Source organism: Pyrus communis, chromosome 12 (genome assembly GCF_041283825.1).
Source record: "Pyrus communis isolate YQ-2024b chromosome 12, ASM4128382v1, whole genome shotgun sequence".
Taxonomy (NCBI): Eukaryota; Viridiplantae; Streptophyta; class Magnoliopsida; order Rosales; family Rosaceae; genus Pyrus; species Pyrus communis.
In genome coordinates, this window is record NC_142576.1 from 24,244,918 (window position 1) to 24,362,424 (window position 117,507).

Genomic DNA, 117,507 nt, shown 5'->3' on the forward strand with positions numbered 1-117,507 from the left:
TTTAGATTCAAATTGTGAGGATCCTAAAGATCCTCACATTTTAACCATTTATCGTGCATTGTACGGTCAGAAATCATTTAACTTTCTTTATTTAAAACTAAATACAAATAGTACATGACGAAAACTAACCACATTATGTACAATGAACGGTTATGATATGAGGATCCCCACAAAGTGAATTCAAATTGAGGATCCCCACAGAGTAAATCCGAAGAGGATTCTCTTCCGAGTTGTGTGAGATCGATATCCATGTCAGTTGTGATTAATGGGAGGCCGGGTAAATTTTTATGTATGTTGGAAATCCTTATATATATCTCAATATATAAAGGGTCAAGATTAGAAAAATCTAGGACCTCACTTTAAAGGCTCGTCTAAGATTCCCCAAATTCTCAAGACTGGCTCTAGTAGAGGTTGTCCTTTGCTTTCCCACATCTTCTTTGGGAACGATTCACTTTTTTTTTTTTTTCTCGTGGACCACCAATAAAAATTGTCGCAACATATTGAAGATATTTGATGATTACAACAAATAATAAACAAACACTAGAATTATAGTTTTGTAGGGTATATGTTTGGATGAGGATTTTACAAGATTCAATGAATTAATGTTAAACTAAGAAGAAATGGACCGTAAAATGTAACATGGAAAGGACATTGATACTATTTTTTGGGCACTGGATTAAATAAAGAAAATTTTAACGAAAACTCCTGGTACTGTTCAATTTAACGAAAAGCTCCTACTAAAAAATCAATCCTGATACTATTCACTTTACATTTTATTTTGACCTTATCGTTAAAACTCAAAGTTTTCAAACCATTTTCATTAGTTTTTCTTTAAATAAACCCAAGAAAAATTAAATGATAAAAATTGACAATAGTGTGCAAAATGAAAAAACGAATACATGGAAATTATTTCTCATCTATGTTTATACACAAGGATATGTGTTTGGTTCCTTTTATTTTCTCTCAGTATCGCTTGTGTAAGAAAAATTAAATAAAACGATGATCATTCAATACAAAATGACATTCTACTTTATGGTCCATCGTCATGAAGTTGGCAAATGTTGTAAAGACACAAAAAGAGATGATGCCAATACAAAATCAAGTCTTGCAAAATTGAAATATAAAACAAATTCATGAGAGGACGGTTTATTTTTTCGAGAAATGTTAAGGTAGAATTTTTCATGGATCCTTTATCACCTTATAGTTTTTTTACAATATTTTATAATATTAGTACAAAAATTTACGTTAAACTATGAAATAACAGAAAATTCATATACAAAAGAAAAAGAATTAGCTTTTCTTGAAGGTCTTTGGAAATCGTCGCATGTAACATTTCTCTTTCCAAATATGGATATCTGTATTTGTTATTTTCCTGATAGAATCTCCTCCAAAATCTGTACTGACTTATGGAGTGGCGTTTGATCCGCGGCTGTACGACAACTCACGCGCCTCCAATGGCGAGGAGAAATTTTTAGGTGTACCCTCACTCATAATGGTTTGATTTTATTTATTTATTGAGGGTACAAAAAGTGAGGGTACACCATTATGAGTGAGGGTACACCAAAATTTTTTGGTGTACCCGGTACACCTAAAAATTTCTCAATGACGAGGGAAGGAAAGGGATACATCTGTGCGTTTGGTCGTGCGCGCGTCCTTGGCAAGGACACTTCCAAATTATGTCGTCGTATTTTCACTTTTATTTTTTGTCTGCACGTTATGTCGTCGTAGTATAATTTTATAAAACGGTAGACCAAGTCTTCAAAACGACACCAAATCTGATGACCAAAAATGGTGAATCCACAGCAATCGAGTGCGTTGTGCCCTGTAGGTTTTGGTCACACGTTGTGCTGGCAAATGAAGACCAACACTCCCTCTTAGTCTTCGTCTTAGTCTTCGTTTGTTGCTTTATCTTCCTGGAACAAACTAAGATTTGTCAGTTGAGGTGAATTGTGGAATTCGATTACACTTATAGCATGTTTACTAACCCGTAATCGAAATGAGAATAAGAAATTTAATTTCAATTACGGATTATACATATGTTTACTAAATTTGAGAGGAATCAAAAGCGCATGGGGCCCACACAAAAAATGGAATCCAATTCTTGAAATTGGAGGATTTGGATTCCCAACATATACAAGGTATTTGGATTCCGGATTGCACAAGCAATAGGAATGATAATTTTTTTCCCTTTATGCCCTCACTTACTTTCATTATTTCCAAAATTATCCTTTTAACCCTACTTATTTTTCTGAAAATGCTCCTAACAATTTATTTCCATGTCCTGCTAGCTCATTAAGCATAATTCTATACTCATTCACATTATGCACAACTCCATACATATGCCGAATAGAAAAAACTACAACTTGAGCAAGAAAATTTAAATTTTAAAGTCAATACTTAAATTTATAAAAAAATAAACAAAATCATTTTAGTATGTCTATGAAATAAAAAAGCAATTTAATTTTTTCTTACTAGTACATACTATATCAAATTTTATTAAAAAAAGTATATAAAATATTTGATTTGAGACAAGGACATTTTAGTAATCATACTGGTTTATATTCCTATTCTGCTGAATTAGTAAATAGCTTTATAGAATTATATTCTGATTCAGGACAGTTTTAGTAAACCACTTCAATAGGAATCTAATTCTGATTCCACCTCATTTCAATTCCTCCTCAATCCAATTCCTCATCAATTCAATTCCTCTCAATTTGATTACGGATTAGTAAATGCACTATTAATATATTATATGAACATGGGATCATCAATCATGGATCATGGAAATTGTGGTGAAACATGATACACGGGTTGTTAGGGTTGGCGACTATGAAGTGTTGCAGTCTTATTTTTGGAGAACACTGTAGAGGATTCAAAGGCGTTGTTACGTAGGATCACCATAGAACATTAATTTTTTACCCAGTTTTGTCGTCAAGCCAACGATACGACTCACTGTCTAGCTAGCTCGCTATGCTCATAATTTTGGTTCCTGTTTTATAACTAGTTTAAGGAACCTCCAAACATCATCTTAGATTTATTGTTGGAAGACTGTATTGAGTCATGGGCGTTAATTTCTTGCACCCATGTTGTACTGTGTTACTACTCCGTTAACACTTGTACAACGCAGGTGGAATTTAGTTGGTATGACAATTGTAGTATGAACTATAAACTTAGATACGAGTTCTACTAATCTCGATTATATACTTATCCGTTGCACATATTGAGCATGCTTCTTGTGATTAGAAACGCCTTCTTTGACCTTTGATATACATCACTTTTGAGGTTGCTGACGAAAATAAATAGATGGATTCATTCTCAATGAGATTGTCATAACTCTTTACTTTGATACATGACGATGAAAAATCGATAGAACTGGCCCTAAAATTTATACACCGTAAATCATTTTAGTCGTTTTTCCATGAAAAATCTGTTGAAAATCTCCGAGAAACTTCCCTTTGGCTAGTGGCAAAATCATGTATACGTAGTTCAAAAGTAGCCACTTATATGGACTGGAAACAAAACTTTAATGGGGTTCTTTCATCGCTAATCTTGGTTGAGACTAATAAATACTTCATTTCTTTAACGTCAAGTGAATATGGTTAAGTGGATATAGATGTCACACCACTCCTTTAAGTGTGCCAAATCCACCACAGGGAATTAATATACAGATAAGCCAATGCACAGAGGCTTTTCTTTTGTTTAGACAGATATATTTGTCATTTACCAATGATCAAGCAGAATTTAATTAAATTGAGCTTAAGCCAAAGTAGTTAGAGGGTTTGGTCCACCACTACCGAAATATAAAATTTCTTGTCCATTAATCTGGAACATGAACTAACCTTATTTATAATCTACTTTCTATTAATCACAGCAACTTAATTAGGCTGTTCACAAATAGTTTTGTGGATCACACAAAGTTTCTCAAATTTGGGGGAGATCATTATAGTATAGGCAATGGTTAAACATATAAATTCATGCTATTAGTTAGTTTATTGGTGAAGTCGAGTTTATTGGTAGTTCCCTTTTCCGTTAGTTAGCTTTATTGTTTTGTGATTTGTGGCTTAGCGGTTTTGTGTTGTGTTGTGTTGCTTCGACGAGTTGTTGTGGCCTTGTTATTTCAATGGTGATTGATGTGGCATCGCTATATTTTAGCAATGGTTTCATGTGAGCATTCAGAGCCAATCTTCCACGTCTATTGTCTTTATGATTGACTTGTATCATTTGCTCTGGTTGTTGTAATTCTTGTGGTAGTCATGTATGAATTTTATCTCTTTTGTTATTATGCATATTTCTCTCCACATCAAGAAATTTATTTACTTGTAAAAAAAAAAAACAACTAGTAATTAGGTTACTAACTGAAGGTGTATTAAAACCAAACTCTAAAACTAAAATAAAGGAGAGACAATAGGAAACCCCAGCTCCAAACAAAGAGAGTCAAAATCTTATCTTGGCATGCCTTTGACCTTATAATATATACAACAAGGTGATTGGTCAATGTGGTGTGCTTCCCTTGTACTAACGTACGTTGTCTGTTCTTGCTGCTCCCACATAAACAACTGATATATCTCAAAAATGCAAGACATTCCTTATTCCCTAATCCTTATGGAACAATGCATTATTATATGTAAATGAATGCTAATGCTCCATTTTTGAATGTTTAATCCTCTTATGGGATCGCATAAAGCAAAAGCAGGAGTGGAAAGAACAATGTGTTTCCATTTCTGTGATCCTCAGTCAAATTATTGCTATAACCCTAATATTATAGAACTTTATATACGTGGCCTTTTTGCAGTCTTGTATATTAAAATTCATTAATTAATTAGTTATACCAACATAAATAGGAATCAATATCATCATTTAATCAAACCAATTGGTATTTAAAATTTTAGAAATTAATTTTTTTATGCTTATATTGGTCTTTGTAATCTTGCAGTTCTTGGTGATATCGACATTCCATGAAGTACTTGAAGTCTGCTTATTGTTTTGCAATTAGTCATACTTTATTGTAATATGTTTTTTTTTAAATATAATTTGCAGAAACTCGTTTGAAAATAAATGGTTTATGAATTTCTCTGTAATGCCCTTTGCTCAATGATGAAATATTGTACTTTTACTAAAAAAGAAGTTTTTTATGCATGCACGTTCCCACTCGACATTAGCATGTACTGTCTAAAAAGTTCTATCATACGCAAGTTACGCATCATAGATATAAGTTGAGTCATGGCTTAATAAGCTGATTGATGTGTGAGGTTTTATTTTAAAATTGTAATCTAGGGAAAATTACTTATAAAAAAGTTGGTTCTCTTGATCATTTGAATTGAAATATTTATAATCATTACCATTGCATTTAACATCAAGAGCGAGTATTGAAACATTAAAAACATATTTATTCGTTCTCTACTCTCAATATCCAGTCCAAATGTGAATGGTTTTGTATTTTTTAATCACCCAGTTACAAGGAGAACATTTCTTCTACTTAATAAACCTTTTAAATTCATGGACAATCATTGATCTTTCCACTGCAGTACAATTATATTCGATCCAGCTCCTAATGGAGCAAAACTATACATGGTGTTGACTAAAGACGAATAATTCTCTGGTGCTGCACAGGAAAATGTAAGTAGGTGAACTTATTTAATTCATCACATGTTTTTGGTGGCCTCGCCATTGTGACCAATCCATGCATGCACTTACTCGAATTTTTTCAAACTTGTTGGGTAAGACCAGAAACCCTAGTGCTTTCCGATCACTTTATCGCTTTCCATATCGATCACTGTGTACATGCACTATGCACATATTATAATTTTCCTATACGTGAACGTACCACGGGCTCATCCTTGGCCTCTTTTATTTATTATTAGGGAGAGACATGACAAGTAAACTAGTGACATTTTATGTTAATAAAATAAATATATATCGTTTAGATATTTTTTGTTTTATTAATATGGGACTTTAAATGGCACTGTATTTGTATCAAATAAGGCGTTATAGTTATTGAAAGCAGTGTTTCAAATATCAATCGGTGAAAATCTCGATATGCATTTGTGAAAATATCGATGAATATGTCGATATTTGTTGCTTTCAAAGGAAGTTTAAAATGAAACTTTAGAAAATATCAAACATTGGTTTAAATGAAATATAAGAGTTTCTCTGATATTTAACTGATATGTCGAAAATATTAACAAATTTGTGTATCTTAGCTGGAATTTAAAATTTTCCTGATATGAGGTGAAATTTAATTTCAAACACTGATTAAGAATCATGTATATGTGTATAACTACTACACCATGTGGAAAAGTAGATATTGAAAAAAATAAAATAAAAGGAAGACAATGAAAGAAAGTGAAAGAAAATGATGGTTCACAATTTTTCTGGCTCCATGCAATCCATTCGTTGATTATTTAAGGGTGTCAAGAGATAGCGACTCATTGGATAATCAATTTGTAAGTGTAGATGAGCCAGCCAAGTGTGTGCTGTATTTTCTATATTTTAGTTATGAGACCAAACTTGTTCTTAATTTTGTTAAGGTTAACAATAGTTTTGTGACAAATTGATGAAGTAAGAACATACGTGGTTTATGCATTTATTTATTGTACAACTAGAAACCTACTACGTTAAATGTATTGTTTTTGTTTGATTTATTTATTTTTACTTTTAAAGGGGAACAACTAGTCGCAAATCACGGTTATCCACCCATTTCAAGGGTCGGGAAGACTCACAGAGGTATTTCAGCCTCTCCCTGGCTACAAATTTGGCTTACAAACCAGCCATTTTTTATTTATTTATTTATTTAATTTGATAGTAACAAGTAAATAAAAATGTCTGAGAAGTTAAAAAAGACGTGTGAAAATCAGTTTTCTTTTCAGATATTGTATATATGAGCTCTTGCACACCTTACAACCTAGTTTTGTTGGAGCAGGTTCTACGTACAAGATTCCTTTACACATGTGCGCGCAATTCCAGTCTGTGGCTCAAGTTGGTGCTGGAAGTGACTCATTTATCTACTCTATTGGGGATCCTCTTAAACAATTTGGCAACTCATTTGTCTACTCCATCAGAGAGATTCTAAGTATACAACTCGTTTCATAATATTCATGTATTGAACTAAGCCACCAACAGTTATTAACATTTCAGAAAATCATTATCACTGCGATTAATTATTTGGACTGTCAATGTATTGTTGAGTAGGTGTAGATTGTAGGGTTCAATCTGTATGTTTGTAATGCTTCGCTCTACGTACAAATCAATCACTGATAAACTGCCATACATTGATTCTAGTTGCGCTGGTAGAAATTAAAGATAAAAGATGATCGAACAAGTGAGGTTTGTGTCTAAGGTTTGAGGTAATTTGGATTGTTGAAGATGGTTCACGTAAAATCGCTTGAAATTGATAACTTCCAGCACCGCACCTAAAGTATTTAGGAAGTTTGGGCCTGTAGTGGACCTTGCCTCCACGAAGCGTTAGCTCCTCAGTTCTTATAGGGACTCGGCTGTGCTTTTTTTTTCCCTGGTTATGCTTCATCTTCAACCTTATATTGCTCCAAATTTTAGTATGTTGAGTGTGTTTCCCTTGCATCCGTTAGCTCCTTCATTTACTCCTGTTTACTGGCAACTACCACTTGAGATTGGGTGAAGGTAAATACTAATGGTTCTTTCAGAGCTAACGGTTCGGCAGGATATGGTGGAGTGTTTCGAAATTCTAATGGTGTGTGGGTGGGGCCTTTTAGGGCAAATGCACATGTTGCTAGTGCTGTTGAAGCTGAAGTTCTTGCAGGTTTGGAGGCAATCCGTGTGGCATGGGTGCGTGATTGGCACCATGTGTGGTTGGAAACAGACTCCTTTTTATTGTAATGTTATTCATAACATGTTTTTGTACCACATTTTCATGTCATCTTGTGTGACATTTGATGTGGACAGTCACATCATTTGAATTAATTAGATTTTTTAATTTAGTTCATTATTTAATAAACTAATAATTAAGAAAAACTAGTTAATTAAATAATGATTGTGGTATATAAGAAGTATTTCTCATTCATTTCCTTGGATTTTGCGAATTTTTCAAATGATATGGTTGTTCACATCAGATACCACCTAAGATGATATATAAATATAATATAAAAATATGATACGAATTAGGGCTGGGCACGGGCCGGGCCGGGCCCAATTTTGAAGGAACCGGACCGGACCTAAGTTCAAAGGGAACAGGCCGGGCCGGGGATTACATTTTTTAAATTAAGAACCGGACATTACCCGGCCCGGTTGAAACGGGCCGATTCGGGCCGGGTCCACGGGTCTTTTTTTTTTTTTTTTTCTTCAGAAAATCACTACAGCTTCTGATCGCCATATCCATGGAGGTGAAGCTCCATCAGAAGGAAGACAGCCCACGAGTTCTCAAGGTCCTAGAAGCTCTAAAACAAGCCTCCCACGAGCTACAGACCCACCTGATTCCCCACTCAAACTCATCCTCCGCCATTAACGCCCTCCTCGAGCTTGAGACCGAGTCCGACAACATCCTCTCCCGGGACCCACAACTCTCCGCCCTCTCCCAACACCTCGCCACCCTCAAAACCCTCGTCGAATCCCTCCGCCAGTCCAGCGGCCACCTCAGCATCCGCTCCTTGCTTACTCGCTGCTGCTCGACTCACTGCCTCTCCAAACTCGCCCGGTCTATCGAGTCCGAAATTCAAGCGTGGATCGACCGCGAGTGCTTACATAGCTTGACGCGAGCTCTGGAAGAAGACCCAATTCGCGACGAGGACGAGTTGATCGAACTACTGACTCAGTTCGAGGACCGAGTTGCGCAGGGGTTCAACCATGAGTTGCAAGATTTGATCTTGAAGTCCAAAGTTGTCACCTCGCTCGAGTCAGTTCTGTGCGAGTCGACTCGGTCATCGAAGTGAGTCAAAGAACACACTGCTTTCGCCATTGCAGCTCTGATCAAGTTCAATAAAGATGTTTTCGTGGGTCAAGTTTTGATCGGTCGGCCGACGATCAGCTCTCTGATAAAAATCGCGTCTCCGAACGCGATCAGAGTACTCTGCGCCCTCGTCAGGCTGATCAAATCGCCGCTCGTCGACGAGATCGAGTTCAACGGAGAACTACCCCAGATCATAAGCTTCCTGAATTCCGAAGATTTGGAAATGCGAGTGATGGCTATGGTCTGCGTGTAGCTAGTACTCATGAGGTCGAGGCGTTCGAAGAACAAAACGATGTCAGGTGGACTTTTTCTAATAAATTTCTTCACAGAGAGCATAATCTTCTTATTTCTGCGGAAATTACCAGTACATGAAGGCAAAAAACCAGGGGTATCGATGATAGTTTGCTTGGGAGTCTGGCAGGCAGATACAGAGTGATTAGATTAAATCAACGGAAATTTGGAAGGTGGAAACGGTTCGTACCCGCCCCGCCCCGTTTCTCAGCAATTAAGACCCGTCCCGCCCCGCAAATGATATGGACCCGACCCGCCCCGCCCCGTTTCAGAATTTTAAAAACAGGATCCGCCCCGTACCCGCCCCGAATCGCTTGGACCCGCCCCTACCCGCGGGTCCAGGCCCCGTTTGCCCAGCCCTAATACGAATAACATTACTCCTAGTTTTTTACATCTCCTTCTCCTTCTATTTCGTGGAAGTTACGTAATGATTGGGCAAATTGTATGTGGCGTGCTTCTAGGTTGCATTTCCATATCTCACATATTTTTTTGTGAAGGTAACAGAGTAGCGCGAATTATGGAGCTGACCACTCCGATTACTCATGGTGAGATTTTGTTGTTAGAGATCCGGCCATATTCAATTAGAATTTTAAAGAATATAACATTTTAGGTATATTCAATTATGAATTTGGAGCGAATTAGAGAGATTTCGTCGTGTATTTTCAATATTCACAAATCTCACCTCTTTCAAAGAGATTTCGAGGGAATTGAAATAAAATTTTACATAGAATCTCTACAAACCAATTAAACTCTATCAAAATCCATGATTTATAAATTCATTAGAATCACTCAAAATCTCAATGGTATATGCCCTCCTTAAGAGTAAGGTTAGAGTTGTAGTCCAACGACCAAGCTTAATTGTGTTTACTCTCAATAGGACAAGCAACAACAATAGAATGAGAGAGATTTGAAAAGAGAGATCAAGCCACTTATACGATGCAACTGCTCCCCATATCATGGAGGCAATCAGTTTTTAACGAGTTTGTAACCAACACCAATTCAAAGTTTCGAGTTCCAATATTTCGCTTCATTAACCAATTATGTATATAATGTGTATTAGCTCTAAACATATCACAATCCCTCACTTACTTGTCCGACATACCAAAACCAATAGCATGTGAAACACTTTGAAAGAAATTTCAAAGTTGACATGCATTTGTTTAGGAAAACTGTTGCCCCCTTCCATAGAGGAAGTTCAAGAATTAATTGGTTTCTATATCAAAAGAAAACGTAGTTAATTAACCACAAGTGTATCACTTATAAAATGATTCTTAATTGGTCATTTTTCTGTACGATGATATTTGCATAAGTTTCTACCTCAAAGGTATATATCCCAAACTTGAAACGAGGTTAAAGTCGAATAAAAAAGTTTCTGCAAAATAAAAATACATAAATACTAATCTTCAAGTGTAGATAAAGTCATTATCCACGTTAAAGCTAGAGTTAAACATCTTTTACTGTATATAAGTGCAACGAGTACTGATCTGTAGAGTCATCAAGGTTCTAAAAGACACTAGACACTGGTTGGGCGGGGGGTTGGGATCTAGTGCCTAGGCGGATTTAATTAAATATATTATATTTCGTGTAAATAAGTGTTTATTTATATTTAAAATATATATAATTTCATCATAAACTACAAAATAGAATGACATATATATTCTCTGAGCTATTAGAACATAACGAAAACATTGGAAACAAGCATATAATGTGTGTTTATTTAAGTATTCAACAAGTCTCTTACAATTTATTGAAAAAAATAAAATGCAAAATGAACATTATCTATTTTCTGTCTAAGTGAGTCGCAATCTAGATGGATCTTGACAGGTTAGGTGGGTGCCTAGGTGTTCTAGGGGGGTCAGTAGGTCTAAGCGCCATTTCTTAATTTTCAAATGCCTAGGCATTAATCGGGGCGGGACCTAGGTGGCGCTAGGCAGAGATTTTTAGAACAGTGAGAGTCACGTATATATATATATATATATATGGGGAAGGAGATAAGCACTTTGTAATTAAGAAGAAACCTAGCTTCCGATCCAGTAAACTACAATGGCTGATTCCTTGGAGCAGAGGTTTAATAGATTGAAGGATGCAGGAACAAAAAATCAGGATAGTTCTACAAGTGTTGTTCCAAGCAGGTCACGACCGATCATCCAAAGTGTTTCCAGAACTCTCCGAAGTAATAAAAATTTGGAGAAATACTTTGAGCCAAGGGTACTAGCAATAGGCCCTATCCATCATGGAAAGTTTCCGGAATGGGAGGAGCTCAAATACAGATTGGCAGCGGACTTTGTCAACGACAGCGGCCGGAGCGAAGAATTTTTGTACAAGGAGATTGAGGACAACATCAAGGAGTTACAACAATGCTACGACGAGAAAACAACAGAGCGCTATGATGGTGATGAGGCGAGCCTCGCCTGGATGTTTTTCGTAGACGGTTGTTCAATCTTGCAGTTTATACACAAGTATTCTACCCTGGAAGAGTTCGAGATAAAGAGAGACCAAGTGTTCTTTGCTGAACAAGACTTGTTCTTGCTAGAGAACCAAATCCCTTATGAAATTCTCCACCTTTTGATGAGCTCAAGCATAAAAAAAAAGGACCTTTGGAACGGAATCCAGGTGTTTCTCGATCTGCATAGTACTGCAGCTTGTGCATCAGCGAAGCCGTTCAGATGGTATAAAAGGATGATGCGACAAGATCTGAAATTTGAATGGCGTTTGGGAGTATGTGTGGAAGATTCATGGCCTACTCATCTTCTCGAGCTTCTTCGAACAAGAATGCTAGGTCCACAAAAAAATGGCAGGGAGGCAGCTGATAACGAACTTCTTCCACCATCATTTCGCAACGCGCAGGAGCTTAAGGCAGCCGGGATCCATTTTAGGTGCAGTGAAGGTATGCGTGACATATCTTTTAAATCACTATGCTTTGCAGGATTTCTCTTTCTTCCACCAATGAACGCGGACGCAATGCCTTTGTTCTTGAATTTGATTGCTTACGAAATGTGTCCCGATTTCCAAAATGATTACGCGGTCACCTCTTACTTAAGCTTCCTGAGTTCACTCATTACTCATCCCGAAGATGCAAAGCAGCTAAGGTCAGCCCGCATACTTCACAATAAACTCGAAACTGACGAAGCACTCGCTCAACTCTTCAACGAGATAGGCCCTGATTTGGTATCAAACCCTTCGATAATTCACATCAGTAGCAGATTAGAAAAGCACTACAAATCCAAGTGGAAGGCATGGATGGCTCAGTTCTTTGAAGATCATTTCAGTAGCCCCTGGGCCATGCTGGCGTTCATCGGTGCTCTAACGGCACTTTTCTTGAGCGCCATCCAGACTTGGTACTCAATCATCAGTTATCATCATCCTAAATCTTAGGATTCTCTGTTGGTATTTTCAAAGCTAATATCCAAGAGAAAATCATGGCCTCGTCCACCTTCATACGATCTGTTTGTGTTCATTCTCGCTATTTCGATTTCCTTGTAACCAGCTCATTAAGATTATTTTCATTCTATTAAGTTGGCCTTCGAGGAGGCTTAGCGAATCCTTTGGTTTGTTGATTATCAGGCGTGACATTATTGAATTCTGCCAACAGAAATATGTATTGTATCTAGAATATATCATATGAATATTAAAATACTTGCATCACAAGTAATAAAACTTCTTTCATAAGGGATTTTTGGCTTAAAATTTATATTATATTTTTGTTGTTTGATGTGTATTTTTATTTCATGTCTCAAAGTTAAAATTTTTTATTTTATTAATATGCACATTGTAGTTCTTCCAATTATAAAATGAGGCTAGTGGCTCTTTACCACAATGGTAGAAAGGCGTTGAGCTATTATATGACAGCATGGGTTTGAATCTCGCCAATGACTAAACCCTAATATCTAATCTAACAAAATGTATCGTTTAATAAAAAAAAATTTATAAAATGAGAAAATATTGAAAGACATTAGTGACCCATAAAAAAACATCGAAAATACAATAAACCTAAATGGGCTGGCAGTTACTTTAATCCGGCCCAAACCCGAGTCTGGCTGGGTGTTGTTGTCCGATCAAAACCCTAGCAGCTCTGCATAAAACCTCATTTCGCTATCCTCCTTGCTTCATTTCGCATTCGGCCGCAAATTTACCCTCTCTCTCCGCACTCTGCAGATCCAGAGCCCTCTCAAGTACTCTCTCTCTCTCTCTCTCTCTCTCTCTCTGGATTTGAGAGACTAATAGCCATTTTTACTGATTAAATTTGTGTTTGACAGGCAGAGATGAAGGTGGTCGCTGCATACTTGTTGGCTGTGTTGGGCGGCAAGACCACCCCTACGGCCGAAGATATCAAGGACATCCTTGGCTCCGGTAACTTTCCCTTTACCCTCTTGTGGTTCTTTTGCTCGTTCTGTTTATAACCCTAATTATTAACCGCATCGAAGATTGTGACTTTGTGGTTTCGTAGTGCGATATTGCGTGTTGATTTGTAAATCCCATTTCTGTATTCGTATTTTCTATGTGGGTTTTGAATTTTGATCCCTATGAGGTTGAGATTTTATTTTTTGATTTTTTGTGAACCTGAATATTTGGAAGTGACAAGGAATTGGGTTATGTGGATGTGTTATTTTTCGGTGTTGAATCATGGCGATAATGATTGCCTTTCTGTATTAATGTACGTATGGAATTGGATGGTTCGACTTTAAAAGTTTTGGTTATTGTTTGTTTGTATTTTTATGTACTGGAATAGCAATCCATATGACATATCTCCTTTTTGGTAAGATGAAGCAATTGAATGCCGTTGTAATACCCATATTTCCCGAAATTCTGTTTGGTTGCATATGGTGATCGGTCTTACGACTTCTAGGCCTCGTTTGGCCTCTAGGATTGGATTGGATAACACCTAAGTTAAATGTATATTGAAGGTAGAAAGCAATTATTAGAAGAGGATTAGACATGGAGGAATCTTGTGCCTTCTAATCCTACCATTTTGGATGATTGGAATGACAAATTTTCTTAATGAGTAATCCTTCTCTCTAAACATATGCATTTTGATCTTCAACATACCTTTATTTAAGTGGGTTATCCATTCCAATCCAATCCTAGATACCAACTGAGGCTCAAGAGGATAGCAATTTATTAACTGTATTGGAGTTGTTGAATGCTTATGTTGTCTGTGCTTTCTACTCTGGATGTTAACATTAGGAATCATGGTGTTGTGTCTATACAAGGTATTATTGAGTCTGAAAATTTGGTATTGTTTACAGTTGGTGCCGAGGCTGATGATGACAGGATTCAACTTCTGCTCTCCGAAGTCAAGGGTAAGGACATCACAGAGCTAATTGCCTCTGGAAGGGAAAAGTTGGCCTCCGTGCCAGCTGGTGGAGGTGGTGCTGTTGCTGTTGCTGCAACTGGCGGTGGTGGTGGTGCTGCTGCTGCCCCTGCTGCAGCTGAGGCAAAGAAAGAGGAGAAGGTTGAGGAGAAAGAGGAATCCGATGATGTAAGTTACCTGGATAATCTCATTAATATTGGTTTGCATGCTTTAATGACTGCTAATCCAATTCTGTTGCTATTATTTCTTAAAGTGTATATGTTTAATAGCTTCCATCTCAACATGATTTGTATATGTGCATGGCGGCAACCTTCTGTTAATATGGTCATGTAAATTCAGTAGACATTTGCCTTTGTTTGAGTTGTGGAACATTCAGATGCACGTTTTCTTGACCGCTACTAATAGTCTTCATACTCAGATTGTATCAACATACAATCTCGGACACGGCAGACTACGATATAGTTATCTTATATTTCTCGTTTTTTTCCTTGTTGCAGGACATGGGCTTCAGTCTCTTTGACTAGAGCGGTTGGAGTGCACACATCCCGGTTTTCTCTGTTGGAGTTAAATAGAAATTTTTATTCCAGTTGAATGTTCGGTTTTTGGATCTTAGCCAGTAGAAGACATGATCACAATCTAATATGTAGTTGGTTATGGTTATGCAATTGTGGTGGATTTGAATCTTCTTTTCTATCCGAGTTTATGAATCTTTTGTCTTCCTTCTATGCAAATTGGTGAGTAGCTTTATTTATTTTGTTTGCAGTTGAATGACTTACATGGCATGAACACACGTGCCATTGTAATCTTGTGCCAATAGTCTAACGACGTTATTTTATTATTGGCACGAGATGCTACACATGATGTCATTATACAGTTTACTGAGACGATTGGAGCGAATTCGATGGCCTTAAACGACTACTATTTTGACTTCAAAAATATTGGAACTCAAAGGTTAAATTTATAGGTATAAGCCCAAATCGAACCAATGTTTGTTACTACACCCTCTCATTCCCAACATTTCTAACCACCTTTGTCGCAGTAAAACAGACTGGAAACAGAAAGTAGTTTTCGGAAAATTGAAAAACCGAAAACTGTTTTCTTACTTTCAGTTTTCAATTTTCAAAAAAAGAAAAAGAAAATTGAAAACGAAATGATTATCAAACAGTCCTTATGGCGTGAGGCCGGATTCTGTGAAGCAAACAAAAGTCTACACAAACCAGTTGTTTGGATGAATGTGAACTAGATGAATATAGCAAAAAATTAACCCTTAATTTCAAAAATGTCACTTTTTATAAAAAAAAATTCAAATATATTCAAATCTCACTTAGGTGACAAATACCCTCAAGTTGAATTATCCAATTAACTAAAAAAATCAAAACCCTATTAGATGAAGAATTAGAGAAAACCCTAGACTCAAGATATGGTGGAGATCTATGCATAGGAGAGTGATCAGTTGATAGTAGGAAACAGTGGAGGCTTGTGCAGCCTTAAGTATAAATGGTTTTTTTATTATTATTATTATTTTTTTTTTTTTTGCATTGTTCCCCATCTATGTATTCTTTTTGTTTTCGTAGTTTTTCTTCAATTGAATGTATATTAAAGAATATATTGTTAATCTTCGTAATGTTATTTATCTCAATTCTTTTTTGATAAGAAACAATCTCTTTGGAATCTCTAAATCTTCGATTGTAATTGTCTCATATTAACATATGCATTTCGTCGTATACTGAGAATCTTCTATATATGAAGGCAGTTCGTGCATCACGGTTTTGATTTTTATTGGTCCTTGTGAGTGCAATTATCTATTTCTATAATTACTTGTTTGTGCAAAAGTTCATGTTCCCTGCTAAACAGTAAAAGATTATAGCACAAGAAGTTTTAAGTCTAACAATTAGTTATTCATAGAAATTGGGGATAGTTGTGTCTATTTAAGTGTGAGAATTTGGATATATATATATATATATATATATATATATATATGAAAGTTTTTATAAAAACTAACATTTTTGAAATCAAGGGTTAATTTTTTGCTATATTTGATAAATTCTAGATTGGATATGAATCACGTCTATCATTTGGCAATGTAGACAACAATGGTTTCCAAGCCAATCTAATCATATCCAATACAATTCAAGTCACTCAGTAGAATCACATCGATATTATCAACTTGCATATCACGCTCACAACCAATCACACCCACTAGCACAAGAGGCAGAGTTTATTACAAAAGATCTCGGTGCAATTATATATTGTTTTTATTTTTGTCTGAAATTCTTACTTTCGTTCAACAACTACAATAACAATAAACACTGTAAACACTGAACATATGACTCAAGCCATTAAAATCCCAAATTATCTCTAAACCTTCATCAAGAAGCTATAATCCATTTATTTTTCCCACCACAAATGAAGGTTAAATCTTACTAGCGAAAGAGAGACCTTCCGTAGCAAGCTGATCTAAACTGGCAACAGGAGGTTGGGCCTTTGCAACTTTGGCAATAGCCTGGTTTTCCTCCGGTGTGCCACCCTCCAGAAATGCTCCGACCACCTTCCCATCTTTAATCCAGTATGATCCAAACTTCGCCTTTGGTGTGGCAGGATTACTGTCGCCGAAGAGCACAGTTTCACCAACATTGTCACCATAGAATTGCCATGAAAGATCGAAGGAGCGGGAATAGAAGAATGGAAGGTAGTCATACTCCTCAACTGTCTTCCCCTCCTCGCTTGCCTTGATGGCCTGCAGAAATCAATGACAATAATATAATTCACGCGCCCACGTGCAGAAGCCTTTCAACCCGAAAACATGACAGATTTGACAGAATGATATAGATGGGTTCGTAGTTGAAAATTCCATACCTTTACAGCCTGCTCAGCAGATTTGCGTGCATGGTCAACATGCTCAACTCTCCTAATCTCATTGTACAACTTCAAAGGAAAAGTGGCGACGTCACCCACAGCATATACATTTGGAACACTTGTTTTGAAGAATGCATCAGTCTGCAATCAACCGGCACATATTAAAACGGATGCCATGAAACATTCACTACAGAAACGGGATGACTAATCAAATGTTGAAACTGAAAATACATATCCAATATGATGAAAATACAAACACGACGAAATCCTTAAACCTTTCTTTCGCTATTGTTTACTTAATATGGGCTAAAACAAGTGCTTATCTGTGTGATTAACCAGTAAAGGCTATGAAGATTGATACTGCTAAGGACTCCAAGCATCATAAAAATAAAGATACCGGAAAAGGGGAAGGAATCAAGTGATTTCGGAAGTTGCACGACCTTAATGCCACCTTTCTCCTCTTCGACTTGTCCCTTGAACAATGTTGTCAGGGGCCTGCCCCCAACACCAACAACAACGATGTCAGCTTCAAGCACGGTGCCATCCTTTAGGTGCACTTCCTTAACCTATATTATGACAAAAGTCAATATTTGGAAGGGCAGTTTCATCGAAGCATGACATCCAAAACGACAAGCAATCGTGTATGTACCTCTCCATTTGAGTCAGCAGTAAATCCAGTCGCAACTGTTCCCTTGATGATTTGAACTCCTTTGTTTTTATAATAGCCCTCATAAAAAGCAGCAATATCAGAAGTGAAAAGCCGAGGCACTGCAAGGAGAAGGAAAGATTAGAGGAATGAGGCACATAGAATAGAAAGAGTGGCCAAACTCATATGCATACAAAACAAAAAAAAGCTTGAAGCACTATTCACTTACTGCACCATGGTTCCGGGTAAACCATTTTAACATCTAAATTGTTAATTCTCAAAACTGCACCAAGCTCGAGACCAATGTACCCTCCTCCTACAATCACAGCCTTCCCATTCTTTTTTGCTTTAATTGCTTCGTTGAGTTTATCGGCATCATCAATTTCTCTCAAATAGAAGATGTTTTTGGCATCAGCTCCTTTGACACCAAAATCTGTCAGTCTTATAACCTACAAAAACATAAAATCCATTTGATTTGGTATACAAAGCTAGTTCGCTCAGAAAAGCTGAGGCATGGGAAATTCCTGGAGTTGCTTACGGTTGAGCCGGTGGCAATGACGAGAGTCTCATACTTGAAGGATTCCCCAGTTCCACTGACAAGAGTCTTCCCAGGAAGATCTGCTTTAACTATTTCAGTGCTAAGAATCAATTCTATTCCTGAAATTATAAAATTATGCCTCCATCAGAATACTGCATTCTAAAAGACCCAGAAAATGGAAGATCAGACAAAATTGTTAAAATGAATTCGGGACAATAACAAGTAATAGTGGTTTTCACCGCGTCTAAATACTTGGGAAAGCTCTCAAACATTCTCCAATCAAAATTGGTGTATGCTGTACTGTGAAGAAGAAAAACATACCTTTCTCCTTGTACCAGTCAGGAAGCAATCTTTCTCCTCCACTTCCAACGCAGACATGAAACCCAGGAAGTCTAGCAGGAGCTGCAAGACCAATCCCAACAGTAAGTTACAATGTCACAGAAAGTGATGAACTTAAAAATGAGGTTGCTCTATGTTGATGTGTCAGGTGCAAGTAAGAATCCAGAGGTCACAAGACACAATTCCGCTTAATTTAAGCACTGGAAATTTGGAATAAAAGTAACACAACTTACACTCGGGGAAGAGATAAGCCTTGCTGAGTGCAGGACGTTCATAGGGAGCCACCTGGAAATCAAAGAAATAAAATTTAAGAACATTTGAGAAGTTAACTACGTAATCAAACAGAATTAAATTCCACCGCCATTAGAGGATAACTACTTCAAACAGCAGTAATAACATTTAGTACAGAAAGTATACAGGCAGCAAGCAACGAGCATCGACATGAATAACACAAAAGAAAGTATCTTAACCAAAGTTTAAAGTGAAAACTGAAAAGCACATCATCAATTAAGCAAGCAGTCGGCAATACTCATCATACTAGATGTAACACTACCACAATTCACATTTTCTAACCTCGTTACCAAAATTCACTACTGATTGCATTAAAATCCGAAAAGAAAATAATTTTGCTCAATAATATCTCAAATATTCAGTCAACTGGATACAAAAACACGTGAAAGCGATCATTGGAAGACATACCGCCTCTTTGGAAATGACCGCTAGTTCGCCTGGCTTAAGCCCCTGCTTGGCAAACTCCCGAGCTGCATAACCCTATAGATTTCGAAAACAAACGCATATAAAACTTAAATATTGATCAAGGCTTCCACAGTACAGCAAAATCATCACAAAAAACAGTTTTTGAAGCGTGATCAAAATTATAAAAGAATTTATTTGTCATAATTACCATAATTATGTACTAAAACAACTACAACAGAAACGCATTGACTTCAAGAGCATCAAGTACTCAAAATTTCGTAAATAAAAAACGGAAATTGAAAAAATCAGATTCGATCTATGCAGATACTTCAAATTCAAAGACAGAATTATGTACCTCATCAGGATCGACAGAAAACTCCAAAAAAAAAAAAGAACGAAAATAATGCACAAAATCAACAAAATTCGATCGCAAAGAAACTTACAGCCGAGACTCCGCCGCCGAGGATGACGTACTTGAAGTTCTTCGCCGCCATTGATGGCTGATCGGACGGACGAAACGCGCGTTTCGATTCTTCTTCTTCGCTTTGAATTTAGTTGGTGAAGATGTGAGAGGGATGCGATAAGGTTTTGTGAGCTCAGTGATTGTCAAACTATTTATGTGGCGACCGGTGCTTCCTTATTGGACAGTCTGAACTAACCTATGACGTCCCCTGTGTTAACGGAGTTTTTCCACGTGGCGAATCTAACACCGTATATCTCTGTTGCCTGTGCAATCGCCACGACAACCGATCCGTTAACGGATTCTGTCGTTTAATATTGCCCAAAAAAATATTTAGTTTCTAAATAATTAAAAAATATAATTTTCTGAAATTTCATTTTAAATAATAAATATATAGTCCTTATTAGCCCCGTAATAATATCTCCTTTGATGTCGAAGGTTGAAATGGCTGATACTCTAAATTCAGTGTACACTGAATAAAAAATGAATATCTATTTTTAAATTTTATCTGAACTTATTCCTTTCAATTCTCATAAAAACTGCTGGATAAGAATGAGAAAGTTTACTTCAGGTTTAATTCATTGTGAACCTTTTAACTGTGGAAAAAGAAATTAGAAGTTGATTCGTTTATTTCTTCAACAGATATTGAATCTAATGAGCGATTCAAGTCACATTCATTTATAAAACAAACTAAGCCTAGGTGATCTCTAAATCTTCATATATTTACGTATCGTGAGGAGGAATGGTTGATATGAAGAATGAGGTATGAGTTTAACAGCCCTCCCTCATTGGTAATAAAAGACCTTGATTTTTTCAGGAGCCATTCGTTTTTTTTTTTCGTTTCTTGGTTGTTAGTATACAAATGAATGAGAATGATATTCTTTCCTTACAAATTGAGACATTATAAGTAAACAACTCTTATTTTTATTGTGTGGGAGAACTGAGTGGAAAAACAATCCAAATAAAAAAAGAGTGTTTGAAAAATAACATCTATGGTGAAATTTGGATAAATAACTTGTTTTATTTGGATTATGATATTGCTAAACAGTGTTACGCGGTTGCCCTCTTAGAGATTGAGATCCACTTTGTATCTCTGTGTCCCAAGCTCGCGGATTGAGAGATCCAGACCACTCAATCTCAATCCTACGACCCCAATCAGCCTATTTCACTGGCCCAATTCACTAAAACTCAAAAACTTAGATTGCTTAGATCTCTATCTCTCTCTCTTGAACTGTTCAATATTTTTCGGTTCGCCAACTCTGAATACAGAAATCCGAAGTGGATCTCTTTCCCCCTTAGCAAGCCCATCAAGTTTTGGTTTAGTTTGTCCCTTGATTCGTTAACCAATTGCTCATCGAATTGCGAGGTATGGTTAGTCGATTCGTGGTTTGTTCTTTTTGGAAAATTCAGGGTCAATGTGGCTTATGAATAGCCTCCTCGATGATTTAAAGTGTTGTGAATGTATTTTATTGGCATGTGACTCTTTTTCCTTATACGAAATTTTTCATGTGATCTTATCTATAGGAGGTTATTTCTAGTCCATCTTTTTTGATATGCCTCCTTATAAGCTCTATTAACGTTTTGAAGTAGTGAAATTTGAGGAGGCAGAATGTCTGCCCTCCTGTTTGGGTGATATTCTCATCTCCTTCTATTTTGTACAATCACGGTTAAATCACGTCAACATTTTATATTGATTTTTTTATCAAGATAATAAGACAAAAAGTAATAGGAATATAAAATGTTGACGTGATTTAACCGTAACTGCACAAATAGGCGAAGATGAAAATGACATCCAAACAGAAGTGCAGATAACCTGGCTCCGAAATTTGATTCTTAAAAATAGTGTTACGTTAAAAAAAAAAAGTTACGTGAAACAACACGACAATATTTCTTGGACAAAGAAAATCTTACACAGTAAGTGCATAGGGTTGTCCAGTGTGAACCGAATTTGATCCTATTTTCAAAGTGGGCACCTAGTTAAAAGTTCTTTGATCATGGCCATTGGATTTGTTCTCCTAAAGCCTATTTAACAAAAAGACAAAAAACCAAAAAAAAGAAAACCATAATCCCCAGAACGAATTTGATCCCACATGAGCAGAACGCAATTGTTGCTGCTGCCGCTACCATTAGGCCATCTCCAATCGATAGTTGGCTAAATGATTTGTTTTAACTCTCTAATCCTTCAAGATATTAATATTTTAATAAACAGTACACAGTCATATTTGCATCCATCTCCAACCGATGGCCAAAGGACCAGAGGGCTCGTTTTAGCCACGTCACAAAAAACCGTCTCCAACTGAGGGCTAAAGTGTCATAGGGCCAAACATAATTTATTATTTAAATTTAAAAACAACTACAACTTAAATTAAAATCCAACGGCTAAGTGACATTAAAAAAATATAGGAAAAAAATAGAATTAAAAAATATATATATATGAACCAAATTTTGTAAAATAGAAGTTACAGAAAAAAAAAATAGAATTTAAAAAAAATATGAAACAAATTTTGTAAAATAGAAGTTATAAAAAAAAATAGAAGTTATAGGAAAATTTTTGTAAATGAAAAGTTAAATAAAACTGTAAAAAAACAAAAAAATCAAAATCAAAATTAACGGCTAGTTGACGTCAGCTAGCTGTTGGATTCGAAATTTTGTTTAAGTATTCCTGTTGGATATAATCGACAGGAAATCCGACACAAAAAAAAATTCTAGCCAGCTCGGGGTTGGTTAGCTGGCTGGAAAGGGCCAGCCCTTCCCTTTGAGATTCCGTCGGCCCCACGAGCCGTCTAGCCTAGTTATCGGTTGGAGACGATTTTCGGGCTATTTTCGGCCCTCTGGACCCTTCGGTTAGAGATGGCCCTACCACCTCGCCAGCAAACACAAAGGTAGGTACCCTAAAAATAGACTTCGCGTAGAATTTGATGAAGTCATTGCAGCATAAAAATTCAACTTGAAAAAAGAAAATAGTCTTAAACAAATTTCACCACCAAAACCGCCACACTAGAAGAAAACCACCAGATCCAAGCCATCTTCACATACCATTGCAAAATGAACAAAAAAACACATATAATTGAGAATAAGATGGGGTTCAGGGGCATTTAAAACGCCGTTGCTTTGGGTTATGCCGCAACACGCTTGGCCCCCATATTCCAGCATGCCAGTCGGGCAAAGATTAGTGAGGGGATGATTTAGATCCGACGACCAAATCAAGTTTACCAGTCGTAACTTTGAGCAAAGGTTGTGGGAGAAATGGTGTGTGAGAAGGGGTGCTTATAAAAATGATGGAGAATGATGGGTGTTGAGGTTTGAAGAAAGGTAATTTCAAGATAGGAATTAGGTAATGCCGAAAATAAAATATGGTGATAAACACTAAAAATTTGACAATGAACAATGGAGTAATGGTGACGCAAGTTGGAAACATAAGCCATCCACGAAGGGCATAAAATTTGACGAAGGACGCTAGTATAATTGTCACATCCCGGCCTGGGCCCCCACCACATCCCAAGCTCGACTCCACCGTAGCACAATATTGTCCGCTTGGGGCCCCGACCATGCCCTACAGTTTTGTTTATGGGAACTCACACGAGAACTTCGCAATGGATCACTCATCCTGGGATTGCTTTCTCGCTAACTTGCTTAACTTCAGAGTTCCGATGGAACTCGAAGCCAATGAGCTCCCAAAAGGCCTGGTGCTAGGTAGAGATGGGAATACACATATAAGGCTTATAGGATCCACTCCCCTAGGCGATGTGGGATGTTACAATCCATCCCCCTTAGGGGGCCGACGTCCTCGTCGGCACACCACAGCCAGGGTTAGACTCTGATACCAAATTGTCACATCTCGGCCCCGGCCCCCATCACATCCCGGGCTCAACCCCACCATAGCACGATATTGTCCGTTTTGGGCCCCGACCAAGCCCTCACAGTTTTGTTTCTAGGAACTCACACGAGAACTTCCCACTGGGTCACCCATCCTTAGATTGCTCTCGCTCGAACTCGCTTAACTTCGGAGTTCCGATAGAACCCAAAGCCAGTGAGCTCCCAAAAGACATCGTGCTAGGTAGAGATGGGAATACACATATAAGGCATGATCCACTCCCCTGGGCGATGTGGGATGTTAGACTCAAGGTAGGTGCACAAGCCTGTCGTACAGACCACTAGAAGTGGTTCCGACTCTTTGTGCAGGGATGTTTGATGAGCTATATATTAAGTCGTACAGGTCACTATAGGTGACTCCTGACTTATATGCTGGCATTGATTGATGAGATATGGATAAGTCGTACAGGTCACTATAGGTGACTCCCGACTTATATGCTAGCATTGATTGATAAGCTATTGGTTCAGCCGTACAGGCCACAATAGGTGGATCCAGTTGACATACCATTTCATATTGATTTATTTCACCTGGGTTACATATTTTTGTTGAGATATTTGACACGGCATAACTGTGAGACTGTTGTTTTGGTTATGGTTTTGAGTTATAGTCACTCATGTTATTTCTGGGAAATTATACAGGTGTTATGGCGAGGGGCTATTGCCTTTGGTAATTGAAATTGGTTTGAAAAGTTTCGTTTCACTCACTCACATTTTCTATTTTTGCACCCCTCTAGGTTCTAGCAGCAGAGTTCCGTATCGACAAGGATTCGTGGCACTTTTCAATACAGATGTCTTCTTATGATGGTATAATCATTATCTTACCTTACTGTACTATACATATGCTCTGTATCACGTGTGAATGGGTCCATACCCGCTCACCGCACACTCGTGTCCTTAGGCACTTTAGATTTTAATTTATTCACATTTTATACATTATCACACTTTATGGCTTCGTCACTTTTCAGGTGTCGCCCAGCATGGCTCGATTCGGGGTCCTAGTAGACATTCCTGGTCGGGGTGTGTCAATAATGGCAAAGCACATTGAGAAAATAAGCCATCCACGAATGCTGGGATGATTGTGAAGCACGCTGGGAAAATAAGCCGTCCACGAATGACATAAGATTCAAGATAGGAAAAGGAAAAAGCAAATTGCATTGAAGAAATGGTTGCCAACCAACTCCAACTTAAGGAATGGGGTTGGCGGAGAGATGGTCTTTTGTTCTTTGCGAGAAAGGGTTGCCAACCAAACCCAAATTGATTGTGCACCTCTAAATTTTATATATTTATAAAGAAAAATATTCTTAATAAGAAGTGAACAACTAAATTTTTTAAGTGTTAATAACAGTTATATCGTCTAATTTCCAATATTAATATTGAAACTTTTAAAGTCAAATTTCGTAAAATTAAGTTTATTTTCTGCCCTTTTCGTCTATTTTATTTTTTTAATTTATAGTAATGCCAATTTTAAGCAATATTTTTTCTAATTAAAATAGTTTATTGTCCCATATAAACTTGAAAATTACGTCGACGACCGGCACTTAGCGGCATGAAACGGAGTTTTGTAAACGGAAGCATTGACGTCAGCAGTGATGATAACGACCATCATCTTTGTTAATTGTCAGTCATTACCCAATGGATAAACATTTGATTAGCACAAACAAAGGGACCCACATCTCTAACCACCAAAGGAATAAACAAGAAAGAAAAAGGAGGTCTAGGGTTTAGGTAATAAACAAGTGTTTTTATTACGACAATTCATACATATTATTAATTAAGAAGAAAAACACATTTATATTTAATAAGGTTAAAGTTTATATAATTAAATGGTCGTTTTTTTTTTCTTTTTTCACAGTGCATATTTCATCTGAATTTTTGTTCGATAGCGTCACGTGTTGGTCAAGTGTGGCACTTGATGAAAATGTAAATTGATTTTTTCTGAACACAAATTTAAAATGTAAATTGTTTTTGTAAACGGAAACGTTGACATCAACCGTGATGATAACGCCCATCATCCTTTTTAATTGTCTTTCATTACCTAATGGATAAACATTTGATTAGCACAAACAAAGGGACCCACATCTCTAACCACCAGAGGAATATTTAGTAAGGTTAAAGTTTATATAATGAAATGTCATTTTTTATCACAGTGCATATTTCATCTGAATTTTTGTTCGATAGCTTCACGTGTTGGTCAAGTGTGGCACTTGATGAAAATGTAAATTGATTTTTTCTGAACACAAATTTAAGAGGTAAGAAAATACGTACTGCATAAGATGTACAATCTGATTGTCACGTCAATTTATGAATCTATCTTATTAAATGACGGTTCAGTATTTAATCGCGTCATCACTCACTCCATAACCAACACCGACAGCACCATGATTGAAGAGGGTCATTGGTTCCTCTGAAGACGCCACTTGAATAAAATCGTAAGCCGGAACTGCAACCATTAATGTCAACGGGATCAGATTGATGAGCGCGAGTCAAAGCCCAGTTAGTTCACTCAAATATAATCGGGCTTTCAACAAAAAGTGTTTGAATCATGTTGGGCTTTTAGGTTATCCGGGGTCAAAAGCCTTCTTGTGCAAATGAAGGTGAAGGATATGGGAAATAAGAGGGAAATAAGAGGAATGGAGAATGATGAAGGATTGTGGTTAAATGAAAGGAGGGAGAAATGAAGTAGAGTATAATAAAGATTTTGGTTTTAATGCTACGTAACATTCAGTGTTAAGTAGAGATATTTTAGTGTGACTGGAATACAGGCACATACATTATATGTCGTTATATAAGTGGAGGAATACTTTGAAAACAAAAAACTTCCCTCCACTTGTGTAATGCTATATGGCGTACCGGCTCGTATTTCAGACACATTGAAAAATTTCTCAATGTTTTAAATGTTTTAGCTGTTAAATTTAGATTCCACAACTTTTAAGTTTTCTATTTTTAATCTAATTAATTTATTTTTCATATTACTCATAATTAAATAAAATTTTAAAGGGCAAATGGCACATAGTGGAGCTCAACCATGCATTAAGAATGTTTTTCGCTTTTCAATTTAATTAGGGAAAGGGATCATCTCTAGATCCCTTCCTCCAAATCAAGGAATCCGGATTTTTAAAATTTGATCCAATGACTATAAATAGGGGGCCATTTTAAAAGTTATAATAACTTTAACCGTTTGATCAAAATTTTAAGGACTCGGATGCCTTGATTTGATGAATTTGATAGAAGGGATCCGGAGAGGATTCCTTTCCTTTAATTAGGGTTACTGGTTTTCCAAGCCTGTTCAACGTGTAGGCAACTCTGAGCACAAAATTAATATTTGATTGACCTTCAAGGTCGGCGAGCCATATGGTACTATAATGAATCATGGCTTGAATATTTTAATCACTTTCCTTTTTCAGTACAATAATACATATTACATTAAAAAGTGGAGAAATTTGACTTAGTCACAAAATGCTACCAATAATAAATTAGTATCGAACTTTTTATCTAACGAAGTTTAAATGAAAGTGAAAGCCAACAAGAATATTTTCCTAGTAGATGGTCTCTACCCATCAAAGAACCAAATAATGTTGATCAAAAGAAGAGAAATGATAATGCGACTTTCTCAAAGAACCTCATGTTTTTTACTCAATGTTCTATAATGTTGGCACGAGAACGTTAAACTGTGAGGTGACAGAAAATTCATAGAGAATCTTAGTTTGAAAGAATCTCCCTAGTATTTATCAAAAAAAAAAGAATAATAAAAATGGGATCCTAAGCTTAACCATTGTTATCATGAACTAATTCATGGCTCGTATGGAACTGTTTTTAAAATGACTGAAAGTGCTTTTAGAAAAAATGTTTTTGGAACCTTAGAAAAAATATTTTTGGGTTCCAAAAACACCAGTTATGTGCTTGTTGCAAACAACAATAAAATGGTTTTCCAAGATTCACTTGTCATTTTACTAAAAATTATTTTCATAAGCATTTTTACCAAAAACGTTTTCAACTATTTTAAACATTTGCCTATTGGAAGTTAAATTAGAAGGCTATTTTCAAGTTTCAACAACGTCATTCCATTCAAAACCTTTGATATCCCAAAAGAAAATTGCTTTATACCTAGAAAGCATAGAATAAGGAGAAAAAAGAAACAAAAGAAGATTTTACGGCTTCACTTTAGGTGCCTAAGGACTTGGGATTAACAAATTAATACGGCACTTTATATGGCTAATCATGCCTTCCCATGTTTACTGCTTAAGTTGAGGACCGAGGAGGGGCCAATACAGACACCAACCATCCCTTTCGGCCGGCCAAGGAATGAACTTGGCACGTACACCATAAGAGATGGATGGTTCCACTTCATAATGTACATTGTATGCGGTTGTATTTTTTACATTCATATATATCTCGATAAATACAATTGATCGCGAACGTTCAAACGAAAAATATAATTATCTATTATTAGGCACAATTCAATCGCTGAAGACAATTTTATCTTCAGATTCGCCATTTATTTCACAAGTAAAGAATCAATGACTAAACACGTTCTATGGAGCACAATTTTAATTTATGACAGTGGTCATGATTTAGGTTTGCAGTTTCGTTTAGGGTTTTGGTCTACCAACTATATGACTAAACCTTTAAATAATGGCCTAGCACTTTTTTTTTTTCAGCTTTAAAAAAATTTATCATTTCAAAATTATTTTCAAATCCAGGGCCCACGAATCATTTTTTATGTTATTTCATACTATACAATTTTTTTGTTTGTGGGATCATTTAGGTTGAAATTCAGCACCTTATTTCGTAAAGTATTTATTTACTTGGATAATAAGCGATTCCAATTATCGTATCACTTGGAAAGATAAAAATAGAATGTTAAAAGTATTTTCTGTAACTGTATAATGAAAATGAATGTTTACATACCTTTCAAATTGATATTATTAAATATATTATGTTATCAAACTGTAAATTTAAGCGTGATAGAAACTTGTACCAAAACATGATAAAGCATGGGATAGTTTTGGTGGTTATGTATAATGTGAAGAGGCTGAACAAGGTGGGGTCCGACGCTGTCAAATCAATCACATGGTGAAACCATGTCGTGTTTGGACCGACCCATTTCAAATTTCGTTTTCAATTCCAAGAAGAAAGATCTTTTATTAATTGGACTTAGTGTGTCGGGGCATTCAATTCGATAGCAACCAAACATTACATGGCCACACAACAGTGTGTTTCCTCCCTCTGAGTCTCCGTTGATCGCAGTACTTCTACACCTCCTGTGTAAGAATGAGGACCCTCTCTGGACCCTTATTGGAAAGATCCTGAATTTTTAAATCGCGTTCGTTTATCATATATTGTACTATTAGTCAGTCAGATGTTATTTATATTTAATTTTAAATAAAAGTATTTAAAATGATTTCTGACCGCACAATGTACTATGAACATACACGATTTGAGGATTCTAATCGTACGGTGTTATTTATATTTAATTTTAAATAAAAATATTTAAAATGATTTCTGCCGCACAATGTACTATGAACATACACGATTTAAGGATTCCCATAATCCTCACAAAAAGAATTCGGAGAGGATCCTCATTCCCTGTATAATATCGTTTGGGATTTCAAATATTTTAACTATTAAATTTGCTTGAAAATATAAAAAATTACAATCTAAATGATTAATATAATATGATTCGGTATTTCGAGTCATTTAACTATTAGATTTGTTTAAAAGTATAAGAGTATAAGAATTTAAATTTAACGGTTAAAATATTTAAACTATCCGATACTTCGAAGCAGTACTCATTGTTAAAGGGTAAATGTGACATACTAACGTTTAATTTGGATTGTTAAAGATATAGAGCTTGTTTGGATGTGCTTTTAAAATGACTGAAAGAGCTTTTGGTGAAAATATTTTTGAAAATAATCCTTAGTAAAAATGCTAGTAGATCCTGGAAAAGTATTTCACTTAAAATGTTTTCTGGAAAACGCACATAACTGGTGCTTCTTGTAAAAAACACTTAAAATGCTTTTGAAATCTAAAAACATTTTCTCTGAAAGCACTTTCAGTCATTTCAAAAGTATATTCAAACGAGCTCATAGTTATTCGAGGACTTCTTGATCAGAACTTGAATTCTCTCGAAATCCTTTGAGCAAAGCTCAAATCCTACTCGAAACCCTTCAAGCATTAAATGCTCAAATCCCTCTCAAAACTCTTTCTTATTTTCCTTTTATCGATCAAAGAATAGAGAAGGAAGAGTTTCGAAACAAGGTGCAATGAGTATTTATGCAAAAGACCCAACCACCCTCTTTAAAATTCATTTAATTGCCATATTTGATGTGAGACATTTGAGCCTTAGGACTGGTTTGGTATTGCTGTTCTTTGAAAAAAACTGTTTCTGCTGTGCTATGAGAATAAGCTCATTTTTGCTGTTTCACGTATTTAGTTTTTTTTTTTTTTTTACAAAAACTGTGAAAATAAACTGTTTTTAAGTGTTTATCAAACATTTTTTTTTAAATTAACCTTTTTTATATCTATTTTTTGTAAAAGCACATCAGTACTAAACTAGTACTTAGATTCAACGTTGATAGCATGATGAAGATTGAAGACCAATGATGCACTATTTTGGTGATGACTGTGAGAGTGTCCATATAATACATTGCGTAACGTCAAATCCATCACTCTTTTATTTTGTCTTGGTGTTTGCCGTGTCCTTTTGACTGTGCATCCAGGACAAACCTTTGTTGAACATAATCATGATATACTAATTAGGTGGTTAATTAGCAGGTAAATTATGAGATGCGGTTTGACATATGATAGTCCATTTTTGTCTCATACGGTTGTATTTTAAATACATACGATATTATTTATTTTAAGAAATGGATGAGTGAGATAAGTTCAATGTTTATAATATCGATATGGAGAGAAATATTAATATGCAAATTTATGAAAATATTGATATTAGTTGCTTTTAACGAAATTATGAAAATTTGCAATGAAGTGGGTATATCAACTCACTTAAATTTGGTTGAAAATAGATAAAAATTTCTCAAAAGAATCCAAAAGTTCTAAATCTATAATGGGTTTTGGCAAAATTTCTGTACGAAATCAGTAAATATCGTTGATATTCATTGATTTTCCTATATCTCTCCGATATATAGTGAAAGGACATTTTGACGGAAATATTGACAATTTCGTAGATAGTTAAACACTGTATAAGTCTCACAACGAGATAACCATAATAATTTGGTCAAATTTGGCTTTAGCGATAATCAAACCGATTACCTCTTATTTACAAGTAAAGATGAATATTACTAAACCGTAATACCAAATGATGTCTCATATAATTGTTAGATTAAATAATTTGAAAAATATAAAATAAAATGTTAGGTAAACCATCAATTTGGTTCATCCAATGTTAATATTACTATGTTTAAATAGTTATTACTTGGTTACTCAAAGATGAGTATGAACTCCTACTCAAAATTTCTCAAAATTGTTTGTTGTGAATTCATAGAACTTCGTGTTTATAATCAAAACCATTCATATTATAAATCACCTTGTAAAGATTACCTCTGCAAAAAATCAATTAAAACTAAGGTCGTTTAGTCATCAAACTGTTTAAAAACAAATGAATGGAATTGGAAAAAGCATTACGAACCGTCTATGTATTTTCTACAATAGATTGACTAAATGAACTTAGTTTTAATTTTTTTTTCGTAGAAACGATCTTTACAGTGTGATTCATAGTATAAACAGTTCTTATCATAAACATAACACTCTATGATTAAAACACTAAAGGTTTTGAGTAGGAATTCCTACTCATATTTGAGTAACCAAGTATTGTTTGTACAAAAATCCATCAATTTAAAGAAAATACTTAACTTATTTGTACATTGTATTTGTAGCCATTTTTATATCTGACCATTTTCCCTCCAAACAAATATAAAAAAGTGTAACGTGTTATATCTGTCCATTTTCCTTCCAACCAAATAAAAAAATGTGTAACGTGTTATATCTGTCCATTTTCCTTCCAACCTTAACAACCATCTACGTCATATGAAATATAAAAAAAGCGTAACGCGTTATATGCTTGTAGCATTCCTTCCAAACAAATTAGTTTACTTCAATAATCATGTCATTGTGTATATTTCATTAATAACGTGTCGTACGTAAACGACAAAATGGATGAAAATACAGCTCTAACAAGCTTGGAAAGTTTTGTTGGAGATGAGAATATGGAGCCTAATAAACATGTTCAATCGAAAAGTCGAGATGTCATGCATTTGATCGCTTGAAACTCGCTTACTTGAATGGTTAAAATGATAAGAGCATATCTGCTAACTAGTATTTAGATAGAAAAAATCGTTTTTAAACGTAATTGAGAAATAATTTGATCTCATGACTTTAAATATGAGTGAAAGCTTTAAACTAGCTTTTTGAAGTTGAGAGTTTACAGCCTAATAAACATTGTCTAATCAAAAAGTCTGAATGACAAGCGTTTGTTCGCTTGAAACTTGCTTACTTGAATAGTTTAAATGATAAGAGTAGATCCGCTTTCAAAATAACAAGCATTTAGAGAAAAAAAAACGTTGTTTTTACGGGACTTTGAAAGTAAATTGATCTCAGGACTTTAAATATGAGTGAATGCTTTTAACTAGTTTTTTTGGAGTCGAGAGTTTAGATCCTAATAAACATGTTTAATCAAAAAGTCAAAATGACAGACGTTTGTTTGTTTGAAACTTGCTTACATGAATAGTTAAAATGACAAGAATAAATCCGCTTTCAAAATGACAAGTATTTAGATAGAAAAACTTGCATGATTTAATCTTAAAACGTTACATACGAGTGAACGCTTTTAATCATCCAGATCCAATTCCCGTCATCTTGATAAGTAATATTCAAATCCATACTTTTCTAACAAATATGTATGACACGTGATGTGATTACATCTTAACATATTCTAAAACGAATCCAAAACAAGTAGCTAAACCGACAAGTACTGATGTACAACAACAAACAGTCAAAAATAACTCACTGTAAAAAACACGAAAACCGATAAAAAGCCTTTATTGCCATTTCGTACTTTTACTGATATTTCTCTTCTTTAAGAGATTTTACAACTTTCGCAATTTGAACTACATTATTACTATGTTGAGCTTAGTTGGTCTTTTTTATTTTAATATAGATAATATCATTTGTTTAAAAAAAAAAAAACAAAAGAGAGCCTTTATTTGTCGGGATCAAATTTTTTGCACCCAAAATAAGTGTAACATTTCTGTGGTTCCAATAAGTCCTCAACACGTTAAATTTAGAATAAAACATAAAAAAATTATAATAATAAATACGTATCAGTCACTCATTAAGGTGACGGGACACCAATTTTGAACGAAGAAGATTTGGTCTTTTATTTGGAAAAAGATCATGGGAATTCGAGAATCTTGTAATCATATATGTTCATCGTATATTGTGAAATAAAAAATTATTAATTTAAAATTTAAAATTAAATATAAATAATATCTCACAAAAATTAATCCTACAATATACAATAAATAAACATAATTACAAGATCCTGAATCCCCAAAAAAAGAATCCGGCAAGTATCATTTTCCCCCTTTTATTTACCCTCCTTCCCATATTTTTCACCCCAAAAATCCAAGAACCGCCCTAAAATTCAGAAAACGATTGGGATATGGACAATCCCAAGATAGTATTTCAAATTAATTTTCACATTTTTCGATGGACCCTACATATACGGTGGGACCGGGACCCACATTCCCTCAAAATAATCAGTGCAACCAGAGCGGAAAGAGAAGTCAGTGTTTTGTTTGTTAGCTCGCCATCAATCCTCTTCTCGCTTTCCCCTCTCTCTCGCCATCGCAGCACCTCCAAAGGTTTCTAGGGTTTGTAGCGCGCCATTTCCTCAGAGTTGTACTTTACTCGCCGAATCTTGCCCCAATGCGTCTGTTGAGGAAGCTCAATCAGGTATTGTTCTTCGCGTTTCTCCGATCTGGGTTTGCTTTTGAGCGTGTTCGTATCTCGAGATTTGAGCTTCTGGAGCTCTAAGAAGCTTGGCATTTTCATTTTATTTTACTTTTTCTTGAATTATTTTTTGGTATTTTGTTGGGTTTGATTTGTTTGGCGGGATAAATTTGTTGGTGAATTTTTTTTCTTGGTGATGTGCAAAAAATGATTAAACTTTAGCTTGAAGAGAATTGAAAGATGGAAACTTGGTGTAGATTTCATGTAGTTTAATGATTTTTTGTTTAAGTAGAGGAAAATGAAATTAGGGGAAAAAAATGCATCATTTGTATTCCATTAAATTGATTGGAAATCTGTTTCGCGCCGGTTCTATGGTCGAAAGATATGACTTTTGTGAGATGGTGAAAGTTTGCTTTGACTAAGCTCATGGGGTTTGGCCCGAGTGGCGAGGGCGGGTGGGGAAATGGATTTAGGATTAGGCTAGGTCAAATGTTCGATTATGTTCCATTTTAACCAAATAACGAAAATGATGCTTTGCCTAAGCTTTTGGGGTTAGCCCGGGTGGTGAGGGCGGGCGGGGAAATGGATTTAGGATTAGTCTAGGTCAGGCGTTCGTTTCCTTTTCATATTGGAGTATTTCAAGTTTCGAATTGGTGGAGTAGTGTTGCAATGTTGTGTTGGTTTGAAATTTGAAATCTTTTCAGGAACTCCTATTGTGTGTCACTGAGTTGCTTACTTCCGTTTGCACTGACGGAAACAACATCTGCTGTTGGGTGACTGATGTTCTTCATACTTCTGTTGATATTTCAGGGAATGCATTTTATCTTTTCCAAAGTGAAAAGACATATGGCTTGATGTGGGCAGTTTAGTTTATAAGGGCACAAAACAGTTTTACTCACAGCTCGTGACTTGTCGGAATCTTTACCTGAAAGGCTTCTCAAGGAACTGATCATTGTAAAGTTGCTGGACTAAGCTCTTCCACGTTTTGGTACGCTGTTTGGATTACGTGACCAGACTGAGTAACCCTAGAAATGGGTTCATTTGCCGGTACATCTGAAATTGTGGAAGCGAAAGATGAGCTGACTACAGGTCAATATTCTCATGGAATACATCAGCCGAATTCTGGATTTAGTAAAGGTGACAAAGATTGGAAGCCTCCTCCTGTTCTAAAACTGGGATACAAGGATTCTCTAGAAGATGATATTAATAAGCTCTTCGAGGCAATCAAAACTCCATCCAAGGGTTCAGATCATTCAAAGCAAGTAGGCGCTAGCCCTTTAAATAGAAATGCCTTAAAGAAACCAATTACAGTGGGTGTGTCTCGCTCACCAGGGATTGGTAATTCAGAACCGGCGACACTGAAGCAGGCGTTAAGAGAGCTCTCTATTACCAAGGCATCAGAAATGGCTGCTATGAAACGATTATCAAAATTGACAAGTCCTGCAAGACCCTCGGAAGCTGGGAGGATCAAGACGTTATACAATGCAGTTGTTGTTCAACCCAGTCAATCTGGTGCCTCCTCAAGTGAAGATAGGGGAAATATGGTTGAAATCTCTCTGGTGCCAGAAGAAAGCATTTCAAATTCTTGTGAGGAGTTGTCTGAGCATCCTCAAATGTCCAAGATGAAGTCATCAATCCAGAGTGGACATTCTTCTCCTCGATTTGCCATTGGGAAAGCAGAAAATAACTCCGGGAGCACAATATTGCAAAATGAAAGTACCTCCAGTTGCAAGTTAAGGACAGTAGGGGAGCAAACAGTGAAGGCGGAACTGGGACAGAAGAAAAAAAATAAATCTAAAAGTGATCATATTTCAGAACTTGCTGAAAATGTTCCTTCCAGGACCATGTTACAGACAAAAACTAAGACGGAGCTGGTGAAGAAAGAGAAACTTAAATCTACAAGTGGCATTACATCAGTACTTGTTCAAAATGTTCCTGCCAAAACCAAGTTAGCTAATAAGCTATCAGCAGCAAAACCAGGGCGGAAAGTCAAGTTGCATGTAGTACCTTCTTCATCGAGTTCGGTGAATCGAAATCTGGCAAGCAAAGTATCCAGAAATGCCCTCCGCTCTGTAAAAGCAGCCAGCAGGAATAGGAATATCGTAAAGAAGAAGACAAGGCAAGAGTCAAGTTCTGTGGCCTGCAACTCTAGTAATTATAATGAAGTTGATGCTGATTTTGATCCTTGTACCAGTCAGCTGGTCTGCGAGAGATGTCAATGTGCAATACAAGGTGCTGGACAACAATCCAATCAAGGTTCTTTGGCACCCCAGTTTAACGGTCTTACTGCTGAGGTAAACTCAAATAATGTGCACAGCATTCCAGGTAAACCAGGCTTCACTTTCGACAGCAGTAATACTGGCAATAAAGGGGGAGATGACATTATGAAAGCAAAAAAGAACCCCAAATCAAAAGAAAAGGGGGAATTCTCCCAAAGCTCAAAAAGTAGCCAAGGTGATCATAGTAGTAGTACGAGTTTGAGTGACGAGAGCAATGTCAGTGGATCTAGTTGCAGCAATAAGCCTCACATGTCGAAGGATGTGAGATGGGAGGCCATCCGTCATGTTCGGTTGCAGCATGGATCCCTGGGCTTGAGACACTTCAATCTTTTGAAGAAGCTTGGTTGTGGAGACATAGGTACTGTATATCTTGCTGAGCTCATTAGTACGAATTGCCTTTTTGCCATAAAGGTAATGGACAATGAGTTCTTGGCTAGAAGGAAGAAGATGCCTAGGGCGCAGACCGAAAGCGAAATACTGAGGATGCTTGATCATCCTTTTCTCCCTACACTGTATACCCAATTTACATCAGATAATTTGTCATGCTTAGTTATGGAGTATTGCCCAGGTGGAGATCTTCATGTCCTCCGGCAGAAGCAAATTGGAAGGTGTTTTTCTGAAGAGGCAACAAGGTAGAAATATTTGAATTAACACCTATATCGGACTTTTACATTTTGTTTTGGATGCTATTTGACATTATCTGCAGTCAAGCATTAGTTACAAGATAATAGTCTAAGAAAATAAAAATATACACCTTTGTAACCTCCACCTTCACCAACACTCACCACCCCAACTACGTATATTTTATTTAATGTGTTTTTCCCAGTCAGCTATCACCATAAGGGATGCCTTCTCTTCTCTGAGGGAAATTGCTACATGACATCATGAATTGTTTTTGGTCCTTAATTTTACGGGTCATCTCTAAAGAACTTCATTATCTAATTCAGTGGAGTAACTGACCATTAGATTCATGTCCTCTGATCTAGTACTTTTTCGTGTATTAAATAGTTGCTGGAATTTTACCATTACAAAACTAATTTAAATCTTTGTACTTTTCAGGTTCTATGTTGCGGAAGTTCTCCTTGCTTTGGAGTATTTACACATGCTTGGGGTAGTTTATCGGGATTTGAAACCAGAAAACATTCTAGTCCGCGAAGATGGTCACATCATGCTCACAGATTTTGACCTGTCTCTCAGGTGCACTGTCAGTCCAACTCTATTGAAATCACCTTCATGCGATGGTGATCGTGCAAGATTGTCTGGTCCGTGTACACAATCTAGCTGCGCTGAGCCGTTCTGCATTGAACCCTCCTGTCAAGTCTCATGCTTCACCCCTAGGTTTTTACCAGCTACTGCAAAAACAAAGAAGTCCAAAAATGACCCTGCATCCCATGTTAGATCATTGCCGCAGCTTGTGGCAGAGCCTACTGATGCTCGGTCCAATTCCTTTGTCGGGACCCATGAGTACTTGGCTCCGGAGATCATCAAAGGAGAGGGTCATGGAGCTGCAGTTGATTGGTGGACGTTTGGTATCTTCCTTTACGAGCTTCTATATGGCAGAACACCATTCAAAGGTATTAACAACGAGGAAACATTGGCCAATGTGGTGTTGCAGAGCCTAAGGTTCCCAGAGGGCCCCCTTGTTAGTTTCCAGGCTCGAGATCTCATCAGAGGTCTGTTGGTAAAGGAGCCAGAGAATCGGTTGGGATCAGAGAAAGGGGCCGGTGAGATCAAGCAGCATCCGTTCTTTGAGGGCCTCAATTGGGCACTGATACGATGTGCCATTCCTCCAGAACTGCCGGAGTTTTGCGATTTTGAAATTCCCGACATGCCTGCTGCTCAGGAGAATACCAAGTATTTGGAGTTAACAGCGACGGGAAAGCACTTAGAGTTTGAGTTATTTTAGAGGAAAATCACAAGTTTTAGGAGAAGAAGCTTTCTACTTTGTGTATGTATTATTATCTCTTGAAAGACCTCCTCCTTTCCAATATATAACTCATAAATCTAGCTTATGTATATACTTTTTTAAGCTTTCAGTAATGGCGCATATATCAGATTCCGAAATTTTGTACATTTTGAAATATCGATGGTCGGATGGTGTATCACGGCTAGGATGGTCTGCGCATGACGGATGCTAGCAACAATCGTCCATGCGCAAAAATTTGTCATTTTAATACGGTTTTCTACTAGAAAGGCAGAGTCTAGGCTGAATCGTCATCCGACCAACCAAGTGAACCCCGAATAAAATCTCAGTTCAACGCAAACCGAATTATATATACTGATCGAAATGCAAATCATTGAATCGTATCGAATTGCAATTCTTCCCCTAATCATTGTTTCGGTGGAAAGAAATTACCATCCGCTAGCTAAAAGAGTTCGAACCTGGCCGGCCTAAAACAGACGTTTATTTCGGTACTAACTCACCGAAACCTAATGAATTGTTCGGTGGGGACTGCCGCTGCCGAATTGTTCAAGTTTTCGGCGGTGGTGTTTGCGGAACTAGTGTGACTAGAAGCCACCTTCATTACGGAAAGGACTCTGCTTCCATTTTCTACAGAGAGAGAGAGAGAGAGAGAGAGAGAGAGAGAGAGAGAGAGAGATCACCAAAGCTTTTCGGCATCGGAAAACCAGAAAGCATGGCTTCGACCTCCGACGACGACTTCATCACCGTCGTATGCACAAACCCCAGTCCAATCCAACTAAGCACCACCCCGGATAAAGAAGTTCTAATTTCTGTCGAGAATATCCTATCCTGGGATTTTCCAGCCATTCTCCGTCACCAAACTGTCAGAGTTCAAGCACATCGGAACAGGTGCTGCCTGGGTTCTCATTTTCTCACTCATTTTCCGTTTGTTTCCCGATAAAATTAAATGCGGCAAAATTAATTTTGATTTTGAGTTTTTGAATTCCATCTGTGCTTGCAGGCTTATCCAACACTCTTCGTACTTCCATGGACTCCTAAGCGGCAGCTTTAGGTTAATCGATTTCCTTATCCGAAAACTGAATCCGAGCTTAGAACTTTGACTGTAAATTTTGATTTTTTTTTTAATTAAAAAGCTCTTTAATTTCTTGAATTTGATTGCTTCCGGTTAAAAAATTTGAATTTTTTTTTAGCGAATCGGGCCGGGAATGTATAGAAATTGAGTGGAACCTGGAAATATTTCTAAGCATTCTCAATTGTTTATATGACTCCCCATTGCGATTGGAAGTTACATCTGATAATTTCCTCCTTCTTTTTGAGGTAAATAAACTTAACTTTTTACTATGTGCTAGTTTTGATCCAATGGTGTTCTTATCTTTTATTCATTTGGTTATTTGTTTTTGCTTGATCTTAAAATTGTTCAAACTGTTCGACATTGTTGAAGAAAAATTGCATTTCATGACTTGAAGGTTGAATGTTTATTATTTCCACCTTTCAAATCACATCCAGTGTTTTGTGAAGTTAATATTATTCTTTTGAAAATACTGCGTTGCGTTTGCGTTGCAGGGTGCACTCTATTTTGGAGTGGAGATGCTTCTCGTGAGATGTAAAACTTGGTTTTCTGAGGTAGTGTCGGCGGAGGTTCAACCACAAATACAACTGGATGATTTGATTTCTATTTGGAGCTTTGGTGTAGAGCACGGTGAGAATGATTTGAACATGAAAATTTAATTTTTTGAAAAACTCATGTTTGAATTTAGCATTGTTATGTTCTCCAGTCTAATGGATGAAATGGAATACATTGCAGCCCTTGATTCTCTTCCAGAATTGTGTGCGAGCTATCTTGCCAGAAATTTTGTATGTTCTCAACTTATATTGAACTTCTGTGTACAATCATTATGTTTTGAAAAGCTTTGTGCTATGCACACACATCCTTTTTACTTCCCACTCACCCTTGTTAATGTTTGTCCATTGATCTTCTTCAATTCATACGATCTGACTTTCAAAAATTGTGAAGGTGTGTTAGAAGTAAAAAAGGGTGTGTGGATAGCACAACCCTTTGAAAATTCAATCATGCTTCAGTATTAACTCATACATCTTTTTGAAATGGAATTTTTACTCAAGTGGCTAGTGACGGGTTGTGGATTTATATTGATGTGATGACTGATGAGTAGAAAATTATGGTTAATTGTGAGGTAACATTTCAGTTGAATAATCTCTCTTTAGATTGGTTTGGTTTAGTCTTAATATTCATCGTACAGGGTCTAAAATAAAAGAGACGGTTCTGTTTGAGATGGCTATGATATGAGGAGGATATAAGAGTTGAAGGGAGCCCAAAAGGGAGATGGGGAGAGACGAAGAGAATTAATATGATTACTGAAAGGGAAATTTTATTTCAACCCATGTAATCTCTCTCTACGCCCAATTTAAATTGTAAATGAAAATTATCTTTTTTACCCTGTCACGTAATTACCATCAAGTACAAGACAAAATTAACCCTAAAACTAAAATTTATCGATAGACCCACACCTAATATTCAAACCCTACCATACAAAATCACCATTTTTACATAACACTATCAATACTGACAGTAAACATTGACAAAAACACTGAAAATGACCTTCAAATCGTGGCCCAGAAAGGGTCTGATCAACTACTAAGAAGTCGAAAGCTGAGCTGATCAACTACTGAGCAAGTCCCAACCAGGCCAGTACATAATATACTGGGAGATCATGGGGAAGTTGAAGAGAGAGTTCTTAGTGAATGTTGTAGAGAAATGGATGCATCGTTTTTGGATCATTGCTATGTGGTCTCGAGGAGAAGCAATTCGATCCGGCCTCTTGAGCTTTGAATTGTGGAGAAGGGAACTTTCAAGAAAATTTGGGAACAATTCATAAAAAAAATGGGTTTGCAATGAGTCAGTTTAAGACCCCTATATGCACTAGCTATAACGAGCTCTTGGGCATTCTCAATTTATGCACCATTAAGAGGGTTTACAACACTGCTTATGTTAAATAGCGATGTAACTGTATTTGGCAAAAATGCATTTGGCGAGTCAATCACTCATGAATCAGTAAATGTACGTATAGAATTCAAAACCAACACTTTAGATCGATGTTAAATAAAGTTCAACCAAGTCCCAATCGTCATAATTATAATTTTAGGGTTCATGTGGACATGATGTATAAATAGATATACAGATATACCTTCAATTGAAAAATTAAACTGATAAGTTCTCTTCAATTTATTAACGTTCAATAAGCAAATAACATATAGAACATTTTCTTATGTACCCAAATTCAAGCTAGTTAGCTATGAGGGGATATTTTTTTTTTTTCTTCTGTTAAGTCCAATTCAATTTGGGATTTTATTTTATAAATGGGTGTAAAGATAACTTCACATTTTGATTTGGGTTTGAAAGGGTAGTTTAGGTAATAAACTTGGGTTTAAAGAGATATTAATTCTTGAATTAAAAATAATATGAGTGTAGAGAATAAGTTGGGTGTAGAAAGATGTTACATGGGTTCAAATAAAATTTCCCTTACTGAAAACACCATGACGTTGATCTAATAGTCTCCTGTCATTCCGAGCATGTGGCACTTTATTGATGATGTGCTCATGAACTCATGGATATATGGCTACTACTCTTGTTTAATCTGAAAAAGATGCTTTGGTATATTTCTTCACGATCAGGTTGTTGCTAATAGTTGAATGGGAGGAGATTGTTTTCACTTAAGTGGCATCAGATCCTAGGGATTCGTATGTTAACAGGCTTATGATTTCTGTGTTTTGTGCAATATTTGTTCACTGTGCCCAACCTATTCACTAATTGAAACTGACAGATTATGCTTTGGTTTTCCAGATGTGGGCCATGTGCATGGATTATTTTGTAGATATTCCTTACGACTTATTACTATCTTGTGTAAAGCACATGGATTTGACAGTCGACAGGTTAGTTATCCTTTGAATAGCCTTGCTTAATTTTCTGTTAGACATATTGGCACTCTGATATCTTAATCTTATTTGTCTGTCACAGCGAGATGTATCTTTCCAATGCACTTTTAGTTTGGCTTGATGCTAACACAGAAAGGATGGATGGCTTGAGCAGAAATGAAGATGTCCACACTGGCATTTTGAAAGAGGTACAGATCAACAATGTTTCATGTATATGTTGAGGACCAAAATGATATATAGCCTTGGAAAGTAGCTTGTTTACCTAGGATCTACTACTGCTGCGAGTTATATCATAAGCAATTATCTTCAACCATGAATGTGACTCCATATCAGTTTTTGAAAAACATCAACATGTTAGGTACAATAAACTTGACAGCCAATCCATAGCCTGCATAGTTTTAACTGGATAATAGGAAGGAAATGTCGTAACTTTCTGATGAAAGTCACCAAAGAGTGAGTTACCTAATAATCATAACAAATTGCCCCATCGAGCAAACTTTCAGTTTCATTTAAAGGCAGTTTAGCACTAATTGTTACTTGGACGAAACTTTTCCCAATACGCCTCATAATATAATGGGGACAATGTAGCATAATGTTATGTTCACAAGTTTGTGGAAATAGGTACGATAAGGGTAAACTATAGATCTAAAGACAAGAAGGGTAATTACAGGTCTGTAATTAGAAATTATTGAACCATGTAGAGGGATTATTTACTTTGTGAGTTGTGATATGTCGTATTATAAAAGTTCATTACTTGTGCTACCAATTGATCCCTCATATTCTTGAAAATAAATATGTAGGGGATTTTAGCAGTGTTGTAATTGCCCTTGATGTAGTTAAGCGTAAATTTTACATCATCTGTCTTTGTCTTTGTATATTTTCTGTATATTTTTTTTTTTTTGAAGTTTATATGATAAGTATAAAACTTAGTAAAATAGTGATTTAGTTCTCCTTAGTCATTCAGTAGCATTAAATCTGAATTTTCTGAGTTTAGGTATTCATAAAGCTGAAACCTGAAATACTTCCATTCAGTATTTATCTGCCAAAATCTTTAGTAAACTGCAATCTTTGTATTAAATCATCTATTGGTTGCTGTTGAACAGATCCGTGTGCGCCTTTTGCCATTGTGGTTTGCTGCAGGTATGCTTAATTTTCTGATAGTAGATAAAGGGCACCAATACATACTCATTTTTTTCCTATTCTTACACAAACTGATCGGGTTCTTTTTTCAGAGAAAAGAAGTTCTTGTCATTTTTCTAAGTTTGCTGATCAGAGCATTGATTCAATTTTCAGACTACTTAGAATTCCATCCACTAGCTCAATAGAAGCCTTGGCCGATGGTCATTTGCATGACTTACGTATTCGGCTGACAAAATTTTCTAAGGTATTCCTGTCACTAAGGACCTCAGAACTCCCTTTGGAAAAGGTTTTATTTTGTTTTTTCAGTTGAGGGTTTATATCTTAGTGGGATAAGGCTTAGTTGTCGGTGTAGTTTGAGGGTTTATATGACTCAAGGTACATCATACATGCAATGAAAGAATAGCATTTCAGTGTTTTCTCTGTCCTATCATGTGCATATGCATCATATACTTTCTTGAAGGTGGAGGAGGAAAGTAACAAATGGGAGGATTTTTTTAAGATTTATTTATCTATTTTTTTCCTTTTAGGAAGTTTTATATCCGTTTCCAGTAGATGCTAATCTGTTTTTTTTGGAAGTTATACAAAGGTCTATCAGATAAACTCTTCTTAAGGGTTAGAGTTACTGTTCATATGTAGACGGTAGTGCCAACTGCCAAGGTCTTTGCAAAGAGTAATTAAGGGAGGTTATATGGGTGCATCGAGAATCAAGATCCATCCCGTAATAGAGAGACTAAGCAAATTTTGAAATTTATTAGGAAAAAGGATGGAGATATTTATGTGCATGCTGTCAAACTATTGATATCATAGATTCGTGGTATATAGTTTCTGAGTATCTGAAACATCAAACATTTGGCGGACAGTTAATGTTCATTAGTATATAACTTAGTCTTTTTCTTTGTGCAGAAAGTAAACCTTTCAAGTTGCCCACAGATGACATCAGTCGTGCTACTTTTTTCTTTGCTTCCTTTTTCAAACAGTATGGAATACACTCTAAGGAGTATTGAACAGTCACCATTTAACCTTAAACATCTTGAACGAGAATCTTCTGCACTACTGAAGTCGTTGCCAACTTTGTCTTTTGAAGCGGTACAAGAGGTGGATATTTCCAAGTGTCCAAGGTTACATCTTGAAACTGCCATTGAATGCTTCTGCAAATCATTTCCATCTTTAAGAACACTGAAGGCAGCTTTTTTATTGAACTTCAAGATAAGCACTTTGCGCAAACTGGTGCTGAAATGCCCCATGGTCTGTGAAGTTGACTTGACCATTGACACTACTCCAATTATATCATCACAAGTGTCTGTTGTATCCTCAAGTCCAGATATAACACCGCAAATATCAAATTTGCCCTTAAATTGTCGGGATATGACTTCTTTTTACTCTGGACCATCTCTTGCAAAACTCACGTTGGAGGGCCGAAGCGATCTCTATGGTGAGATATTTTTCAATAGTTCCAGATTTTCTGTGGATAAAGTCGTTAATGTTTCGTACCTCCAAAAGATAGTTTGGCATACTGATATCATTGACAGTTGTCTTTGTTAAACTTGTGGACAAAGTTAGTGGAAAAATGCGTACCATTCTATTGCATATAAGGCATGATATCATCGTAAAGTCCATAAAGTGGAAATTTGGGCCTATCTGTAGCATGCTATTGATGAAAGCATATAATGCACATTTATTAATAATGTTGGGCCAGGGATTTTGAAATGTTCAACTCTGACATTTGAATGCTGCAATGGTGGAAATATTGGATTTCTTTTTTGAAGTATGTTTCCTTGTAATTTAATTAGCCCAGGAATGGATCAATATTGTGAATGCGCAGTTGCACACACATGAAGCCCATAATGCACTATACTTGTTTTTCCTTTTTATTGGTGGCGCCTGATTTTGCATCATTGTTCACCCCACTAACATTTCCTTTCAACATTTATGCCAGATTCAGATCTTCAGTACATCTCCAGATTCTGTGTCTGCTTGCAATACCTAAACCTCAAAGGGTGTATTTCATTAACTGATGTTGGCATAGCAAGTGTTCTACACAGATGTATTAAGCTGCACTCCATTTTAGTATGTGACACCTCTTTCGGGGTAAATTCAGTTTTAGCTCTTTGTTCTAGCTCTTCCAATCATATTGCTGTCCAACAAATTGAAAACGAGCAATTGGATTCCCTGGCACATAATCTTCAAACACTTCACATGGGAAGCTGCAAGTGTGAGTGTCAATTCCCTTGTTACTTTTGCTTTGGGAGTTTATGACTTGAACTTTGAAGACTTATGTCCATCACCATCCTCATTCTCTACAGGCAGAAACTCTAGGATTTCATTTTTATTTTTTATTATTTTCGTTTTTGAGAATTGAGATACTTGGTATAAGGCACCATTTGTCCATATAGTTCACAGAAAGTGTAGTGTATAGCTTCTCTGTCTTTGACCAGTGCTTCCATATACAAAAAATAAAAATATAAAACCCGAGAGAAGTAACAATTTCTAACTGAGAAGTCTTTGAGAATTTGCTTGACTAAGATTTAGCTTAACTGTACTCACTATTGGGTACTTGAGGTTAGTAGTAAGGCCTTTCTTTGTCTTTCTGATATATGTTGGTCCTATAACCTTCTATTATATGAAATTCTTTCTCATCATTGACCGTTAACACAATTTCTGTCATTTTCTTGTATTTACTGATGATTTGAGATGATCTAGGACCTAAAAAGTTTTGAAATGGTGGCTGTAACAAATCCAACCAGTTCAGATAAGCTGCTTTAATTTCATTTCCGGGTCTAGATTACGTAAAAATGGACCAAGGAAATGCCTAAAGTTCACTGGATGACATGTATGCTGTATGGTCAATCGTTTTTGTTTCTCAGGTGTTGATGAAGCATCTCTTGTAAAGCTTATGTCTCAAATGCAAAAGCTGAAGACTCTTTGCTTAAGTGATACTTACCTTTCTGATGGTGCTCTATATAGTTTCAGAAGTTCTTCCTTGGAGATGCTTGATGTTTCTAATACTGGGGTGAGTCATCAAATTTAGTGATTATACACACATATGCATGTGATTGTGAGAAATAAGTTAGTTACATGGCTATACTCCCTTAGCGGGTAAGTTAATCCTGCAACTACATCCTAGTATGCTCCTAAGGTTCCTATGCATCTATGAAGTCAATTGGCCTTGCACATAAACCCTTGTGAGTATTAACATAGACAACACACTGTTTCTTGCATAAATCTGGTTTATATAATTGGGGAATCAACAGAAGGAAGCTGATGTAAAACTCTTCGAAAAGTTCAATTTGGTAATGGATATAAGACATCCTGTAAAACCCATCTGTGTTCCTATTATCATGTAACCATGGTAATTATGTGCTTGTAAATTTCAGGTTTCAAAAGCTGCTTTAGCTCATCTCATCAGTGGAAATCCAGGTTTAAAGTGTTTGAAGGCGAGAGGATGCAGGAATTTGTCTCAACAGGAAAGTGAGGCTCAGAAGCGAGCATTTGCTTCCTCCTACTCTTGCAGAGAACTGCATAATGAAATAGGAAGAACTTGCGTACTGGAAGAAATTGCACTTGGATGGGGATTTTCTTACTCCTCTTTGGAAGCTCTGAAACCCGCAGTCACATCACTGAGGAAAATAACTGTGGGCTTAGGTGGATCATTAGGTGAAGATGGACTGAGAATACTACCAACTATTTCTCCTATGCTGGAGTCAATTATTCTTTATTTTCAGGTAACTTGTTTGTGGATTTTGAGACAATTGTAGGCAATACCTGAAACATCCCTTGTGGCTTATGCTGTTATACATACATTAGCTGTAACATCATCAATACTAAAAGTACTCGGGGACAATTAGTTTTAAATATTGAATTTTGTGAGAGAGACACTTCCCCTATTTGCTGGTTTAGTTCACCTATCAGATAAATTCTTATTGATCAGATCAGCATGAGTTAACTGATGTCTCCTTAGGTATATTCATGCAGTTTTGGTGATATTAGTTTTGGCGAAAGACACTTCTTTTTCTTCTTCTTTCGATTTCAAAATATATGTTTCTCTTGCATCAAAACCTACATTTGAATATGAAATATACAGTTATTGTTTGTTTGTACAATGATTTTGATACTTTTACAGGTAATATCTGATGGTACCATTATGAGCATCATGGAAAATCTGAAGAACTTGGTAGTTTTTGCTTTGTATCACTGTCTTGGTGATATATCTATTTTAAGCTTTAAGTTTTCCATGCCAAACCTGAGGACGTTGAAACTTGAGCGGGTGACCCCTTGGATGACCAACAATGATTTGGTTATTCTTACTCAAAGCTGTACAAATCTGGTTGAGCTTTCGCTGCTAGGGTGTACACTTCTGAATTCAGGTTAGGAGCTATTTGTTTCAAAGGGTATCATTTGAGCTTGCCTTCAATTGACACAGCATGTAGACATTTCCTTAGTCATTTCTAATTCATGATTCTATTTCCCAATAACAAGTGCTTCAGTGGGTAACCTGTTCTTGGTTTCTTTCTATTCCATTACAGGAATATCCTTTTGTTGTGTTATCTGTGTGCGAGTGTACCTCTAAAGCAAATTGAAAATAGTAGCTACTCTTTTTGAGGTAATTGATATGCCACTTTAACTTGCCGTTCTTTCTTGTTTGCAGAGTCTCAACGGATAATTTCGCATGGATGGCCAGGCTTGGTTTCAGTCCATCTTGAGGTTTGCCGTTTTCAAGTGCTGCTTGTTTTCTAGCCATGATACTTATATGTGTCAATGACTGGTCCACTTGACACATAATTATCAGTTCGACGTGTGATTTTAAAATTCTGTTCTTCTTGTGTTTTTGGAGGTCCCCTGCACTACTTTTACCATATTTGTCAGTGTGCCATGTATGACAAATGTGATCGATTTTGATGTTTAGGAGTGTGGACAAGTGACAGCGAAGGGGGTTTCTTCTCTTTTTAGATGTAAAGCTCTTGAAGATCTCCTGCTGCGTCATAATGTGAGATTTGAGTGACTGTTTCTTTTCATCTTGCATTCACATCTGATAAATATTGTTGTGCTGCTACTACATATATTTCAATTGGAACATCGTATACCTTCCGATAATACTAAAACTCTCTTTATACAGGGCCCTGGGATACAGAGAAGCTTTATTTTCGACGCCGCTTCAAAGGTAATACCTCAGTTCTTGTATTCAATTAGAGGTATCAAGTTTAACGGTTAATAAGTTAATACAATTGCGTGTCTTTTGTGTTGAGTTCAGTTTCCAATGCTTAGGAAAGTATCGTTAGACTTGTGTGATGCCAGTGAAGGTGATTTTGACATTCCCAATGTAAGTTAATCTCTCTCTCTCGCGCGCAAGCGCATGACCTTTTTCACTCAAGCGTTAAGTGTTTCCTTCAAAACAACCTAAAGGGATCTACGTTGTTTGCTGTAGTATGCAGATAGGTATTTCTTAAGTACTGTCAAGATTGCAAGATGCAAGACCGAGAAGTGTGGCCGGAACGTTGTGTTTCTCGAGGCTCGTAGGAGGCGGGTGCACAAAGAAACCCTTGTACTGGTATGGAACAGCAGCACCGTCGCCAGGACAGTGGTGAAAGAAAGGCTCTAATTAACAACAGTGGCGAACAATCTCTCGCTCTCTTTTTTTTTTTTTTTTTTTTTTTCTTCTTTACAGTTACTGGAGATATTGAAGCCAGAATTGAGTAATTTTGGGGTTATGATATAATTTGACCCAAATAGTGAGTAGTTTTTTAAATGAAGAAAGAAGGTGTTCGATGAAATGCCTCAGTAGAGTTCTCTCCCATTACAATAAATTTTTAGCTCCACCGCTCTGCAGGAATGTTTGAAACTCAAACCTCTTATAAGCGTTACATAAATTGGATTTTTTTTTTTTTGAACCGATATTATTTACACTAAAAGGAGAAAAGGCAGGCGTAGCCTCACAATGAGCTAGTAATAACATGGTTCAAATTCGTCTTTGACGAGAATCGAACTGATAACCTTACCAATAGATCGTAATACGAAATGACTTATTCAAATTGGATTTGAACTTTTAAAACCGAACGAGTATTTAAAAAAGAAAAAATGAAAAAGTAAAAGTAAAATGAAAAGTGAACTGAAAACGAACGGTTCTCAAACGGTCGTTGTGGAATAAGGTTTAAAAGTGGTAGTACGAAAACAATCGCCGGCGCCTGGCAGAAGAGTCGGATTAGTATTCAACACCAAGCTCTTTTGAACACTGGGAAACTGGGATACTGGGTTTTTCTCTCTGCCGCCGCCACGAGCACAGGTTGTCGCTGCCATTACCTACCTCCACTCCGAGCTCTCACCCTCCGTCGCCGCCATCAATTCGTAGAGGTTGATGGGTGTCATTGATATATACAACGTTTCCTCGCTCCGATTAACCACCACCCGCAGGCCCAGCTGTGGAATCGAAGGGAGCAGAAGTAGGAGGGTGGTGGCTATGGCGTCCACAATCCCTGTGCAGCAGAAAGAAGTCAACGACGGTCAACAACGTTTGACTGGCGACTCATTCATTCGACCCCATTTGAGGAACTTGTCTCCTTATCAGCCCATTTTACCATTCGAGGTAATTTCAAATCCAAAAGATTTTGATTTTTCTTCCTCTGGTTGGTATGAAGTTACTTAGGTTATCACTATTTTTCTCAGTTTCTTTTTGTTTGTGTTGATTTAGTCAGCTGTATAATGCATTTCAATGAGCAGGTTGAGAATTTTTTATCTTGGAACTGATATTTTCGTACTATTATCGCGAATGTATGATGATATGGTTCTAGTGTTGACAAAATCGAGCTGGAGCAGCATGCTTTTAATGAACCTTTGAGTTTATACCATCTTGATTCATCTTAATTGTTATTTGAACTTGTAAAGATTAGGTCTTTGCCTGGGATGAGATTGTCCAGGGGAGGATGATGAGGTCTTTCCCAGGGATGAGATTGTCCGGGTGAGGATGATGATCATTCTGTTAAAGAAATTGTTTATCTATGCTTTCTTTTTGTTTCTTGGGATTTTGGTTGCTGTGTATACATCATTGTAATGGATTTTTTTAGGTTGAATTCGATATCTCTTAGTTGGTTGTTACTGGATTATGTTCAATCTGTTCCATTGTTTCATTAACTTTTTCTGCCAGTAAATTTCTGTCCAAACCAACGAATAAGTTTCTTTTGCTATAGGTTTTGTCAACCAGACTTGGAAGGAAGCCTGAGGACATCATCAAGTTAGATGCAAATGAAAACCCATATGGTCCTCCTCCGGAGGTAAGTCATACGTGCCACCTCACTTGGTTTCATAGCAAAATAAATTTTGATTCTACATATGGTTTTATGGAGTTATTTAGTTTAAGTGCCATCATTCCAAGCTTTTTATACCGCTTTATGTTCTTACTGAAATTTTATGTTATTTGTAGGTTATCGAAGCTTTGGGTGCATTGAAATTCCCATATATTTATCCTGATCCTGAAAGCCGTCGATTACGTGCTGCCCTGGCAAAGGATTCGGGCCTTGAATCTGATTATATTCTCGTCGGGTGTGGTGCTGATGAGCTCATTGATTTGATTATGAGGTCAGAACTGATTATTATGTTTGTATAAGATTCTAACAATGCTATCCTTTATGATTATTATTGTTACTTTTGTCTATCACTCCCTGATCTTCTATTTCATTTGTCCGTTATTAAAATATTGCTGAAGATGTGTGCTTGATCCTGGTGACAAGATTGTTGATTGTCCACCAACGTTCACAATGTATGAATTTGATGCTGCAGTAAACGCAGCTTCTGTCGTCAAAGGTAAAGTTAACTTCCTGCTTAATTTTCCATGGAAAATATAATTTTAGAATATTTCAAGAAAGCTTATCCTTGCATATATGTGAAACTGTTAGCTTATCTGCCCTCTCCCCAAATACAAAAGACCTCAGCTCATATACTTAGATGTACATTATGTGTGCATAATCCTACGTGTTTCGGTGGAACTGTGCAGTGCCAAGGAAGACGGATTTTAGCTTGGATGTGGACGTCATTTCAGATGTTGTTTTACAGGAAAAACCAAAATGCATATTCCTAACTTCTCCCAACAATCCAGATGGGAGGTAACTGAAAATTGTCTCTTTCTGTACATATGCCTGACATTCGGAATTGCATCTTCAGTTATGAAAACTTTGATACAATTATTCCTGATTCTTATATTCTTTATCACAATGAACAGTCATATATGCTTTAGCCTACTTAGATTTGAGATGGTTTATTCCGACTTAATGACCCCACATACTGTCTTATCATAAGATAAGATGCATGGTTTCTATAATCTGAGTGTCACTCTAAGACCTTGTATTTTCATGTTCTACTTATTTGATGACAGTATAATCAGTGATGAGATTCTCTTGAAAATTCTTGAGCTTCCCATATTGGTGGTGCTGGATGAAGCATATATTGAGTTTTCAGGACTCGAATCAAAGATGCAATGGGTGAAAAAGCATGAGAATTTAATTGTTCTGCGAACATTTAGCAAGCGAGCTGGTATTCTTTGTTTTGTTTTGAGAAGTCATTACTTGTGAACATTGCTTTATATAATTCTGTTATGGTACTATTGAATAATGAAATCTTCTGCTTTTGTACTATTGGCACTTCTAATGACTTCCAGTAACAAGATTTTCGATATACAAACTTTGGTTCTCTTTTGTTTGTCAATTTAAACTTTCTAGTTTCAACCTTTATGTAAATGGTTTGTTTCTTTGGCGATGCGCAATGGTGCAGGCTTAGCTGGACTCCGTGTAGGATATGGAGCATTTCCGCTGAGCATAATTGAATACCTGTGGAGAGCTAAGCAACCATATAATGTGTCTGTTACTGCTGAAGTTTCTGCTTGTGCAGCATTGCAGAATCCCACCTATCTTGAGGTTAGGATTCTTAAGATTTGCCCCCATGCTTCCTGTGACTCTTAACAATTGAAGTGTATTTCTAATATCGGTCACAACATATACCAGACGGTGAAAGAAGCTTTGCTACAAGAGAGGGAGAGGCTTTTCAACCTTCTAAAGGAGCTGCCGTTTCTCAACCCGTATCCAAGCTATTCCAATTTCATTCTTTGTGAGGTTGCACCGGGAATGGATGCTAAGAAGCTGAAGGTATTTTTTCATCCTTTCCTCCTCAACATAGCGTTATGTCATCCAATTTACGCAATCCACCAATTCATAATTTTCGACGTGCTTTTCAACACCGAAACTTAAATAACATACGTGTAGATCCATCCCTTTATTTCTTTTGTACATTCATTCTATAGCGAGCGAGGTTTCAATTTTGATTGATACAGGAGGACCTTGCGAAAATGGGAGTGATGATTCGTCACTACAACAACAAAGAGCTGAAGGGTTATGTTCGCGTATCTGTTGGGAAGCCTCAACACACAGATGCATTGATGGACTGCCTCAGACGCTTGTCGTCTTAATGCAGCACCTTGGACCATTACTTGGGATTAACCTAAAACATATATATATAATTATTAAAAACCTCTTGTATGAACATTTTTTGCTTGATTAACTCTAAAAATTTTGATTTTGGAAGACATAGACTCCTGAATTAGTAGACAACTTATACGAAATCAATATTATTCTTCCTTGAAAGTCTCGATAGTTAATTAAGCAACTTTAATAATTATGAAATTAAACTCACCTGCTGTCAAGTGCCTCTTCCATTCAAGTCCTTTCTCATCCTCCGGTTGAACTTTAAAATTTGGGTAGTGTTATAAACACATTTTTACCTTTCACACATTTCATTTTAATTTTTGTACTTATGATTCTTTTTTAATTCATTATATCCAACGACGGAATGTTGAAAGAGGTGCGAGGTTAGCGCCCCCCACCCCCAAAAATTTGGCCTTTTAAAATGTTGGGTCATGGCCACTTAGTACTGCGGTCTAGTCTTCATTTGTAAGTGAGAGATCTTATATTTGATTTTCTTTAAAGCGAATTTGAAACATATTATTGTTAACCTATTGTGAGGTTAAGCCCATCCCTTTTTCTACGTAATATCGTTTGTTAAAAAAAAAAAAAATTGGGCCACGAACGACATGTCGTATCTAACGTTGTCGTGTCTTCGCACTTTTTCTGTTTTGAAGCAAAACTAATTGTTTTTCTTTTTGTTGTTGGAGACTCGTAGTAAAAGGAAGCACGCAGATATAAATTTCCAAATCCCTAAACCCCCCTTTCGCTCTGCTCCGCCTCGCTTCCCGCCACCGCCACCGCCACCGCCACCGCCACCACCACCGCCACCACAACCTTCTCTTCTCTTCATCAGGTAACCAACGTAAATGTTTCTATATCTAATTTTTTCAGCGATGTGTATTTTTGAATTTGCAATTTTTCTCTTTTAGGTTTGTTCGAATTGCTAAAGTATCTTAATGCGAAATAAATCGTTGGTTAATTAATCGTTGATTAATTAAAGAGTGAAACTTTTGCTTGTTAGTGTGCGATTCGGAGAATTTTTTAACCCTTTTGTTTTTCCCTTATTTTTCTTTTTATTTTTAGTTTTTTGGGATTTTGGGTTTTGCAGTTTAATCGTTGTATGCACGATATGTAGTTTTTTTTAACAGGTTGTTCTTTCTTTTTTCCATGAAATTTATTGCTTAGCAGGTCAAAAATTCATCGTACGATTTTGATGAATTTTAGGTTTTTGGTTTTAATTGTTGATTATGGCTTTGGAATTTCCAGACTAGTAATTGGTTATGTGTTGCGACGGATGACAGGTATAAAATGCCGAAGGTAAAGACTAACAGAGTCAAATACCCAGAAGGTTGGGAACTAATTGAGCCTACGCTTCGCGAACTGCAAGCTAAGATGAGAGAAGGTATGAAATTTTCCATGTTTTTATTACTTTGTTCAGCGCGGAAGGATTCTGATGTGTATTCGGTTTTTAACTTTTTGGCAGCTGAGAATGATACTCATGATGGTAAGAGAAAATGTGAGACCTTGTGGCCTATTTTCAAAATAGCACATCAAAAGAGCCGCTACATTTTCGACCTTTACCACCGGAGAAAAGAAATTTCCAAGGAGTTATATGAGTTTTGTCTGGACCAAGGCTATGCTGATCGCAATCTAATTGCAAAATGGAAAAAGGTTTGTCTCGGATCTCTTCTATCTCAATTTGAAACAAGTGCCTTATTTATTTTTATTTGGAGTTGATTGCATGATATATCGCACTTTGAATTGGAGATTAGTTATTAATCATGAAAAACCGGTAATAAGATTAACAGAACATAACCATGAATATGTAATATAAGAAAATTGAAGTAAACATAGACACGGGACATGGGTAGTTACGACATTGAGTTGTCGACTATGATGGCAAAGATCAACGGACTAATACAACATTGCTTGAACTCACAGTTTGAAATTCTCCTGCTACATGTATTGCCGTATTGGCATTGCATCTTCAGCTCTGAGTACGTTGAAGGAACTTCTGTATTATATTTGCAGGTCGTATGTAAAACTGTTGGATAACAGTTACTCTAATTAGGATATTGAAAGGAAAATATTGCATGCTCATGTAGCTTGTGTCTTTTATCTAAAGTCTATTATCTAACGACATGTGATGACATATGGTTTGTGTTTGAAATGCAGCCTGGTTACGAACGGCTCTGCTGTTTAAGATGCATGCAGCCCCGGGACCATAACTTTGCCACCACATGCGTTTGCCGAGTTCCCAAGCATCTGAGGGAGGAGAAGGTTATCGAGTGTGTGCATTGTGGCTGTAGGGGCTGTGCCAGCGGAGATTGAATAGTGGTCGGGTCTGTTCTTCAAAATGTAATTCTAATGATGCTTGAACCAGGTTATCCTCGGTACCATGAATTGTGGGGAATTTGTAACATGTAGCTGATCGTAATCTTCATGTATCTTGCTATGGATGAGTTTATAGTGTTCCTAACCGGTTTGTTGTTTCGGAAACTTTGCTCTTGATGAATGATTATGAATTCCGATTGCACATGGATCGTGTTTTCTTTTGATAAGATTGACGGTTACTTAAATGTGCTGTAAGAAACTTCTCCCAACGTACATCGGAGCAAATCTCCAACAGAGAGATTCAAATTTTAGATGTGAAATCACGTTTAAATATGGTTTTTGCTTCCGAGGGAGATGTAAATTTAAATTTTTGCCTACCTCCTCTTGAACTTGTTCTTTATTCTTGGATGCGCAAGGAGGATAGGCTCCTTCAGCAGTGATCTTGTATGGATATATTTTCAGATTGTGAGCAACCGATAGAGGGTAGAGGGCTGGATTTGTGATCAAAGATTTAACAGCCAAGGATCGTATTAGTGTGTACTGTAACACCGGTTAAAAGTATAACTTAATCGAAAGGCCTAAAAGCATCGTTAAGGGAGATAGCAATTGAGTCGCAAAAGTTCGCAAATGTGAGGATCTTGAATAGAAAACCCATTGCTAGTAATGGCATTGTTGAGAGTTCCTTTCACTCAAGGGTTTGAGCCAATGGCAATTAGAGACTGGATGAAAGTCCCAAGTTGTGTGTTGGAATGCTAGGCGTGCAGCTGTTGGCTCTAATACGAAACTGACATACTCCGAGCTGGAATATCTACCTGGACACCCAAACCGAGTTGTGTTGGCCGTCACCCGGAAGGTGATCAAGCCATAAAGTGATGGTGATGTGGAAAGTGCTACTAATTTAAACCTAAAGTAAATAATTCTATAATTCATAGAAAGAAAAAAGTAGTCTCATCCGTAAAAAATAATTATTTATTACATAAGTTACCTACTTTGACTGTTGGAGATTTGCTCCGATGTATGTTGGGAGAAGTTTCTTACAGCACATTTAAGTAAGTTGAATAGTCGGTGGTGCATTATAAAAGGTGCATGTATATCTATTATATATAAAGTCGGAGGTGTGATGAACAATGCAACACAGTGGAGATCAGATTTTTGGTAACAAAATTACCAATTTACTTTTGCATAATTTGAAATATGATTTTGGGCAGGTTTTGACTTTTTTGGCTGAGGGGCATTTTGGTCCAATTATTTTTTGTCAAAGTGGGTGATACCAAAGTTTTCATCGCATGTGTAAAGAATAAAAAAATGAAAGGGAAAAGAGAAAATAATAAACAAATGACAAAGTTAATGGTGCACACGTGATATAAAAAAGGTCTTTCACACGCAGATAATAATGTGATTGAATAAGTTGTCAAATGATTTTATTTATTTATTTTTATATGTAACAAACTATATTATCTACACTAAAGGGATGGGGTGGGCTTAGCCTCACAATGGGCTAACAATAATGTGATTCGATCAGTTGTTTATTAAATATTAGTTTCTCTATTTTTAAACACATTCAAAACATTGTAAAAAGCGTGTAATGCTGGTTATAAAAAATATATTTCGCATGCGGATAATAATGTGATTAAATGAATTGTCAAATAATTTTTTTTTTTTTAACAAACGATATTATTTACACTAAGGGGGAGGGGGTGAGCTTGGCCTCACAATAGCTAGCAATAATGTGGTTCAATCATTTATTTATTAAATATTATTTTCTCTATTCTTAATGTAAATTCTTTAGAGACCAATTTTATTATGTGAATTCAGCTGCTTTAATTGGTTTATGAGAGGTTACTTCTTACATTTAAAACGTGTAAGTCACGTTGGTGTCACCAAGCTTGAACAAAAATATTTGGACAAAAATGCCCCCAAGACAAAAAAAATTCAAAGGCATCTCAAAATAATGCAGCAAATAAGGCAGAGGCATTTTCGTCATTTTAACAGTATTTTTTTAATAATTAATTTTTTGGTGCTATTAATTTTTTTTTTAATTAGTACCTCACAATAGGCTAGTAATAATGTGATTCAATTTCTCTATTTTTAAACACGTTCAAAACATCTTAAGAGGTGTGTAATGCCCGTTATAAAAAAATGTCTTTCACACGCAGATAATAATGTGATTAAATAAGTTGTCAAATGATTTTTTTTTTTTTTTTTTGTAACAAACGATATTATCTACACTAAGGAGAGGGGGTAAGCTTAACCTCACAATGGGTTAGCAATAATGTGATCCGATCAGTTGTTTATTAAATATTATTTTCTCTATTTTTAAACACATTCAAAACATTCTACGAAGCGTGTAATTCCGGTTATATAAAAGGTCTTTCGCATGCGAATAATAATGTGATTAAATTAATTGTCAAATGATTGTTTTTATTTTTATTTTTAAACAAATGATATTATCTACACTAAAGGGGAGGAGGTGAGCTTGGTCTCACAATGACTAGCAATAATGTGATTCAATCAATTGTTTATTAAATATTATTTTCTCTATTCTTAATGTAAATTCTATAGAGACCGATTTTATTATGTGAATTCAGCCGTTTTAATTGGTTTATGAGAGGTTACTTCTAGCATGATCTAAAATGATTCATTTATTTCAAATATTTGAATTTCCCTTTGTCAATTTACGCATATAAATACATTTAAAACATGTAAGTCGTGCGCAGCACGTCGTAATTTAAAAAATGCCTTATGCACGTGCGTGAATGCGTGCACGAAGGCTAGTTTAAGATAAAATGCTAGATAATTTTAGTACGCGTGTGCATGAAGGCTAGTTAAAATAAAATGCTAGATAATTTTAGCAAGTTGTTAAGTGGGTGTGTATGGCCATTAGCCATATGCCGGTGGCATGCATGATTAGTAGCTAGAATGATCTAGCAATGTCCAATGTCAACAAACCTCACCTATAAATAGGTGAAGTGTGTGTATTGCTATGTAATCAACCAATCAACCAAGTAAGCTAAGCTTGTAATCAAAGAAGAAAGTAGCCAAGAAGAGAGAGCTAAGTAAGAGGGTAAGAAGTCTTGTAAGTGAGTAGTCTTGTGAAGAGTGTGAGTGGTTTAGAGTGTGTCTCTAGAAAGAGTGAGTGTCATAGCTTTTAAAGAGTGTCCTTGAGAGTTTGTGTGTTGTAATATTTTGTGTGTGTAATACAAGTAATTTGTTTACTTGTTTTGTCTCTCCAACACTTGTGTTAGAGTTGTGTACTCTAAGTTTATGATGAACGGACACGATTTCAGGATTCCCAAAATCCTTACAAAGAGAATCTGGAGAGGATCCTCATTAATTTTAGAGCTCTAAAAGTCAATTTCGTATTGTTATTAATTTTAGAATCATTTGCACATAATGACTATTTCAGATATCTTTTAATCTAAGAAAATGAACAAGACCACTTGCAGCTAGCGAGTAAGTATCAATTTGTGAGCAATGACTTAAAGGTTACCAGAACCCACATATATTCAACTAAAAACACTCAAAGTCATGGAATAACTTGTAACTCAATTCATGAAAAGCATTATATTGTAGTATGATACTCGAGATTATGCATTCGCTTTGTTTAAGATAAGAAATAAATATAAACACTCAACATCAGCACACATCAGCGCCAAAAAAGGGAAGCTTCTTAAATTCAAACCTGCATTGCATCCCCTGCCGGTACATATGAAATTGAAACCCTCACCAAAAATCTCCCAAACCACTCACACTCACTCTCTGTTATTGCAGCACGTACTACACACATGCATGGATGCCAATTATACAAGTATATATTGGAATCAAGTATATATTTTATTGGCTCTTGAAGCCATTGGTCCTTCAGATTGGCATCCTCATTTTGGTCTCTAAGAAGTGATCTCTGAGTTTGTCCATTGGAAATTATTATGATCATTCCATGAAAAATATGTCAATATGCCAACCCATACTATGAATTATTTTAAGGACAAAATCGGACTAGTTTAGTTATTTATTTATTATTATTATTTTTTGAATAAAACAATATTATCTACACTAAGGGGGTGGTGGAGTAGTTAAGTCTCGCAATGGGCTAGTAATTATGTGGTTCAAATTCGCATTTGGTGAGAATTCAATTTAAAACCTCTCACTTTCAAATGAAGAGAAATACTAATAGATTATAATACTGAATTATTATTATTTCTTTCTTTCTTTCTTGTAACGAGCATTTAGAATACTTTCAGTACTCTTGAAACCCTAAGCAAATATTACAGATGGATCAGGCTAGACATTCGAATTGCTTGATCATATGGGGAATTAGTTTTTATATGAATTGAACCAAAAAAGGAATTAGTTTTTATATGGTAAAAAAAAAAAAATATTAAAAGTGACGTTACATTATATTCAATTATTCATGCAATATAATAATATATTGTCAAGCGGTAGCAAATTGGTAGAAGGGTTGTAATAAAGCTGAGTTTATGAAAAACAAAGGGTCGTTGGCAGCCATAAGTTTCTGAATCATGGCATGATGTAATTGTCAAATTCTACTCACTACTTAATGAACTGCATTTTCTTTATTGTAAAAAGTAGTAGATAAGAAATATAAATTATAAAAGTTTTAGTACGGATCTGGACTTATCCTGGCCTCCATGTGGTTTCTTCATTGATAAAACGAGAGTTTATCTCTCCAACATTTAATTTTGTGTGTGTAATACAAGTAATTTGTTTACTTGTTTTGTCTCTTCAACATTTATATTAGAGTTGTGTACTCTAAGTTTTTCCTCAACAGTACGATGAACGGACACGATCTAAGAATTCTCAGAATCCTCACAAAAATGATCCGGAGAGGATCCTCATTAAGTTTAGAGCTCTAAAAGTCAATTTCGTATTGTTATTAATTTTAAAATCAGTTGAACATAATGACTATTTCAGATATCTTTTAATCTAAGAAAATGAACAAGACCACTTGCAGCTAGCGAGTAAGTATCAATTTGTAATCTAAGAAAATGAACAAGAACCCACATATATTCAACTAAAAACACTCAAAGTCATGGAATAACTTGTAACTCAATTCATTAAAAAGCATTATATTGTAGTATGACACTCAAGATTATGCATTCGCTTTGTTTAAGATAAGAAATAAATATAAGGAGAAATTAGTTTCTCATCCTTCATTTTACTACTTCATTGATTAAAATCCTATTCATTTTCAATTTTTGAACAAGGTCCTTGGGTATTAATAACATCATTAATTATTTCAATAATAAAAGATTTTTTTATTTCTAAATATATTAAAAAATGTTACAATTAATATATTTATATTTATGACTAAATTTTTTATCATATATTTTTAGTTTTAGTTTGTACCCATTTTAATTTGTAATTTTTTTTTAATTTGTACCAATTTTCTTTTCAATTTTAATTTGTACCTATATATTAATTTCTTTTTTGCGCCCATATTTTTTAAAGTTTATTTGTATTTGTACCCATATTTTTTTTTATTTGTACTTTTTATTGTGCTAAATGTACCCATGCTAATTATATGCACCCATTCATGTAAAACTTTTTAATCTTAAAATGTAGTCATTCTTAAATATACCAATTTGTTATATGTAAAATGTACCATTTTTTTTTTATATAAAATCTATTCAATTTTTTTTTTTCTAATCCATTTTTAAACTTATATGGGTACATTCTTTTTTCTTTGATTTTAAAATGTATCCATATCAAGTTTAATCGAAAAAATTTACTAATGTTATTAAGCCTAATATCTTTATTTTTTTGTGATTTTGAAGAATGTACCCATGTTTTGATACAATAAGTCTTTTGGTTAATTTTGATGAATTTACCCATGTTTATATATATATATATATATATATATATATATATATATATATATATATATATGCACACACACAATAGTATATTTATATTTTAATATTTTTAATCCCACAAATTATGGATTTTTATTTAAAATTTCATTTATATAAACAACTAAAATTTCTAATTTTTAATTTAAAAAATATAGTAACGTACAAAGAAATAAATTATCACATTAATTTCAAGGACCTCGATAAAAAATTACAAACTAACAAGGTTTCAATTAAAGAATATTGATAGCTAATGACCGCATCCAAAGTCTCTCTAAATATAAGCACTCAACATCAGCACACATGGGAAGCTTCTTAAATTCAAAACCTGCATTGCATCCCCTGCCGGTACATATGAAATTGAAACCCTCACCAAAAATCTCCCAAACCACTCACACTCACTCTCTTTTATTGCCACCAGTGGACCACCGTGGCACGCCGTTTCCTCGACGATGATTAAGTCCCACCACCCCCCACCATTTCTATAAGACCCTGAGTTAATTTAGATCAAAGATAAGCACCTGAGTTTGCTATAATATCCAAAGCACCGGCACAGTTCAGTTAATATAACGAACTCTCAGTTGTCGTTGCTTCCTTTTACCACGATTTTATGAGCAACGTGGCAAATAATCGATAAGTTGGACACAAGCAAAAGCTGTGTTGAATTAGATCAAAAATGGCGGCCACTTCGGTGAGCGACGATCTGGCCCAGTCGACCAGCGGCCGGAGAAGCTTGGGGTTGGGAAGCAAGAGGAGCTGGGCGTCCACAAGTTTCGGTGAAGTGTGGCAGGCGCCGCCGGATGTGTTCAACAGGAGTGGGCGGCAGGATGAGGAGGAGGAGCTGCGGTGGGCGGCGATCGAGCGGCTGCCGACGTATGACAGGTTGAAAAGAGGGATGCTGAGGCGGGTGCTGGACAATGGGAGGGTGGTGACTGATGAGGTGGACGTGACGAAGCTGGGAATGCAGGACAGGAAGCAGTTGGTGGAGAGTATATTGAAGGTTGTGGGAGATGATAACGAAAGGTTCTTGAGAAGCCTTAGGGACAGAACTGATAGGTTTGAAACTCTTTCTTTCTTTTCTTTTTTAGTAGAAAGCGATATTATGAACTACTCAAATTTACAGAGGATTCAAATTTGAGTGTATGGGCGGTCACGGACTGTCCTAGTGAACTGGCCTAATCTACGAAACTTTGTCTTGAAAATCATATATTTGCTTTCTTAAAAACTAGGAAATTAAGAGTCAGTTTGGGATTGCTTTTGTTTTGTTTTTGTTTTTGTTTTTTTTTTTAAACATTTGGTAAATTTTAATAGGAAAATTTATAATTGTATATAGCGGCAAAAATGAACATGGGAGTAGGGGTGGTGGTGGCAGTGGCGTTGGCGGTGGTGGTGGTGATGGTGACATCAATGTTGGGGGGTATGATAGTGGTGGTGCAAATTGTGGGGTGTGGTGGTTGGAGTGTAGAGGTAACAATTGTGCTAGGGAAGACCGTAGCGGTGGTGATGCCGTTTGTGGTCGTGGTGGCAGTTGTGGCGGTCACTTTATTCTTCAAGGGATAAAATGTGTGTAGAAAGATAAATAATATCATTTTTAAATAACTAATGAGAATATTACAAGAATTGAAATTATTCATTAAAAACTCAACTCCACTTTTTATGAAAGCAACATGAAGATTGCTTTTATAAGTTGTTGTTTGGAGACTATTGATTTTAAAATAAACAAAATATTTTATTTTTACCATTACATTTTTACTACTTGACTTTAAAGTAAAGCAACTTTTGGTATCTTTTCAAAAAAAAAAAAAAAAAAAAAAAACAACTTTTGGTATAAAAAAAAGAAAAAAAAGAAAAACCAAACCGAGCTAATATTTTTTTGGTTTTTTTAGGATTTTTTTAATGTTTTAATGTTTTGGGTTTTGTTAATTTTTGTGATTTTTGTAGTGTGGGGATCGAAATTCCGAAGATTGAAGTCCGATATGAGAACTTGTCTATAGATGGGGATGTGTATGTTGGGAGCAGAGCATTGCCTACTCTACTTAATGCTACCTTGAACACCATTGAGGTTTGATTTCTCTTGGTTTAACTAATTTTATGCAAAACTTATTTTTCTTGCTTAACTTTTTAAATTTCTTTAAATTATTATCTTTTCAAGATATTACTTTTTTGAGCTGCAGAGTGTTCTGGGATTAATTAAGCTTGCTCCATCAAAAAAGAGAAAGATCCAGATACTTAAAGATGTCAGTGGAATCGTCAGACCTTCCAGGTATGAAATTACATCAGCTGTTTAGTTTTGTGTTGGGGATGGGGTTCGAACTCGGAACCTTGGGTGCATAGGTGAATGCTCTCAACAGTTAACTGATTTGATAATTTCCCAGGATGACCCTACTTTTGGGTCCTCCAGGTGCAGGCAAAACTACCTTGTTACTAGCACTTGCAGGAAAGCTTGATGATGATCTAAGAGTGAGATTTTTTTCGCTCTAAATTTTTTAATTAGTGTGCATAATTAAGCTTTGTTATTGATATTACTTCGAAAATGATGAGCAGGTTTCTGGGAAAGTCACATATTGTGGCCATGAACTACATGAGTTTGTTCCTAGAAGAACATGTGCTTACATTAGTCAGCATGATCTTCACTGTGGAGAAATGACAGTGAGAGAGACGTTGGATTTCTCGGGACGTTGTTTAGGTGTCGGAACTCGATACCAAATGCTGGTTGAACTCTCAAGAAGAGAGAAAGAAGCCGGAATCAAGCCAGACCCCGAGATTGATGCATTCATGAAAGCCACCTCAGTCTCAGGCCAGAAGACTAGTTTGGTCACAGATTATGTTCTCAAGGTTTGTGACTGCCTTCATTTTTTAAGACAAATGATTTTCGCACACCTCTGTTTATTTCTGTCCCTTAAATCTCAAATGGATTATGATTTTTGGAAAATCTGACTAATTAGTATATAAGCTTTTATAGATACTTGGATTGGATACCTGTGCTGATATCTTGGTTGGTGATGATATGAGGAGGGGTATTTCCGGTGGCCAGAAAAAACGCCTGACCACCGGTACATTTTTTCGCACCATGTTATTAATTTTGTTTATCAAATCTTCTTATAATTATGGTTTAGGGACTAATTGATTGAACAATGTGTAGGGGAGATGTTGGTAGGACCAGCAAAGGTTCTTCTGATGGATGAAATATCAACAGGGTTAGACAGTTCCACAACTTTTCAGATATGCAGATACATGAGGCAATTGGTTCACATAATGGATGTTACCATGGTCATCTCTCTTCTGCAGCCTGCGCCGGAGACATTTGAGCTCTTTGATGACCTAATCCTGCTTTCGGAAGGGCAAATCGTGTACCAAGGTCTGCGCGAGAGTGTCCTTGAGTTCTTCGAATGCATGGGATTCAAGTGCCCGGAGAGGAAAGGAGTTGTTGATTTTTTGCAAGAAGTGACATCCATGAAGGACCAAGAGCAGTATTGGTTAAAAAAAGGTCAACCTTACAGATATATTTCGGTTCCTGAGTTCGTGGAGGCCTTCAACTCTTTTCGAATTGGCCAACAGCTTGTAGCTGATCTCGGAGTTCCTTACGAGAAGTCCAGAGCTCATCCGGCTGCATTGGTCACAAAGAAGTATGGCATTTCAAACTGGGAATTATTCAAGGCATGTTTTTCGAGGGAGTGGCTGCTAATGAAGCGCAATTCGTTCGTGTACATATTTAAGACCACGCAGATAACGATAATGTCATTGATCGCCTTGACTGTGTTCCTTAGAACAGAAATGCCTGTGGGGACAGTAAAAGATGGAGGGAAATTTTTCGGAGCATTGTTCTTCAGTCTGATCAATGTGATGTTTAATGGTATGGCAGAACTGGCAATGACTGTTTTCAGACTTCCTGTTTTCTATAAGCAGAGAGATTTCTTGTTTTATCCTGCATGGGCTTTCGGATTACCAATTTGGGTCCTTAGGATCCCGCTTTCGTTCATGGAATCTGGGATTTGGATCATTCTTACCTATTACACCATTGGATTTGCGCCAGCAGCTAGCAGGTAAATAGTAATGTTCACAATTTTCAGTTTCCATCTTATAAATTTATATCTTTCCGGATTAACAACTCACATGATTTTTTCTTCACTGCTCCAGATTTTTCAAACAGTTATTGGCATTCTTTGGCATACATCAGATGGCTCTATCCCTCTTTCGGTTCATTGCTGCACTTGGAAGAACACAAGTTGTTGCCAACACGCTTGGTGTTTTTACCTTGCTAATGGTATTCGTTCTGGGAGGATTTATTGTTTCCAAAAGTAAGTAATCGATCTTATATCTAACTTTACCATGTTAATGTAGTTAAAGCAAGTTGTTAGCATGCTTAAATTTGTTCCAAATTTCTTGAAAATTTCCAATTCTTTATGATTGTTCAGTTTCTAGGCTATTTTTCTTTACAGATGACCTTGAGCCTTGGGTGCTATGGGGCTGCTACATTTTCCCTATGATGTATGGACAAAATGCGATCGTCATGAATGAATTCCTTGACAAAAGATGGAGCGCAGTTAAATCTCACTGTGGTTTGATGGTCTTCAGTTCATGATTTTTCGTTCCGTAAAAACACCTTCATCTAATCAATTCTTATCTTCTTTTGCAGCCAAATACAGATCCAAGAATTAACGCAACTACAGTCGGGGAAGTCCTCCTCAAGTCTAAAGGATTCTTCACAGATGAATACTGGTTTTGGATATGTATTGGAGCACTATTTGGTTTTTCTCTCATCTTCAATATTTTGTTCATTGCAGCATTGACTTTTCTGAACCGTAAGTTCATCTCATTTTGAAGCTTTACTCTCTTTTCTTAACGGAATGAAGTTTCGGAGCTGACACACCCTCCTTTTCTTTTTTGGAAAACCATAAGCAGCTCTCGGGGATGAAAAAGCTGTCGTATCTGATGAAGAAAGTGGAGGAAAGAGAAAGAAGTCGTTAAGTGAAGAAATGACAGTGAAAAGTTCTTCAGAAATTGTTGGTGATTCAGATCATGCACCAAAGAAAGGAATGGCTTTGCCCTTCCAACCCCTTTCGCTTGTGTTTAACCATGTGAACTACTTCGTGGATATGCCCTCTGTAAGTTATTCATTTTAGACATTTTATTCCGGATGCTTTACATACTCATTTTGATCAACAAATACACTTCTATCGATTACTGATTCCAGGAAATGAAGACTCATGGAGTTGAAGAAGATCGCCTTCAATTACTACGAGATGTCTGTGGTGCTTTTAGACCCGGAATATTGACAGCCCTTGTAGGTGTTAGTGGAGCTGGAAAAACAACTCTTATGGACGTATTGGCAGGTAGAAAGACTGGTGGGTATATCGAAGGGACCATTAACATATCTGGTTATCCAAAGAACCAAGAAACATTTGCTCGTGTCAGCGGTTATTGTGAACAGAATGACATCCATTCTCCACATGTTACTGTCTATGAATCTCTCTTGTATTCAGCCTGGCTCCGTCTTGCTTCTGATGTAAATACACAAACACGAAAGGTATGTTGCACTGGAATCTTTCCTTTCTTCATGAAATCCTATTTTCAATCTTCTCGAGTACCAAAAGTTTCTTCCTTAATGGTGATATAGATGTTTGTTGAAGAAGTCATGGCTTTGGTTGAGCTTAATCCACTAAGGGATTCTCTTGTTGGCCTCCCGGGAATAGATGGTCTTTCAACAGAACAAAGGAAGAGACTAACTATAGCTGTGGAGCTGGTTGTTAACCCCTCTATCATTTTTATGGATGAACCGACATCTGGTCTTGATGCCAGGGCTGCTGCTATCGTCATGCGTACTGTGAGAAACACGGTGGACACAGGCAGAACTGTTGTCTGCACAATTCACCAGCCAAGCATTGATATTTTTGAAGCTTTCGACGAGTTACTTCTGATGAAACGTGGAGGGCAAATCATTTATGGTGGACCCCTTGGCCGCCATTCTCACAAGCTTGTAGAGCATTTTGAAGTGAGTTTTCCCTTCAGTTCTTATTTCTTTTACGTCTTTCACTAGTGATTTTAGAGAAGTGGTTTCCGCACGTGCATTTTCTCTCTTGCACACCCCTGTTTATTTGTAGTCTTTACATTGAGTAAATCAAAGGAGAATCAAGTGACAAAAATAAACGAGGTGTGCAGAAGAAGAAAATGCATGTGGGGAAGTCATTTCCTGTGATTTTAATGCAGTCTCGACTCGTATATTTAACCTTCTACAGGCCATCCCGGGTGTGACCAAGATCAAGGATGGTTGTAATCCTGCTACATGGACGCTGGATGTCAGTGCTCCTGCCGTTGAAGCTCAACTTGATGTGGACTTTGCAGACATTTACGCAAACTCCTTGCTTTACAAGTAAGTGTCGTAATATCTTTCTCAATCGGGTATTTTATGATTTCTAGTTTTAAGATTCTCACTCTTCCTCTTGATGTTCTTTTAGGAGAAACCAGGAGCTTATAAAAGAGCTTAGTACACCAGCTCCCGGGTCCAAAGATCTCTACTTTCCAACCAAATACTCCCAACCTTTCTCTATTCAGTGCAAAGCTTGTTTCTGGAAAATGTATTGGTCTTATTGGAGAAACCCTCAGTACAATGCCATCCGATTCTTCATAACCATTGTCATCGGTGTCTTATTTGGTATTATCTTCTGGCAGAAGGGACAACAGACGTAAGATCTGGTTTGTTAACTGCATAATTGACGAAATCATGTTATTAGCATCTCTATTTAATATAAATGAAAGTTTTCTTGTAACAGAGCCCAACAACAAGATCTGATGAACCTTTTGGGAGCCTTGTTTGCTGCTGTGCTTTTCCTTGGAGCCACGAATGCTTCTGCGGTCCAATCTGTTGTTGCCATTGAAAGAACAGTTTTCTACCGTGAAAGAGCTGCCGGGATGTATTCTGAACTGCCTTATGCATTTTCTCAGGTAATATATAAAATTGACAAATTCCTCAGAGACTTGTTGCACACATCATATTACTTGATTGACAAGTTTTCTTTTTTTGCAGGTGGCTATAGAGACAATCTATGTTGCAATCCAAACATTCATATATACACTTCTCCTCTACTCCATGATTGGATTTGAGTGGAAAATCAGCAAATTCTTATGGTTTTACTACTATATCCTAATGTGCTTCATCTACTTCACCATGTACGGCATGATGGTCGTTGCACTGACTCCAGGCCATCAGATTGCTGCCATTGTCATGTCATTCTTCCTCATTATCTGGAACTTGTTTTCTGGCTTCCTCATTCCAAGACCGGTACGTGATATCAAAATTAAGGGCCTATTTGGGATTGCCTCAGGGATGGATGAAACGTCTACCATAGAAGCGGTTTCTAGAGAAACACCTGCCATATGCTTTTTTAAGAAGCACTTATGACAAAATCTTTTATAAGTAAAATTGCTTTTTGCCAAATCAATCCCTAAATAACCCTAAATACGCGATCGATGCTCATTGTTTCCGTTTAGCCACACTATATCAAAGTCCATAGTTTCAAAAATCCACATTAACCTTGAATGTCTATCTGTGTTGCAGCAAATACCAATCTGGTGGAGGTGGTACTACTGGGCTTCCCCTGTGGCCTGGACACTTTATGGCCTTGTGATGTCCCAACTGGGTGACAAGAATGCTGACATTGTCCTTCCTGGATATGGCACCATTCCATTGAAGATGTTCCTCAAAGATGCCTTCGGTTTTGAGTATGATTTCCTTCCCGCCGTCGCCGCCGCACACGTCGGTTGGGTTCTCCTTTTCTGCTTTGTGTTTGCCTATGGCATCAAGTTCCTTAACTTCCAAAGGAGATAAAGAAAGAACCAAATTTACATACTACTGCAAATCGACTCATAAAGTCTTGGAGAGTGTTAAGATTAGCATTTTGTAAGTAATGGAGGAAAACCAACCAAAACTGTTTTCCCTATCGTATTCTTTTGTACGAGTGTTACTTGTACGAAAAACATAGCTGAAGCTGAGTGTCTGATATTAAATAAGGTCGTATTATATTTGCAGGTCGTATGTAAAACTGTTGGATAACAGTTACTCTAATTAGGATATTGAAAGGAAAATATTGCATGCTCATATAGCTTGTGTCTTCTATCTGAAGTCTATTATCTAACAACATGTGATGACATATAGTTTGTGTTTGAAATGTAGCCTGGTTACGAACGACTCTTCTGTTTAAGATGCATGCAGCCCCGAGACCATAACTTTGCCACCACATGCGTTTGCCGAGTTCCCAAGCATCTGAGGGAGGAAAAGGTTATCGAGTGTGTGCATTGTGGCTGTAGGGGCTGTGCCAGCGGAGATTGAATAATGGTCGGGTCTGTTCTTCAAAATGTAATTCTAATGATGCTTGAACCGGGTTATCCTCGGTAATATTGGAAGTGACGTACTGGACGTGATGTACAGGCTCAAGTTGCTTCTTCAACTCACAATCACATGTGTGAGTTGCAACCGCCACTTTTCTACTTTGTTCCTTAATTTGCTCCTTAATTGCTAGGTTTGTGTTTCATTGTAACTTGTAACTAGGATTAGCTCTCCTTGAAACTTGTAATTAGGGTTAACTAGTTTATTCTTTGGTTCTTTATGTGGCCTGTTACCAGGCTTTGTCCACTGGCCTTTAAGTTACTCTCGAGCTCTCTATAAGAGCTTCTTTCTTGTACTTTACTTCACATGATGAAATACACAAATAGTTGAAACTAAAAATTCAAGATGGTATCAGAGCAGGAACAATAGGGTCATGCATCTGTTGCTTTCCTTTCCGCTCATTTTTCTTTCTGTTCATCATTTGTTGAGATGGCAAAAGACAATCCATTCGGTTTTGAGGCTATAAGTTCCTCAACCTCAATACCAACCAACATGATTCACGAGGAGATCAATCCAAACCAACGGCTGTGCTCAGTATTGTTAAACGAGTTCAATTATTTGCCTTGGTCGTGAGCCGTCTCTCTTGCCCTAGGAGGAAGATTGAAGCTAGGGTACATAAATGGAACCATCAATCCTCCAGAATCCACCTCACTCTCTTTTGATGCATGACACTCAAATGATCAGCTCGTAATGTCTTGGATTCTTAACTCGATGGAGCCCAAATTTTTGGAACTCTTCAGCTACTCAGGATCTTCACACCTACTATCGGAATCTGTCAAGGAAATGTATGGAAGCCAAAACAATGCTGCTCGTGTATTTGAATTGAAGAAGAGCCTCGCTGACCTAAAGTAAGCTGACCAATCATTCGTTCAACATCTTGGAAACATGAAGTCTATGTGGAATGAGCTGGATCTATATCGTCCACACACAACCGAATCCGTTGTGCTCTTGAAGAGGGCTGATGAAGATAAAGTGTTTCAACTATTGACAAGCTTGGGAGCTGAGTATGAAGATCTTCATAGTCATTTGCTAATGACTTCAGAGTTACCATCATTCATCAGCGTGTGTCATGCAGTTCAAAGGGAAGAAACTCGAAGAAAGGTAATGCATATTGAGCCCAAGTCTAGTTCTGAGGCTAGGGCTTTCACTAGCAACCACAAAATCTCTGGTGAAAGATTTTTCAATGGGAAGAAGGCTGACTGGAAGTGCACATATTGTAACACTAAGGGGCACCTACGGGAAAAATGTTGGATCTTACACCCTGAGTTAAAACCTAAGTTTGACAAGGAAGGGAAAATGATCAAAGATGGGAAAGGGTTTGCTCCAAAAGCCCTCCATACAACTAGTTGTTCAGCTGATGAGATGGCAAACTTCACGTCAAATCCAATTTCCTTGATTAATGAATTTGCTGCCTTTTCAAAGAAAGAACGGGACCACTGAGAATGAAAAGATGATCACGGAAAACCCCACGGCCATGCTTGGAAAATTTGCTGGTATTTTGTCAGGTTTAGATACCATAACACACAACAATGTCCCAGGTATTATCAGTGCACTATCCACTGCTCTCAATGTACATCTTACACATGATTTTGGATTGTAGACTCAGGTGCCACTGATCATATAACAAATAAAACATCCTGTCTACATGAGTTTCAAAAATTAACTAATCTTACTCATGTATTTGTAGCTAATGGTAAAGGGGAACCTGTTCTAGGAAAAGGAAAAATTAGGTTGATGGGTAATGATGTAGAGTCCACTACACTTTACGTACCTTCATTTCTTTACGTACCTTCATTTCTTTTCTAGCTTTTGTCCATAGGAAAAATCACGCAAACTTTGGACTGCCTTGCCATATTTTCTCCTCATAACGTTGTGTTTCAGGATCGAGTCACTCAGAAGAAGATTGGTGAAGGGTACTTCTTAAATGGTCTATACTACCTCTCAATGAAGTTCAATCTTGTTAAGGAACCCATTGCCAACCTAAGTCATGCCCAAGAGTACCAAATTTGTCACCAACGTCTTGCTCATCCTTCAGAATTAGTGATGTCTAAGTTATTTCCAAATTTTTGTAAAAACACACATGAGTGTGAGATCTGTCAATTGTCAAAATCCACTAGGCTGCCTTTTGTCCCATCTCAGTCTAGAACCAACAAGCTTTTTGAAGTTGTACACTCAGATATTTGGGGACCTTCTCGCGTTGAGTCATTCGATGGGTATAAATATTATGCCACATTTATTGATGACTATTCTAGGGTTACCTGGGTGTATCTTTTAAAGTTTTTGAAGCTTTCAAAGACTTTCACAAATTAATAACAAATCAATTCTCCTCAAAACTACATACCTTAAGGTCAGATAATGGCACCGAGTATACATCCAATAACATGTCCAATTACTTGAGCAATCATGGTATCTTGCATCAAACTAGCTGTGTTGGTACACCATAACAAAACGGTGTAGCTGAGAGAAAGAATAGGGATTTGTTGGAGAAAACAAGGTCTCTTATGTTTCAGATGTAAGTTCCCAATAGATTTTGGTCCCAAGCACTTCTCACTGCAACCTACATCATTAATAGACTTCCAACTCGTGTGTTGAATGCCAAGTCACCTTTTGAAGTCATGAAAGGAAGAACCGTGGATTTGACGGATCTCAGGCTCTTTGGATGTACTTGTTATGTTCACATCCAAGCTACTCATCGTGACAAACTAGAACCTAGAGCTGTCAAATGTGCGTTTATGGGGTACTCTAGTTCTCAAAAGGGATAGAAATGTTATAACTCACACACTAGGAAGCTTATTGTCTCTAGGGATATTAGGTTTAATGAACTCACTCATTTCTTTCACAAGGATTCTGAGAATAAACCTCAGGGGGAGAGTCTAATGGACACTTTTCCACTGTCTACTCCTGGAGTACTTCATGCAAACCCCCCAAACTCTATCACAAATTCCTACATTGATGAGGTGGTCAGTGAGGAAGTACCTAGTGCTCCAGCACCTCAAGCTGTAACTCCACAATCTGTGGTAGCTGCAAGAAGGAACCCTGCTAGAGATCGACATCCTCCATTAAGGTTACAAGAGTACTTACACACTCCGCAAGTTACCCTATCTTTGAAGCTATTACTTACCAAAAATTGTCAGCATCACATGCATTATTTCTCAACCAATTGTCAAACAATCTTAAGCCAAGAAGTTTTCAGGAAGCTGCGTGTACAACTGTGTGGCAAAAGGTCATGCATGAAGAGCTCAAAGCATTGGCTAAAAATCAAACTTGGAGTGTGGTTGATCTTCCCACAGGTAAGAAGGCTGTAGGGAGTAGATGGATATACAAGACCAAATTCAATTCCAATCGTACAATTGAGAGACACAAGGCTCGATTGGTAGCCCGTGGTTTCACACAAACCTATGGCATTGATTACAAGGAGACTTTTGCCCCGGTTGCCAAAATGAACACAGTGAGGGTGTTGCTATCAGTGGTAGTCAATCATGAGTGGCCCTTGTTTCAAATGGATGTAAAAAATGCTTTCCTCCATGGTGACCTTGAAGAAGAGGTGTACATGAAGCTACCTCATGGACATCCACGAGAAGGTGAACCTCACAAAGTTTGCAAGCTCCATAAGGCTATATATGGACTCAAACAATCTTCTTGAGCTTGGTATTCCAAACTGAGCTCAGTTCTTGAAGCTGCAAGGTTCAAACGAAGTCATGCTGACTCATCCCTATTTGTTCGCAGTTATGTCCTAGGCAAGCTTGTTGTGCTTATATATGTTGATGATCTTATACTTATGGGGGACAATGTGAATGAAATCCAGGCTCTTAAGTGCTCACTACATCAACAATTTTCCATTAAAGACTTAGGAGTCTTGAAATACTTCCTTGGCATTGAGATGGCCACTTCTTCCAAGGGGTTATTCTTAAATCAAAGGAAGTATGTAGTTGATCTTCTTGATGAAGCACACATGCTTGAGTGTAAACCAGCTCGCACTCCCATTGCTAGCAAATTTCAGTTGGATGCCAAAGGTGAGCCTCTCTCCAATCCTGCTGTTTATCAGCGCTTGGTTGGAAAACTTATTTACCTCACGATTACTCGGCCTGACATTGCTTACTCAGTGAGCCTTGTCAGTCAGTTTAGGCACTCCCCCACATCAGTTCATTGGGAGATTGTCAAGAGAATACTTAGATATCTCAAAGGTTCAGTCGGTAGAGGCATACTCCTGAAGAAAAATGGGTCCAATCACATCATGGCATATACTGATGCTGATTGGGCGGGGAATGCTCTTGATCGGAAGTCCACCACTGGGTTTTGTACTTTTGTTGGAGGTAACCTTGTTACCTGGAAGAGTAAGAAACATACCGTGGTTGCAAGATACAGTGCTGAAGCTAAATATAGAGCCATGACAGCAGCAGCTTGCGAACTCATATGGTTGAAGAGTCTTCTATTTGATCTTGGCTTCACCAGCAAAGAACCAATGTCGTTGTTTTGTGCCAACCAGGCCGCCATGCATATTGCTTCTAATCCTGTATTTCATGAAAGGACGAAGCACATTGAAGTTGATTGTCATTACATTCGTACACAAGTTCAAACCAATGTCATCAACACTGTGTACACTTGAAGCCATGATTAACTTGCTGATCTCTTCACGAAAGCTCTAGACTCTACATAGTTTCAACGGTTGTTGTGCAAGCTTGGATCCATTAACCCTCTTGATCTATCTTGAGGGGGAGTATTGGAAGTGATGTACTGGATATGATGTACAGGCTCAAGTTGCTTCTTCAACTCACAATCACATGTGTGAGTTGCAGCCGCCACTTTTCTACTTGTTCCTTAATTTGCTCCTTAATTGCTGGGTTTGTGTTTCATTGTAACTTGTAACTAGTATTAGCTCTCCTTGAAACTTGTAATTAGGGTTAGCTAGTTTATTCTTTGGTTCTTTATGTGGCCTGTTACCAGGCTTTGTCCACTGGCCTTTAAGTAACTCTCGAGCTCTCTATAAGAGCTTCTCTCTTGTACTTTACTTCACATGATGAAATACACAAATAGTTGAAACTAAAAATTCAAGAGGTACCATGAGTTGTGGGGAATTTGTAACATGTAGCTGATCGTAATCTTCATGTATCTTGCTATGGATGAGTTTAAAGTGTTCCTAACCGGTTTGTTGTTTCGGAAACTTTGCTCTTGATGAATGATTATGAATTCCGATTGCACATGGATCGTGTTTTCTTTTGATAAGATTGACGATTACTTAAATGTGCTGTAAGAAACTTCTCCCAACATACATCGGAGCAAATCTCCAACAGAGAGATTCAAATTTTAGCTCCAAACTCTATGTCTATTCTTAATATGCCAACCCATTCTATGAATTATTTTAAGGACAAAATTGGACTAGTTCAGGTTATTTTTTTTTTGAATAAAATGATATTATCTACATTAAGAGGTGGTGGGATAGTTATGTCTTACAATGGGCTAATAATAATGTAGTTCAAATTTGCATTTGACGATAATCGAATCTAAAACCTCTCACATTCAAATGAAGAGAAATACCAATAAATTATAATACTGAAGTATTATTATTTCTTTCTTACTTTCTTTCTTTCTTTCTGAGCATTTAGAATACTTTCAGTACTCTTGAAACCCTGAGCAAATATTACAGATGGATCAGGCTAGACATTCGAATTGCTTGATCATATGGGGAATTAGCTTTTACTAGAAAGTGTGACCCGCGCTGTTGCGGGAAGTGTCACTTGCTTGTTGCTGCGGGATTGAAAATTTTATGACAAATTATGATTAAAACATACAAAAGATAATGCATCTAATGATTGTGGACCTAATAATCATGTAAATGTCATCAAACCAAAGTAAACTTTCATTTAACTAAGTTCTTGGCACTTCAGTAAAATCTCAAGTTTTAAAAAGTAGTTCAATTTAACTAAAATTATACAGAGTGAGGGAAAAAGACAAAACAAATAGTTGCGGAAATGTGTACATTGACACTAATCCTGCAAGTCAAATATGAAAAATGTTAAGAATGTAGAAGCTTAAACTATCCCTAGCATCAGTAGATTAACAATGAAGAAACAAAATTCATACGTTTATATTGATTGTCGCTTGACAATTCAGCATGGGAAAAAATGCAAGAAAAAAATATTGTTAAATATCATGTGAATAAGTGAATAACAGTGAACATTACATATAGCATAACATGAATATGCATGTGCATAGTAAATACTACATAATAATATGCATAAGCAAACACTAACTATCAATTAACCATTTTAATTAACACTTTAAAAAAGTTGTTTTAAGTATAAAAAGATCTAATACAAAGAATAGAACACTAAATATTATAAAAAATAAATCCATATAATATACAAACACAATGATTATGAAAATATATATCATTTGACAATACAAAATCAAGCAATGTCTAAAGATGACAAAAAGATCCCAAATAGTGTTTTTGACCCAAAAAATAAAGATCCTAGATAGTGTTTCTTACGAAACGTTAGATCATATGCATTGAAACAATTAACAAATTTTCAACGAGCAATACTAAGTGTTTATTACTTAAGATCATTAAGTAATGATTGCTCACCTTTTCATCAACTAGTATATGTGCAGACCTGTATATTTATCAGTTGTCATCAGAACAAGCAGACTTTAATTTTTACTGCCTTTTTATACGGTTATCAGTTCTGATCCAAGTAAACTAAAAAAACCAATTATAATTAAAGATTTATTAGTTATAGGCTAAATCAAACAATGATTGTATCTCAAGAAGTGAAAGATAATTAGTTGTGCCTAGTTTTATGTCAACACTTCATATTACATCCAATTTAACTATTACAAAAATATAGTGACACACTTAACATAAAATTCTGCCAACCATATAACAATAGTAAATCAAGTAAGTAATTTGCAAAAATTAGAAATGTATCATAAAAAGTAAATATCTTATGTCATACGTGTTAAAATGATTAACAAATTCTTAGTCAGTCGTATCTTATTAAGACTCGTGGCTGAGAAAATAAGAAGGGAGAAAGAGAGAAATGAAACATTACCATCTAGTCTCTTTAACTGTGCAAAACTTAAAATTCACATAGTCAACGGCCATACTTGAAACCAATGAATAAAAAATTAATAAAACTTCATCAGAGATTCAGAGTAATAGTTAAAAATTTGGAAGACCCAAATAAAAATCATTTAGCTATAAACAGTATGCAAAAAAGTGAAGAAAAAAAATAGAGATGCACTAAGACCATAATTCATGACTGTTATCCAAAATCTCCAAAGTAAACATACAATCAAATAGATTCCTCTCTATTTTTCATCTCTCTCCCTGTTATTTAGTATTGTGATAAGGTTATGATAAGCAATTATTTTTCCAAAATTTAATAATAATAAACATCACAGTATAAGTTTAACATGAGAGAAAGAGTCAATCTCTACCTTTTATATGTTGATCCTACCATTCCCCTGCATACTTGATCCTTTTTAAGTCCACCTATTGGCAAAATAATAAAGACAAAACTTGTAACACTATTTAAACAAAAAGAGATTTCTCAATCAGAAAAAAACTTCAATTTCAATTAATTTATTTTGTTATCAATGCAATATTGGAACTTGCATTTGGTTCAAAAAAGTAATGTAAATTGATCAAGCAAAAGAAACTAAAAATAGAATCTATACCAATTGGTTTAAAAGCATTAATCAGTATGACAATGAAAATTTCATACTGAAATCTCACCTTGTGACATTACCTTATATGTGTTCATTTCCTATTTTTCATCAGACGCATTCTCATTCTCTAGTTTTGAGTTTAATTTTTCTTTCGACTCCCTATGTAGATGGGCTCAACCTCCTTTTGTTTTTCCTAGAATTTTTTCATTGAAATACAAACCTGTGTAAGTGTTTGAAAACCTGTATTGGTTATGGATATTAACAAACTGATAGAGAACTTGTTACATAATATACATACCTGCAGCATTAGAACAGATGAGAAACAATGGGTATCATCAATAGTACTTGTCATCAACATCAACTTATCATCAAAAGCGGCATTTAATTTCTTTTATTCTTCATCATCTATAATATATATGAATAATACATCTCAAAAGAATGAAAAAAAAAAAACAAACAAAATATGGTCGACATTGCTTTATAATTTCGTATCAATATGGCAGGAAAACTTGGTTGATTCATTTGTGAACTAAATTAAAAATAAACTTAAACGATAATTTAGTGATGAGAGGTTGATTATTCAATGATAAACTACATATGCACGCCGCTGTCTACTTAAGGTGAGCAATTTGAAGATTCTATACCTCAAGCATCTGGAACCGTACATACAAAAGCGGCAAAAAACGATGGCCACAGCTTCCTGAAAATAAAAAAACCAAATCATATACCCACACTAAAAATCCATATACAACACAACCCCAAAATTAATTATCACCAATTTTTTTTTTTTTTACAGAAAATAGATCCGCAAACTAAACACGACCCAAAAAAATTTTAAATTTTGTTCAACAAAAGATATAAGAGGAGGAACATAAATTATATACCTTAATCAGAAGGGGCCTGCAAACTTCTATACAAAAACCATAAAATTCGAACGGCAACGTTTCCTGAAATAAAAAACAACCAAATCATACACCCACACTAAAAATCCAAACTCATAAACCATGAACACTTCTCCCTGGAAATAAAAAACAACCAAATCACAACCCATACTAAAAACCCAAACAGACAAAGGAAACCCCAATAATTAATCATCCCACCAAAAATGAAACAGGACAAAAAAAAAATTAAAAATTCTGTTGGAAAAAGATTTAAGAACAAAAATATAAATTATATACCTCACCCAGAAAGGGCTTGCAAGCTTGTACAATAAAACCTTAAAATTCAAAGACCAATGTTTCCTGCAACAAAAAACGAAATCAGATCAAACATCCACACACAAAGTACGAAAAAAATTAAGAAAACGCTCAGCACAAAACGGCAAGACTTGAATTTTACACTAATCAATTAAAAAAAAATTTCTTGGTAACCAAACATAAAATAAGATGCGGATGAAGCAACACACCTAAAACGGCGCGATTGGTGTCTGGAAAATAGCCAAAAAAAATCCAAAATGCCTTTCTAGACGACGGAATCAAAATCGAAACGGAGAGACAAACGAAGAGATGGAGAGAGCAAATGAAAAGGAAAAGAGACGGAACAAAATGGAAGACATTTCACCACCAAATTTCAACAACGAAGTAACAAAGCACCAAAAAAAAAAAATCAAATATTTGGCTTTTGGGTAGTTGAGAAGAAGTGAGATTTAATTACCTGTCAAAGGCTAAATTGGGAGCACGATGGCGCGGCGAAGAGATTGAACAGATGAGGAAGCAAAGATCGAACAGATCTCACGAAGCGAAATCGAAATCGCTAATCTGTTGCAGAGCACAGTTTTTTCCTTTTTGGATTTCTGCGATTTCTGAGGAAGAAGTCGAGAGACTTCTATTGGACACCAGGTTAAAATACACCAGAAGAGTCCGGAAGAGTAAAAACAAAAAGAAGGGAGCACGATGATCAACACGTGTGAAACATGGCACAAATGCAATTAAACAAATCAAGCAGGGGCAAAAAGGAAAGTACACTGCCCTAAAACAGTACCACCCGAATTTGGATTTTAGTATATATAGAATATGAATTGAACCAAAAAAGGAATTAGTTTTTATATGATAAAAAAAGAAATTGTTATAAAGTGTAGGACGGGTCTGGACTTATATTGGCCTCCATGTGGCTCCGTCATTGATAAAACGAGGGTTTACATCTCAAAACCCTAATGAAAGCGTCACTATACCAAAATGTCTTGCATAATGTGAATTTGAATATTAATCAAGTTGATTTTTGCAGTGTACTTCGTTTTAATTTATAGTTTTATAAAATAAACATAACTTCACATGAGATCTGTAAATCATAATCCGGTAATAGTTTAACAGGAGAGCATTTTACTAATCATTGACATATCAATATATAATGTATTTAATTAGAGTAACTTTTATTTTATTAATTTTCCATGGAAGGACTTAAATCTATCAAGCAAGCTGCAAAGCATCATCTGTTATTGCAGGGCTCGAAATACGAACATATACGTCATATGTTTTTGTATAAGTGAAGGGACACTTGAAAAAAAAATTTGTCCACTATTATAATAATATACGGCGTACTGCCAAGTGTTCTGGACATTTTGAAAAGACTAGAAGCACCAACACTCGGCAGTGAAGTATACTTAACCTAATAAATAAGGGATTTAGGGTTAGATAGACGTGCCATCATTTTCTACTACGTACGTACGCCTCCATGCATTGTCAACAAATTCAATTCATATTACATCCAATTTATGTAAACATTCAATCTCAGAAACTGGATCCACTAAACAGCAACTGGGAATTGCTATTTGCGAGAGCAGGCACAGTCACTGCTCAATCATTAAAGTTAATTTCTGTAACTGTCTCACTTATTAGGGTTTAATTTTGGCTTAATTTTGTGGGTTTCTATCTGTTTGGTTGGCAAGTGAATATAAAGAAACTTCTCATGTTTGGTCTACTTGGTAGAAGTTATTGAGTTAATTGGCAACCTTGCCCATCCCCTTTCTGTCACATCCCGGCCCGGGACGGATCACTTCCCGGGCCTGCTCCACCACCGTAGCACGATATTGTCCACTTTGGGCTTACCATTCTCTCACGGTTTTGTTTTTGGGAACTCACGAGCAACTTCCCAGTGGGTCACCCATCATGGGATTGCTCTAGCCCCCTTCTCGCTTAACTTCGGAGTTCCTACGGAACTCGAAGCCAGTGAGCTCCCAAAAGGCCTCGTGCTAGGTAGAGATGGGAATATACATTTAAGGATCACTCCCCTAGGCGATGTGGGATCTTACACTTTCTCTCCATCTCCACAAGAAAATTAAGGAGAGTAGCTAGTTATTTATGAAATTGAGACTTTGGATGCGGTCCATAGCTATCAATGTTTTTTTACTAAAATCTTGTTGATTTTCAGTTTTTTTATTAAAGTCCCTAACATTAATGTAATAATATATTTCTATGTAGGTTACTATATTTTTTAAATTAGAAATTAAACATTATAATTGTTTATATTAACGAGATTTTAAATAAAACCCATAATTTGTAAGATTAAAAATATTAAAATATAAATTATACTCTCCAATATTTTATATATATATATATATATATATATATATATATATATATATATATATATATATTGTGATGACCCGTCCCTAATTTTCCATGTAATTTTATCCCCGAGTATGTAATTTGACATTTGTGCCCTTATTGGCAACGTGACGTGGACGTGGTTTTTCGGCTTTAAATTATTTTTCTCATTATCGTAATTAAATAGTACTTGTTGTTATGAATACTTGGGCGCGAGTTAGGCTCGAATCAGACTTGTAACGAAAAAATTATGTTACATTAAAGTGTGTTATAACAACGAGTAAATTTGTACATGTGTGTACTAATATTCCAGTGTTGGAAACACTATTTTCGATAGGGTACGTTAGATTTCGTCTGACTTCATTTGTACAAAATCCTATCCTTTTTCTTCTTTAAAATTGGAACTGTGACTTGTTGTTCACCCACCAATCAAATCCATCCTTCACATCTCTCTACCGATCAAACTTACCCCCTCTCTTCCTTTTTCCACCAATCAGAAAACATCGTCTCACTCTCTGTCATCTCTCTCTATCCCGAGACTCTCTCTTCTCTGTAACACCAAGGGTCATCATCAAAACCTCACAAATCGAGCATAAAACCACCATCATCATGATCCTCTCATCCTCACAAACCCAGCCATAGCTGCCGATGGTGAAATGACCAAGTTTTGATCCGTCAACTCAGAAGGTCTGACTTGGTGGGTTTTGCTCCAACAAGTTTCAGGCTGAGTTACAAGGTTTTAGGACGTGGGGAAGCTTCTACACAACTCCCTTAGGGTCCCTCGACTAAGTTAAGAGTCGAGTTGACATCAAAACAAACGAGTTTGAGGAGTCAAAGTTTAGGCCAAACCTTTCGAGGATTTTCACTACTAAATTAAACAGTTTTCGCGACGAGGAAGATTTTGTTGTGCAAATCACTATTAGGTCGCACAAAAACAAGGTGACCAGAAAATCGTCGCGTGTATTTTGTCGTGCAAAAGTCGTGAAAAAAGACATTGTGGGACGAACAATTTCAAACTCGTCGTACAAAAAAAAATGGAGCGACGCTTTACTACTCGTCGCGCTGAAGTTATACGGACGAAGGTTTTCGTCGTACGATATAAAAGGGTACAAGTGCGCTTTGTGACTAGTTCGTCTCAAAAAGTCTGTGCGACGAAGTTATAAGACGCGCTTAATTTTGCGCGACGACTGGTCAGCGTCGCACAAGTGTAATTTTTATTAAAAATAAATAAATAGAATAAAAGGTAAATTAAAAAAAAAAAAAGAATTCATACTAATGACAAAAAAAATATATAATTAATGAATAAAAAAACAATTTTTATATATAATATAAATAAAAATGTACGTACAAATATAAAGTTTTAAAAGAAAGTAGGAACAAAACTATGAAAAAAAAAAAAAAGCGGAAAAATCTATAGGAATGTTGTTTGAAGGATCTTGCTGCTAGTTGGGGACGGGGTCGGAGGTCGACGGGCCTGATTGTTGTGCTTGCTCGATGTGGAAAGGCTGTGAGGGCGATGGTGCAGAAAAACTGGGGAGATGTATTCTAGAGGAACTGAGGGCTTGTACAAGTATAGACATTTGAGACTTGTACGATGCCAGCTCACTCCTTAGGCTAGCGACTTCTTACATCAAAGTCGTAACCTGGCCCTTTGACTGCAAGGATGATGAGGCTCTACTCTCCCGCCGCTTGGCATTTCCCATCCCCCGACAATAAGCCCCTGGCCTCCGACCGAAAGTCTGGTCCAACGCCTCTGTCATGATGTGAAATCCTGCATCCTCAGAGGGATCCACAGACTCAATCGGCGTGTCCAAGGGAAATTAGGAGGCGGACTCTTAAAGCACCGACTGACTCTTCTCCACCATAGTCGCTTGTGAAAAAAAAATATGGATTATTAATAGAAAACAATTTGAAATAATTAATATAAACGTTGAATGCATAAGAAATTACTTACATAAAGGGACTTAATCCCCAGGCTGAACATAAATGTCAGCAAAGACGTCAATCTCTGGGAAATTTTGAACCCTCCTAAAATCGAAAAAGATAAGGAAAATGTTAGTAAGAAAAAAAAAATTATTAGTGACATTTTAAAATTGGAAATAAAAATGTAATATTTACCTTCCGTCACGCCTCCATCCTATAGGAGAAAGGCCTCGAACCCGAATGGTGGAGAAGAGTCTTCTTTTCCTGATTGATCTTGTTTGCCTTCGCCTTCTTTTGTTATAAAAAAAATAAACGTATTAGTTGTAATATTTAAAGAAAATTAAAAAAATAATAATAAACATTAGTATAAATTAAAAAAAGTAAAATGAAAGAAGTCGTAATTAAAAACACACCACATAGCCTGGCTCCTGAAAATGACTGTAAAGCCAAACCCAACTATCTTGTCGGTCCTCCAACTCCTTCGGACAACCCTCCTCGAGAGCGACATGTGGATCATCAAATTGCTGGAAACATTGGTGCAGGTTACTCTTCCACTGCTTGTAGCGTTCGGAGAAGAGCCGATTGAGGTACGCGAACATGTCCTCGTCCATGTTCTCCAAATTGTAGATTGTCTGCAATGTAACAAATATTTTTAAAATATTAGTAATAAATATAAATATATAAATTTTACATGAAAAGCATTAAAAAGGCAATGCTACTTACGAACAATTGGTTGCGCACTGTGTTCATCGTCTCCTTCGGCATCGCCTTCCAAGATTTCCACCGCATAGGGAAAAAGGTCCGCACGATATGCCCAATGTCGTGGGCCTGCTCCGCCGTTGGTGCTGCCCAATGTCGCTCATCGTATCCTATTGGGATACGACTGTTGGTCACCTGGGTAACCTTCGTCGTCTTCAATTGCCGACAAGGTCCCCGGGTGTTTTTCTTCGTTACAAAGAGATGAAGAAAAAAATCATTAACCCAAAACTAATAACTAATCCTACTAAAATTTCGGCATAACCTCCCCTATAATTAAAACATTTCCCAAAACCCTGAAATAAACATAAACAATATACGCATCCAACACAATGATCACAACAGTTTAATAAAAGGTTCGAAACGATGACAACTTTTTAATCCTTACATGACATAACTTAACAAATTGAACCTAAAATAACAAAACTGATCAGTTAACATTCGCATACATTTTCTTCCTTTATTTCTCCTGAAAGTTACTTATTGAGCATCACAGCTACTTCTCTGTTTGAGGCCACTATTTCCTTTCTCCTAATTAGAACATATTTCCAATTCAAGCATTTTCAAATACCACAACAAACTTCTAAAAATGGTGACAACTGCCATCCAAGACGGCCAATTTTCGAGCTTGTATAGGCATGCTCTCGACATTGCTGGAAATAAGCTTGGGAACAAATTCTAAGTTGCCGTAGCAAACAATTCCATATAACCTCATCCACATTGATATTTGTAAGAATCTGACAATCACAACCGAAACTTTTACGACTCTAAATACTTTGCTTCATGATAATTACCAAGGTTTTCATTTCCCAATTAAACATTTTCGCCATTTCCTCAGCATGAAATCTCGTCCACAGCACTACCGTTTCAATTCCGTGAGAAACACATTTCAGTAACTAAGAAATGACACATAAATTAACAAAAAAATTGCAAAAACAAAAAAATTAACAGACATGAATTACGGAATACACACAATAACAAAATTCAGTTAACATGAGAATAGGGGAGTGAATTAGGATTGTATACCTGGCCGTGTACCCGAGGCATCAGTTGTGGATCTCGATGGCGACATCTGGTTCGTAATGCGGGGGCGCCAGTGAGTACGTCAGGCGTTAACAGGCAACGCCACTGAAGAAGCCGACGATGCATGCGCCTGTGGGACTGGAGGACCGATTGGGTCAACTGGATTGACCGGCCTATGGTCCATCTCTGCCGAAGCAGTGGCGGCAATAGTAGCCATCGGACTAGGTGTAGAAGTCATCGCCCTCCGGGTTCTAATGAGGTGTGACATCTACAAAATTGGAAATCAATTTGTTTTGTATACAAAGATTTAACTTACCGTACACATGCTAATAATTTCAACTTAAATTTAAAAAATGCTAATTCTAAACCCAATTCAAGTTTGGCAGAAACAAAACTTAAAACTGATATACTATACACAAACTAATCAATTCATATAGGATATAGACCCAGCAATTATAACTTATAAGAAGAAACTAGCATAAATGAGTAGTTGGAGGCAAAACCTGTGTGTACGTGCTCTGTGTGTGTCAGGGAATTCAAGTGACAAATAAGCCGCAAGCTAGTAATTTAGCTCCTCGAGGGTAGGCAAAAACCAAGAACATGCACCCAATTGAAAGGATGGAAGCAAAAAAGTATAGCACATATTCAACAATAACCAGGGATACAAGCATCATAGCTAGAAAAAGAAATCATTAGACATCTTAGGAGTTACAAAGTTCAATATATCATGCCAATACACACAACAGGTGCTATGACACAATTAAAACAAAGGGAATTAGAGGATAACTGATAACCTTCTTTGCATCTCCTTAGAAGCAGAGATGATAACCTTCTATTTTCAAAAATCGAAGCACAATAGTGGTCAATGAATGCAATCAGAAAACCAACGAAAAGATAGTAACCAAAACATCTAATCCTGATATGTAAGCTCTCATCCAATGAACCTTAAAAAAGCAAGTCAACCACAACAATATCAAAATCCATGGGACTACTTTCGAGCAAACCACTTGAACTTGAAGTCAAACAACAATACTAGAAAGCAATGGAAGGTAACAAAATTATGGAAATAGTAATTAAAATTACCATAAAGTAATGCAGGTGACCAAAGTGTACGTCCAAAAGTTAGTGGATTTTTCTCCTGAAAATTGAAAAAAAATCAAGAATGATAATCTTATCATATGAAAGTATTTTCGTTAAAAAATGACATTATCAGCAATGAAAGTATTCATTGACAAAAAACCTCACCCGGTATCCAAAAAAGATAAACAAATTTCTTCAAGAGAGCAAATAAGTACCCATCTAGAATATAAGAACTTACAACACGATATCATTCTCCAGGAAACACAAATTTGGATGAAAAAAAATCCCAAATTGCTGAACCCTTTCTCCAAAAAACGAAATTTTGAAATATGAAAAATGCCAACTCGCTCAACCCATGTTCTAGATGTGTTCATATCTACATATTTTATGAAGAGAACAACGTGCAATCACAGAGAAAACAAAAACAAAGGGAAGCACATGGAAGTTTACAGAACTAATCTCCGCATGTGCACTTTCCATCCTTAAACCTATGAAACCTATTGTTATCCCTCACTATGATAACCCTTCTGGAGCACTTGGACATAAACTTGATTGCAGTATGACAATCGCCACCAATTTAAGAACCCCTAATTTAAGAACCCTAAGTCTAACCCCCAATTTAAGAAAACCTAATCTAACCTCATTACCCAAAATCGTTCCCCTAATTTAAGACCTAAATCTAACCCCAACTAAGAACCCTAAAAACTCTAATTTAAGAACCTAAACGTAACCCCCAATTTACGAACCCCAAATCTAACCCATTTGAAAAAGAAAAAAAACCCTAATTCTAACCCCCAATTTGTAAATAAAGAAAATTAAAAATAAAAACTAAAGAGGAAATTACCTCTTGGAGACGAAGTAGCGACGACTGGAGAGAAAGATGGAATTGCCAGGCCTAGCTTGCGCGACCAAAAATTGTTATGCTTCACGCAATTATGTTTTAAAATGGTTTTTTAAATTTTTTTATTTTTTTTACAATTTATTATAAAATACAAACATACCAAATTTATTTACAAAGTAATTCACATATAAAATGGGAATCATTCGTACCATTATTTTCGTCACTTTATATAATGCATTAACCATTTCATGTGTTTTACAAAAAAAAGTTACAAATAAATTGCCTTACTCTTCATCCGAACTATAATAACTTTCACTTTCGTCGCTATCATCATTTTCAGTGTCTCATTCCTCATCATCGATAAGTATGTCGCCATCGTCATTTGTGCGCACTGGACTATCGTATCGTGGGATATTACCGAGGTCAATTGTGATTGACTAAATCGGTATTTCGATTGAAGATACTCCTTCTATCTAAAATGGTTCTTGGATAAGATTAGTATCTCGGAGTGTTTCCGCACCACTTTCCATCAAAGATTCAAGATGTTGGTTAGCAACATTGTCGATGTCATCGTCAGTTCGGTCTTGTTCTGGTATAGCATACATGTTCCTATGATCCATCGTCTGAACAACTTTCCAACCTCTCCCGGCTTTATGGTCATCTATATACAAAATTTGTTTTGCCATGGTTGCTAAGATGTAAGGGTCGTCATCGTATCAAGTTTTGGTAGTATTCACTGATAGTAATCCATGATCTCTTTTCACATTTCGATGCCTATTTGGGTTTGTATCAAACCATGGACACTTAAATAGGATCACTTGGCACCCGTCCTTGTAAAACAATTGCACGACACTTGTTAGTTTACCATAGAATTCAATGTCTGTACTTTCGCCTCCCCCAGGGACATGAACACCGCTATTTTGAGTACACAACTTGTCATCTCATGCACCCGCTAAGAACTTGACGCCGTTGACATGGCAACCCGAGTACAATTCAACGTGAATTGGTCCGAACGCTAAGTTATATAACTCTTCACTATACGTGGGGGAATTCAATGCTTTCAGTTAATTCACCTAATATTAGACAAACATTTAAATTTGTTAGTTCGAGCAACTTAATTGGTACAATATATATGTCCAATACAAAACACTTCAAACTTACATATTCGACAAGCCACTGCAGAAACAATTCACGGTGTTTCTTGGCATACAAATGTGAAGGATGTGCCTATTTCATCATATTTTCATGCTCGTCTAGGTATGACAGTGTCTCGTCACAATTGTTGAGTACAAACCAATGTGCTACCTCCATGTCCTTCTTGGAAAATGACTTGCCACAAATCGGATCTCCAAATGGTCGAGCGATTTGGGCAAAAACTGAAAGTTTCTCCTTTTTCACACCCCCGTCATTATTGCGAGGAGGACAATTGAAAGTTGTCTCAACATCCTTTAAATACATTCCACAAAATGTAAGCGCCTCATATGCCACCCAAGCTTTTATAATGGATCATTTGGGCTTTGCTTTGTTTCATACACTTTTCTTCAAGTCTCCGAGAAGCCTACCAAAAGAAAACGATACGATACACATATATACACATATTACTAATCATAATATATTTAATATTGATTGGATAAATCCATCGAAAGTTGACTGGTCCAGCAAGCAATGCCTCATCTGGTAAGTGAACCATCACGTGTATCATACTTGTGAAGAAAGCTGGAGGAAATATCATCTCAAACTTGCATAGAACTTGCACAATGTCATGGTGCAACTGATTAACGTCTGTTTTCCGCAACGTTCTTAACGTCAATTGCGAAAAAAAACTGGACAATGATAGGAGCATATTTAGGCGACTTACTTAGCTTGTTTTCGTGCATCTATGTTGTTAATTCATAGTTGTTTTAGTAGTTTAAGCTATTTTCGTTTGTTTTTGGTCCTCATGGCAAAGGGAGCAAGAAAGTGCATTTTGAGGCTATTTGGAGCATTTTTGGGCATGGATTGGATAGCTTAATCATGGAGCAAAGAGGATGGACGAAATTGAAGCCTTGTATGCTCTTTGGGACATAAAACAAAGGGCCTAGCCCAATCAAACAAATCCTTAGCTAGCCATCCCATCCATTCTATTCCATCAAATTCGTTTTACAATCTGTTTTGTTTCCAAGTTTCTGTTTTAATTTCAAATTCATCCAAAACCAATCCCCCTTTACTTTATTGTCCAAATTAGTTAGAAAGTGTCTTAGTTTGTGTTTATAAGTGTTTTGATTCAATTTGTTGCATAAATTCGTCCAAATTCACCAAGGTGCTCAAAACTGCCCAGAAAGTGTTTTTAAGGCAGTTTTGAGTGTTTTGGGTGATGTTTGAGTCTTTTGGTTTGTTTTAGTGTTTTAAGCGTTTAGTTTCGCATTCTTTGAGTCTAGTTTAGTGTTTTAAACTTTATTTTACGTTTTTGAGTCAAATCCAAGTGATTTTGCAATCCCTCCTAATCCCCGGCCTAGAACGATCCCTACTTATACTTATACTACAACTGTCAAAAAGAGGGTTTAATTTGAGTGCGTATAATTCACGCATCAAATTTTGGCGCCGTTGCTGGGGATTAGCAACTTTGCTAATCTCTTGGATTGTTTTATTTTCGTTTGTTTTTTTTCCAGATTCTTAATCTTGTTTTGTTTCTTGTTTTAGGTACTAGTTTATGACTCGGAGTTCTCATCCGATTCGTGAACATATCTCGGACTTTGACGCCGATTTCGAGCGAGAATTGAGACGAAAGAGAAAGAACCCAGAACCTAGCGAATCAAGTGAAAGCTCCGAGTCCGTTTCTGAATCTGAAGAAGAGAAACCCAAGACAACAGTGGGTGAAGTAGACATGGCAGCGGACAACCGAACAATCAAGGAGCTTTCCGCTTCGGGATTGGACAATGCCGCACCCCTATGTATTCAATATCCTAGGGCGGCTCAAGGCAAGACCGATGAGTTCGAATTGAAGTCAAGCTTGCTGCATCATATTCCTAAGTACCATGGGCTGTCCATGGAAGATCCAAACAAGCATTTGAAGGAGTTTGAAGTTGTATGCTCAAGCATGACACCCATAATGTTGATGGGAATATTTTGAAGATGAAAGCTTTTCCATTCTCTCTTGTGGAAAAGGCTAAAGATTGGCTTTATGAATTGGCACCCGGGACAGTGACTTCTTGGGAAAGCATGAAGAGAGCGTTCTTGGAGAAGTTCTTCCCTACTTCAAGAGTCATTCTCTTGAGGAAGAAAATTAGCGGAATCCAACAAAGTCAAGGAGAATCTTTTCCGGCATACTATGAGCGTTTTAAAGCCCTTGTTGCATCATGTCCTCAACATCAAATGAAGGAGGAGCTTCTCCTTCAATACTTCTATGAGGGCCTTCTTCCCATTGAAAGGTAAATGCTCGATGCTTCGGCGGGAGGTGCATTGGTGGACAAAACACCCAGGGATGCCAAAACTCTCATTGCTAATCGAGCACTCAATGCACAACAATATGAAGGTGTTGGGCAAAGGGACCCCCCACGGCAACAATTGAATGAGGTAAGTTCTCAATCCGATATTCAATCTCAATTAGCTAATCTTACTTCTATTATGTTTCAGATGGCCGAAGGAATGAAGATACAAGGACCAATTGTATGTGGTGTATGTTCTATCCAAGGACACCCTTCGGAAAGGTGTCCTCAATTGATTGAGAATGGGGGATGGGAAAGTGCAAATTCCATTGGATTTCCAAGCCAAAATCAGCCAAGGAATGATCCATATTCCAACACATACAATCCGGGGTGGAGAGACCATCCCAACTTCAAGTGGAGGGAGCCTCAACAACTTCAACAACAAGGAGGCTTTAGACAACAACCCCCGGGGTTTTACACCAAAACCTACGGCAATGATCCAACCCCACCCCAATCTGCCCAAAACAATCAAGGTACGTCTTTAGATAATGCTACAATTCTTAAGTTACTTACCAATTTGTCTCAGGGGCTAGAAAATCAAAACAAGGCGATGCAAAACCAAGAAAAAAGGGTGGACCACTTAGAAAAGCAAATTGGGCAGATTGCGGAGTTTGTAGGACAATTCCGAGACCAAGGCAAGCTCCCTAGCTCAACCATTGTCAATCCAAAGGGAGGGTTCGAAACCGCCAAGGCCATTACGTTAAGAAGTGGTAAGGAGCTTGGAAATCATCCAGAACCATCCAAACAAAGCCTTAATGAGGAGAAAGAACTACTGCAAGAAGAAGAACAGGGAGCAAAGGCCACGGCAAGGGAAGCCAAAACCTTGCCGCAACCCTCTAGTACACCAAAACCATCCCAAACCACCAAGGTGAGTCCAAATTCGAATTTGTCTAGTTCTATTCCACTAAATGTGCCCTTTCCTAGCAGGTTTATGCAATCTAAGACAGAGGAGGATGAAAAAGACATCCTGGAGACGTTTAGGAAGGTGCATGTCAATATCCCGCTCCTTGATGCAATAAAGCAAATTCCGAAGTACGCTAAGTTTTTGAGGAAGATTTGTACAACAAGGAAACGGATTCGGGAAAAAGAGGTGGTACATGTAAGTGAGAATGTCTCTGCCATATTGCAAAGAAAGCTGCCACCTAAATGCAAAGATCCAGGTAGTTTCACTATCCCTTGTGTAATTGGTAATACAAGATTCGAACATGCTATGCTAGATTTAGGTGCATCAATTAATGTCATGCCATACTCTGTTTATGCATCTATGAATCTAGGAGAGCTTAAAAACGATGGGGTTATTATACAATTAGCCGATCGATCTAATGCATACCCGAGAGGAGTTTTGGAAGATGTCTTGGTGCAGGTAGACCACTTGATTTTTCCTGCAGATTTCTATGTGCTTGACATGGACGATTCAACCCACTCTTCACCATCGCCACTCTTACTTGGACGACCTTTCATGAAAACAGCCCACACCAAGATTGATGTGGCCAAGGGAGCCTTAACTATGGAGTTTGGTGGTGATACGATTAACTTCAAAGTTTCTGAATCTATTAAGAATACTAATGATGTTCATTCTTGTTTTGTCATAGATGTGCATAAGGACATAGGGCCGAAAGGATCCGCACAAATCAAGAAGGAAGCATCTAGAATCACCACCGAGGAAGGAATTGGATTGGAGCACAACGAGCATGCCACTACCCGAAGAACATCCAATATAGCCGTGCCGTGTGCTAAAATTGGCGAGAAGGTACCCAATCAATTTCAAGGTGGTGGGATCAGTTACAGGGACTTTAGGAATCCAAACGCCAGAATCAGGGAGGATCACTATCCCCTCCCATTCATTGAGCCGTACTACGAGAACTTGATTGAGCATGTTGTGGAGGAGATCCCATTGCATGCTGTGGGCCCTAGTAAGGAGTGAATGAGGTCTTCGTCCGGCTGTACGACGTTAAAGCAAGCGCTACTTGGGAGGCAACCCATGCATTCAACAAAGGAAGACCGAGAAAGCACTCCAATTCCAGATTTGCGTTCCTAAACTCTTCTCTTTGTTGTTGATTTTGTTTCTGCCATGTTAGGTTGTTAGATGTTGTTTTGTTTGTTTGTTTGTTATTGGTGTGAATTTAGGCTTAAAACATTGAGGACAATGTTTGATTGAAGTGTGGGGGGGTAACTAAGTATGTTGATGCAAATTCGTTGGATTTTATCACCCATAACTTCAAGTGTTATTCCTTGCTGTTTTAAAATGTTTTTAAGCTGATTTGGAGTGTTTTAGTGTGTTTTGTTTTATAACTCCGAAAATCACATAAAAATTTGAAAAACATGTTTTGAAAAGCCTAAAAAGAGTGTTTTGAGTCGTTTTTGTGTCTTAGGGTACCTTCCAACGCAATGATGAGGATTTGGTTTTTAAATTGCATGACTGTTAAAAAGAGTTATAAACATGGAGAAAAGTTTGATTTACTCTTGGTATATGCTTGGTTATGGTTATAGCTTATGAATTCACATGTAATCACAAAGAAAAAAAAAAAAAATCAGTTTTTGTAACATGCTTGAAGGAAGAAGCTCAAACTAACGCTACAACCCTGAGAGACTTGAGCCTATAACGTTCTTTGGAGAGTATAATCTGTGATTTCTTGTTTTCTAAAGTCGTTGCATGATCTCATCATTCTTTGCTTGGTTGCTACTTAGAATGCATTTCATTATAGTTCCAAATACTAGAACTCGTGCCCATTTCATTCAAAGCATGGTATTGATTGCATAACATACAATAAGATGAAGTTGTTAGTCAAGCCAGAGCCAAAAAGCCTATCCCTTTTCATATGTACTGTAGGATTAACCCTCTTGAGCCTTTTCAAAGCCTATTTTCTTTGTTAGCCACATTATCCTCACCTAGCCTAGATTAGGACTTTCCATACCTTTGTTCTTAAAGGATAGTGAAGCACAACTTAGAGTGAACTCCTTTGGTCAATATATGGCAGAAAACGAGTGTGGGGGAAGATGATAGGGCATAACAAAAGAAGAAAAAAAAAAGAAAAAAAAAATTCGTGGAAAAATCAAAAGAAAATAGAAAAGTGTTCAAAAGAAAGAAAAGGAGTTGAAAAATAAGTGAGAATGAACTCACAAGTGTTGGTTGTTGAAAGAAGGGTCCAAAAGAGTGAATTTGACCCTAAATGTTGCATGAATCTTCCCTTGTGTGTACAAGTTGATTTCGGCCATTTGAAGAGAGTTTAGGTGTCAAATTCATTACTTTGCTTACTATTGCTTTAAGAACTTTTGTTTATCCTTGCCTTTCTTTGTTAGCCAATACCTAAGCCTCGTTACAACCCTCAACTTCTATCTTGATGTTATGTGTTCAATATGTGGAGTTTGAATTTGGTATGAGCATATGGAATCACTGGTTCTCGTTCTAAGTAGTAGCATTCCATTCATGAGATCATATTCATGTCATTGTCGTAAATCCAGAAAATGCTTTCTTTGATATAACGTATGTGAGTGTTAGTCTTCATATTTACATCAATCTTCTCACATATACCTAGTGTAGGGTGTGAAGTTAGAAAATCTGTGTGAAAATAGAGTGCATTCTAGTAAGGAATTGAGGGAATTCTCTAAGGCATGTTACTACATTCAAAACATGGTTTTAAATGCTTAATTGTGAAATAGTATGTGGTGACTATGATTAAGAATGTACTTAAGTGTGAAGATGACTAAAATCTGTGGGAATGATGATTTTTAACATGTCATGTGCATTGGAAATCCCTAAGACGATTGTTGGAAGGTTTAGGTTGTGTTTTACTTGTTTAGTGTCGTTTTGTTTGTTTGTTATCGTTTTGTTTTGCTCGAGGACTAGCAAAAGCTAAGTGTGGGGGAATTTGATAGGAGCATATTTAGGCGACTTACTTAGCTTGTTTTCGTGCATCTATGTTGTTAATTCATAGTTGTTTTAGTAGTTTAAGCTATTTTCGTTTGTTTTTAGGTCCTCATGGCAAAGGGAGCAAGAAAGTGCATTTTGAGGCTATTTGGAGCATTTTTGGGCATGGATTGGATAGCTTAATCATGGAGCAAAGAGGATGGACGAAATTGAAGCCTTGTATGCTCTTTGGGACATAAAACAAAGGGCCTAGCCCAATCAAACAAATCCTTAGCTAGCCATCCCATCCATTCTATTCCATCAAATTCGTTTTACAATCTGTTTTGTTTCCAAGTTTCTGTTTTAATTTCAAATTCATCCAAAACCAATCCCCCTTTACTTTATTGTCCAAATTAGTTAGAAAGTGTCTTAGTTTGTGTTTATAAGTGTTTTGATTCAATTTGTTGCATAAATTCGTCCAAATTCACCAAGGTGCTCAAAACTGCCCAGAAAGTGTTTTTAAGGCAGTTTTGAGTGTTTTGGGTGATGTTTGAGTCTTTTGGTTTGTTTTAGTGTTTTAAGCGTTTAGTTTCGCATTCTTTGAGTCTAGTTTAGTGTTTTAAACTTTATTTTACGTTTTTGAGTCAAATCCAAGTGATTTTGCAATCCCTCCTAATCCCCGGCCTAGAACGATCCCTACTTATACTTATACTACAACCGTCAAAAAGAGGGTTTAATTTGAGTGCGTATAATTCACGCATCAGACAACAACATGATTGGTTTCACTGCATCTACTGACAAGAGATGTCGAATACCCACGGGAAGTAGGCGTTGCAAAACCACATGATAGTCATGACTCTTTAGGCCAGCTAATTTACCACCGTCAATGTTCACGCAACGTGCGATATTTAAAGCATACCCATCGGGAAACTTTACAGACAATAAAAACTTTAAAAATTCTTTCTTGTCATTTGGTTTCATTGAAAAAAATGCAAGATCCCTTGTAGCTTTATCATTGTCCCTATTCATCCATAAACCTCGTATTCCCATTCGTTCTAAATCAAGACAAGCTTTGATCGTGTCCTTTGTCTTGCCCTCAATATCTAGAATTGTGCTGACCAATGTATCAAATACATTTTTCTCAACATGCACAACATCGAGTTTGTGTCTCAATTTTAGTTTGGATCAATACGAGAGCTTAAAAAACATAGACTTATGTTTCCAGTTCATATGTGTAGAAAGGTCTTGTTGTACTGACATTGGTCCCGAAATGAGCAAAATCCAAATGGTTAAACTGTTCCAAAATCTGAGCACCGGACCATTCTCTGGGTCTGAGGCGATGCTCTTTATCCCCATCAAACTCTTTATCCTTCTCTCGCCACTCGTGGTCCCAAGGCAACCATCTTCGATGACCAAGGTAACAAACTTTTCCGACGTGCCAACTAGATGTTACGTCTTCCTTGCATACAGGGCATGCCATATAACCCCTAGTGTTCCACCCGAAAACTATTGCATATGCGGGGAAATCGTTCACAGCCCACATCACTGCAGCCCGCAAAGTGAACATCATGCCAGTATATTTATCGTATATGTGCACACCGTGTGTCCATAAATCTTTTAGCTCATCCACCAACGGTCGTAAGTATACATTGATTGACCTACTAGGATCCTCAGTTATCAATAGAGTCATCATCATGTATTCTTTTTTCATACATTTCCATGGCAACAAATTATACGGAAATACGAAAATCGGCCAAGTCGTGTGGTGTTAGTTTAAAACCCCAAACGGATTATATCCGTCAGTGGCAAGTCCCAATCTAATGTTACAAGAATTAGCAGCAAACTCGGGGAATGTTCGATCGAACTTTTTCCATGCCTCCCCATCTGCAGGATGCCGCATCACATCGTCGTCTACCCATTTTTCCTTATGCCATCTCATGTTTGTCGCAGTATGCGTCGACATATACAATCGCTGCAACCTAGGTTTCAGGGGCAGATAATGCATAACTTTTTAGGGGATGTTAGTCGTTCCATTCTAAGATGTCATTTTGAACCTCAACTCATTGCATACAGGGCAAGAATAAAATACAATTGTTTTTTGCAAGCGTGAATTCTTTCATAACCCAATCCAAGACCATTCAACACCTTTTGCGTATTTTTATGGTCTTTCGACAAACAATTGTCCTTTGGAAGCATTCTCTTGAAAACCCCCCAAAAAGTAATCGAAACACTGGTTCGACATACGATACTTTATTTTTCCATGCATTAGTTCCACAATGGCCGTGAGAACGAAAAAGCTCTCACACCCCGGGTATAACTCTTGGTTGGTATTTTTTAATAGTTTTTCATATTATTCGAACTCTGCACTGTCTATTAGTGTAGATATGTCATCTTCCCCTTCCTGATTTGTGTTTAACGATGCAAATGGAAAAGCATCATTTATAATATCCATGACTTGTTCATTAGGATCCATAATAGGTTCAACATTATCCATTCTTGTGGCGTTTAAAGACGAAGCATTGTCTAATTGTTCCCCATGATGGTTCCAAGTATTATATGTCTAAATCATTCCATTCCTTACTAAATGAAATTGAACATTTTCAATTGTCTCCCTTAACATGTTGTTACACCTCCTACAAGGATACCAGATTCTAGTTGCACCTGGGTTGTGTGTACGTGCAAAGTTAATAAAATCCTCAATTCCATCCACGTATTTATCCGCGCATCTATTCGAGTGTTGTATCCACGTCTTGTCCATAATTCCTGGAACCACAATAACAATACAACAATCATAACAACTTCATACAAAATGATAATGTCACCTTATGCCTCCGGTAAGGGCCATATCCCATTCGGGAATGCATAGTCATGTCATGTAATTTACGGCTACATCAGATTAGATTTCGACGTGGATGAATTTCGACAGCATCTCGATACAATTCTTCAAGTGTAGAACCTAAAGAACGTACAGAGATGACACCAAAATCTCCATAATCGAAACCTAATCCTTCAATCATAAACTACGCGTCATAACTGTGCATTCACAAACTGTCCAAATAATAGGACAATTCAAGAATTAATTAGACCGCAGTCATGCTTTCTCATCCATGCGCGAAATCCAACTAATCCTCGAATGGGAAACTAAGTTTTACTAAAAATAAAAAAACAAGTACGAAGTTAATTTCAATTAACTCCTTACATCACAACACATATTTGTACGTCACGTACAAATTTAACAACATAATATAAATATAATTTCACAACACAACATAAACCTAACAAACTAAGTTCAACATAATTTAATTAGTTTTATATGTTTAAAAAATAAAATGAAGAAAATACTTTCTCAATCATTCTCCACCAATTGCTAATCACACACAATATCCCTATAGACAACGAAATTAAGGGCGTTAGTATGAATTTACATTAATACTTTACCAGACACATCGAGATAGCTTGATCAACCTAGAGAAGAAGATGGATGGAGTATTAGATGATGAAATTGAGAGAAAATGGAAATGACGGATGACGGATTGAGCAAAATCGAAGGAATGAATGCAGAGGCACAATCTGCAATTTTTCTTGCAGTTTGCCTCTGCACATGGCTGAATCTAGATTAAAAAGTTCGCTTTTGGACGAACAATTTTGTGCGACGAAAAACGTCTTCGTCACGCAAACACCCATTGAGTGACGAATATGGTATTTGTCGCGCAAATGTCATTTGCACGACGAAAAAAGAAGCATTCGTCGCGCAAGTTTTCCATTTTTTTTTTATTTTATGTCCTTTACTTTACAATTTATTCTTTTCAACACATGAATGTATCGTCGCGCAATGCATATTTTTTAATTTTTTTTTCTATTTTTGTTATTTATTTGTATGTATTGTAAATTTTTATCTCAAACCTAATTAAACATTAAATTAATTAACAAAACTAATTAACTATCCCAAATAGAAATTATAATTAATGCAAATATTAATACTCATCCACATAACATATATTTATTCATTAAATTAAATATAAAGTCCACAAAATCTTATTTAAAAATAATAATAAAAAAACAACCCTCATCAACTTCAATCCTCCCCCCGCAACACATCAAACTTCCACTGCCGAAAACTCTGCTTGAAAAGCCCATCCACATAAATCCGTTGCTTCTCATCGGTTTCATCAACATCCCAATGAACCTACATTAATGACAGTAACAAAAAATTAGTAATTTAAAAAATATTACGTTTTGACAAAAATAATTGTTCATTATTTACCACAAACTTATCGATAACTCTCCCAGCATGGACTTCTTCAACTTCTTAGGGACCTTTTTCCAAGACTCAAACTCGGCAGAACAATCCCTCCGCACCAAATTCCCAATGTCATACTTAAATTCGGCGTACGCCTCAGCCAAATTTTTGCTTTCAAAGTACGACACTTGCTTCCATCGATACCTCTCTATCGCACTACAAGTTTTTTTTTGCCAGAACCATCTCCATAATCGGCCATTCTTTTTTAAACAAATTTTTTTTGAAAACTAGGGCTCTGAAACTGTGTTTATATAGCACCAGGACACCTTTGCGCGACGAACATATTTGTCAAGCAAATTTCAAGTTCGTTGCGCAAAATGCGTCATCAATGCGTAATTAATTGGAAGGTTTGAACGCATGCTAATCGTGCTTTGCACGAGAAACACATGTACTCGTCGCACAAAGATTCCTTACGCGACGAAGTTATCGTCACTCAATATATTACGCGTCGAATAAAATATTAATTATTTATAAAATAAATATTTAAGGTATTATATTTAATACCTTAAATATTTATTCTAAAAATAATTAATACTTTAAATATTTATTCTATAAATAATTAATACCTGAAATATTATTCTATAAATAATCAATGCCTTAAATATTTAGTCTATATATAATTAATTACTTAATTCATACAATTATTTTCAGCATAAGTATGATATTCATTGAAGATTGTAAACACATATAAACCAAGGATAGGGTGCTAACATTAGGTTTCAATAAAAAAACCAACAGGAATTGAAACCTAATTAAGTCCAAATACATAATTGAAACATAATTAAGTTCGAATACATAACATATAAAAAAAACACCTTAAATTTAAATATTGTCATACAAAACATAAATTTAAAACTACTATTTGGATGATCCTGATCCATTCCGCAAGACTTCATAACACTATCGATTGTAACCTCCCTCTAATGCATTATCCATCAACTGTTCGTTCGTATCATCATCAAGAGTATACTTACACTGTTACACATATAGGCAAATAATTAATTTCAAAATATAACTAAAAATTTCACAACCTTAATTATTAATTCATCAAGAATAATATACTTATAATACTTCATCCATCACAGCCTTCTTCACATTCCCAGGCACATCTTCCCAAGAACGCCACTTAGCAGTGGGACAATTATTCCCCATGGCTACAGCGATTGCATGCACAAACTCAAAATGATCCCTTAAATCATGCGGGTTGGCATCGCGTACACTCTCACCCTTGTTCTTATCCGCCATCTTAGCACGAACAAAATTTTGAAGAATATGGATAATAGAATTGTGAAGAATTAGAACAGCAGAAACAAATATTTATAGGTAGGTTAGGACCTTTGTGCGATGAAGCCTTTGTCGCACAAACACCCTTATTAAATGTGGTATTAATTCCTCGGATCCACCTGCAGTAAATAGTCAAAACTGACAGGAACTTGCGCGACGAATTATTGGTTGCCCAAATTCTCCTTTTCGTCGCGCAAGTTTTTTGCGCCAAACAAAATTACCCCACATTTTATTGCTCACTTTACGCGACGCCAACAATTATTCATCTCACGAATTGTTCTTGCGTGACAAAACTCTTCGTCGTGCAATTTTTTTATTTTTTTTCTCCTCTCTTTTCCCTTCCATTTTTGGACTTGTGGAACATGAAATCTTGTTGTCCTCGTCATGGGCTTCATTTCCATATAAAGATCGTTGAAAATGGTTGAGAAATGAGCAAGTTATGCAATTTTGAAAATTTTCCTAGAAACCGGCAAACTGGACGGGGGCGGCGAACAGCGAGACTCACTGGAGAAGACAAAGAATATTCCGTCAAAGTTGATGGAATATTCTAATGGCGTCAGGTAACACCGTTACTATTTAACGGAATATTTCATCAATTCTGACGGAATTTTCCTAACATCCATCAGTCTTTGTCAGTCATTGGCCTGCACGTGGAGGCGCGTGTGGCCGTGGGCTAGCTGGTGCATGAGGGCGCGTCCGGCCATCGGCCGATGAGTGCTTGACACGTAGAGATTTGTGACTTTGTGTAGATCATTTTCGTATATTCAAACCTTCCGTTTGAGCAAAGTATGAGAGATTTACATAGCCTTTTTAAATATGTCCTATTTAATTTATTAGTCTAGTTATTTCACATATAGGTGAAAATTATCCCGAGGACGTACAAGGTCAAGCAAAGCTAGGAGGCTACTATCCGACCACGTATCAGTGAATGGGCATTTGTTTTCATATATATATATATATATATATATATATATATATATAAACTTTATAGTTTCCACTAATGCTTTTGAATCGAATTATGTATATCATGCGATTATTGTTTTTAGATTGATATTACGCCTATAATGCCATGATTAAATATGTTATAAAAAAATGTTATATTATTGTGAAAATGCCAAAATAATCCTACATGATGCACATGTACGTTTATTATGTTGATTAGAATTATTGAATGGTTATGGCAAGTTTATATTTATGCATGTGGTCTGCTCATCATTGCTGCACACCAGTGTTAGTGCTCGCCCGGGGCCAAGGCTAGTCTTTAACGTGTATGTTCACCTCTGCACTGCACACTCGCCTTGGATCCAAGTAGGTGCCAGTCATGTCATACAGGTTGCATTACGCAACTCCGACTCGTAGGTGACCACAATTATCGCTAGTCTTCACATGATTGTAGCACTAAAGCGTACTTATATATTACACCCCAGTCATGTTCATGTCAGAAACTATCTGCATGAACTCGTGTGCTAGCGTAAATTGATGAGCAACCTGTTTTCATTATGCTATTGTTGAAATATTGTAGTTTGGCATAGTCTGGCATTATTGTTTAATTACAGTTGTTTTCATACTTATGCGTAGTATGATTTTATGGAAACTATACATGTTTTACAACGAGGGGTTAATATGTTCTGATAAGCTCATATTTATATATATTTTACATCAAATTCACTTGTCTTTTCTTAGTTAGTTCCTTATATTTTTGAGCTATTTACTTTGTTTTTGTGTTTTTTAGGATTTGTCAAGCAAAGAAAAGAAAAATAGCACCATAGAGTGCCTCGAAAGGTGACATACCGATATTAGAATGGTAACTATTATTGTAGGCAAACTCCATCAAATCCAAACGCTTATGCCAAGCATCGCCAAACTGCAAAGTGGAATTTTAAGTAACAAATTCGTCAAAACTGCCTGTGCAGGTCAGCTGACTTTGAAAGAAAGTTTCGGACAGCTCAGAATGAATTAGAGAATGAGCCTTATATGCTTGGAAAGCTACGGATGTCTATTTTCTGGAGCATTTCACGGATTGCTAATATCATTTTTCTAGAAAAAGTTATGGCTGTTTTAACACTGAAAGGTTCCTAAGAGGCTGAGCAGTTTGTAACTGACAAGAAAGCATTGAAAGCAATAAATCCAATAAATCTAGCAGCCAAAACTGATGCAGCCAAGAACAAACCAGCCGACACCTATTCAAATATCAGAGGAAATGGAAAATTAAGTGGGGGTAATGGGCATAAAGGCTACCTAAAGATTTACAATTGTTTTACCATTTCCTCTCACTTATTGTCATCACTAAATGGCTGTTAGTGGGGTGAGTTATGGAGAAGAAACTGGGGCAGCAAGCAAGAAAAAAAGGATGTAGGTTGCAGCGGCAAAAGGTGGGAAAAAAAGGGTGAAGAAAAAGATGGAAAAAAAAAGAAGGAAGGAAAAAAGGCAAGGCTGCTACGTTGGGGAAGGAAGGAAATGAAGGAGGAAATCTTGGCATTCTCTTCTTTCGGTTTTATTTTCTCAAACCCATGTCTTTCTTTGGTTTTATTTGAGAATAATGTGTAATTAAATTTTTAGTAGTTAGGGGCTGTTTTGAAGCCCCAAATATGATTGCAAGTTTGTTATGACATTTCGTTTGAATTACTTTTATGAATCTACGGATGCATACTTAGTAAGTATATCTAGGATTTTAATGCTATGAATATGTGTGTGCCTGCCCTTGTCAAATGAGGACCTACATATGTTCTAGAGTAGTACTTGTTAATTGCGATTAACATGTGAACCAATTTTTAGGATAAGTAAGACAACACTAGTACTTACGATGCCTTGTGATGACTCAAACTCTTTTCGTTCTTAATGATTTCTACTTGTTAAATCTATGAACACGCCATTCTAGATTGCATGTTAGGGACTTAGTTAAGTTGAAAATGCCATTCTCTTAACATACTACATAAGAAAGAGTAATACGTTGAGTTCTAACATTGAGCCAACTTGAGCATCTTCATTCGGAAATAGAAGGAATTTGAATGAAACATAACATGTTTGCATGATTATTTGGTGGTGGATAACAATTCCCCTAACTCGTTTTTCTTAATTTGCGAACTACTTAAAATCTGTTTTTGTCCTGTTTTTGTTCGATTTAATTTAAATAGCAAATCAACTCCAAAAATCCCAAAAATTTGTGTGAATGTAGCTCTGTGTGTCTAGTATTTGCATATAAAATTTCGTAGACTTTAGATAAGTGTAAGTCGGTCTAATAATTATGTTTCCGTGGCTGGCCAGTAGGGATACCAGCCCAATTTTTGTGACATTTTAAGTAGTTAGATAAAACAATCTTCTACGGGAAAGACCCTTATTTTCATATGCTACAATTGACAAATCTTAGTGTTAATACGGAAAATCAATAGGACATTTGTGTGCTACTTTGTGGTGTGCCTTTAATCCTATCATGTTCTGAAAAATAAATGTGTTTTATAAACTTTTGTTTTTGCCCACTCACCCTTCTATTTTTCACCCCTCCAGATCCTAGATAGCAGAATTACTCTGTGGCGTATGAGGATTAGCCGGCGATTCTAACATATCCTTGTTTAAGTGTAGGAACTTATCCCGTTGTGTACTAAGTACTTAACTAGTTTCAACTGCACACTCTTTGTCATCTATGCTCTGAATATTTGTATTCTATGGGTTCTACCCACTATTGCGCACTCACTTTATTAATTTAAATTAGTTTGGTTTTTTAATTTATTCACATTTTTGCATTACTTACACTTTTGGTTGTCACCTTAGGGTGATGGCTATCATGCCTCGACTCCGGTCGGGGTGTGAAAAAAAAAAACAAAAAACAAAAAAAAGGCTTAATAATATTAGTAAATTTCTTCAATTAAACTTGACATAGATATATTCTCAAATAAACGAAAAAGAATGTACTGATATAAGTTTAAAAATGGATTAAAAAAATTGAATGGATTTTATATAAAAAAAAAAAAAATTGGGTACAATTTACATTAAAATGGTATAGTTTACATATAAAAAATTCGGATATTTAACAATGGGTACATTTAAGATTAAAAAATTTAAAAATTATATGAATGGGTAAACTTAAGATTAAAAATTTGAAAATACCTCAAGATTCTTTTGACTAAGTGAAAATGTAGTTCAGTAGGATTTGTCATATACTGCATACTGGCACACCAAATTGACAAAATAAGCTATGTCAAGTCTAGTGAAAGTCAAGTATTGCAGTGCACCTATTATGCTTTTGTATTGAGTATGATCTTTCATAGGTACTCCTTCTGTAGTAAGCAGCTGAGTATGTGGTTTGGATGGTGTGGATGTGGGTTTGCAATTATCCATTCCAGCTTTATGCAATAAGTCCATTACATAGTTAGACTGATTAACAAACAAGGAACCATCTTCTTGATATTGTATTTGCAATCCTAAGAAGTAAGTTAGTCTGCCCATATCCTTCAGATCAAACACTTCTGCAAGATCATGTACCACTTGTTGAATTGTTGACTCACTTGAACTAGTTAAGACAATGTCATCCACATATAACAAAAGTATAACCACATTCTCACCCTCAGTTCTTACAAACAAACTTGTATCTGAAAGAGAAGCTTTGAATCCCAGAGATGGTAAATAGCTGGTAAATTTTGAGTTCCAAGCTCTTGGAGCTTGTTTAAGACCATATAACGATTTAACCAATTTGCAGACATAACTTGGATATTTTGAATCAATAAACCCTTGAGGTTGCTTCATATATACCTCTTCTTCAAGATCACCATGCAAAAACGCATTTTTAACATCCAATTGTCTCAAAGGCCATCCAAATTGCGTAGCTAGAGCAAGAATTAACCTAACAGTTGTATGCCTAACCACAGGGAAAAAAGTCTCTGAGTAATTCAAGCCTAGTTCTTGAGTGAAAACTTGTGCCACCAACTGAGCTTACCAAGACACAATCCCAACAAGATTATTTTTAACCTTGAACACCCATTTGCTGCCAATAACTCCTCTGTCACTTGGAGGTGGTACCAGGTTCCAAGTTCCATGTGCCTTTAAAGCAACAAATTCCTCTTGCATGGCTAACTGCCATTGTTGTTTAGTACAAGCTTGCTTGAAGGTTTTAGGTTCCTCAGTGTCTATTATATCAGCTAGGAATGAAAACCCTCCAGAGAAATCATCATCCATGTTAAGAGAATGCAACTCAGGTAATTCAGCATAGTATGCAGCATAATTCTTCCTAGAAATTGCTTCAGTTTGCAATCTAGTTTGTATTCCAGTATTTATAGATAACACAAGTACACCAGAATTATGTGATGATGGAGAGATAGGTAAGATTACCTGAAGTTGTGCAGGATCTAGGACAGAGAGCAAAGGAGGAGTAGCATTTGGAGAGGAAAAAGTAGGATTTGATAATGTTGAGTTGCTTGAGAGAGTTGAGTTTCTTTCTGTGTGAACATCATAATTACCCCCTTCTTGTATGTCTTCATTAATATGAAGACATAAATATGTTGTACAATATCACTATTGTATTCCCTCACAGAAGATAACTGTTGGGAACCCACTGGAGACCTCACAGATGCACTAACATGTTGTTGATTTGGAGAATGAATCACAGTTGTAAATACAAGTATTGGGATAATCACAGAAGAGATCCCAACTTTATTTGACTTATCTGCCAAGTGTGGTATACCTTGATGAACTTGTTTACAAGGAAAAGTACTCTCATCATGAAACACATGCCTTGAAATTATGCATTTTCTAGTCTGTAAATGAAAGCATATAACTCCCTTGTATCCTACTGAGTATCCCAAGAAAACACACATCACAGATCTAGGTTGAATCTTGTTTGCAGTATAAGGTCTAAACCATGGATAAACTACACTACCAAAAATTTTCAACCTCTATATGTCAGGATGCTTCTTATACGGTAGATAATATGGAGATGCCATACTTAGTGTCTTACAAGACATTCTATTGATAAGAAAAACTGAATGATTAAGCAAAGTAATTCCAGTCTCTATAACGTGTCTATGTTTCCTCTCAGCAATCCCATTTTGCTGAGGTGTGTAGGGACATGACAACATATGCATTACACCTTTTATAGCAAAAAACTATTTGAACTGATTACTGATGTACTCTCCTCCTCCATCAGTTTGCAAGCATTTAATAGATACTCCAAACTGATTTAATATAAATGCATAAAACTTGACAAACACAGAAAACAAGTCTGATTTATTCATTAATGGAAATATCCAAACATATCTTGTATATTCATCAATAAACAGTACATAATATTTGTAACCATCTAGAGACTTTACAGGTGAAGGACCCCACACATCACTGTGAATTTTTTTCAAATGGTGAGGTACATTGCTCAGCTCTAGATGAAAAAGGTAATTTTGACATCTTTCCCTGAATACAAGATACACAGATACTATGATTATGATCTATTCTAGTTGGAATCTTAGATTGTTGTAACATAGAAGCCAATATGTCATTGGTAGGATGACCCAACCTCTGGTGCCAAAGCTGAGACTTCACTACTTGACCAACCAAGGCTTCTAGAAATGCAACTACAGACTGTAAACACTTGTGCTTCTGGAAGACTGGAATATGAAACAACTCTCTTGGCCTACTCTTTCCTTGGTAAAATATCTCCTTTATCCTCGTGTCCCGAACAAAAAAAAATTAGTTTCATCACATATAAACCAAGACTTGTTATCATCAAAAAGTTGCTTTACAGATAGGAGACTTCTAGCAATCTGAGGAACACGAAGAACATGTTTAAGAACCAGAGAGTGAGTATCAGTGTTTATAGTAGTGGTACCAACACTCTTAATAGGAAAATTAGTACCATTACCAATTATAATCTTCTCAGATCCTTCAAATGGCATAACCTGTGATAACCCAGTCATATCTGCTGTCATATGATGATAAGCCCCAGAATTAACAATCCAAGAATCTGCAGGTACATATTGAGGTGTCTGTTTAGCATTCATGGCATTAAAAGATGGTGGTGGAAGATTCCTTGAAAGGCATAGTTCCCTATATGAAAACACTCAAGAGCCGAGTGACCCCTCTTACCACAAATTTGACATTCAACTAGAAATCCAGTTGTAGAAGGATTATTGTTATTCCTATGATAGCAATTCACTGCAGTGTGCTATTTCTTATTGCAAATTTGACACTCAATGACAATATTAGTTCTTGTATCTGTGTTTCTAGACCAGCTAGAGTTACCATTGTGCCTGAAATTCTTGCCCTTATATCCATCATTGATTTTGTAATTACTAATTACTCTGCCCTTTTGACCCATTAAAGTTCCTAGGACCATACTAAATTGCATTCATATTAGATTGCTGAGAATTAGAACCAGATGATGAAAAACCACCCATGTTACCAGCAAAACCATAACCAAATGGTAATTGATAGAATGGTGCTGGTTGTTGAGGCATAGGATAAAACTGAGGTGATATGGGAAATTCCAGTTGGTGTGGAGCTAAGTATGGAACTTGAGTGACAACACCTATTGTTGTAGCTGGAATATGACCGTGATTCTGAGGATTTGAAGTAGAGCCAGAAACAGATGAACTATAAGTTCTAGACCTTGAGCTAGAAGCAGCACCATTCATATACAAAGCATACAGATTCTGAGACAACAAACTAGTATCTCCTTCAATCTCTTTTTCAGCACCAAGTAATTGAGCACGAAATTCTTTCAGTGAATGGAAGATTCCCATGCTAAAATAAATGTTCGAATAATAGCATACTCCTTAGGTAAACCAGCTAATCCAGCAATAATAACATCATTATCTGAAATGAATTCCCCTGCAGCATTAAGCTGATCTCTAATGTTTTTCAACCTTAGCAAGAACTTATCAATTGAGTCTGCCCCTTTTTGAATAGTATGCAACTCAGTTTTCAGATGATTCACCCTTGACTTTGACACAGATGCAAATCTATCTACCAGATTATTCCAAGCATCAGCAACATTCTTCCAACCAAGCACATATTCCATGGCTTCATCAGATAAAGTAGCTAGCAGAAGACTAAGTAAGACCATATTAGTTGATTCCCAGTCTATAAAGGCCTGCGTAACTTCCTTAGTCACACCTAAATCTGTTTGAATGACAAACTTAGGTGGACAGACATTTGTGCCATCAAAATGACCAAATAGCTTGTAACCCTTAATCACTGACATGAATTGAAATGACCACTTTACAAAATTGTCATCTTTCAGTTTGATGGTTAGCATACCAAGAAGACTATCAACTTTTAGTGTAGCCATGATTAACAACCTAGCTGCAAATTCACACTTCCTTCTACACAAAATAAAATGTTCTTTCAACAAGAGATTGACACTCTGTAACAAACTAGCAGCAAGAAAGAAGGACTGATACTTTCTTCTTGATCAAGAAAGACTGACACTTCCTTGAAATCAGCCAATTTCTACCAAGAAAGACTGATACTTTCTTGAAATCACCCAATTTCTACCAAGAAAGACTGATACTTTCTGGAGCACACAATATGCAACAATCTTATGAACTTAATAGGTATCGAGAACAAAAAATTGCATCCAGTAAGAGAAAACAAAATCCCCAATCTTTATCACAAACATAATCATCCCCAATCATATCATACTTCGCCAAGAAATTAATCATTCATACTCCTATCACAGGATTTCACCAGAATTTCAAACGACAGAAACAAATTGGATATCACCTAAAAAACCCAGATGCATCAACAACTCATCACAGACCTCAGTAGAAAAGAACACAACCCATGAATCGTTTGACGAAGACGCCGATGATTTCACGAATGCAGCGGAAGAATCTTCAGGACCGATCACGGCAGCAAGCCAGATGCCGGCAATGATACCATATTAAAGGTCCGAGAAGAATGAGTAAATAACTAAGATGAAGGCTAAGAAACTGAGAGGAAAAGGAACGAAGAGAGAGAGAGAGAGAGAGAGAGAGAGAGAGTTAGTTAATATCGTTCAACTATATTGTTTTTACAATGAAATGTAAGTCAATACAAAAGCATTACAATTCAAATTTCAACATTCATTATTATTACAAAAATACCCCTTGACTACGTCTTCTTCTCACAACAGTTCCAACTAATTCAATAACTAACACATTCACTGAGTACTTGACAAGTGTCAGCTATTAATTGAAACCCTCACCAAAAATCTCCCGAACCACTTACACTCGCTCTCTCTTTTATTGCAGCCAGTGGACCACCGTGGCACGCCGTTTCCTCGACGATGATTAAGTCCCACCACCCCCCCACCATTTCTATAAGACCCTGAGTTAATTTAGGTCAAAGATAAGAACCTGAGTTTGCTATAATATCCAAAGCACCGGCACAGTTCAGTTAATATAACGAACTCTCAGTTGTCGTTGCTTCCTTTTACCACGATTTTATGAGCAACGTGGTAAGTAATCCATAAGTTGGACACAAGCAAAAGCTGTCTTGAATTAGATCAAAAATGGCCGCGGCTTTGGTCAGCGACGATCTGGCCCAGTCGACCAGCAGCCGGAGAAGCTGGGGGTTGGGAAGCAAGAGGAGCTGGGCGTCCCCAAGTTTCGGGGAAGTGTGGCAGGCGCCGCCGGATGTGTTCAACAGGAGCGGGCGGCAGGATGACGAGGAGGAGCTGCGGTGGGCGGCGATCGAGCGGCTGCCGACGTATGACAGGTTGAAAAGAGGGATGCTGAGGCAGGTGCTGGACAACGGGAGGGTGGTGACTGATGAGGTGGACGTGACGAAGCTGGGAATGCAGGACAGGAAGCAGTTGATGGAGAGTATATTGAAGGTTGTGGAAGATGATAACGAAAGGTTCTTGAGAAGACTTAGGGACAGAACTGATAGGTTTGAAACTCTTTCTTTCTTTTCTTTTTTAGTAGAAAGCGATATTATGAACTATTCAAATTTACAGAGGATTCAAATTCGAGTGTATGGGCGGTCACAGACTGTCCTAGTTAACTGGTCTAATCTACAAAACTTTGCCTTGAAAATCATATATTTGCTTTCTTAAAAACTAGGAAATTAAGAGTTAGTTTGGGATCGCTTTTGTTTTGTCTTGTTTTGTTTTTTTTTTCTTTTTTTTTTTTTTTTTTTTTTTTTGAACATTTGGTAAATTTTAATATAAAAATATATAATTGTATATAACGGCAAAAATGAACATGGGAGTAGGGGTGGTGGCGGCGGAGCGGTGGTAGAGGCAATAGTGGTGACAGCGGCATTGGCGGTGGTGGTGGTGATGGTGGCAGCAATGTTGGGGGTATGATAGTGGTGGTGCCAATTGTGGGGTGTGGTGGTTGGAGTGGAGAGTTAACAATTGTGCTAGGGGAGACAGTAGCGGTGGTGATGCCGTTTGTGGTCGTGGTGGCAGTTCTAGCAGTCACTTTATTCTTCAAGTGATAAAATGTGTGTAGAAAGATAAATAATATCATTTTTTAAATAACTAATGAGGATATTACAAGAATTCAAATTATTCATTAAAAACTCAACTCCATTTTTTATGAAAGCAACATGAAGATTGCTTTTATAAGTTGTTGTTTGGAGACTATTGATTTTAAAATAAACAAAATATTTTATTTTTACCAATACATTTTTACTACTTAACTTTAAAGTAAAGCAATTTTTGGAATAAAAAAAAAAATACCAAACACAGCTTTTTTTTTTTTTTGGTTTTTTTAGGATTTTTGTAATGTTTTTATGTTTTGGGTTTTGTTAATTTTTGTGATTTTTGTAGGAGGCCCACCCCAATATCTTATCACTTTACCCACTTTAAAATAATACTTTTATTAACAAAATTGTCCTTGTATAAAATGACCTTCAAAGGCTTAAAAACCAACCAATCATATCTTACCACAAGCCCCTTCTCCTCCACAATTAAGATAAATCATTAGATAATTTAGTATTACCACATCAGTACATAACTTCCACTCAAAATTTAACACATATACAATTATTATACAACTGGACTTAAAACTTATTTAAAATAAAAATGAAATTAAAAATATAAATAAATAAAAAACTTGAAGAACCCCATAACCACCACCCTCCTTGACCTCAGCCTCCACAACTTCACCCCATTTTAATTTCCTACCTCACTGCTTCAACCCCAAACACTACTACTTCTTCCTCCTTCCCTCTCTTTCTCCTCTCCCTCTCTCTTATGCACTGGCTTTCTCACCGATCATCTCGCTTGCCATGGTTGAGACCTTCACCAAACTGGTTGAGGCTGTGCTCGAACAGCAAGCCTATCTTGTCCACTGATCTCCTCTACGGTCCTTCAACGACTCGATCAAATAGGGACTCAAGAACCATCTCCCTATTCCAAAAACACGTCGTTGAGGCCGACTGAGGATTTTGGGTAAGGAGGGGCGTTGGGTGGTTTTTTTTTTTTTTTTTTGGGGGGGGGGAGGGGGGCGAGGTTTGGGTGTGTTGATAGAGACGATTCTGGGAATTTCTTGGGGAGGGGACTACTATGATATTTGTTGTTGGAGTTGTTGGGTATATTTGTTTAATGATAATTTTCTTTTTTGTTAAATTATAATAAATTTTTTAAAGCAAGGAAAATTGGGAGAAGAAATATATAGGGTTATTTTGGGAATAATGGTGGGTGGGGAAAGAGTTTATGTGTGTTTTGTCTTTTTATGGTGGGTGTGAACATAAGATGGGTGGGGAAATAAGACACTAGGTGGGTATAACACCACTCCTTTTGTAGTGTGGGGATCGAAATTCCGAAGATTGAAGTCCGATATGAGAACTTGTCTATGGATGGGGATGTGTATGTTGGGAGCAGAGCACTGCCTACTCTACTTAATGCTACCTTAAGCATCATTGAGGTTTGATTTCTCTTGGTTTAACTAATTTTATGAAAAACTTATTTTTCTTGCTTAACTTTTTAAATTTCTTTAAATTATTATTTTTTCAAGCTATTAGTTTTTTGAGCTACAGAGTGTCCTGGGATTAATTAAGCTTGCTCCATCAAAAAAGAGAAAGATCCAAATACTTAAAGATGTCAGTGGAATAGTCAGACCTTCCAGGTATGAATTTACTTCAACTGTTTAGTTTTGTGTTAGGGATGGGGTTCGAACTCGGAACCTTGATTGCATAGGCTAATGCTCTCAACAGTTAACTAATTTGGTAATTTCCCAGGATGACCCTACTTTTGGGTCCTCCAGGTGCAGGCAAAACAACCTTGTTACTAGCACTTGCAGGAAAGCTTGATGATGATCTAAGAGTGAGATTTTTTTCTCTCTAAATTTTTTAGTTAGTGTGCATAATTAAGCTTTGTTATTGATATTACTTGGAAAATGGTGAGCAGGTTTCTGGGAGAGTCACATATTGTGGCCATGAACTGCATGAGTTTGTTCCTAGAAGAACATGTGCTTACATTAGCCAGCATGATCTACACTCTGGAGAAATGACAGTGAGAGAGACGTTGGATTTCTCGGGACGTTGTTTGGGTGTCGGAACTCGATACCAACTACTGGCTGAACTCTCAAGAAGAGAGAAAGAAGCCGGAATCAAGCCGGACCCCGAGATTGATGCATTCATGAAAGCCACCTCAGTCTCAGGCCAGAAGACTAGTTTGGTCACAGATTATGTTCTCAAGGTTTGTGATTGCCTTCATTTTTTAAGACAAACAATTTCCGCAGACCCCTGTTTATTTTTGTCCCTTAAATCTCTACTGGATTATGATTTTTGGAAAATCTGACTAATTAGTATATAAGTTTTTACAGATACTTGGATTGGATTCCTGTGCTGATATCTTGGTTGGTGATGATATGAGGAGGGGTATTTCCGGTGGCCAGAAAAAACGTGTAACCACCGGTACATTTTTTCGCACCATGTTAGTAATTTTGTTCATCAAATCTTCTTATAATTATGGTTTGGGGACTAATTGATTGAACAATGTGTAGGGGAGATGTTGGTAGGACCAGCAAAGGTTCTTCTGATGGATGAAATATCAACAGGGTTAGACAGTTCCACAACTTTTCAGATATGCAGATACATGAGGCAATTGGTTCACATAATGGATGTTACCATGGTCATCTCTCTTCTGCAGCCTGCGCCGGAGACATTTGAGCTCTTTGATGACCTAATACTGCTTTCGGAAGGGCAGATCGTGTACCAAGGTCCGCGCGAGAGTGTCCTCGAGTTCTTCGAACACATGGGATTCAAGTGCCCAGAGAGGAAAGGAGTTGTTGATTTTTTGCAAGAAGTGACATCCAGGAATGACCAAGAGCAGTATTGGTTCAAAAAAAGTCAACCTTACAGATATATTTCAGTTCCTGAGTTCGTGGAGGCCTTCAACTCTTTTCGGATTGGCCAACAGCTTGCAGCTGATCTTACAGTTCCTTACGAGAAGTCCAGAGCTCATCCGGCTGCATTGGTCACAAAGAAATATGGCATTTCAAACTGGGAATTGTTCAAGGCATGTTTTTCGAGGGAGTGGCTACTAATGAAGCGCAATTCGTTTGTGTACATATTTAAGACCACGCAGATAACGATAGTGTCATTGATCGCCTTAACTGTGTTCCTTAGAACAGAAATGCCTGTGGGAACAGTACAAGATGGAGGGAAATTTTTTGGTGCATTGTTCTTCAGTCTGATCAATGTGATGTTTAATGGTATGGCAGAACTGGCAATGACTGTTTTCAGACTTCCTGTTTTCTATAAGCAGAGGGATTTCTTGTTTTATCCTGCATGGGCTTTCGGATTACCAATTTGGGTCCTCAGGATCCCGCTTTCGTTCATGGAATCTGGGATTTGGATCATTCTTACCTATTACAGCATTGGATTTGCTCCAGCTGCTAGCAGGTAAATAGTAATGTTCAGTGTTCAGTTTCCATCTTATAAATTTATATCCTTCCGGATTACCAATTCACATGATTTTTTCTTCACTGCTCCAGATTTTTCAAACAGTTCTTGGCATTCTTTGGCATACATCAGATGGCTATATCCCTCTTTCGGTTCATTGCTGCACTTGGAAGAACACAAGTTGTTGCTAGCACGCTTGGTGCTTTTACCTTGCTAATGGTATTCGTTCTGGGAGGATTTATTGTTTCCAAAAGTAAGTAACCGATCTTATATCTACCTTGACCGTGTTAATGTAGTTAAAGCAAGTTGTTAACATGCTTAAATTTGTTCCAAGTTTCTTGAAAATTTCCAATTCCTTATGATTGTTCAGTTTCTAAGCTATTTTTCTTTATAGACGACCTTGGGCCTTGGGTGCTATGGGGCTACTACATTTTCCCTATGATGTATGGACAGAATGCGATCGTCATGAATGAATTCCTTGACAAAAGATGGAGCGCAGTTAGATCTCTCTGTGGTTTGATAGTCTTCAGTTCATGATTTTTCGTTCTATAAAAACACCTTCATCTAATCAATTCTTATCTTATTTTGTAGCCAAATACAGATCCAAGAATTAACGCAACTACAGTTGGGGAAGTCCTCCTCAAGTCTAAAGGATTCTTCACAGATGAATATTGGTTTTGGATATGTATTGGAGCACTATTTGGTTTTTCTTTCCTCTTCAACATCTTGTTCATTGCGGCATTGACTTTTCTGAACCGTAAGTTCATCTTATTTTGAAGCTTTACTCTCTTTTCTTAATGGAATGAAGTTCTGGAGCTGACACACCCTCCTTTTCTTTTTTGGAAAACCAAAATTAGCTCTCGGGGATGCAAAAGCTGTTGTATCTGATGAAGAAAGTGAAGGAAAAAGAAAGAAGTCGTTAAGTGAAGAAATGATAGTGAAAAGTTCTTCAGAAATTGTTGGTGATTTAGATCATGCACCAAAGAAAGGAATGGCTTTGCTCTTCCAACCCCTTTCGCTTGTGTTTAACCATGTGAACTATTTCGTGGATATGCCCTCTGTAAGTTATTCATTTTAGACATTTTATTCTGGATGCTTTACATACTCATTTTGATCAACAAATACACTTCTATCGATTACTGATTCCAGGAAATGAAGACTCATGGAGTTGAAGAAGATCGCCTTCAATTGCTACGAGATGTCTGTGGTGCTTTTAGACCCGGAATATTGACAGCCCTTGTAGGTGTTAGTGGTGCTGGAAAGACAACTCTTATGGACGTCTTGGCAGGCAGAAAGACTGGTGGATATATCGAAGGGACCATTAACATATCTGGTTATCCAAAGAACCAAGAAACATTTGCTCGTGTTAGCGGTTATTGTGAACAGAATGACATCCATTCCCCACATGTTACTGTCTATGAATCTCTCCTGTATTCAGCCTGGCTCCGTCTTGCTTCTGATGTAAATACACAAACACGAAAGGTATGTTGCACTGGAATCTTTCCTTTCTTCTTGAAATCCCATTTTCGATCTTCTCGAGTACCAAAAGTTTCTTCCTAATGGTGATACAGATGTTTGTTGAAGAAGTCATGGCTTTGGTTGAGCTTAATCCACTAAGGGATTCTCTTGTTGGCCTCCCAGGAATAGATGGTCTTTCAACAGAACAACGGAAGAGACTAACCATAGCTGTGGAGCTGGTTGTTAACCCCTCTATCATCTTTATGGATGAACCGACATCTGGTCTCGATGCCAGGGCTGCTGCTATCGTCATGCGTACTGTGAGAAACACGGTGGACACAGGCAGAACTGTTGTCTGCACAATTCACCAACCAAGCATAGATATTTTTGAAGCTTTTGACGAGTTACTTCTGATGAAACGTGGAGGGCAAGTCATTTATGGTGGACCCCTCGGCCGCCATTCTTATAAGCTTGTAGAGCATTTTGAAGTGAGTTTTCCTTTCAGTTCTTATATCTTGTACGTCCTTCACTAGTGATTTTAGAAAAGTGGTTTCCGCACGTGCATTGTCTCTCTTGCACACCCCTGTTTATTTGAAGTCTTTACATTGAGTAAATCAAAGAAGAATCAAGTGAAAAAAATAAATGAGGTGTGCAGAAGGAGAAAATGCATGTGAGGAAGTCATTTCTTATGATTTTAATTCAGTCTCGACTAGTATATTTAACCTTCAACAGGCCATTCCGGGTGTGACCAAGATCAAGGATGGTTGTAATCCTGCTACATGGATGCTGGAGGTCACTGCTCCTGCCGTTGAGGCTCAACTTGATGTGGACTTTGCAGACATTTACACAAACTCCTTGCTTTACAAGTAGGTGTCGTAATATCTTTCTTGATCGGGTAATCTATGATTTCTAGTTTTAAGATTCTCACTCTTCCTCTTGATATTCTTTTAGGAGAAACCAGGAGCTTATAAAAGAGCTTAGTACACCGGCTCCCGGTTCCAAAGATCTCTACTTTCCAACCAAATACTCCCAACCTTTCTCTATTCAGTGCAAAGCTTGTTTCTGGAAAATGTATTGGTCTTATTGGAGAAACCCTCAGTACAATGCCATCCGATTCTTCATAACCATTGTCATCGGTGTCTTATTCGGTATTATCTTCTGGCAGAAGGGACAGCAGACGTAAGATCTGGTTTTTTAACTGCATAATTGACGAAATCATGTTATTAGCATCTCTATTTAATATAAATGAAAGTTTTCTTGTAACAGAGCCCAACAACAAGATCTGATGAACCTTTTGGGAGCCTTGTTTTCTGCTGTGCTTTTCCTTGGAGCCACGAATGCTACTGGGGTCCAATCTGTTGTTGCCATTGAAAGAACAGTTTTCTACCGCGAAAGAGCTGCCGGGATGTATTCTGAACTGCCTTATGCATTTTCTCAGGTAATATATAAAATTGACAAATTCCTCAGAGACTTGTTGCACACATCATATTACTTGATTGACAAGTTTTCTTTTTTTGCAGGTGGCTATAGAGACAATCTATGTTGCAATCCAAACATTCATATATACACTTCTCCTCTACTCCATGATTGGATTCGAGTGGAAAATCGGCAAATTCTTGTGGTTTTACTACTATATCCTAATGTGCTTCATCTACTTCACCATGTACGGCATGATGGTCGTTGCACTGACTCCAGGCCATCAGATTGCTGCCATTGTCATGTCCTTCTTCCTCATTTTCTGGAACTTGTTTGCCGGCTTCCTCATTCCAAGACCGGTACGTGATATCAAAATTAAGGGCCTATTCGGGATTACTTCTGGGATGGCTGAAACGCCTACCATAGAAGCGGTTTCTAGAGAAACGTCTACCATATGCTTCTTTAAGAAGCATTTATGACAAAATCTTTTTTAAGTAAAATTGCTTTTTGCGAAATCAATCCCTAAATAACCCTAAATACGCGATCGATGCTCATTGCTTCTGTTTAACCACACTATATGAAAGTTCATAGCTTCAAAAATCCACATTAACCTTGAATGTCTATCTGTGTTGCAGCAAATACCAATCTGGTGGAGGTGGTACTACTGGGCTTCCCCTGTGGCCTGGACACTTTATGGCCTTGTCACATCCCAACTGGGTGACAAGAATGCTGACATTGTTCTTCCCGGATATGGCACCATGCCATTGAAGATGTTCCTCAAAGATGCCTTCGCTTTTGAGTATGATTTCCTTCCCGCTGTGGCTGCCGCACACGTCGGCTGGGTTCTCCTTTTCTGCTTCGTGTTTGCCTATGGCATCAAGTTCCTCAACTTCCAAAAGAGATAAAGAAAGAACCAAGTTTACATACTACTGCAAATCGACTCAGAGAGTCTTGGAGAGTGTTAAGATTAGCATTTTGTAAGTAATGGAGGAAAACCAACCAAAACTATTTTCCCTTTTTCCCCTATTTATCTTGTGTATTATTGTATTCTTTTGTAAGAGTGTTGCTTTTGTACTAAAAACATAGCTGAAGCTGAGTTTCTGATATTAAATAACGTCGTATAACTAATTCACGTGTTATAATTGTCAGAAAACTGAGGTCAGTTGGCTATATTATTGCGTTTCTTTGAATAATTCTTGAATGATGATTGTAATAGGATCCAAAATGCTAAAATAGACTTAAATCCATCCCTAAGAAGCTCACATGTCTTAGGGAATTAAAATGATATAAATTGGATGGAATTTGAAAAGTTTGATTTTTATTACAAACATTAAAATGCGGTTTTGGAAGTCTAAACGAACTCAGATGGTTAAAATTCATCATGTATTATAGCAAAGCAGCAAGTTTGAACTGGGACGTCGCGTTCTTTTCAGAAAAGGCGTCTAAAGCGAAGCTCAGACGCCAAATCTGTAAATCCATGTTGCGTTCTTTTGTCTTCCTCCATCCACTCGGCTATTTGATATACATCAATCACGTCAAACAGTACTATCAATTCACTATTCATGACTAATGTATTTTGTTTGTACCATACTTGACCAATCCCGAAACTACTAAGCACCGGTCAACAGCATACCGTCAAGGACCTATAAGACTTTTCCTCCAACCAGGAGGCCAATCACAACACGACACATATCGGTATCAGAGGCCAATCACGACGCAACACGTGTCGATATCATAGGCCAATCACAACACGACACGTGTCAATGTCAAAACAAAGCTAGAAACTCTCTTCTATAAAAGGGGATCATTCTCCCACAATAATCCCTAATGTCATTTGTACTAAACTATTCACTAGAACTCACTA

General features: G+C 36.8%; 10 protein-coding genes, 2 long non-coding RNA genes and 3 pseudogenes across 19 annotated transcripts; 10 read left to right on the plus strand and 5 right to left on the minus strand.

The window, feature by feature from the left end:
- The first annotated feature begins 8,324 nt into the window (after positions 1-8,324).
- Positions 8,325-9,409, plus strand: LOC148692557 (uncharacterized; annotated as a pseudogene).
- Positions 9,410-11,251: 1,842 nt separating this feature from the next.
- LOC137744588 (UPF0481 protein At3g47200-like) lies at positions 11,252-12,583 on the plus strand. Its single transcript, XM_068484365.2, has one exon. It carries the CDS (start codon positions 11,252-11,254, stop codon positions 12,581-12,583), a length of 1,332 nt encoding a protein of 443 aa, XP_068340466.2.
- Positions 12,584-13,240: 657 nt separating this feature from the next.
- LOC137744139 (large ribosomal subunit protein P2y) lies at positions 13,241-15,238 on the plus strand. Its single transcript, XM_068484004.2, has 4 exons — positions 13,241-13,380; positions 13,465-13,558; positions 14,455-14,687; positions 15,017-15,238. Exons 2-4 carry the CDS (start codon positions 13,471-13,473, stop codon positions 15,041-15,043), a joined length of 348 nt encoding a protein of 115 aa, XP_068340105.2. The 5' UTR covers positions 13,241-13,380; positions 13,465-13,470; the 3' UTR covers positions 15,044-15,238.
- A 1,481-nt stretch (positions 15,239-16,719) lies between these two features.
- On the minus strand, positions 16,720-20,338 carry LOC137744817 (monodehydroascorbate reductase). Its single transcript, XM_068484620.2, has 10 exons — positions 20,038-20,338; positions 19,598-19,669; positions 19,132-19,183; positions 18,881-18,961; positions 18,560-18,678; positions 18,251-18,470; positions 18,025-18,143; positions 17,816-17,941; positions 17,376-17,516; positions 16,720-17,256 (listed from the first exon to the last, which is right to left on the minus strand). The coding sequence occupies exons 1-10, from the start codon at positions 20,086-20,088 to the stop codon at positions 16,933-16,935; spliced, it is 1,305 nt and encodes a 434-aa protein (XP_068340721.2). The 5' UTR covers positions 20,089-20,338; the 3' UTR covers positions 16,720-16,932.
- Positions 20,339-33,612: 13,274 nt separating this feature from the next.
- On the plus strand, positions 33,613-38,239 carry LOC137744900 (serine/threonine-protein kinase KIPK2). The gene is made up of 3 exons (XM_068484713.2): positions 33,613-33,899; positions 34,707-36,807; positions 37,235-38,239. The coding sequence occupies exons 2-3, from the start codon at positions 34,928-34,930 to the stop codon at positions 38,079-38,081; spliced, it is 2,727 nt and encodes a 908-aa protein (XP_068340814.2). The 5' UTR covers positions 33,613-33,899; positions 34,707-34,927; the 3' UTR covers positions 38,082-38,239.
- Positions 38,240-38,378: 139 nt separating this feature from the next.
- On the plus strand, positions 38,379-48,958 carry LOC137745844 (ubiquitin-protein ligase). Of its 6 annotated transcripts, none has more exons than XM_068485869.2 (19): positions 38,379-38,987; positions 39,100-39,150; positions 39,290-39,416; positions 39,663-39,798; positions 39,904-39,953; positions 41,959-42,047; positions 42,133-42,238; positions 43,154-43,190; positions 43,283-43,434; positions 44,094-44,622; positions 45,127-45,402; positions 46,055-46,200; positions 46,565-46,912; positions 47,311-47,554; positions 47,836-47,891; positions 48,094-48,174; positions 48,304-48,348; positions 48,439-48,507; positions 48,613-48,958. In XM_068485869.2, the coding sequence occupies exons 1-19, from the start codon at positions 38,812-38,814 to the stop codon at positions 48,784-48,786; spliced, it is 2,892 nt and encodes a 963-aa protein (XP_068341970.2). In that variant the 5' UTR covers positions 38,379-38,811; the 3' UTR covers positions 48,787-48,958. The 6 variants fall into 6 exon arrangements, 5 of the variants coding, with proteins under 5 accessions (XP_068341970.2, XP_088538041.1, XP_068341971.2 ...); XR_015954339.1 differs by having other exon boundaries at positions 38,477-38,987; positions 48,022-48,174; XM_088681915.1 differs by having other exon boundaries at positions 38,477-38,987; positions 48,620-48,958.
- A 332-nt stretch (positions 48,959-49,290) lies between these two features.
- On the plus strand, positions 49,291-52,810 carry LOC137745433 (histidinol-phosphate aminotransferase, chloroplastic). The gene is made up of 9 exons (XM_068485398.2): positions 49,291-49,767; positions 50,369-50,452; positions 50,602-50,756; positions 50,884-50,981; positions 51,172-51,280; positions 51,550-51,707; positions 51,945-52,087; positions 52,175-52,315; positions 52,501-52,810. The coding sequence occupies exons 1-9, from the start codon at positions 49,540-49,542 to the stop codon at positions 52,633-52,635; spliced, it is 1,251 nt and encodes a 416-aa protein (XP_068341499.2). The 5' UTR covers positions 49,291-49,539; the 3' UTR covers positions 52,636-52,810.
- A 512-nt stretch (positions 52,811-53,322) lies between these two features.
- Positions 53,323-55,168, plus strand: LOC137745995 (protein BUD31 homolog 1). The gene is made up of 4 exons (XM_068486037.2): positions 53,323-53,483; positions 53,932-54,032; positions 54,114-54,301; positions 54,806-55,168. The coding sequence occupies exons 2-4, from the start codon at positions 53,939-53,941 to the stop codon at positions 54,959-54,961; spliced, it is 438 nt and encodes a 145-aa protein (XP_068342138.2). The 5' UTR covers positions 53,323-53,483; positions 53,932-53,938; the 3' UTR covers positions 54,962-55,168.
- A 5,971-nt stretch (positions 55,169-61,139) lies between these two features.
- Positions 61,140-69,556, plus strand: LOC137745556 (pleiotropic drug resistance protein 2). 2 transcript variants are annotated; one of them, XR_015954251.1, is made up of 19 exons: positions 61,350-61,890; positions 62,776-62,896; positions 63,009-63,097; positions 63,210-63,294; positions 63,379-63,669; positions 63,797-63,887; positions 63,977-64,877; positions 64,972-65,132; positions 65,274-65,377; positions 65,471-65,636; positions 65,737-65,939; positions 66,029-66,361; positions 66,452-66,826; positions 67,071-67,204; positions 67,290-67,517; positions 67,605-67,776; positions 67,859-68,113; positions 68,390-68,731; positions 69,005-69,556. XR_015954251.1 is itself a non-coding variant. In XM_068485517.2 (18 exons), the coding sequence occupies exons 1-18, from the start codon at positions 61,511-61,513 to the stop codon at positions 68,657-68,659; spliced, it is 4,359 nt and encodes a 1,452-aa protein (XP_068341618.2). In that variant the 5' UTR covers positions 61,140-61,510; the 3' UTR covers positions 68,660-68,929. The 2 variants fall into 2 exon arrangements, 1 of the variants encoding a protein (XP_068341618.2); XM_068485517.2 differs by lacking the exon at positions 69,005-69,556 and having other exon boundaries at positions 61,140-61,890; positions 68,390-68,929.
- A 90-nt stretch (positions 69,557-69,646) lies between these two features.
- On the plus strand, positions 69,647-70,657 carry LOC148692558 (uncharacterized; annotated as a pseudogene).
- Positions 70,658-75,027: 4,370 nt separating this feature from the next.
- Positions 75,028-78,715, minus strand: LOC137730664 (uncharacterized). Of its 2 annotated transcripts, none has more exons than XR_015954037.1 (6): positions 78,542-78,715; positions 78,067-78,129; positions 77,773-77,835; positions 77,187-77,293; positions 76,969-77,081; positions 75,028-76,712 (listed from the first exon to the last, which is right to left on the minus strand). It is a non-coding gene; the product is annotated as an uncharacterized LOC137730664 (long non-coding RNA). The 2 variants fall into 2 exon arrangements; XR_015954036.1 differs by having other exon boundaries at positions 76,956-77,081.
- Positions 78,716-82,394: 3,679 nt separating this feature from the next.
- LOC148692559 (uncharacterized) lies at positions 82,395-84,156 on the minus strand. Its single transcript, XM_088680974.1, has 5 exons — positions 84,136-84,156; positions 83,095-83,298; positions 82,806-82,985; positions 82,559-82,644; positions 82,395-82,458 (listed from the first exon to the last, which is right to left on the minus strand). Exons 1-5 carry the CDS (start codon positions 84,154-84,156, stop codon positions 82,395-82,397), a joined length of 555 nt encoding a protein of 184 aa, XP_088537100.1.
- A 9,961-nt stretch (positions 84,157-94,117) lies between these two features.
- Positions 94,118-95,264, minus strand: LOC148692560 (uncharacterized; annotated as a pseudogene).
- Positions 95,265-105,163: 9,899 nt separating this feature from the next.
- On the minus strand, positions 105,164-107,901 carry LOC137744589 (uncharacterized). The gene is made up of 2 exons (XR_015953844.1): positions 107,692-107,901; positions 105,164-105,894 (listed from the first exon to the last, which is right to left on the minus strand). It is a non-coding gene; the product is annotated as an uncharacterized LOC137744589 (long non-coding RNA).
- Positions 107,902-108,129: 228 nt separating this feature from the next.
- On the plus strand, positions 108,130-116,771 carry LOC137745555 (pleiotropic drug resistance protein 2). Its single transcript, XM_068485516.2, has 18 exons — positions 108,130-108,803; positions 110,668-110,788; positions 110,901-110,989; positions 111,102-111,186; positions 111,271-111,561; positions 111,689-111,779; positions 111,869-112,769; positions 112,862-113,022; positions 113,164-113,267; positions 113,361-113,526; positions 113,627-113,829; positions 113,919-114,251; positions 114,341-114,715; positions 114,960-115,093; positions 115,179-115,406; positions 115,494-115,665; positions 115,748-116,002; positions 116,279-116,771. Exons 1-18 carry the CDS (start codon positions 108,424-108,426, stop codon positions 116,546-116,548), a joined length of 4,359 nt encoding a protein of 1,452 aa, XP_068341617.2. The 5' UTR covers positions 108,130-108,423; the 3' UTR covers positions 116,549-116,771.
- Positions 116,772-117,507: the final 736 nt, after the last annotated feature.

Excerpts from the sequence above, each read along its gene's own strand:
- LOC137744588 (XM_068484365.2), top strand. The coding sequence starts at position 11,252 with ATGGCTGATTCCTTGGAGCAGAGGTTTAATAGATTGAAGGATGCAGGA.
- LOC137744139 (XM_068484004.2), top strand. The coding sequence starts at position 13,471 with ATGAAGGTGGTCGCTGCATACTTGTTGGCTGTGTTGGGCGGCAAGACC. Across the intron at positions 13,559-14,454 it reads CAAGGACATCCTTGGCTCCG|TTGGTGCCGAGGCTGATGAT; the intron begins GTAACTTTCCCT and ends TATTGTTTACAG. Across the intron at positions 14,688-15,016 it reads AGAAAGAGGAATCCGATGAT|GACATGGGCTTCAGTCTCTT; the intron begins GTAAGTTACCTG and ends TCCTTGTTGCAG.
- LOC137744817 (XM_068484620.2), bottom strand. The coding sequence starts at position 20,088 with ATGGCGGCGAAGAACTTCAAGTACGTCATCCTCGGCGGCGGAGTCTCG. Across the intron at positions 19,670-20,037 it reads TCGGCGGCGGAGTCTCGGCT|GGTTATGCAGCTCGGGAGTT; the intron begins GTAAGTTTCTTT and ends CGAAATCTATAG. Across the intron at positions 17,257-17,375 it reads CTGCTGAGCAGGCTGTAAAG|GCCATCAAGGCAAGCGAGGA; the intron begins GTATGGAATTTT and ends TGATTTCTGCAG.
- LOC137744900 (XM_068484713.2), top strand. The coding sequence starts at position 34,928 with ATGGGTTCATTTGCCGGTACATCTGAAATTGTGGAAGCGAAAGATGAG. Across the intron at positions 36,808-37,234 it reads TTTTCTGAAGAGGCAACAAG|GTTCTATGTTGCGGAAGTTC; the intron begins GTAGAAATATTT and ends TGTACTTTTCAG.
- LOC137745844 (XM_068485869.2), top strand. The coding sequence starts at position 38,812 with ATGGCTTCGACCTCCGACGACGACTTCATCACCGTCGTATGCACAAAC. Across the intron at positions 38,988-39,099 it reads GTTCAAGCACATCGGAACAG|GCTTATCCAACACTCTTCGT; the intron begins GTGCTGCCTGGG and ends CTGTGCTTGCAG. Across the intron at positions 47,892-48,093 it reads TGGTTTCAGTCCATCTTGAG|GAGTGTGGACAAGTGACAGC; the intron begins GTTTGCCGTTTT and ends TTTGATGTTTAG.
- LOC137745433 (XM_068485398.2), top strand. The coding sequence starts at position 49,540 with ATGGGTGTCATTGATATATACAACGTTTCCTCGCTCCGATTAACCACC. Across the intron at positions 51,281-51,549 it reads CCCAACAATCCAGATGGGAG|TATAATCAGTGATGAGATTC; the intron begins GTAACTGAAAAT and ends ATTTGATGACAG. Across the intron at positions 52,088-52,174 it reads AGAATCCCACCTATCTTGAG|ACGGTGAAAGAAGCTTTGCT; the intron begins GTTAGGATTCTT and ends AACATATACCAG.
- LOC137745995 (XM_068486037.2), top strand. The coding sequence starts at position 53,939 with ATGCCGAAGGTAAAGACTAACAGAGTCAAATACCCAGAAGGTTGGGAA. Across the intron at positions 54,033-54,113 it reads GCAAGCTAAGATGAGAGAAG|CTGAGAATGATACTCATGAT; the intron begins GTATGAAATTTT and ends ACTTTTTGGCAG. Across the intron at positions 54,302-54,805 it reads TAATTGCAAAATGGAAAAAG|CCTGGTTACGAACGGCTCTG; the intron begins GTTTGTCTCGGA and ends TTTGAAATGCAG.
- LOC137745556 (XM_068485517.2), top strand. The coding sequence starts at position 61,511 with ATGGCGGCCACTTCGGTGAGCGACGATCTGGCCCAGTCGACCAGCGGC. Across the intron at positions 63,098-63,209 it reads GGAATCGTCAGACCTTCCAG|GATGACCCTACTTTTGGGTC; the intron begins GTATGAAATTAC and ends ATAATTTCCCAG. Across the intron at positions 67,205-67,289 it reads GCAAACTCCTTGCTTTACAA|GAGAAACCAGGAGCTTATAA; the intron begins GTAAGTGTCGTA and ends ATGTTCTTTTAG.
- LOC148692559 (XM_088680974.1), bottom strand. The coding sequence starts at position 84,156 with ATGCCTCGGGTACACGGCCAG. Across the intron at positions 83,299-84,135 it reads TGCCTCGGGTACACGGCCAG|AAAAACACCCGGGGACCTTG; the intron begins GTATACAATCCT and ends TTTGTAACGAAG. Across the intron at positions 82,645-82,805 it reads AGGACCGACAAGATAGTTGG|AAGGCGAAGGCAAACAAGAT; the intron begins GTTTGGCTTTAC and ends TTATAACAAAAG.
- LOC137745555 (XM_068485516.2), top strand. The coding sequence starts at position 108,424 with ATGGCCGCGGCTTTGGTCAGCGACGATCTGGCCCAGTCGACCAGCAGC. Across the intron at positions 111,187-111,270 it reads AGCTTGATGATGATCTAAGA|GTTTCTGGGAGAGTCACATA; the intron begins GTGAGATTTTTT and ends AATGGTGAGCAG. Across the intron at positions 113,527-113,626 it reads GGCATTGACTTTTCTGAACC|CTCTCGGGGATGCAAAAGCT; the intron begins GTAAGTTCATCT and ends AACCAAAATTAG.